This window comes from Ambystoma mexicanum, chromosome 3q (assembly GCF_040938575.1).
Source record: "Ambystoma mexicanum isolate Mex_15411 chromosome 3q, UKY_AmexF1_1, whole genome shotgun sequence".
In the NCBI taxonomy this organism is placed as follows: Eukaryota; Metazoa; Chordata; class Amphibia; order Caudata; family Ambystomatidae; genus Ambystoma; species Ambystoma mexicanum.
The window spans coordinates 42529027-42673205 of NC_090926.1; the positions used below are offsets into that span (position 1 = coordinate 42529027).

The 144179-nt window shown below is 45.7% G+C and overlaps 1 long non-coding RNA gene across 1 annotated transcript; it reads left to right on the plus strand.

The window, feature by feature from the left end:
- The first annotated feature begins 8945 nt into the window (after positions 1–8945).
- Positions 8946–92261, plus strand: LOC138582081 (uncharacterized). The gene is made up of 3 exons (XR_011304946.1): positions 8946–9151; positions 44385–44510; positions 91001–92261. It is a non-coding gene; the product is annotated as an uncharacterized lncRNA (long non-coding RNA).
- The last annotated feature ends 51918 nt before the right edge of the window (positions 92262–144179 follow it).

Sequence of the window (144179 nt, forward strand, 5' to 3'; positions counted from 1 at the left end):
ATAGGCGGGTGGAGATCGTATATTGGATAGGTTATCTGCTCCTCGACCCACAGGTTTGGGTGCAGACTTCCTTGGAGAGTTCTGCTGGGTTAAAGGGCTGAGTCAGTTGTGAAACTGAGAGACCGTTAACCCTCTGAGAGGTTGAAGAGTGGCATTCTACTAGTCCAGAGCTGTGTGTGTTGAGCAGTCCTTACTATCTGTGGTGATGTGTTGGAGCGTGGAAAAAGCCAATCGTTACAGCCTTTCATTTGGGTTCTTGGTTGAGTGTAGGAGTGCAGTGGTGATGGAGACCTGTCTGTCTGATATCTGCCCAGGACACTGTTTGAGCACTGTGTTGTCCAACGTGTGAAGGGCAGGTGTCTGCTTCCCACATGGAGTGGTTGAATGTCACTCGGGCTTTCCTCGACTCTGCCATTATTTTGAGACAGAGTTCCACATAGAACCATTACACCTTCACCCTCTGCAGGAAAAATGCAATGGGCCTCATTCCGAGTATGGCGGTAAGAGATAGCGGCCACCGCTAACGAGAGCGGTGGCGGTAATCCCTTACCGCCATACTCCGAGTTCCCTTTGCGCCATGGTGGTTTTAACACCTGCTTTTTTAGCAGGTGTTAAAAACCATGGCGCTAAGGGACCTTGATGTTAATTACGCCACCGTAATTTACGGCGGCGTAATTGACGCCTTCCCCACTCCCATTTTGCCCTATGGGGCAAGAATGGGAATGGGGAAGGGTAAATGGGGATTGGGGAATTACCGCCCCGCCAACCTTGGAATGGGGCGGTAATTCCGCCATCCACCAAGGCGCTGCCGGTCCGGGTACGGCGTCAACCAAGGCGTTAATAGCGCCATTGGTTAGCGCCGTACTCGGAATGAGGCCCAATGCCTTTGAGTTTTAGGCTGCAGTAGGGTTCCACCTTGCAGGAGCACTGTACCTGTTCACTTGTTTGTGTTGACTCGTGATTTGGGCAAATTCACAGTTCTGGTTTGATTTCTGGTAAAAGAGGAACCTAGAATTCTAATGGGGTGCATCTTAGCCATACTTAAGATTGTACCCCTTTGCTGCTGGAGTGCCACCGCTGCATTTGTATTTTCAGGAGGCTCTTCTCCCGGTTGAAGTCTTTTTCGGGACTAATCTGGGGACAAGGAGGACCCACCTTTTGTTCTAATATGTGCCTGCGCGGGTTGGTCTCTTGCTCAAATGTGGCCTTGTCAGGTGCATGTGATAAGTCAACACAACGAACTGCAAACTCTTCATTTGTGTGCAAGCTCTACAGTTGTGTGCAAGCTCTGCAGCTGAATGACAAGGTGATGGATCCTTGGGCTAGTTTTTAAATTTTTTTATTATGCAAGTTTGTCCTAAGATGGGTTCCTGAGCCAACAGGATGCTATTTGTGCATTTCTCTCTGATTGTCTGTCTTTCATTCTTGACCTGCACGCCAGCCACACCCCATCTCCCCATTGCTGCCATTTGGGCCTGGGATAATCAAAAGCCAGTTTTTGAAAAGTATATGGAGGACCACAGTTTGAGGGAAGTGCGCTCCCAGGTCCTGCTCATATGTCTACATGAATTCGATCAAACCATGTCAACTGAGCATGCACTAGTATATGCGATTAGTGTTCACTAGTATATGAGATTAGTGTGCACTAGTATATGCGATTAGTGTTCACTAGTATATGAGATTAGTGTGCACTAGTATATGAGAATGGTGTGCACTAGTATATGAGATTGGTGGGCACTAGTATATGAGATTGGTGGGCACTAGTATATGAGATTAGTGGGCACTAGTATATAAGATTCGTGTGCACTAGTATATGAGAATGGTGTGCACTAGTATATGAGATTAGTGTGCACTAGTATATAAGATTCGTGTGCACTAGTATATGAGATTAGTGTGCACTAGTATATGAGATTAGTGTGCACTAGTATATGAGATTAGTGTTCACTAGTATATGAGATTAGTGTGCACTAGTATATGAGAATGGTGTGCACTAGTATATGAGATTAGTGGGCACTAGTATATGAGAATGGTGTGCACTAGTATATGAGATTAGTGTGCACTAGTATATGAGATTAGTGTGCACTAGTATATGAGATTAGTGTGCACTAGTATATGAGAATGGTGTGCACTAGTATATGAGATTAGTGTGCACTAGTATATAAGATTCGTGTGCATTAGCATATGTGATTACAGGAAATCTTATCCACAACTTCACTGATATTTTGAGACCTTTGCTTGAAGAAACTTCTTTAGAGGTAAGTCTTTCTCATTGTGTGGCGTAACTGACAGCTATCGAAAGAACTCCCAAATTGAAACTATGACAGAAGGAGGCAATGCATGACCTCAGGAAACATGCAGCCACAGATGTTGAGTATCAGCCTGCCGGGCCTAAGCCCACCCCCAGTCTCTCTGAGTTTCCTGCATTCATACTTAGTCCATTCATTATTCATTCAGAACTTTGGCTATTCCAAGAACTGAACTTACCTTATAGACACTTTAAAATTAAGAAAGAATAATGTGTAGCCTTGGCTTAAAAAAGGCCCAGCTAGTAAGGGCTACACGTTTGTCTCCTAAGGGGACAAACCTACAAATGAAGACATAGACACCAGGGAGAATACAGTATTTTATTAAAAGTAGTGTGTGTTTCCTTTTTATGTGTGTGGGTGTGTATACGTCCATCCAGTTCACCAAAGGAGTCGTCTGTGCTGACTCAAACATGGAGCCCGAGTGTGGTGGTGTAAGTGGCAGCAGCTGCCTGAAGTAACAGAGGCTCTGCAGGTTCCGTGGTAATGTGGGCGGCCTTCACGCCAATGGTGCTGTCCAGAAGAGTTTAATGTGACCACAGGTCGTGGAAGTGAGAGCAGGAGGTCCACCTCAGTCTATGGGGCAACCAAGAAGAGTGAACGAAGGCCGTGGGTCATGGCAGTGACAATGGGAGGGCCACCTAAAGACTTAGAAAAGACTTGAGCTCTACGCAGGGAGACGAGTGGCCCCGTGTGGTGGAATGGGCAGCCCAGAATAAAGCTGGAATCGGCTCCGTCCGGCATCAATTCATCATGGACAGTCACAGGCAATCACCAGAGAAAGGCCATTACGGTACTGTTAAGGGGGTGAATGACTGAAGAAGTCACTCCCCTTGTGACATAATTCATTACATGTTTATGCATATCAGTGTGTATATTTATGTATATGTTTTATGTGTATAATGAAGGTTAATTATTGTAATTGTTATGTAGAAAGTTGTTTTTTTAAAGAGGAATTTTAAGTGTGTTCAAAGTTAAATAGAAGAGAGGTACCCTGGTGCCTGGTAGCGGGAGGAAGCAGCAGCCCACCTGAGACTGCCTAGGGAGGTGGGACCACCCACAGAGGCCATCTTCTGGCTTCACACTCCACTGGGTGGGGCCAGAATATAGGCAGGGGTCTGTTGCGTCAGTCTCACCCTATGGGTCCTCTCCAAGAAAGGCTGGGCTTCCGAAGCAGATCCCCAGTTAGATGAGACTCATGTCAGGGGAATTTTAGGAAGGGGATTAGAGTGTAAGTGCTTTTTTATAAATAAATAGGGGTCCCATTGGGATCCCTCTAAAAACCACCTTGCTGTCTGTGTCCAGTTAATAAGGTAAGAACTCAGGGTGTAGCCCATCTCCTGTTAACAGCAATTTTATTTTACAGGGACAGCGCCTCTCCGTATCAAGCTGGCACGGGGCCGAGGTGGTGGTTCCCTTTGGGATTGTCCCTGCTCCGGGAAAGACAAGCCTACACCCTTGCACGGACCAGGGCCATGAAACAGGGGCTACACATGCCTGCACATGTATCAGTAGCTATGATACTTCAAATACTGCTGAAAACAAATGTATATATGCATACATAATTAAGTCACGTGAGTTTTGAAGCAAGGAGAATTATTTGCACCAGTGGCATACGTGGACACGTCATATTTTACCTGCAGTTTAACCACTGTGCCACATTGTGTTTTACCGCAATGCCAAACACCCAGCACAGTAGCAGCCTTGGACTCTTCCACATTACTAAAGGGGAGACAACTGAGCTTGGAGAATCATTTCATGCCTGTCGAAAGGATCGGTAGACCCAGCCTGAAGTGGTGGTCCAAAGGTGACCAATCGGAAACATAAATGAAATTCCCCAATTTCTTTCTGTCCTGGTGAAGTTCTTCCGGGCCAGGAATTCTCAATTGCACTCTCAACCTTACCCAAAATATGTAGCTGCAAGATGAGCACTTGCACCTCCCCAGAAGGTTCAGCAGATCAGATGTTGTGGCGTTACTTCAGCAGTGCTCCCAGGCTTGACCAGAAGTCGTCTCTGTAAGAGCACTTATTGTCTCACCATCTTGCACAGGATGTGTTATTTCAGTAGCTCTCCTGTTGTCCAACAGGGCTGTCACTGTAACAGCTATATTTGAAATACCAGAGTACGTACCGATAATCTTCAAGTACGCTACGTCGTACTCTTCCACGATCCAACACTTACTCTAGGAAGCCGTCACGCCTTATCAACAACCATTACCATTAAACCCATCCAATGCTGACTTCTCCCCTTCCCCGCCCTTATAAGGAGCCAACACACATCCACCAATTCCTGGAACACCAAGAACTCTGGATGCAACCCTGCCCACGGCAGCAGGGATGGGGTAATTACTGGGACGAGGAAGAGTAAGATTGGGAGTAATGAAGCTCACTGGGAGGTAATCCAGGCATGATCTCCATTTCCATCTTCTCTGTCTCAGTCCTAACTCTATGAAGCACACCATACATCATCATGTTAAGGCGCCTCAGTAAAGAACTCCTGAGCCGTGGGAATACAGCAAACCTTCATGACCCGTGACATATTTAACAAGAAACAGCACACAACGGCGAAAGGCTGGTCCTCCTGTTGAGCAAGGAGCAGAGAAATAGCACAGAAAAAGGTGAAAGGCTGGTCCTCCGGGCGAGGAAGGAGCAGACAATAATGACATACAAATGTTACAGGGGTAGCCCTATAAATGTCCACGGTAGAAGCCCCCTGTCCTCTGCCACAGAGGCAGTGACCCCCCTGGTGGACCGATCTATGATACCCGGCATTCATTGGACACCCTGCGAAGAGTACGCCATGGTAACAGTTTCGTTCAAACAGTGACTGATTGTTAGGCTGCAGGTTTTCCTTCCCCTTCCTGGAGCCCCAGAAATCACAAACAGGCGTCTAGAGTAGCAAAAATCAAAGGTTCTAACTAATAAGTCAAAGGACCTATCTAACATCAAAATAAGCCAAAGCACTAGCCTCCTCTCCCGACAACGCCTCCCCAGAGGGAGGGAATGACAATGTCTTGTGACAAATGGAAGGAAGAGACGGCCTTAGACTGGATATATGTATCAAAATTAAGGAGTGATGCCCATGGTAGAAACTACCGCATTCAGGGGAAAGGTGAGGAAGAGCCCCCAGTTCCCTTAGGCAAAGAGCGGATCTAATCGCCACCAGGAAGACTTACTACCGTGAGACATGTCAAGTCGCCAGAGTCCAGTGGCGCGAATGACAGTAGCTGAAGGGCCTGGAAAACCGAACGGGAGATCCCAAGAATGGGAAAAAGACTGTGCATTAGGGCGAGCGACTTCAAAGCTCTTCATGAGTCAGGCGACAACGGGGGTCGCTGACCCCAGCCCTCTCCAGTGGTCTCACATGGCACAGATATCCACACTCTCTGAGGCAGGAATGAGACAAACCCAGCTTAAGCAACCTGAGAGAACTGGGAGAAAGCCCCATATCACAATCGGGTGGAAGAACTCCATGCCCCTTGCAACAAGATGTGAAGCGTGCCCAATGCCTGGCCTAAAAGTTAGGTTAGAGGTACTGCCTGCGGCACCCTTCAACTGAAGAGGACACTTTTTCAGGTTTGCCTACATTTTGCAAACCCTCCCTCACAATAGCCAGGCCCCCCAAGACCAATTGCTGGTCAACGGAGAGCCATGCAGACCCAGAATAGGAGAAGGGACCCATGGAAAGCAAATGGGACAATCCATTGACAGCTCGACTATCCAGACAAACCAACCCCTACTGGGCAAGGATGGAGCTATCACAATCACCCGAGCCCTGCTGCCTCTGCCTTGCAGAATAATCCTGGCAAGCAGGGGAATTGGAATAAACGTTCAGCCATTCTCTGGCCACGAAAAAGTCAAAGATGCTGGGAGCTGGAGTGGAACAAGGGCAGCCAGGGTTATTTGGACGAGGCAAACATGTCCGCTCTGGACCGTGCCCACATCTGACAAAGGTTGAAGAAGGCCTCCGCTGAGAGGCATGAGTCCTGCGAGGTCGGAAAGGAACAGCGCAGAGCATCTTAGAGAATTCTCCACCCCTCAAAAATGAACTGCCCTGAGAGACATTTACCTCTGCCCAAACCTCTAGAGAGTAGGACATCTAGGCCAGTGCCCAAGGGCCTTGTTGTCGCCAGCTCAGGGATGTAGGCCAGGGTAGGGGTGCTGACTGCCCTGGCCAACACCCGGTGGTCCTGTATCACCAAATCCAAGAAAATAAGGGCTCAATGAAATGCCTCCAGCTCATTGGGCAGGATAGGGGTTTCCTTGCTGTACCCGTGGACCCATGGAAAACTCAAATGGTGCACTTGCCCCCTTCATCGCTGATGGGCAGAAGTGTAGCCAGGATTGTCTAACAAGTGGTTCTATAGCTAATGTAGTTGGGTCCACTGCAGTGACATTAACATCTGTAAATGCCCACTCAGCACTGCTGAGTAGCAATTTACAGAATTTGGGTGGGCTTTGTCCACTCAGGCCATACCCTGTCTACGCCTCTGCTGATGGGCCCGGTATCTGCAGGGCCCCTCATGTTTCACTTTCATAGCATTGACGCACCGCACCTCATTTCCTCCGGGTGGCCCGGGAACACACAAGGAGCCTCCCCATTCATTTTATACAGCTCGAACGCGGAGCATCTTCATTTTCACCCCGTCAGGCACAGAATCTCTGTTTCTACAGCTGGGCCTTTTGGCTTACTGCACAAAAACCCAGACTCGCTTGTAGTGGAAAAGGTCGCTTCAATGTGCCAGGTTAAAGCTCACAAATAACCGCTAACCTGGCTCCCATGGCCTTACAGACTAACAAAATGTTTTAACAACCAATTTAATAATTCAACACTTTAATTTTTCCCCAACAAATAAATAATTAAATAGTTCCACTTCCTCCCTAACTATCCCTCGGTCCCCACCGTCTCCTTACCATCCTCTGAGGCGTCCCGCTTTCTCCCCGGGTCCATGCCCCTCCAGGTTCAATACCTGTCCCCCCGGGGTAGCCCGTGTGTGCAAACAGCACCATTCCCATCCTTTCCCGTGCTATTCCCCCATTGTGCTTCACTCCCCCCACATCTAAAGGGGCCATGCCCCCGGCAACCAAACAACTTCAAACATCACAGAACTCCCCTCTACACCAAACTCCACCTTCCGATGACCTGCAGCAAGTCTGACCTGCCACATCAGCAACAGAAATTGTTACATCACAACTTCCCCAACTAATGCCCCACCCTGTCATACAAAATACACCCAAAAACACAATAAGACCCTTAAACAGAAACTAAAACCCATGAAAATATGAACGGGGTAAAACCGAACAGAAACTCCAAATTAAAAGGACCCCCGACCCCCATTAGGAATTAGAACAATTTGACTGCCAGAGAAAAAAAGAGGGTGGGAGGGTGGGGTCAAACGCACGTCCCGACTGTCACCTGCTCCAGAACCTTCCCTGCCCCCTTAAGTACCCCGGTGGGCGCTCTATGCGCAGGCCAGCTCGCTGGCCTGTTCAGTGCCAAAACCATCCCGGGGTAAACGCTTTGCGTTCCCCCGGTGCCCCCCTTTTCCTTTGAGCTCTGTCACCGGAGCACATCCAATTTCACCAGGAGGCAGTCGGGATCATTTCTGGGTCTATGGCGAGGCTGCTAGCTTGCGGCCACCGGGGCTGGCCCGCAGCTTACCTCTTTCCCCTCCCCGCGGGAGGATTCTTTATTTCTTGCGGCAGCGCTGCCAGCATCCTGCTCTCTCTCCACATTGCGGCAGAGGCCACATCACTGTCAGGATCCCTACATGCCCAGTAGACTTGCTTACTGTGCTCCACAGCTGCCGTTGCCTGGGCGGCAGGTGCAGTCCTCTTCATGCCCCCGAGCCCAGCAACGACGGCACATAGTACCATAAGAATCAGAGGAACAAGCCGGGTATGCCCCTCAATGACTGTCCAGAGGGGCAGGACAAAACAAGATGGGGTGGCATATGTGTGCCTGTCCATTGTACTGGTAGGGCAGGTGTGGAGTCAAAATTGTATCGATTTGGTGGTAATGGCGGTCGGAAAAGTGGGACACCTTCATAGAGTAAGGACTGGGACGAAGAAGAGGTCAATGGAGGTAATGGGCTATGCCACTAAACAACCACCCCATCCTCCACCAGCAGACCTAACTGTATAAACAAGTGAGGAGCACTCCCAGACCCAGACAGCAGGTGTCACAGTAGCAACGTTACTTGCCTTGATTCATTTCGGTGCTTAAATCGCCAGCATTTACTGCCTTTTGCAGCTGGATCTTGGGAGGGGAGCCCCCTCTCGCAGCCTTCGCGCGCACGGCACTATCTCATTTTCCAGGGACCGCCCTCCTCGCCCCCAGGAGCTGGCAGCCTGCCTTGAATCCTTTCACGCCTTGCCTTATATTGTTGCAATATTTTAATAAGGCTTTTGAGCTTGTGGGCTGGTGCTTTTATTCCGCGAATCGGGCTCTCTGTTGCCTGGGAAACATGATGAGGGGGAGACCCGTGCGTGGGAGAAGAGAAAAGATTGGTGGGGGCGAGGAATGCTTTGGGGACCTCTGACAGATGTTAGAAAGAGCAAAGCAAATGTGGACGGTTCAGGGGGCAGAGGTAGAATCACTGGATAAGAGAGGGGACTCTGAAAGCAGAGTGTGAAGAGAAAGAGGACAGCAGGATAGAGACAGAGTGAGGATGCGAGAGAAGTGTGGCACACAGACAGAGAAGGAGGGATGAAGAAGAGAAGGAGATGGCGGGGCAGAAAAGAGAACAGCAAGTACAGAGTGAAGGACTGATAGAAGAGGTGGACGGAAGCAGGAAGGGAGAGTGGACGTAGAAAGAAAGGAATGATGGATGGAGATAGTGAGAAAGGTAGGTAGGGGACAAAGTGGTTGGAAAGAAAGCACAGAGAGCAAGAATAGATTGGAGGAAGCAGAAAGTAGGGCTTATTATATTATAATTGTTTATTTTTTATTTTTATAACACACTTAATACCGAAGAGGTTTATAAGGCAGACCGGGATTCGCACCTGTGTTGCTCTGTGTCCTGCTTCCAAGACGAGCGTGTTGCCACTGAGCGATACTCAGGGGTGGACTGGCCTATAGGGAACTCTGGAGATTTCCCTGCAGGCCCCTGCACCCTGGGCCTCTTTTATGTGGTATTTTCAAATGTTCCTATCGGAAAAGGGTTGGGTTTAGTGAACATGTATAATGTGGGGCCACTTTGGAGATTAATTCCGGGGCCTCTTTTGGTTACTAGTCCACCTCTGGCTATACTACCCGTACCAGGAAGGTGAGAAAGGAGGAATCTAGGTGTCAACATGGAGGTAAGATGAAGGAGAGATGGGGAGAGCAAAGGTAGGGGGCGGCGTTAGGAGATAGAAGGAAAAGAGAGAGAGAATGATTAGAGCGGACAGGTGAAAGAGGCACAGAATTGGAGGCTGGGAGAATATATATATAAATATATACATATAAACATACAAGCATGATAAGCGCTACTATGTCATTTTGGTGCAGCCAGTCTAGTAATTTGTTACTGTGGAATGACATATTGTACATGTTATCTATTACAAAGCAAGCATAATAAGTTTTAGTATGCTATTAGACAGTGCTGTGGTAGGGTATTGTTTGTTCAGAATCTATGATATAGCAAGCATGATAAGTGTTATTAAGTAGATAGACCAGCCTTTTGGTGGAGCCAGTTTAGATATAATATCTTACTGTGGCATTGCCCATCTATGATAAAGCAAGCTTGATAAGTGTTTTTATTGGCAAAGCCAACAGCAGTATGTTCTTACATGTGGGATATTGGCATATATTGGCAAAGCCAGCTTGGAAATGTTTTCTTATAGTATCATTACTGGAATTATGTGCAAATCAAATATGAGTATGTTCTGATATGCGAATGCTGGCATATATTGGTTCAGCCAGAATGGAAATATATGGGCACAGCTAGTGTGAACATGTTTTTTATACTGACATAGATTACAGGGGAAAGGCATCAAGAAAGGGCATTGGAAAATGCTCCTGCACACTGTTGGTAATTTGCATCTATTGTTTTTTTTTTCTGAGTTACCCTTCAAAACCGATTGCAAACTGTCTGGCTTTTTGCACAATTTTTCAAAGAAAGTGTGCAGTGTAATGCACATAGATCTCTGCAGTAGGTGCATTAATCTACTGAGATATCTGTGGGTAAAGGACCGGAGGGGGGTGTCTGTACTTCTGCTCTCTATATGGTAGAGGAGAGGCACGGAGGACCCCAGCCAAGATTCTCTATTATTGGTAATGTAGTCGAGCAATCAAGGCCTAGCTTCTCAGGAGGTGATGCAGGCTGGTTCTTAAGTACAGTGTAGTCCCCAAACCCCCACAAAGGAATATCCACACACTGTATTACTGAAAACACAGTCTTTATATAATTAATATTCAAAGGTATGTACACTATCACAATAACGCACTTTGTACTCAGAAATCAACAATGGTAAATATATACAATTCTAAAGTGGTACCACCAATATTATCAGATCTCATTAAAGTGCATCAATGATACTGTTAGAATGTCACACAGATCAATAACAAGGAAACCAGCAATAGAGATAGGAAGGAAAGCAAGTTGGTTGAAACAATTGGCAGAATACTGGCCCCGTACCACTGGACACAGTTCTGTGTGGAGATCCCCCCACCTGGGCAACCTGTAAAATAAAGATATAGCACAAGCCCAGTCCATATATTGCTCAATAGTCTTATTTCCTCCTATAATGTTTTTACCCCCCCCAATGTACCTGGTGGAGCAGAGTTCTTCGGAGAAGCGTCAATGGATCCTATTTGAACTTGGCATCTACGGCGTCGATGAGAAGTTCGAGGGTGCCGAGACCACGGCGTCGATCCAGGCGGTGCTCGTCGGCGACGTCCTGCGAGGATGAGGTCTGCGGGGCACCTCGGCAATTGATTGTTCAGGACCGCAAAGAGTTTCTGAAGAACCGTGGCCCAGCAAGGGCGTCGAGTCGTCGAAGTCTTTGTGGCCTTCAGGTGGCGGGAAAGCCACCGGCGGATTCTCCTCGGCGCGTCGGCGGTCTTGACTCTCTCCGGCAGGATAAAGCGGTCGTCGGTGCGGACAAGGGAGTCCTTCGATTCAAATGTTCTTAGGCAAAGGAACGGGCGGCTCCGGTCATCAGTGGCACGGCGTCAAGTGGTCCCCACGTCTGGACAACACAACTTCGACGGGCTTCCAGTGGTTACACAAACTTGCGACCCCTGACTGACGGCAATGGACTTCGACAGCGGTGAAGTCCGGGTGCTTCACTTCGATCTCCTCGGCGGTCCCATCTCCGGTCGGCAGCCTTTCGAGGGTCTGATTCCCAGGGAGCTTCGGCGAAGGTCAGCGGTGCTCGATGGTCCCTCGGAGCATGGGAAGAGGGCGCCTTACCAGGTCCTCCCTCGGATCAGTCTTTGACGAATTCGGCAGCTTTCAGATCAGGTCGAAGCAAATGCAACAGCAAGTCTTCTTCTTCCAGCTGGGCGTCGAGGATCAGTAGTTCCAGTTACTCTTCAAGTGTAGACGCAGCTTCTGAACAATTTCGAGTGGTGAGAGGTCCCCAGATATACTTAGCGTGGGCACTCAGCGCCTTGCCTTCCCCCCCCCCTTTATCCGCCCCTTCTTACCCCCCCCCCCTCTCCTCATCAGTCATACCATGCAAGCGGTAGTAAAATTGACACGACACCAGTTTGGGTTGGAAGGTTAACATGCCTCAGCAGCTTTATTTGCATAAAGTCTTGGAGTTATCTTACAGGCAATCCGTAATTCACCGTCACCGATACACTATTCCGAGTGCGGCTACCTAGGGCTTCCCCCCCCCCTCCCCCAATCGTCCTCGTCCGGTGGACGCCTCGGATTGAGCCCGGCCCTGGCTATCCACCTCTCTCTACCCCGGCCGTTGTTGCAGTCAATTTTTTGTGCTCCCCATTTCACCCTGCCCCTTGCTAGGTCTTGTAGCGGGTGCCCGGCCCCCCGCACACTTGCCCCGTGTCCTAATCGGGCTCTAGCTAAAACCGGCAGCCACGCGGTGCCTCGCTAATGTTCAGGTTCCTATACCGGCACCACCACAAGTGCCCTTACAATTTCCTATACCGGCACCACCACAAGTGCCCTTACAATTGCCTATACCGGCACCACCACAAGTGCCCTTACAATTTCCTATACCGGCACCACCACAAGTGCCCTTACAATTTATTACGTATCCGTATTTGGGCCGGCACCGCCCTCCGATGCCGGCCCCCACTTTCTGCCTGCCTAGTTGGCCGTCGCTTGCGACGTCCATCTAACCTTTTCTTACCAAACTCTGCTCAGCCCCCCCTACGCCTTCGCGTTGTTCCGGTTATTGGCATCCTAGTCCTACCCCCGCTATGCCAAACCCCCCCCCAGGTCTCCCTGCTGTGTCCCCGAGCCCCCAGAAACATCGCAATTCCCTCTCACTAAAGGCGCCCCCCCCCCTCCAACTGCAGCCTTAGCAGGTGTCCTCCCCCCCTTGGCTGGTGTCATATCTCTTCCAGATTCCCTGTCCCTCGTACTGTCTTCCTTTCCCAACTGTCTCCCCCATTCCCCCGGTCCCCTATGCTGCGCCCCGCCAGGCCCCCTCTTTCCTGTCCTTGCTGGCCCTCCTTGTCCGAGCTCCCCCCGCCCCCGATGCTCCTACCTTTCTTCCTCCCTCCTCCAGCTCCCCCCCTTTTGCCCCTCCCCCTTCGTGACGACTTACCCCTGCTGTAATTTTGGTCCCGGTAGCATACCCCCCCGTATTCCCTCTTGTTCCCCTCCAACCAGCTTCACTTGCTGCCCTCTTTTTAGTTTGTTGTTCGTTCCCCCCCCCCCCCGCAATTTGGGTCTTGGAATTGCCTCCCAAGTCCCCTACATCCCTCCCCTTTTTCCCCAGGGCCTCCCCCAAGCCTATTGCTCTTGGGGCGCCGTGCATCTAAACTCTTGGCTGCTCGTTCCCCTGTGGGTCTGCTGGCAGTGCTTCGTAAAGGGATCGCAATGTAACTCCGCTGGGCGACCTGTAAAACAAAAGAGAACATTATTCACATATTTTTTATCGGGAGGGTGGGTGGGAAAACGAACGCAGCTCCGGCGAGACGGGAAACCAAGGGAGGATGTGTGAATGCTCACACAAGCCCGGGCTTTTATGGCCGGCTTCTCCCCGGTTTCCCGCCCTGCCCCGAAGCTTTCGCGCCCTGCCGGGGGGGCGGGCCCCCCTCTCGTCATCATCCGCCCCCCCGGCGCATTTTTTCTTACAGGCGTGGGGGGAGGGGAAGGGCGGCCTGTACCGCCCCCACTAAGGGGCGGCGCCCGCCATGCCAGCTTTCGCTCGCCCGTTCGCCCGCCGTAGCGTGGGCACTCAGCGCCTTGCCTCCCCCCCCCCTTTATCCGCCCCTTCTTACCCCCCCCCCCTCTCCTCATCAGTCATACCATGCAAGCGGTAGTAAAATTGACACGACACCAGTTTGGGTTGGAAGGTTAACATGCCTCAGCAGCTTTATTTGCATAAAGTCTTGGAGTTATTTTACAGGCAATCCGTAATTCACCGTCACCGATACACTATTCCGAGTGCGGCTACCTAGGGCTCCCCCCCCCCCTCCCCCAATCGTCCTCGTCCGGTGGACGCCTCGGATTGAGCCCGGCCCTGGCTATCCACCTCTCTCTACCCCGGCCGTTGTTGCAGTCAATTTTTTGTGCTCCCCATTTCACCCTGCCCCTTGCTAGGTCTTGTAGCGGGTGCCCGGCCCCCCGCACACTTGCCCCGTGTCCTAATCGGGCTCTAGCTAAAACCGGCAGCCACACGGTGCCTCGCTAATGTTCAGGTTCCTATACCGGCACCACCACAAGTGCCCTTACAATTTCCTATACCGGCACCACCACAAGTGCCCTTACAATTGCCTATACCGGCACCACCACAAGTGCCCTTACAATTTCCTATACCGGCACCACCACAAGTGCCCTTACAATTTATTACGTATCCGTATTTGGGCCGGCACCGCCCTCCGATGCCGGCCCCCACTTTCTGCCTGCCTAGTTGGCCGTCGCTTGCGACGTCCATCTAACCTTTTCTTACCAAACTCTGCTCAGCCCCCCCTACGCCTTCGCGTTGTTCCGGTTATTGGCATCCTAGTCCTACCCCCGCTATGCCAAACCCCCCCCCAGGTCTCCCTGCTGTGTCCCCGAGCCCCCAGAAACATCGCAATTCCCTCTCACTAAAGGCGCCCCCCCCCTCCAACTGCAGCCTTAGCAGGTGTCCTCCCCCCCTTGGCTGGTGTCATATCTCTTCCAGATTCCCTGTCCCTCGTACTGTCTTCCTTTCCCAACTGTCTCCCCCATTCCCCCGGTCCCCTATGCTGCGCCCCGCCAGGCCCCCTCTTTCCTGTCCTTGCTGGCCCTCCTTGTCCGAGCTCCCCCCGCCCCCGATGCTCCTACCTTTCTTCCTCCCTCCTCCAGCTCCCCCCCTCTTGCCCCTCCCCCTTCGTGACGACTTACCCCTGCTGTAATTTTGGTCCCGGTAGCATACCCCCCCGTATTCCCTCTTGTTCCCCTCCAACCAGCTTCACTTGCTGCCCTCTTTTTAGTTTGTTGTTCGTTCCCTCCCCCCCCGCAATTTGGGTCTTGGAATTGCCTCCCAAGTCCCCTACATCCCTCCCCTTTTTCCCCAGGGCCTCCCCCAAGCCTATTGCTCTTGGGGCGCCGTGCATCTAAACTCTTGGCTGCTCGTTCCCCTGTGGGTCTGCTGGCAGTGCTTTGTTTCAGGGATTGGCCTGTGATTCCTCCAAGACTCTCTGCTGGCTGCCGGCGGCAGAGAGTTCCCCCCCAGCCGGCACAGGGCACTTCCCCTTTAGTATTTGTTTTGCCCTAGCATGGCCCCCCCATCTCCCCTTTTGTTCATTCGTGTGACTGTTTGGGAGAGATGGGAGGTGGGAGGGGGGGCAACAACAGATCATGCTCGGTAGTGTTATTTGTGCCCTAACCCTTGCCCCCCCCACTTCGCTGTGTCAGGATCTGTACCCCTTAATATTATGGCTCCCTTACTCCCCGTTTCCCCAGAACGAGCACCCCCATTCCCCAGCCACTTTCTGCTCGGGGTGAGTGGACTAGAATGTGTGGTGCTCCGTGTGGTCTTGCCCCCCGGCCACGATGGCCTGTAGCCCTCCGGCGCGTGCACACTATTATGTGCCCCCGGCTTGGCCCCCCCCCCGAGCACCCCACTCCCCAGCGACTCTCTGCTCAGGGTGAGGGGGCTCGTAGTGTCATCGGCTTCCACACTAAACATACTGCCACTTGTGTATACGCGTGTTATAAATTCCCTATTGCATAGACTCATGTGGCGTTTACTAGCAAACCTTGCCTCACAAAATAGATGCCTGATCGATGCCCGTCCACAGCACGCCGCGCGTTCTTACCTTGCCCAGCGTACCACTTGTAACCATCCCCCGAATTACCTCTCCCTTAGTTGACCGTTACACCCGAATTGCCACTCCCTTCATTGACCTCACATGGTTAGAAACTTACAAAAACTCTGCCTAATGTCATACCGTTCTCTTCCTGCCACGCAGGCACAATCTAGTGTAGTGCCGTCCACTGTTTAAAGCGTGCAGTACCTTCAACCTACCGTATTGTAGTTCACCACCGGCCACACAGGCGCACTCTACTGAACATATGCCTAGACGAACGTACTTCTGTCTACAGGCTCAGTCAATTATGCCATTGATGCATGAAGGCCTGATCAACTTGTGATCATGCTACATGCAGACACCCCCCCCAGTGCTCCTTTGCCATAGGCCCGATCTGCCGCATTTCTGCATGAATTGAAGGCATGTTTTCTCCCTGTTCCCGTGACCTGCCCTTCTCTGCCGCCCTTTTATTCCAGCGATAGGAAGTGGCCACTAGGAAACTACTGCTCCCATAATGCCGTTCAACCACTTTCCGCTCTAAAGAGTCGTATTATATCTTAATACACAATACACATTGACTTTATACTGTGAACGCTGGTGGGCTTGGAACCCAAAGGGGCCCTGGCACTGATGTTCAAAGTGGCCCATACTACACATTTTTAGCAAGCCACAACCTTAGCCAATGTGAATATGTGAAATTAAAATTATTGACCTCACAAAACCCCGGGGAGCAGGGGCCTCCCCAGAGGCCAGTTCACCCGACCGTGTAGGAATTGCCACTGCTTTGCAGTGACCAAAACCATTACCACTCCCAATTTTGTCCGGCAGAGTAGTGTCAAATACGGTAAGCAACTCCCTTACGAGCCCCTAACACCATCTATGTTTAATCCCAGCAGCCGACCAGTAAGGCGACTAGCCTGCCTGAACTACATTGTTCAGCCATAATACCTGGCAGCTTGGCAGCCAGCCCGCCAATGTGAAATCGTAAACCCATTGAATTTACAATGACCAAGAGGACGCTAAACCTAAAATTGGTGTCTGAGGCGACAGGCTGCTGCCTGGTCCCTTTTCTCTTGACAAAAATTCGCTTCATGAACATACATAAAACAAATCAACAGTGACTGCCGCACAAGGTTGTGGACCTAAGGAATATAAGCTAACTTGCCCCACCTATGCCCATGCGGCAAACCTTTTCAGTGTCCACCCTACGTTAATGGCAGTTAGAGCAAGTGGCGCGGCAGCCAAGAAAAGAAAATGTCAGATAAATCATAACCCCCATTTCCTTACACGTGGCCCGGCGCACAACCGCTGGGAACCCTCGAAACTCCATTTTCCTGCTTAAGAGTCCCTATCCTTATCATGCACCTTCCTTATCGCACCTCCCCATCATCCGTGACTTTGCCGCCCGCCCTGATCTGGTGCTTAAATTAGGGTATAAATATTCTAGCATACGCAGCTGGCATGCTCTTTTCTCTTTGAGTTCCCTCCTCCTCAGTCATAACCACCCCCATGCCATCCAACTTCGCCACCCCTGCACCTCCCCTGCTTCTCTCGCCAAAACTCCCCCCCGCCCCCACACACTCGTACCCTGTCTGCACCTAACACCACGCCTACTCTACCCCGGATTCCAAGCTCATAACCTGTGGCCACCATTCTGTATCTAACCAACTGCTGCATGTGCTCTACCTCCATCAATCGCCCTTGCCCCCGTTTTGCAGCCGCCCATACCAAGAATGGCCTCTTTGCTGCGCATTCATCTTCCGTTCTTCCCCTCCTACCGTAGAGAGCCCCAATAGTCTTCATACCACTAACACAGTAATACTGTGTGTGTGTTTAGCTGGTAACGTAGCGGAGGGGCATCTGTATCTCCCCCCTTCTACAGGATGCAGCCACGAGACTGCCTCCACACCCTTCCCCCTGCAATCGCGTGTCCACCGCCAACCCTTAGCACCCCCGCCGCTACGACCCAGCCGCAGGGAGAACCCCAGCAGCCTATCGCCATGTGCCGCTATTTTTGTGCTGCCTTTTAGAAATAACATATTCTTATCAATAATATTTTAAACAATTTAAAATTTTTATAACGACATTCATTTTTTAAACCGACGTCAAGAGTAGTATAAACCATGAAGCATAGATGAGAGGATGTACACCAATTACCGGCCGACCATCACCAGGCCATGCCTACTTTAACCCTGCTGCGGGTCCAAACCTGCGCTCTGCTCTTCACCCATCATTTGTTTACCACCAACTATGACTAGCAACGGGTGCCGCACCATATGCCCACAGTAATGAATATTTTTCGTTCACCGCGGCTACATCTACCAACCTGTACCTATTACCACACATGGCGTTGGGCCTAGCCCGTCCTGGTGAAACGATATGCAAGGCCATCAAAGCTCCAGATAAGCCGTAAAACCACCGTTAACGAAGGGGAACCCCAAATTGCTCCGAGTAATCACAAAATGGATATGTCTGCAGCTAGCACTCCCAGCAGCGTGGGGTGCTATTTAAAATGACACGACCCGAGGCTTTCGCTACCCATTCCTTTACCTGGCCTCTTATGGATGGAGCTGCGCACCACTGTGTGTATTAAGCACCATCCTAGCGAGCCTGCAGCTAACCACGATCACGGGCAGTCATACTGTGTAACCAAACTACCAACACCTGCCCCTATTACTAGCTTACCCAACTTGTTTACCAATCCCTGTTAACTGCCGCACACGGGCAGCTGTTAATTCTTGATAAGCTCTTGCCACCGCTGACTATTACCAAAACCCACTTACATATACCGTCACACAGGTCTTTGCTATCCTCAATAAATGTTTTTTTTTTTTTTTTTTTTTTTTTTTATACCCCTTTACTACCTATGCAAACCTTCCTTGCAACATTGGTGAACGAAAGTTGTCCGCATACTGCCCTTGATTGTCTACAACCTTTGATTCGGTACAGCGCGCCTCTGCATCCCACATAGTGCTTATACACAAATAGCTCACATGAACACCCATGCTCTACCCTTTGAGCTATTGGGATCCCCCAATGGCATCCTACCTTGGATGTGCTGCCCTGTCAATGAAATTGCAGTAAAGACCAAACGCTGACTTCGCACATAGCTCCTAACATCCCGATAGCAGCCACCGCCCAGTTCTTTGCCATCTTCAATGTATACCCCCATACCATTAGTTGCCTCAAACCAGCAAAAACTCGAGGCGCGAATGCCCCGGGGTGCAAACCATTACAGTTGCAATGCACGGCATGCAAAGTAGAACCTTAACCCATGCGTAACCTTAAATGGCAACCAGAAAACACGGTGCAGTGAATTTAAAAACCAATGCTCAGGATAAAATAAGCCATCCTTAACTTAGAAATAATATGTAACTGCGCTCCTTAAATTAGAAATTATCTGTAACCGCGCTCAATCAACATCCGTATCTGCCACGAAAGACTTCCTCGACACCCAAACAGCAATGTACATTCCCCTGTTTTCACCATGCACCTCGTCAAGCCGAGCACAAACCCAAACTCCGGCTGCATGTCCCCATGCCCTGTGAGCACTGGTGACAATGTTGACTTGTGCCTCAATCTACCATTTTTTTTTTTTTTCACTTGCCTAAACGGATCGCCCGGGATACCGAACATCGAATTGGGACTCACTCTATAGTATTCTTGGACTATGCCCTTACCACTCGGGTGGCCGCGGCAGCTGGATGCAGCATATCATGTATAACTTTTATGGACAACAACTCGGGGGCCGCCTTCCTGAAAGCCTGTATTTGCATTCGAAAACCATGCCCACCAGCTCCCAGCTTACTAGGGAAAACCAAAACCACCACCGCATATTACCTCGGGCACGAGAGCCAGCCAGCAGTGCTGCGACCACCCGGGCTTGCCGCTGGCCTCACTAACCTTCCCCTCGCACACACGGCAACCTTTAAGAAGAATTAAACCCTTTCAAACACCCGCGACCGCCCCGCGCTCTAAACCTACATACGGGTTCTGCCCCTGTATCGGAACTGCAACAACCAGGCGGATGAATCGCAATCGACTTACCCATGCGTTCACACAGCCCCGCACCACAAAGACCCGAACTCTGGTGGCATTCTGCCCTTTCTAGAGAGCACCGCATACACTAGAACATCGCCTCCGCGGAACACTTTCTACACAGAGCCTGCCCTTTTCCTTTTCAACAGGAACCTGATCAGGAGCATCCTGGAACTCTTCCATCACATGAATGAGTAGGAAACCAACAAAACTCCCTCTTAGCGTCGGCGGGCGTCCAGCTGCAGTGAACATGATCCGCTGAGTAAAGCCCCCTTGCACTGCCCCCGCAACGTGCCCCCTCCCTCTTCAAATCCACTTCACACTCCGTCTCAGTGGCATATACAAACCATCTTGGTGGCATTTAGAAACACCTTCAACCACACCTCCTATCCTTACTTTGCACAGTGGGACCCGGTGCCTTTCCCTTCAGCCGCGCCGCCATTAACCACGAGGCTGTCCCACCCACCCGCCCCCCCCCAACCCTGACCTCCCCTCACCTAGATGCGGCATTTAAGCCTACCATTTGTGGCATCTTGGTCGCGTGTCCCCGCATGAACAGGCCTTTACCTTTATTAATCTTGTATTTTTCACACACACTCTGCCTCTACTTAACATGTCACCAACCCCATACGCGCTACCCCCTTACCGCGGTCCATACCCTTGACTCGCTCTCTAACGCCTGACCTCCTAACAATAGGGCAAGCCCCATTACCTTATGCCACCTACCCCCGCGCAACATAGTACATGCTTGTTATATTTAGCTTTTACCTTGCGAACTTACGTTTAGCTTTTCACCGCACTGCAATCACCGGACTGGAACACTGCAATCACTGGACTGGAACACTGCAATCACTGGACTGGAACGCAGGATACAGAACTTCTTCCTTCTTGGACATCAACAAACGATAATCTGGCGAGGCAAACGAAAAACCCCGATCCGGCGAGGCAAAACGAACGCAGCTCCGGCGAGACGGGAAACCGAGGGAGGATGTGTGAATGCTCACACAAGCCCGGGCTTTTATGGCCGGCTTCTCCCCGGTTTCCCGCCCTGCCCCGAAGCTTTCGCGCCCTGCCGGGGGGGCGGGCCCCCCTCTCGTCATCATCCGCCCCCCCGGCGCATTTTTTCTTACAGGCGTGGGGGGAGGGGAAGGGCGGCCTGTACCGCCCCCACTAAGGGGCGGCGCCCCCCATGCCAGCTTTCGCTGGCGCGTTCGCCCGCCGATTCTGTCTCGCATCCACACTGCTGGGTCACACTCAGCAGCCAATCATACAGAAGGGCATACATGCAGTCAGTCAGCCAATCAGGCACACAGTGCATTCAGGCCATCCTCCTCCCTCTCAGACAATCACAACAAGGAATTTGGATTGGGACAAGTATCCAGCCATTCAACGCTACACACTGCATTCAGGCCAGTTTCGGGCAGGGCTCTCTCAGTCTTTGTCTTTCATACCAGAAACCAGACAGCCACAACAAGAAGTGCATATTGGTCACACACTCCATTCACCCAGGTCGCACCCACAGGGTGTACCCACAACATACAGTCACTGGGAAGGCTCCAGCCAGTCTGCACTGGACTTCACAACAACACCATATATGGAACTTCCACCCAACAGGCAGTCAGGGGGAAGGGACAGAGTCAGGGCTTCCCAGGACTTTGGGAACACAAGGTAACAGGCAATAGAAAGCAAGAGGTCACAGGGGCCATCTTGTTTCCTATCAGGAATCAACTGATTCCAATTGCAGGGCCTGGGTATCCCAAAATGGAGGATACTCAGAGCACCTGTCAAATTCAGCATGGAGCCGCCACCAGCCTAAACCCTGCTCTGTGGGCCAACCACAGGTGCCCAGAAACATGCACTAGGGGCACAGGGTTGTACCCCCACCCATGGGTGCCATAAGGATATCCCATTGATCTGTACACCAAACCAAAAACAGGACGAGATGCACTGCCAGGAGTCCCACATGGACTCTTGGGCAGAAAACAACACAGAACACAATGAAAAAGGACTACAGGACAAGGACAGGGAGGCTCTGTCCCTCCAATGCATTTACAGCATCACAGACGCCCCCCGCAGACTGAGGTTAGGGTGCCTAATCTCCCACAGGATAGGCACCCTCATCCAGACGGTCAACATACCTTCTGGAAAGGCCATCTGCATTATCATGACTCTTCCCTGGTCTGTGCTCTATGGTGAAGTCTAGCCCTTGCAGGCTAATATACCACCTGAGCAGTTTCGGGTTTTCACCCTTCATCTGCATCAGTGGTCGAAGTGTAAGAAAAGAAGTAATGGAACTATGTTCCCTGCTAGCCTGCCCCGCTCCTCACAAACCCCATCGCCCTTCCCCCTCCCACACACAATACAAACCCCCAACCTCATTTACCTGCTGTTTAAGGGAATGTTCAGTGCAGTGCACTGAAAGTGCAAGTTTCAACCTCTTCCTACACTGTTATTTTAAAACGAAACTGTTCCGGAACGGTTTCTTTTTAAAATAAAAGTATAGGAGCCGTAAAACTTAATTTTAAAAAGTAGAGGAGCACCGCTCCCGTCCGCTCCTGCTCACTTCGACCACTGATCTGCATAAGCCACTTCAGGGGCTTATGATCTATTTGGACCTTGAAGGTAGACCCCGTAAGGTAGGGCCTAAAACGCCTAAGGCACCAATCTATACTGAAACATTCCTTCTCAACAGTAGCCCACCTAAGTTCTCTACCATTGAGTTGTCTACTGATGAAGATGATAGGATGTTCCCTCCCTTTGTCATCTAACTGGGAAAGGACAGCTCCAATTCCGGTGTCGCAGGCATCCGTCTGGACGATAAAGGGTCGGCTGTAGTCAGGCGCACACAACACAGGTGCCCTACACAGACTTTCTTTCAAGCCATCAAAGGCCCTCTGACAGTCTTCAGTCCGATTAACCTTCCAAGGTTGTTTGGGTGGCGTCAGAGCTGTCAGTGGTGCAGCTATGGTTCCATACTCCGCCATGAAATTGCGATAATACCCAGTGAGGCCCAAAAAGGCTCTCACCTGGGTTTGAGTAGTGGGAGTCTCCCAGTCCTGTACATCCTGTACCTTACTGGGGAGAGGTTGGATTTGATCCCCTCCTACCTCATGACCAAGATATGTGACTTTCCCCTGAGCTATCTGGCACTTGGTGGCCTTGATAGTGAGGTTAGCCCTTTTCAAGGCCTGCAAAACCTTATCCAGATGTGTCAAATGCTCTTCCCAGGTGGAACTGTAGACAGCAATGTCGTCTAAGTAAGCCACACAAAAGGCTTCCAGCCCACTGAGCGCATGGTTGACCAATCTCTGGAAGATGGCAAGGGCATTCTTCAACCCAAAAGGCATGACCCTAAACTGGTAGAGTCCCTCTGGTGTTGAGAACGCCGTCTTTTCATTGGCATGGTCTGTCAGAGCTATTTGCCAATAGCCTGAGGTGATGCCAAAGGTGCTCACAAATTTGGCAGCACCTATGGTGTCCACAAGCTGATCAGCCCTGGGCAATGGGTGCGCGTCAGTCTTGGTGACGGCATTGACTCCTCTGTAGTCCACACAGAACCTCCAATCCTTGGTACCTGCCTGGGAACTTGCCTTGGGGACAAGGACCACGGGACTGGACCAGGGACTGGTTGAGGGTTCAATAACACCCAAATCCAACATCTTGGCAACCTCAGCCTGGATGTGGTTCTTAACAGTATCTGACATACGGTAGCTCCTGATTTTGACAGGCACACTGTCACCATGTCAATCTCGTGCTTACACCACGGTGTAAGGCCTGGCGTCAGTGAAAACAGAGAGGCATACTGCTGGAGCAAAGTTCTGCAGGCCCTCTGCTGCTCTGTTGTCAAATCTGGAGAGAGATGCACTCCCTCCACTGAGCCATCCTGAGGGTTGCTATGCAGCAAATCAAGAAGGGGCTCACTCTCATCCTCTTCTTGCTCTGAAGCTAGCAAGAGACATGAGACTTCTGCTCACCTGTGGAAAGGCTTGAGCCTGTTAACATGAAATACCTGGGGGGCCACCCCTGGCATTCCCATGTCAACCAGATAATTGACTTCTCCCATCTTGGAGATGATCCCGAAGGGTCTAGTCCACTTTTCTGCCAAAAATCTAGGCTTGGTAGGCTCCATCACAAGGATTTCCTGTCTATGAGTCCAATCCACTTGCGCAGCTTTAAGGTCATGCCAGTACTTGTTTAATTCCTGGCTGGCCTTGAGGTTTGCTGTTGCTTGGCCCATCATCAGTGTCATCCTCCGTCTGAGGCCTAACACTTGCTTGGCGGGACCTAGAGGGGTGGTTTCCAAGCCTTCTCTGATCAAGGCGAGGGGCCCCCTCACGGGATGTCCAAAGAGTAACTCAAAGGGGCTGAAACCAACACCCTCTTGAGGTACCTCTCTGTAAGCAAACAGCAGGCATGGCAGGAGGAGATCCCATTTCCTCCTTAGGGGCTCTTCCAACGCACCGATCATGCCCTTGAGAGTTTTATTAAATCTCCCAACCAGACCATTGGTCTGGGGATGGTAAGAGGTGGAGAACTTATAGGTTACTCTGCACTCTTTCTACATGATTTTCATGTAATTAGATATGAAGTTGGATCCTCTGTCAGAGACAACCTCCTTAGGGAATCCAACATGGGTGAAAATGCCTCGGAGAGCCCTGGCAACCACCTTGGCAGTTACAGTCCAAAGGGGTATAGCCTCAGGGTACCTGGTGGCATGATCTACCAAGACCAGGATGAACCGATGTCCATCTGAAGTGGGAGGGTCCAGGGGACCGACAATGTTGATGCCCACCCTATCAAATGGTGTGCCAACCACTGGCAATGGCTGCAGTGGGGCAATGACACTGCTTCCAGTCTTGCCAGACAACTGACAAGTTGGGCAGGTCCGGCAGTGGGACTCCACTTCTATTCCCATCCGAGGCCAGTAGAAATGGGCAGAGAGCCTCTGCTTAGTCTTCTTGGTACCAAGATGACCAGCTAAGGGCACCTCATGCACCAACTGCAGTAGGAAGGGCCTGTAAACCTGGGGTACCACCAACCTCCTGAGGCACCAGGTTCAGGCTTAGTGGGCTCACTAACAAGGAGCTCACCCTCCCAATATATCCCGAAGGTCCTAGGCACTTCTCCTTGTGCCTGGGACAGCGCCTGTTTCCTCAGACCCTCGAGAGAGTGGCACTCTTTCTGTCCCTTACAGAAGTCTGCCCGGGAGGGTCCCCCTTCAGCTAACAAGCACTGAAGATCGGGATGATCCTCCGGCTTGAGAACCTCTCCCACAGGAGAGTCTTCTGGCTCTTCTCCCGCAAGAGTTGAGATGGGGTTTACCACTGGATCCAGCATGTCTGGAGCATAGATCCCAATGGGTGCTGTAGGAACAGCAGGAAGAGAAGGGGCCCCTGGCACAGATGTTGCCTTCTTGTTCTTCCTTCGTCTTGCCTTAGGCCGTGCCTTTGGCTCGGGTACCTGACTCATAGCCAGACCCGGTGTCACCTGTGACCTAGTGACCGCAGCAGGAGTCATGGGAAGACCATCCGAGATGAACCCCAACTCTACTAGATCATTACCTAACAAAATGTTAGCAGGGACATTGTCCTGAACCAGGACAGGAAGCTTTGCTGTCTTGTCTCCAATTATGAGTGTGACTAAGGCTACAGGCGATAATTTGGGAGGCCCACCAGCTAACCATGGCCGTTCTCAGAGGAGCACGTACATAGTCCACCGGCTTGACCAGGGTCCTGTCCACCACCGTCATGCTTGCCCCAATGTCTCTCAAGCCAGTAGAAGGCTGGCCATTCAAGACAACACTTCTCAAAAATCTACGGGTGTTCTGTGTGATAGTCGCCAGTACTTCCGCGTACTGGTCCCAGGCCCCAAGGGACACTAAGGAAATCTCTACAGGAGCACCAAATGTGATCCCTGTAGAGGAGGGGAGGACAGTGGCCTCCACCTCAGACATGGGGTAAGGGTAGGTCAGGCTGACAGCCTGTACTCCAAATGCCTTATCTTTACACTTGGAGTCACCCCTCTTGTGATCCAGAGCCCCACAGTCCCAACAAGTGCCGGGAGTGCGGGGTACGGTACTGGAACCACTGGGAGCCTGCTTTGCAGCAGGTAGACCAATACTCTTATTCCCACCCACAGATGACTTATCCCCACTAGATTCTTGGGTTTTAGGAGAGGAGGGTTTAGGTTTACCTGACTGTGACTGCTTTTGGGACTCCTCAGCTTTCTGAGAGGCCCCCTTTCCTTTGTCCTTGTCCTTCCCACTGGAGTCCTTAGGGGACACCCGGTGAGAGACCCACTTGTCAGCCAACCTAGCCAGCTTAAAGGGATCCAAAATGTTCTGGTCAGCAACATACTGACGCAGCTCTGGTGAACAGGCTTCAGAAAAATGCTCAAAAAACAACAGGTGGGAAAATTCAACAAATGTTTTCACTTTGTAGCCATCAATCCACCCCATCATGTTCATGTGTGCAGCACTCACCCTGTCAACCCAAGACACATTCTCTCTTTTCTTAAAATCCCTGAACCTTTTAAGGTATTTGGTAGGTGTCTTGCCAAACTTGGCAATCAAAGCAGATTTAATGCACTCATACTGACCCCTGTCTTCCACACTCAGCTTCAGAATACAGTCATACCCAGTCTGAGGCACCCCTGCTTAATAAACACTTAGCCCAATCTCTTTTGTCAACATCATGAATTGCACATGCCATTTCAAATGCTTCAATCCATTGGAGGATATCAGAACCCTCCACAAACACACTAACCAAATCTTTCATAAACTTGGTGGCTGGGGACCTGACACTCTCACTGGGTTTAGCTGAAGTCTCCACTCTAGCTTTCTCTAGCTGGATTCTCTGACATTCAATGTCCTTGTCTTTGATTTCAAGATCCCTATTCTTGAGTTCCACTTGCTCTGCCAGCTCCTCTTTCTTAAGCTCAGCTTCTATCTCCAACTTGCGGTATTCAAAGGCCAATTTCATCCTTAATAATTCAAGTTCTATGGAATTGCTGGGTTCGGAACAGAGGCAGCAGGAATGGTGTCATTCCCAAAAACAGATGCAGCAGAAACCCCAGGGTCAGAGTCCTCATTGGTTGCATTCCCCCTTCAACAAGAGTTTCACCATCAGTCTGGTAGTCCAGCAGGGCAGCTATCAGCTCAGCCCTAGACTTATCCACAGCGTCTAACTCCCTGGCTTCACAAGCACTCTGCAGAGCCTCTATGCTCATCCTAGTCAATTTACCATTTGCAATAGACTCCATTGCTTGTAATGCAGTTATTTTGTACACAACTAAACCTTAATTTAATAAAGTGCAGATATTTTGTAAGTGGCACGGTTATACACTGATTCTTAAAACCATAAGCATCCCACTCCTGCCACCAGTGTAAAGGACCAGAGGGGGATGTCTGTACTTCTGCTCTCTAAATGGTAGAGGAGAGGCACGGAGGACCCTAGCCAAGATTCTCTATTATTGGTAACGTAGTCGAGCAATCAAGGCCTAGCTTCTCAGGAGGTGATGCAGGCTGGTTCTTAAGTACAGTGTAGTCCCCAAGGCCCCACAAAGGAATGTCCACACACTGTATTACTGAAAACACAGTCTTTATATAATTAATATTCAAAGGTATAAGGTATGTATACTATCACAATAACGCACTTTGTACTCAGAAAGCAACAATGGTAAATATATACAATTCTAAAGTGGTACCACCAATATTATCAGATCTCATTAAAGTGCATCAACAATACTCTTAGAATGTCACACAGATCAATAACAAGGAAACCAGCAATAGAGATAGGAAGGAAAGCAAGATGGTTGAAACAATTGGCAGACTACTAGCCCAGCTACCTAGACACAGTTCTGTGTGGAGATCCCCCCACCTGGGCAACCTGTAAAATAAAGATATAGCACAAGCCTAGTCCATATATTGCTCAATAGTCTTATTTCCTCCTATAATGTTTTTACCCCCCAATGTACCTGGTGGAGCAGAGTTCTTCGAAGAAGCGTCGATGGATCCTTCTTGAGTGACCCCCTTTCAAGCAGGTGTCACAGATCATTGAGAGGCGTTGAAGAAAGTGAACTTGGCGTTTACTGTGTTGATGAGAAGTTCGAGGGTGGGGAGACCACAGCGTCGATCCAGGCGGTGCTCGTTGACGACGTCCGACGAGGATGAGGTGTGCGGGGCACCTCGGCGATTGATTGTTCAGGACCGCAAAGAGTTTCTGAAGAACTGTGGCCCAGCAAGGGCATCGAGTCGTCGAAGTATTTGTGGCCTTCAGGTGGCGGGAAACCCACCTGCGGATTCTCCTCGGCGCGTCGGCGGCCTTGACTCTCTCCGGCAGGATAAAGCGGTCGTCGGTGTGGACAAGGGAGTCCTTCGATTCAAATGTTCTTAGGCAAAGGAGCGGGCGGCTCCGGTCATCGGCGGCACAGCGTCAAGTGGTCCCCACGCCTGGGCAACACAACTTCGACGGGCCTCCAGCGGTTACACAAACCTGCGAACCCTGGTCGACAACAATGGACTTCGACAGCGGCGAAGTCCGGGTGCTTCACTTCGATCTCCTCGGCGGTCCCGTCTCCGGTGGGCAGCCTTTCGAGAGTCTGATTCCCAGGGAGCTTCGGCGAAGGTCAGCGGTGCTCGATGGTCCCTCGGAGCATGGAAAGAGGGCGCCTTAACCAGGTCCTCTCTCGGATCAGTCTTCGACGAATTCGGCAGCTTTCAGATCAGGTCGAAGCAAATGCAACAGCAAGTCTTCTTCCAGCTGGGCGTCGAGGATCAGCAGTTCCAGTTACTCTTCAAGTGTAGACACAGCTTCTGAACAATTTCCACTGGTGAGAGGTCCCCAGATATACTATTCTGCCTCTCATCCACACTGCTGGGTCACACTCAGCAGCCAATCATACAGAAGGGCATTCATGCAGTCAGTCAGCCAATCAGGCACACAGTGCATTCAAGCCATCCTCCTCCCTCTCAGACACTCACAACAAGGAATGTGGATTGGGACAAGTACCCAGCCATTCAACACTACACACTGCATTCAGGCCAGTTTCGGGCAGGGCTGTCTCAGTCTTTGTCTTTCATACCAGAAACCAGACAGCCACAACAAGAAGTGCATATTGGTCACACACTCCATTCACCCAGGTCCCACCCACAACATACAGTCACTGGGAAGGCTCCAGCCAGTCTGGACTGGACTTCACAACAACACCATATATGGAACTTCCACCCAACAGCCAGTCAGGGGGAAGGGACAGAGTCAGTGCTTCCCAGGACTTTGGGAAAACAAGGTAACAGGCAATAGAAAGCAAGAGGCCACAGGGGCCGTCTTGTTTTCTATCAGGAATCAACTGATTTCAATGGCAGGGCCTGGGTATCCCAAAATGGAGGATACTCAGAGCACCTGTCAAATTCAGCATGGAGCTGCTACCAGCCTATACCCTGCTCTGTGGGCCACCCACAGGTGCCCAAAAACATACACTAGGGGCACAGGGTTGTACCCCCACCCATGGGTGCCATATGGGTATCCCATGCGTCTGTACACCAAACCAAAAACAGGAAGAGCTGCACTGCCAGGAGTCCCACATGGACTCCTGGGCAGAAAACAACACAGAACACAATGAAAAAGGACTACAGGGCACCCCTGTCCCTCCAATGCATTTCCAGCATCACACTGTGCTGTCTAACTTGGATAATATTCACAGAGGCACAGGACGCCATTTCCTCTCTCTAATACCCCATATAGCCACACCCAGCCCCTCCCTGTCCCCAAAGCTTTGTCTCTGTTCCTGAAAGCCTTGTAAGCTATTTTCTTCCCGAGATACAGCCTGAGCCTTCAGAAACCTCTAGCGAACTTCCCAGAATTTTGGGAGAGCTTTGAGATTTGGGCAGATTCAGGCTGGAAGAAAAATCTACAGGAACTCGCAAAGCTACCCAAATTTCACTATGAGATTTGAGGGAGCCCTCAGATCACATTTGAAAAAGTTCACACAAGGTTAGTTGAGAGAGTTCTCTGGCATGGTGAGAGATGGATAGAAAGATAGGGGAAGACAGAGGCAATGAAAAGACCAGCAGAAAGAGACAGCATGTAATAGAATAATTTTATAGAGAGAATGTTGAAGCAGAAAAGAAAAAAGGATTGGGTGAGGAAAAATGATGACAAGAGAAAGAGAGAAAAAATGGACAGATGAAAGCAGGAGGCATGGAAAAGATAGATCAAGAGAGTGAAATTGAAGCAGCAAGAGATGCTATGATGGGGGGAAGAGAGGCACACAGAGGAAGAGACCATGGGCCTCATTACGACCCTGGCGGAGTGGGTTTACGCCAGCGTTATTCGCGGCGGACCCGTCCGCCCTACTACGAGTTTCCGTAGCGCCATGGAGCGTTTTCCGCCTGGTTTTTCCGGGCGGAGAAATCCATGGCGCTACGGGACCTTGTCGTTAATTACGCCACCGTATTTTGAGGTGGCGTAATTAACGCCTTCCCCACTCCCATTATACCCTATGGGGCAAAAATGGGAATGGGGAAGGGTAAAATGGGGGATGGGGATTTACCGCCCCGCCAAGGTCGGAATGGGGCGGAAAATCCGCCAACCCCCATGGCGCTATCGGCAGCTTTCCGCCGTGCTCCATGGTGCATTTTGCACCGCGATTTCCGCCAGGGTCGTAATGAGGGCCACATGTGTCCAAGAGTGAGACTGTGTCAATGTGTGTGTATGTATGATTTTATAAAGCGTGAACCTAGCTGAGAAGCACGAGAGTGCGGTTCAAAGGGGATGTGCCCAAATTGCTACAGGGAGGGTGCCGGTGTAGTTGGGGTGAGTGGGAGAGCAGTGGAGGGCGAGAAGAAGCTATGAGTTGAGCGATCAGCATTTGGGCTACAGGGAGGGTAGTGGTGTAGTTGGGGTGAGTGGGCGAGCAGTGGAGGGATAGAAGAAGCTATGAGTTGAGCGATCAGCATTTGGGCTACAGGGAGGGTACTGGTGTAGTTGGGGTGAGTGGGAGAGCAGTGGAGGGAGAGAAGAATCTATGAGTTGAGCGATCAGCATTTGGGCTACAGCGAGGGTACTGGTGTAGTTTGGGTGAGTAGGAGAGCAGTGGAGGGAGAGAAGAAGCTATGAGTTGAGCGATCAGCATTTGGAGAGACGGTCTTTGAGGAGTAGGTCCTTCCTGAAGTACAGCGTGGAGGAGGCCATACTGATCTACATTGGTGACTTGTTCCAGAGACAATACAAGCAAAGGCTTGGTTGTTCGTTTGTTTCTGTCTTATGGTTCATGAGGTGCCAAGAAAAGGCCATCAAATGAATGAGGAGCAGGCAGCGGAGGAAGACGTCGACCCTGCACAGAAGTAAATGCTCACACATCATCCTGCCCAGAAAGGCCTCGGGCCGAGCTTTGATGGAGGAGTTCAATTATCTTGGTTCCTGGAGAGTTGCTGCCTCTTTGTAGTTCTGATTTGCTGATTTCTTGTTTTCGCTGGAAAATTGCATTGTAGTAATAAGATACGAGACACCAAGGAAGCAGAGTGAGAGCGGGCGAGAGAGAGAGGGCCTAGCTAGAGAGTGAGCCAGAGAGGTAGAGACAGCCAGAGAGAGACTAGGCGAGAAAGACCCCCAACCTGCAAACTGCAAAGCGCAATTAAACTCAATGAAACCTCTCTCGACAGCACAATGGCAATAACAGAGCTCAAAGAACAACTAAGAATCCTAAAAGCAAAAAAAGCAGTTGGACCAGAAACAAAAATCAATGACACTTTTAAAATGTGTCTGCCAAGTTGTGACTTTTCAACCTCGCTCTGAGGTCTGGACATTTCCCGCAAATATATTATGGAGGGCATCCTTATCAACCCAATACACAAAAGCAATGACGTCCCACATCCCAATAACTACAGAGGCGTCTGCGCAGGCAGCAACCTGATGAACCCATACTGTGGCACAGTACATAGCAGATTTCAGAAATAACTCCACGAAGAAATCCTGAACTGGAGCAGACAAGAGTTCTCACAAACCCATATGCACTGTACATAGGTGTAAAAGTAAATATATAAATATATATATATATATATATATATATATTTATACATATAAATGATATATATTATAATATATATTGACGGTGCAAAGAAAAGAAAACTATTTGCAGGCTTGGTCAACATTTAAAAGGTATTTGTCTTAATCTGGCATTAACCTCAGCAAACCTTTCAGGGGTATATGATGGAATAAAAAAGAATACATTCCTGGAGAGGATACAGTGGGAAAACAGACATCACACTAAGAAAGCTCCTTCAAACAGTAGGAAATGGTGAGTCACTGCCTTATAGCCAGTCTACATTCAGCACCTCTAAGCTGGCACCCTCATTAGAAATGTCAAAAGAGCTTGGATCACTACTTGAAGACACACATGTCAGTTGCGTCCAATCTCTCAATAACAGTACCAACTCTGGAGTTAGCCAACAGTAGAAATCCCAAATACTTAGTTTTGTTCACCACAGGGATATGGACATCCTCTACTGACCATTTAAACCTGCATTTGTGTCGGTGTACTTGGTGAGGTGCAGGACACTTGACTTGGTTTGATTAATGATTAGTTCATTTTCGATCGCGTATTCCCCCACAGATGCCAATAGTCTCTGCTGGCCAATGGGAGTCAGTTCAAGCAAAACTACATCGTCCACATAGGCCATCCAGAAAACATTAGTATGAACCAATATAGGAATGACAAAGGCCACCTTTTGCGCGGTGGTATCGAGATCAGCCAAATATAAATTATAAAGGCAGGGGTCAATATACATCACTGCCTTAAACCTCTAGTAATCTTAATCACATCGAACAAATGTCCCTCCTCATCAAGCCAAATTTGGATTTGTGTGTCATAGTGAATGAGTTACAAAATTGCCAACAGTGTTGGTGGAATTCCCCAAGCTCATAATTTGGCCCATAATTTTGCACGGTTGACCGTGTCAAAAGCTTTGAAGCAATCCACCAGGGCAACATAAAGAGAAGCATTCTTTTCGGCCCAGACCCTATCTCTAAGAGTCGTGAGAATTAAGCCATTTAGGTTTGTGCAATTTCCTCTTCGGAACCCAGTCTGTGCCTTTCTCAATATTTGTTTATCTTTTATCCATGTTTCAAGAGTCTCCAACATCAAAGCAGAAAAGATCTTACTATTTGCTTCAAGAAGGGTAATCGTCCGATAGTTCACCGGATCAGACCTCTTGAATATCGGAATAATAATTGAGGGTTTCCATGTTTCAGGCATAGACTTTGGGCCTCATTACACGGCATGCGGTGAGGGTTTACCGGTACCGGTAAGGGCACCGGTACCGGTAAACTCTTACTGCCTTACTACGAGGTCCCTTGCAGGAACCGAACTCAACGGCTGGTTTTACGAGCCGTTAAGGAACGGGCTCACAAAGGGACCTTGGTGCTAATTACGGTACCGCAATTTGCGGTACTGTAATTACCTCCTTCCCCATTCCCATTGGGCCCTATGGGGGCAAAAATGGGAATGGGGAAGTGCCTTGGTGAATGGGGAATTACCGGCCCCGCTCACCTTGGAGTAGGCCAGTAATTCTGCCATCCACCAAGGCGGACACGGTAAAATACCGGCGGCAACCGTGGCGCTAATAGCGCCATGGTTACCGCTTACCGTGTAATGCTATTTAAGTGCACTGACAACAACATGGACCATAATTCCCTATTTGCTTTTAGAATGTTATATGTGAGTCCATTGGGCCCAGCTGAAAAAGAGTTAGAGACTTTCGTTATCAAGTGTTCAATGTCTGCTCTATCAAATGGCAGAACCCACGTACTTGTGTTAACAAGCATTCTATCACCAACTATGTTACCATTCATAGTATTCCAATGAGCTCTTCAAGAATCTTCGGAAACTACGTTCGATTGTAGCTAAATCTCTGGGCGATTAACATTATTGATGAGGGACCAGAAATGTCTACTATTCTTTGCTACCAAAATATTCAACATGTTCTCCCCATCTGCCTGGAATAGGGCAAATCTGTGCTGGCGTGACCAGTTTTTATAAGACCGCAGGACAAGGGTTTTGCTTTTTTTTTTATATGTTTCAGCATCACGCCATTGCTGTCTATGTAGCCTTTTCCTATCATTAACCTCTCTATCAAATATATAGCCATGCAATGGGATGAATGCTCCAACTGATTTGGGGGTTTCCCTGTTCCAGAGAAAATTCCTGAAGCCACCAATGTCAGCCCGTTCCCGCACAAGATTTAAACCCCCTTTTTTTTATTTTCTTATCCTGTTTCCAGAATTAACAGCCAAGCATGTGTGATCACTGCCCAATCTGATTACAGATCTCAAGGACAATGCAGCTATCATTTTGTAATGGTTGCTGTCCATCGTATCTTTTACATTCATGGACAAACTTACATTAAACATGGATCTTGAGAAATATATATAATAAATTACAGTTGATTTGGCACTGGACATCCACGTAGCGCTGGAATTAAATCACCATCTATAATGTCGTTTGCCATTAATAGATCACAATCAGCGGCCCAGGCACTCCATTTTCTACCATTGCTCTTACTAGTTTTATTTTTAATTAAATCATATTGTAAGCAAAAGGAATTAAAATCACAGCTATAATCAAATTTGGATAATGATTACTCAACTAGTTCCCCAATATCTCTGAGTCTTTACCATTGAACTCATGTACTGGACATATTACCACATTCCAATACATATTAATTATTAGAAGGACCACCTCCATCTGGGGTGTCAATGTGAATTTCAGCCCCCAGAATTCCTGGCACAGTGTCCGAGACAATTGTCAACTTCTTAATTTTTGAGTTCTTGACTGCAATCAGAAGGCCCCCTGAAGGTCTGCCACCAGTCTGGCCATTAGCCATCTGCTGAACAAGCACAAAACCATCCACACATATCCGGCATGTGAGCCATGTCTCCTGAAGTAGAACTATATTCTTTTTTAAAAAGATGGTGTTAGAAACTTTGTTTTGCAGAAAGCTATTATAGCCTCTTGTATTTGAGCTTCACAATTTATTCTTGCAATGGATCAAAGAGGCTGAGCAATTCTAGGGACTTCGCAGCCTCCCGTTTAAAAAAAAAATAAAAACAACCAGCCATGCCCAACCATTACTATCAGCTCCATCTACTACTCCAGGGGTCGGTGGTACGTCAACTGTGCTGCAATTGGGGGGGGGACTTCCTCTACAGCTTAGCTGGTTGAATCAAGATACCGTCATTACAAATCCCCTCGTACAAAGCCAGAACTGATTTGGCAATAAATTGAGAGCAAAACACCACTTCCCCAAATGTGCGCAAGAGGCATCCTCCTGGACTATACCTACCAATGTAACTAGAGTCCCAATGCCCGAAGGCTTGGTGAGCTGCTATGAATGTGAAAATAAAAAGATAAACTTGGTGTAGGTTCGAAACTAGCACGAAGGATTTAAAACAATATCTCGCTAGGTGTTCACCTGATTGGCTGATAATCGTCTGAAAGAAAGGGGCTCTACATCCTGTAGGCAAAGATACAAAACAAAATGAAAAAAAAAAAACTATCACTGTACAACATATGTTGCTGCTAAGCCAGAGGGCTACAAAGAAAGATAACATCACCCTCCAATTTCTTTCAAGAATAGTAGCGTGCATCAAAGAACGCGTCATATTCAAAACATTGTCCCTCACCCATAAATGCACCCACCACGCAGCACCTCAATACCTGTCTCAGAGATTCACCAGACCACTCACAGAAAGACCAATTAGGACCCCCTACACCAACCTACTCTCAGCGCCTAAAGTCACAAAAGCACAAGTGGGAGGCTCAAGCTTCCCCTTCATCGCCGCAACCCAGTGGAACTCCCTTCCACCCAACCTCAGAGGGATGTCATCTCACTTAGCCTTTCGTAAAGAAATCAAAACACGACTGTTCATCTGATATCCCCCAGTATCTACCAATAGGGCTCTAAATGCATTAAGTTGTCCTGCATGTAACACTGCTGCCTATCCAAGTAACTTTGTCATGTATATACTATGCCACCCATGTAAACTGCTCCAAACTTGCTACGCCTCATGTAACCAGTAGCTATGTCGCAACCTGTAACTAAGTCATTCTCTGGTACCAGCGCCTCGATGCCCCTGGGCTGCCAGTGCGCTTTATAAATGCAAATAAATAAAATAAATAAATAAATATGGAGATGTGGCCGGTCACTCGATTGGCACAAGCTTACCTCTTTTTATGTGTGGGTAACAGTGTGCAAATGTTCACACAACAAATGCGGCAACGTCATTGGCGCAATGACTTCACAGATGTGTGACGTCATTGTTCAGACCGTGGCCCGCTATGAAGTAATCTCGTTGCCCCATCTACTCAGGCAATGTAAAAAATCCTTGTTAGTGTATTCTGGTGGCCATCTTAGAAGAAGTGAACCTTAAAATAACAGGTGCACCTGAACCATAATAAATATTAAAAAGATACTTCTCACTAATAAAAATAACAATGGGGAGAAATGTAAAGGACAATTAGGACCCTGTAGTAAACAGGACTTAAATGGTCGAAGTCACATTGCTGTAAAATGGGTCAGAATTAGACATCAGTCCGGTAACCTTGAATTCGGAACCTTGAAAAAGTGTAAAAGGAACTGGAACGTTATGTATGATGCTGGAAATCGGCCCGGAGCACAGCCGGCCTCCATAGCAGGGTGCGACATCCTAGATGCACAAATTGCTATCGGTCTGCTCCGGTTGTCAGAAGTGGAGTGCCAATCACTGTATATATTTCTTAATTGCTCAGTCCTGGTGAATATATATAATATGATTGCCCCTAATGCTCACCTTTGCGGCCTCACATATCTATCGGATCCTAACACCATGGTGGACGGAGCACCCTCCCACCTTTGGATTAAATATGTGCCCTTAGCCTATCACCACCCTCGCTACACATTTGAAGCCACAGGCACAGCCACACAAGAATCCCCTCAGCAGCTTCTTCAGAAGAACCTGGCAGAAGATAGACCAGCCAATACCAGACGAGCATTGCTGTTATCAGCCTCCACGCATCAGCCACCATCCATGCATCGCAACCAATGTGTGGGGGACTGACTGCATTGGCGGACCATCACTCTCTCCAACGCCAGCCCACACCCCTCACCCCAAACACTGAATATCCCCAGCCTACCAGCCTGCACCTCAGCACCAAAGCCAAGCATATTAGCCCCACATACCCGAGAAGATGCCTGCGATGATTCCTGAACAGTTCTACTATTCAGCATGGCCCATTGTCTCTGGCTATATCTCTTATTATAGTGCACCCTAGGGCGTGGGTGGCCTGGCTGCACCCTCAGGTGTTGCCTACATCAGCCCACCCTAAGATCTGCGTTGCAGATAGCACCATCCTGTGACAGTACCTGCCTGGCATCACACCATTGCTTCTCATTTCAGCCACACTGCACACCAACTCCAAAGCAACGAAGGTTCTGGAGTTCATAGATGGGCCTTTGTGGTCCACAGGGCACCTCATATTGCATGAAAACGTCTACCACTACCCAGGATGGTGTCCCAGTAATGCACTATACCATCCTTCAGCCTGAAGAACCTCACAAAATAAGCAAGCGTAAAGTGCAAGTGCACCTCATGCAGAACCATGAACCATGCTGTTGAAGTGCATGGGTGGCATTCTCTATCATACTAACAGCACATTTTGCAATGCAACACTTAGCACACGTTAACATTTCCATATATTCCCAAAATGCGCACTTTGGGCCTGATTCACAGATCTTTTGTCAATGGGATTGCGCCATTATAAAACGCTTCTGTGAATCAGGCCCTTTATGTTTGTAAAGTCCCTAATGCTTCAATTAAAATTAGCATGCCATGCAATTTTCCAGAACGCATGCAGCGCAAGTTTGCAAGTGCCTGTCACTGCACAGGCAAACACATGAAAATGCAGTCACCCAGAGGAATACGGAAAGCAGAGATCCTTCCACTAAGCAAGTCCCACAATAAATATAAAATAGAGCTTACATGTGGTCTACAAAGACCTCAAGGCTCGAACATCGCCAGCGCAAAAAAGAAGACAGCATAAATTGCAGCTAAAAACCAGGCATTACCGCAGGACAAGAGAAGCAGGTCGAAGGTCGCCTCCATATATGTAGGAGACCAATTTACAACCTTGTGCAAAAATATCCACGCGTCATCACAAGCAAAAAGAATATCAACTGTCTCAGGCAGTCTCCAAGAGAACACGGCCAAGTAGCCACAACCCCAAAGAGGCACATGCAAACAGGAAGAAGCAGGTCATCATGGTTCTATGTCATTTCATCAACACCTGTTTTTACAACGGTTTTTTTGCAGCAGAATTTTTGCCGAAAAAACATTTCAAAATTTTGTTACAATTATTTATGGGGGATTACCCCCAAACATCATTTACCTATTGTTTTTATTACCCAACCGCCCAACCCTTTATATGACTAGGAACTGGAGTGCCCGCCTCGCCTTTCTCTTTTTTTACATTATGCCAGGGGTGTTGCTAGGTCTGGAAAAGATCCGGGGCTAAGCTAATGTCAGAACTTTCGGGACTGGGGGCTAGCTAGCCTTTTGGCTGCAGCTCCTGAGATTCTATCCTGGGCTACCTCCAAAGGACCAGGGGCTATAGCCCCCTTAGCCCCCCCCTAGCAACGCCTCTGCATTATGCTATGGTAGTCCCGGGCTCCAGAGGCAGCAGCACCAGGGTTACTGTGCCCCACTTGAGAGAGCCAGAATGATGGTTTTCGCCCCTCCCTCAATTTTGGGAAAGATTTTTGCTCTTGGAGGGGTGTTGGTTCCTGGTCACCTGAATTGTAAAAATGTTATCAATGCAGCTACCAGAATCCTTTGAGGCTGAAAGAGCAACTAATTAGTAACACCTGAAAAGAAATACAGCCTCCTTGATGATTGTTTGTGAGAAGAAAGCGCTAGGAGGAAAAGAACAACAGAGCAACTAAACTGCAGCAGATGGGATTCAACCCTATTAATACTTGTTTATTTTTGGATTTAACCCAGTTGCTTCTTGCATCAGGTATATTTGACTGGAGTGCGTGTCTCGCCTTCCTCTTATTTAAGAAACCCTTTATATGCCTTTGTTCATCCCCCAAACAAAAATTCAAAAAAGTTTTTCGGCAAAAATGCCACAGCAAACACCAGTCGTAAAAACAAGTGTTGATGAAAGGATGCTATACCTTCGTCAGGACACCCAACAAACTTGCTCATCTTGGAAGCAAGACATATGTTCGATCCCCGGGTCCGCACTTAGAAACCTCTAGGTATTAAGTGCGTTATAAATAACCCATTACAATTACAAAAAGGCCCTCAGTGCACCTAGCAAGAGACAGTCGATCGGGACTCTCAACAAGAAGCAAGTACTCAGGACCCTCAAGAAGTAGCAGGCCCTCAGGATTCTCAACAATAAGAAGGCCCTCAGTACCTTCGTCAAGAAGCAGGCGCTCGGGATCCTCAAGAAGAAGCAGACCCTTAGGATCCTCAAAAAGAATCAGGCCCTCAGGATCCTTGACAATAACAAGGCCCTTAGTACCTTCAACAAGAAGCAGGCCCTCACTACCTTCAACAAGAAGCAGGCCCACAGGATCCTCAAGAAGAATCAGGCCTTTTCGATCCTCAACTATCAGAAGGCCCTCAGTACCTTCAAGAAGAACCAGGCCCGCAGACTCCTCAAGAAGAAGCAGGCCCTTTGAGGTCCAGAAAGTGAAGTCACTTGCACAAAAAGCTTGTGCATGGGACAAGGTAATTTCATGCATGAAGATCTGATGAGACACAGCCAATGAGGGCCGAGCTCCCTAAACAGAGATCTAGAATAAAGTGTGTTATGAAGTAACTGTTCAAGTGCTGTCAAACAGAGTTACACAAATAAGCGCTTCACCAAAATATTCGATGGGCAGACGCTGCCGCTGGGTGAGACTTAAAGTTTTGTTCAGTCAGAAGCTTCTAGTTCACATTAAAATGGGTGCACATTTTGAAAAGTCACAGCAGGATAGTTTATGTTTTATATATAACATGAGGATTCGACGAGGGGGCTGCGACCATTTCTTGACTCGAGAAAACAAAACACTCAAAATGGCCGCCGGGGATCGGGAGAAGGGACTACATGTAGTCCCTTCTCCCTCTGCATGGTGGCCAGTCACGGAAGGCACTCCGGAGCTGCGGCGGTGATGCAGAGGCTTCCGAGTCTTCTCGGCAAGGTAAGGCCAGGGCGAGGGCCAATGAGCTTGCTCGTAACAAGCACATTGACTCTCACCGGGTACTAATGCATTTTACATTCACAAGTAAGACGGTAGTAAATACTCAGGCTCAATTTACCCATTCATTCCAAACGTATCTGCAAGTTAGTGCTTGCAGGCACATAACATAAGTAATAGACATAGTATAAATGCATCTCTTCGATGTAGTGGATGGTAGCCTTTTTACTATATCTAGTACTAATGTCACTTGTCATCAAACACTGACTCGTAGACACGTAGAACATTTAAGGTAAACATATTAATTTCAGTATTGAACTAATGTGGCAGAAGAAGGGGTGAGCTAAGTTGGGAGGGAGCAGTGTTGAGCTAGGGTAGTAGGCAGTGGCAAGAGGTGGGCTTGGTAGGCAGGGGTGATCTAGGGTGGGTTGATTGGTGGGGTTAGGTGAGTCAGGGTGGCTGTGTGCAGGTAGGCAGAGGTGACGTATGGTAGGTGGGCATAGAGTGGGTGGGCAGGTGTGAGGTAAGGATGGTGAGGGTAGATTTGGGTGGGAGTAGAATGAGATTGGGGTAGAGGGGGTGGAGGAGGTTTGGAGAGTAAGGATATACAATGTGAAGTATGGTGGGAGTGTGGGGTACAGTTCAATGAGGTTGGGTGAGCTGGGGTAGAGTGTAGGGTGGTTGGGTTAGGTCGAGTGGGGAGAGTGAGATGGGTGATTGGTGATAGAGTGGGATGAGCTAGGGATGGTATTTAGGGGTAGAATGTGGTGGGGTGAAGTGGATACATATGGATAGATTGGGATATTAGGTAGAGTGAGTGGGTGGGGGTAAAGTGGGGTTTAGGATTGAGTGAGAAGTGGATAGAGTGGTATATGGTTTTTGGTGGGGTAGAGGATGACAAGGAAAGGGGTGAATGGTGTAGAGTGTGGTGATATAGGGTGGATGGAGGGTATCAGGTAATATTATCCCCACCAATAATATCGCCATATATATGGTCGTGGGGTAAGGCGATAGGCAATATTATTAATGGTGATCATTTATGCGGTTATTGGGACCGGGGGTTGTGCGGATGTCCCCTGCTCCATAAAAAAATGATGCGGTTTGCAGGGTTGTCCCCCGCATGGTCCATGGCTTAATGTCGGCGCAAAAATATGGTGATATTCTTGTATGGCGATATGTTTGCAGGGATATTAATTCATGGAACCGGATGGAGTATAGTGGAGAGAGGTAAGGTAGGAAGGTGGAAAGAGTGTGGTGAGGAAGGGTGCTGACGGCTCTGGTAGAATGAATGCTGACTTCCGGGTCTGTGTTGCCTTCTAGACCGTGAGGCATTTTCTGGTGGTGGCTAAACACAGAAAAGGAAAGTCAGCGTTAACTTCAGATAAAGGGAAAAATAGCAATCTAATGAATCCTGCAGAGCCTCAGACTAATCCTTTCTATGGGAGAAGAAGCAGCTGATCAAAAAGGCTTAAATATCTCTGAGTTGTCACGAAAGACGAGATCATCACCGGCGGAAGTGTATCCTGTTTATAGAAAGACAGAGAGGTAAGAACAGCAAGGATAGGATGAGCAAGGGAACGTAAACACGAAGAATTCTAGCTGTGAACTCATGGAGCGTATCCATGAGTGGAGTAGCAACGCAACGTTGCTCGGAGTCAGTATCTTGATAATGGTTTCCATGCAACAGGGGCAGAGACAACCCTCCTGCAGTTCCATGAAAGGCTGGAACACAGCACAGGCTTGAGAGAATCCCGAGATACCAACCGATCCTCCTCCACCGTCACCACATGGACCAGCGTAGACCGCGGGACATGACAGCAACCCCTGAAGGGTGACCCCTTTTCAGAGGGAAGAAGTATGTGATTTGAGGGAGACAGAACGTCTGTTCTCACCACAAACTTCAAGGGAGACCTGCGCTTTGATCAGGAGTCACAGAGAGCTCAATTAACCAGAGAGACACGTTGATCCACAACAGACAGGAAGATGGGTGGGACTTAGCAGTACATGTTGTCACTCCTTACCTTTCCTGTTGCAAAGCACTCTGGTTATGATCTGACGAAGAAGATTGTTGGTGTGGACCCACGATTGGTTCATTAAGGTAGGCTTAGCCTGCACCGATCACTGGGGCCCTTTCGCATTAAAAGAAGGTTGAGCCCCTCTTTCTGCAGATCATCTGATGACTTTGAAATGAGTAAGAAGAAGGACCCATTTGGACTCTGGCTGAAGGTACATTCTGCCTTACAGCTTCCGCCATTGAAGGAAGACCAGGATTTCCAATAGGGAAGCAAGACCCCTCCCCTAAACATCTCCCTGGAAACAGAGGGAGATACCAGACTCAGAGTACCCATCCAGTAGCTCCAGAACCAGTACCCAGTCAGCACACAGCGTACCCTGCTAGGTTCTGCCAGCAAGCCTACTAAGTGGGAAGTGCCATAGAGTGTCTGAACAAAGGACAAGGCCGTTGCCTGCAAACACTCTCCTCAGCTTTGGGCCATCTGCCTTAAAGGACTAAACGAGCCCCGCAAAGAAGCTAGGAGTAATGCCACAACAAACATCAACCAGCATCCATCTTTTAAGGACATTTTTGATGCAATCGAGCTCTCAACCCGCGGCTGACTGCACCACTACTGTTGTCACACTGCAGTCACAAAAGCCGTCTGAGACACCTCAAGCAGCTTTCCAGATCCGCCAACTTGCACAGAGACAGCAATTCTTGACACCAAGACCCCATGTAGGCCAGTCTGCAGATGTCCGGCCAGCCTCGCTTGCCGAACTACCTGCCACCTGATACCCGCAGCTGTCTCCCTTCTTTAGCTCTGTTGCAGGAGCTGCAAAGCATCCTGGAATTGACTCGACGTTGTCGAGCATCAAGATCATTCAAAGCACCAGGTGCATTGTGGTTCTGTCCCCCTTGTACTTCTCTGAATGTCCCTAGTGACATTTACAAGCCCTTCCCCCCTTGGTGCTGAAATCAAATAACCTTGAACAGTTAAGACTGATTGCTTTACCGACTACCCTCCTGTCAATATCCAGAGTGCACCCCTTTCCTTTGTGAAACTGTCTGTCCTCTGTGTTCCTTTACAGGGTGGGCTGTATTTTGTAGTGTGCTAGAACTATATGTTGTAATAATAATAAAGCAGATATTTGTATACAACCTTGACTGGACAGTCCCTTTTATGATTGGGTAATAATTGTTTTTTCACTGTGCTGCAACTAACCAACGATCCATGACCTTGCAGAGATAAGCCTCCAGTTCCATCCACATTACCACAATTGGACAAGGAGGTTTATAATTTACTTGTGTTTCTAATCTGTTCAGATCCCTTCTGGTGCACTAGAAATGTGGGGCTGGTTGATGGTTTTGAAACCGATATTCATCCCTGGACCACTGGTGCCCCGGAAGTTGATTTGTCACAGTGGGAGAGAGGGGTGAAGTAGGGTGTGTACGGGTAGAGTAAGATCGGGGTAGAGTGGGGTTAGGTTAGGAAAAGTGGTTTAAAGGAGTGTATGTGGGTAGAGTAGAACAGGATCTGGAGGTAAAGTAGGCTGGATTGGTGGCTGTAGAGTAGAGTGATGTAGTGTTGGTGAGGTAGATTGGGTGAGATAATGTGGGTGATAATGTAGAATGTGTTGTGGTAGGGTAGGTGTGGTAATGTGTTGAGGTAGAGTGGATTTGGAGTAGAGTAAGATGAGTAAGATTGGGTAGGGGGTGGTAGAGCGGGGATATGTAGAGTGGAATAGAGTTTGAGTGAAATAAGATGGGTGGTGGTAGAGTGGGGTGACATCAGGTGGAGGTATGGGAAAGCGCGATAAGGAGGGTGTGGTAGAGTGAGGTCAGGTAGAGTAGTGAAGTTGTGTATGGGTAGAGTGGGCTGGGGTGGGGTACAGTGTGGTAAGGTAGGGTGTTTGCAGATGGAGTGGGCAAGGTAGGGTGAATAGGCATAAGGATGGATGAGGTATGGTGGGTGGGTAATGCTAGAGTGGGTTACTAAGAGGCCTGATCACGACTTTGGCGCTAACGCCGGTGGTATTACCGCGAGCGGTATTAGCCCTACCGCCGAACTCCCCGGCGCTAATAGTGCCAGATCACGAGTTTGGCGGTAATGTAATTCCCCATTCCCCATTGAGCCCATTCGGGAATGCCCCATTGCACATTGGGCTCAATGAGGAAAATTTGCGCTCTTACCGCCGGCGGATTTCCTGCCGCAGTAATAGCGCACATTTTCGGCAGATTTCCCCCCAGACACAACAAATATGTATTTTAACGTCACAAATTAAATTGCTGTTCTCGTATGAGATTATTTGATATTTGCATGTCAATCACACGCCAATTGTTTTAAGGGCCAACAGAGGGAATTGCAAATAAACCGTTTATGAGTTGTCACTTTCATTACACCTGCCTCTTGTGTTCCTCGCTACACAGATCTCGGATTGCAAATGATTTACTTGCTTGAGTCAGACTTCACCTTGATTGCACCAATGGAATGCACAGTCGGTTGGTAAATTTGGCACTTTTACAATGGATGCACCGAAAATAATCACATACAAGGTCAGTTTACAAACATATTATAAAAACGTAACGTACATTGATGGTGAATGTCAACCATTTCACAAAAGCAGAAATCTTATTGTGATTTATACCCCACACTGCTGCCATTTTCTTGGTCTCCAGGCGCTCTGGTGGATCTGAAATAAAGGAGGGCTGGTGGGGAGGGGGGTTAGTGGGAAGGAGAGGTAACTTCAGTTTGGAGAAAAACGGTCACTGTGTGTTGGGTTTGCTTTTAGTTCATGTGGGTTGGTGTTTTTTGGTGTGTGGGTGTGTGTGGGTTGTTTGCATGTCTGAGATAGAGTTTTCTGCAGTGCGTTTGAGTTGGGTGTTGCAGAGTGTGTGCCGTTTGTGGTGATATTAAGTTTGTGCTCTGATAGTGGTATGTGTGTGTGTTCTGTTTGGTTGAGGGTGAGTTTGTAGGCGACTTGAACGTTTTTCAGTAGGGTTAGGGCCTGACTACCTTGGAAGGATCCCGTCCATTTCCCATGTTGGTGAGCCATGGAATGTGAACTTTGTTCGGTGGGTTGTCGAGTGTGATCATGATTTCTGTTTTGTCCGGGTTGAGTTTAAGACTGTTGGTGCTCATCCATTTGTTTATTTCTGTAAGGCAGTTGATAAGGGTTTAGGCTGGTTTTGCAGAAGTGTTAATTTCGTAGATGATTTGTGTGTAATCTGTATAGTTGTAGCCGTTGATGAGTGGAGTCATGTACATGTTAAACAGTAGCTGGGAGAGTGATGAGCCTTGTGGAACTCTGCAGGTTGTGCATGGTGCTGAGTTGAAAGGGGTAAGACAGGTTCTTTCCATTCTTTCTGTTAGGAAGGATTTTAACCATAGTAAAGCAGTGTTGCTGATCACTTTTTCTGGTAGTCTTTTCACGAGGGTTTCATGGTGGAGTGTGTTGAATGCTGCAGATAGCTCTAGTAGTATTAGCTTGAGGTGATGTTGGAGTCAGTGTTCTTTTATAGGTCATCCAGATGGATAGTAGTGTTATTTTTGTTGCCTTCATTGGTCTGAAATGAACTTGTACCTGCTCTAGTATCCGATTGCTTTCTACATATTCCAGGATATGTTTATTTTTGTAGCTTTCTAGGAGTTTTGCCGAGTACAGGATGTTTGCTATCGATCTATAGTTGGTTAGGCCTTCTGTATTTGCGAGGGGACTGTGAAGAGTAATTTAATTAATGCAGTTTTGAAGCTTTGTGGTACATCTCCTGTTGCCAGGGAATGGTTAAAGAGGTTCTGGAGGTATTCTGCAGGTGTTTTTTGGGTGAGGATAGTCTTGTAAATGTTTGACATGCAAGGGTCTGCTGGCGAACCTTTTCTGTTGCTTTGATTCACTAGGCTGGTGAATCTTTCTGTTGAAATTGTCTGGAAGACGTTTAGTCTTGTGGTTGCTTGCAGAGTTATCTGGTTAGAGGTGTTGTTGGTGTTCTTGGGCATACTCTTGATGACTTGCTGGAAGTTTGTGATTTTTTTTATCTTGAAATGGTTTGCAAGGTCACCACGCAATTTCTCTGTGACTGTGTTATTGCAGGCTGTCAGGTTTCTTAGTTAGTTAATGATGCTGAACATCTCTTTCTGTGTGTTGCTTGAGTTTGAGATACGTATGGTGTAGTATACTTTTTGCTTTGAGGATTCCGGCTTTGTATAGTCATATCTGTCTTTGGTACATGATTTCCTTCTGCTGATTATAGTTTTTCATCCATTCATGTTCCAGTTTCCTGTTTGTTTTCTTCAGTGCTCTGAGGTGAGGAGTGAACCATCTTGCTGTTGTTTTCTTTAGCAAATGGGTGAATGTTTTTTCTGGTGCGATATCATCCAATGTTTTTCTGATCCACTTGTGGAGCATCTCAATTCTTTCTTCTATGTCAGATGATACTAAAAAACGTAATAATCTGCTACAGAAAAACAGTATTTAAGACAATGGGGATACCTGATTGCCCAGTAACATGGAATACAACATGTCACTATAGCATCCGCCTGTGAACAAAGACATGACGAAATTGACTTGTGAAAGAGATAATGACAATCAAGCACATGTACTGTTTCCAGTGTTCGCTAGATTACTTCAAAGAAATGTGTATATGGACTGTGACATTTGCACAATGCGCACCATACTTTGTCAAAGCTTTTATTTTTTTTACCTTTCATTGATTCACATTTTGATGTTCACTCATCACTATCATGTATGTATGTATGGCCACCCTCTACGTAACGCCCCCTTCCCTGTCAAAGGGCTTGATACCCACTGAATATGCCTTCCATCAGATACATGAAAACCTCTGGTCTCCGGTGCCCACAGACTGCCTGCTCCACAGAGGATGGACCGGTCACTCATAATTTAGCCCCTCCCATCCTTGTCCCCTTTCATAATTTCTAACTGTCACAAAGGACGCATGCAATGGCATTCCATAATAGAACTTTGGGATGCTATAGCGCGTGCAGCCAATGCTATATATGCTCCCGCTTACAATGTGCAAGTGAAGACAGTAAACAAAATAAGAATGAAACATCAGCATGAACAAAATGATGCAATTGTAGGCTAAAAATAAAGAAATAAGGATATATCAGGTTACATAGTCATTGAATTTCACTGGTCTACTTCTCATCTGACATGTGCTACCTTTATTGCTCATTTCCCTATTCTGATGTTCCTCCCCCAATTTGAGGTTGCTTTGCGCCCCTTCTTGATAGTCCTTAAAAATCTCATATGGAATATTTACATGCAGCAAATAATTAATGTCATCACTGGGTCTCACAGCATTGTTCATGTCATCATTACTTCTACACCATTCATCTTCAATCTCACACCAAATGCCTTTGTAACCATCAAATGGAAGACTCTCTTCCACAATATGGCGTCTTCCAATTGCAATGTGGTCCTTACTCCATCGCTGGTCTCAACATGTCTCTTTCCAACTTTCACGACTTCAACAGGGTCAAAGAAACGGGAGCACCCTTTTGGTACACTGAAAGGTTTTTTCACTCGTACCATATAAACAACACACACACTGTTTCCACCCCTGAGCATTTCCTCATTCACACATTGTTTTTCCATCACCAACCAATGCGGGAATAGGCCTGAATGCATTTTCCTGCCCCTCATCTTTTCGGAATGGGGTTGTAAGACCGTGGCTGAAATGTTTGAGGGAGAAAAGACCGAAAGTTATTTTTCCAAAAATAATTTTCGGTCTTCTCTCCCGTGAACATTTCAGACTTTGCCCTTGCCCCCACACCCCTACTTACCTGTGGGCGGCACACCTCCTTGTGTGCCACCCTCTCCAACATCCCTCTGCAACACCGGTTCCCTTCACTTGCGTGTATGGGAACTGGCGCGGCAGGGTCCGCTTTTCTTTTTTACATTTTTTTTTAATACTTTAGTGAGTCAGGGTTGCGGGAAACCCCCGCAACCCCTGCTCACATTACAGTGAAGAGCGGTGTGGGGGAAACCACCCACAGTCCCCACTGCCCTTTTTCACTGTGATGTTTCATGTGGAATATTTGTTTGAATTTTTGAGCTATACAAGATTTTCATATAGGCAAAGTTTTGGGTGATTCCCATCTTTTAAAAGGGTGATACTCCAGTCAATACATCTGGTGTGTATCTGTACACCTTCATCAATGTCAATTGAATAGTTTCCTTGATAACACCATTAATTCGTTCAACAGCCCATTAGCCCTAGGATTGTATAAGGCAGTGCAATGATTTTGAATGCCATTATATTCTAAGAATTCTTGCATTTCCTGTGACCTCAACTGAACCCCATTGTCAGATATAACGACCTTGGGATATCCTTCTCTGGAAAACAACCTTTCCATAAAGTCCATAACACACCTGGTGGAAATGTTTTCAACAAACTCTGCCTTGAACCACCTCGAAGTATAGTCAACCATCACAATGCAAAATCTGCTTTCTTGTCCCAGCATGCTCATAGGTCCGATGAAGTAAATGGCCACCTTTTCCCATGCGAGTTCAGGAACATCCACACACCCAGTCTCCATCTTCGGAGTTTTCAAAGATGTATCACTTAATCCACAACGAATGCAAGCACCCACCTCCCGATCTACCATATCGACCAAACGAGGCCACCGGAATGTTGCCCTCAACATACGCTTCATCAAATATTTACCCAGATGATCATTGTGTGCTTGCTTAACCAATTATCTCTGGTGTGCTGTAGGGGGGACCAGTATTTCACCTCTCACAAGACCCCACATAGAGCCACTGAGTTTATCTCTGATCTTATAGAAAGGTGAACTGATTTCCACCCCCTAGCACCATCTATGTTCAATTTGTGACATAGCTTCCTTTAATTCCATGTCATTGTCAACCCGCTGCAACCAAGTCTCCTTAGAGAACACACGATCCACTGTGTTTATCACCTGTGCTTTCCATTCATCACTTACCACGTCTACTTCCTTAGAACATGCTTTGAGAGACCTTGATAAGCAGTCAGCAACAGGATTATAACAACCCAGGATGAATTTGATAACTAATGTAAACTTTGTAAGGCAGACCACCACCTAGCAATTCTAGGAGTTGCCAACCCTGATCCTCTAGTTGTAAACAAATATGTCAACGGCTTGTGATCACTTTTATTAACATATGGGATTCCCCAAACATATGTTTTAAAATAGTTTGAAGCCCCGAAACAAGCCAAACTCTCCCACTCAATGGTAGAGTACTTGGACTCTGTCTCTGTAAGGACACGGGATGGAAATGCTAATAGTTCCTTCATGCCTTTCCTTTACTGACTCAAAAACGTCCCTTGACCACGGCTGCACGCATCCATGGTAATGGTCATTTTCCGCCAAGGGATCAAATCTATATTGTGTTTGTGCATTTGCCACCTCCTCCTTTATTTTCCTGAATACCTTCTCTTCTCTTTATCCCCACACACATTCTGCCCTTGCTTTCAACAAATCTCTCAGAGCAGAACACTTTGCAGAAAGGTTCCTCACAAACTTAGCATACAATTCTATTAAGCGTAAACAGGATTTTAGCTCATCTTTGATCACTGGAGTGCTTACCTCCATAATGGCATCGACCATCTCAGGACAAGTTTCCAACCCTCTTCCAGAAAGCCTGTGACCCAAGAATGAAACTTGGTGTACTTTAATTTGGCATTTCTCTTTTATTATGGTCATTCCTGCCACCTCAAGTCTATGTAGAACCTTGCTTACCCTTGCATCATGTTCCAACTCCATTTGCCACCCACCACGATGTCATCCTGGAAACATGTCACACCGGGGTTGTTCCTCAACAAATCCTCCATGATTTTCTGAAATACGGCAGATGTCGAAGCCAAGCCAAAGCGTAATCTTTTAAACTGGTAAACAACAATTGTGATGATAAAGGCAGTAAGCGCACTTGATGTGCTATGCAGATCCACCTGGTGATAAGCCACTGACAAGTCTAGAGTGGTAAACCACCCAGCCTCATCCATAGTTGTTAAAATTTCATTTACTCTAGGTAAAGGGTATCTATTAACCAATATGTTGCGATTAAGGTCTCTTAAATCTACACAAAGTGTGATCCTTCCATCCGGGTGTTGAGTTACCACAATCAGAGACAACCACTCACTACACTCAATTGTTTCAATAACCCTGTGTTCACACAAACCATTCAATTCCAGTCTGACCTTTTCCCGAATCCCAAATGGCAAATTTCTCACCTTGTGCACACAAGACTGGGCACCCTCCACCAACTGGATTCTAAAACATATTCCCTGCAGTTTGCTGATCCCTTTGCGGAATACAGCACCAAACCTCCTACTCAAATCCTCACTGAACTTGTCTGAGTTATCCTTACCAACCAAATTCACCTGGATTTCAATTTCCGCGGGTAGTTCCAACCCCAACTTTCCCTGATGTTTCTTTGCCACATATACCTTGGCATGAATATGTTTATTGTCATATGCTATGTTGCACCAGACAAACCCACAAATGTCAATTTTCCCGCCACCATATGCCTTGGGTCGATGTCAGTCATATGCAGAGTATGATTCTTGCCACCCCAAATCCCCTAATATTTCTCCTCAGAGATTATAGTGTACGGTCACCCCGAGTCCGCCAGCATCTTTATCGGGCAACCAGCCACCACAATTTCCACCACAGGTGGGACATACTCCCCTTCCTCATCATCACCTACTTTCCTCACAAGGTGTACAATTTTGTTTGACCACTCACCTTTTTCCTCCTGCACACACTTCATACCGCTCTCACACTCAGACAAGCTATTATTCACTTTGCAAAACCTTGCAAATTGTCCGGACTGGCCACATTTTCTGCATTTCCCTCTCATCATTGGGCATTCATAAGGGTTCAGAAAATGCTTTTCAAAACCACATTGGGACAATGTGCCCCATGACTACTTTGCTGAGTATTATGACCATTGCTTGTCCTGTTAGACTGTCTTATCACACACACCTTCTCTTCTTCATTAACAGCCTCCTTCACACACACACTATCCTTCACGACATTCACATTATCCAACACTTTATTCGCGTTTACCTCTTTGAAACACCTAGAATTCCATAAATTCCATACCCTTTGCTATTGTTAAAGCCTCTTGTAATGGAGGGTTCCTGGAATGCCATAAGTGTTCTTGAATTTTGGAATTGGATGTCTGCATCATAAGTTGATCACGGATGTATTCATCCTCTACCTCCGTGAATACACACGAAGTCAACAACCTTCCCGAGTCTGCCACAAATGCATCCACTGACTCCCCAACACTTTCCTAGAGCAAAACTTGTTTCTCTCCAATACAATATTCACCGGTTTACCAAATTGGGCCTCCAACTTTCTCATAGCCTTCCCATACAAACCTTCTCCATCCCCGCTTACACCATCCTCCGCCGGCTCCACCTGAACTTTTTTATTATTCTTACCGCTTCTGCCCCCACACAACACATGAGGGTGGAAAATGTCCTCTCATCAGAGCACCTCTCAAACCCAGATGCCACAAAATAAAATCTGAATAGATCCTTCCAGTCTTCCCATGGCACTGGAGGTTCCCCAGGTGTAGCCAAACATTTCGGGTGGTGCTCCAAATTCTGCAAACTGCTGATATTACCAAGAAAAAAGGAATGCCCCCCACATAGCTCTAATACCATGTAAACAAACACAGTGATTAAAAACACTAATCTCCCGCACCCTTGCTCTTATGCGTAATATAAATATAGTGAACAGCACGCCCAATATTTTTTTATTTATTTGTTTTAATTTTTAATAACGCGTCAGATCGGCAAAGGGCCTCAAGGAGAACATATATGACAAACAGGAGACAGCAATCTGAACAGAACGGACTGAACAAAGTGTTTGCTATGCCTACAAAATAACAAATGAGGCACTATGAAACATGTATGCATATAATAAAACTGTCCCTGCTATATACACATCGATCGATAACAATCCCCGTAATGAGCTGGTACCAATCTATGCTTAGCCACTAGTAATTCATGTTCAGCTCACGTAACGCTGACTATCAAAACGTAAAACGTTAAAGAAAGCTGCTCCTGCTGCCGAAATGAACTTCCAGACTGTCTGCCCTTTGCCGTAAAGCTGGACTAACTTTCGACCTCCTTCCTACGTAATGCGCTAGTCCCACATCAGCTTCCTGGCAATGTTCTCTGAGCACAAAGTTGCCCGCAAAGAATCCCACCCGGATCCTGACTGGAGGGCCTGCCCACACTCGCGCACCAAGATCCTCTACCATCATCTGCCCACTGGACCCCAATCTGGCCCGAGTTCCTCCCCACAAGTAAGATGAACACTTCAATGTTTTGTGGTAGAACGCGTGTTTGCCCTTCAGAAATGACATTCCAGAATGCTGTGACAAAGCACCAATGAAGGAACGCAGGCTGGGCACGTATGCCCCAGGCCACGGGTCGTACAAGGTACGGCGCGATGAAGGGCCTGGGGGGTTAGGCGAATGGTGGGGGCTGAGAGTGGCGCAAAATTCAGGGGTAGGGGCAGCCAGTTGGCGCCCCCACCCAAACATTGCCTAGCACACAACCATTTAGCACAGGGTAAGGTGAGAGGGTAACCAGTGGGGGGGGGGAGTGGAGGGCCAGCCCCGCCACTGGAATAAGAAAGGGAGAGGAAGTATAAGTAGGGCACAGCAGTGAGAGAAGGCCACAACCAGGAAAGAAGCCCACCTCGCTCGGGTAGGCTTCTGGGGTCCTGGAGAAGGAAATCGTGTCCCACCCAACCCACCCTATGTTTATGGAAGAAGGAGACAAACGAAGGAGGAGCTGGAACGCCGAGTACTGACTTCGGTACACGGTAGGGGAAAGTCGTAGGCCCACTTGTCCAGGAGCAGATGCCCGAGGGAAACATAGACTTACCAAGACGAAGGAAGGCATCTGCAACCCTGGACACGGTGGGCCCAAAAGCACACCTGTGGGATGTAATTTTGGTTTGCGTAATTTGTGTAGAAAAATAAATGCCTACAGCCAATATTTTGTCCACAAGAAAAACTGTCTGTATTTCATTACATACTAAGGAGGTAGGAAACAAGAGTGGGGGGAGGCACACACTACTCAGCCTAGGGGACAGAACTACTCTGTGCTTCCAAGCGACTGGTGAAGTAAGGCAGCATGCTCATGTAATTCGCCTGACCCCGATCAGAGCCCCGATTTCCTCTGCCAATTAAGCTGGATGACTTAATGGGCCTCATTCCGAGTACGGCGCTAACCAATGGCGCTATTAACGCCTTGGTTGACGCCGTACCTGGACCGGCAGCGCCTTGGTGGATGGCGGAATTACCGCCCCATTCCAAGGTTGGCGGGGCGGTAATTCCCCAATCCCCATTTACCCTTCCCCATTCCCATTCTTGCCCCATAGGGCATAATGGGAGTGGGGAAGGCGTTAATTACGCCACCGTAAATTACGGTGGCGTAATTAACATCAAGGTCCCTTAGCTCCATGGTTTTTAACACCTGCTAAAAGCAGGTGTTAAAACCTCCATGGCGCAAAGGGAACTCGGAGTATGGCGGTAAGGGATTACCGCCACCGCTCTCGTTAGCGGTGGCCGCTATCCCTTACCGCCATACTCGGAATGAGGCCCAATGTTTTGTAGGACAATGCGTGCTAATTCTTTAAAATGTCACTCACAAGTGTTGCGACCAAATACCCAAGGCCCAGCAGGGCATCTGTATACACTGGACCCCGAATTGAGCCCCGACTACCTTGTGGATATGGAAACAGCCACAGGGTATCCCAGCAGCACAGGGCCAACCCCTATCCAGCGTGCTTACCGTTAGTCACCACACCACTGGGCCAAGGGGTTAGCCGCACTCACACGCCTGACACCGAACTAGGCACCAAGTTCCTCACAGCATGGGAGGGTCTGCAAGATATCCAGCAGTCACGCTCAAGGTCTCCTGGCAGCACAAGGGCTGATATGCCGCTTTGACCATCTGTACCGTCCCGCACCAAGCACCAACATCAACTTGACAGCACACGGGGTCTTTCCTGGCCCCCATCCTTGTCGACACTAATATATGTCGTAATGATGAGCTATAACCACATTATGAAAAGGAATACCCTTTAATTAACATAAAAGACCCCATGCAGGTCAGCGTGTCATTCAGGACGGAGTCCATTGAAAATTGCCAACTGTCACAAGGGACGCACGCGCATTGGCATTCCATAATGTAGGGATGCCGTGCGTGCAGCCGATACTACAGTTTCTTTTACTGAATAAGACCTGTTTCTAATTTAAAATTCTGGACATACTTATGCTCCCATAATGTTATTTTCTTTTATGCAAATTGCCAGGATTGGGTTCTATGAAGAAATACTCTATTGCTTGCCATGGCCTGGGACCACGCCCCTCGGCCCCACCCACTCTCCCCCATGATTTCATCCCTCCAAGGATGAGTGGATTGCCCCAATGCATGTTGCCCAATTCCAACACTGCTCATGAGAGGGAAAGAGGGAGGGAGGAGCGGAAGAGAGAAAGATAGGGGAGAGCATAAGAGAGAGAGAGAGAGAGAAGAGAGAGCGAGAGAGAGACAGAGGGCGAAGAAGAAGAAAATAGGAAGCACATTGAGAGAAAATGAGTTGTGGCCGTGGGGAGAAGCTTGAGGGCGGCTCTCCCAGTCCCCCGCAGCGCAATTTGGCTGCTTCATAATGAACAGTTTAAGGAAAGCCGGGGATCCGTCGTCTTGAGCAGCGCCGCCTCTCATAGATGCGCCTTCTGCTGTCTGCAGGCCCGCAGGGACCAGCAGGATATGCGTGTGAGGAAGCCCGATCTACGCACAGAGCCAGGCGCCATTATCAGGAATAGAGGAGGCAGAAGGGGGAGGGGCGGGAAAGGGAAACACATTTGCAAGGTAGGGAGGAAAAGACATGAGGGAGCGAAAGCCAGGAAAGATGAAAGCGAGGGGAGGCTCCAGGGCATGTAGGATCAGGAAGAGATGCAGCACCAGGGACGTAATTTAGGGGTCGACCCCTGAGGTCTCCCTTGCTACTCCTGTGGTCTCCCATGATACCCCTAAAAAAAGTATTTTTTCATTTTGTTTTAACATTTTTTTTTACAAATTGAAGCTCTTGGGTTGTGGCCAGCGCAATGTGGCTCGTTGTTTCCAGAGTGGCTGGCTTTCTTGATCAGGCTTCTTAAAAAAAAACAGGGGTTCCACAAGTCTAACACTTTCAGCAGTGACCCTCAATAAGAAAGAATAGGAATAACAAATAATTTCTCTTTCTGGAATTCTATACAATAATTGCTAGACTCATTAAAAGTTTATTTCAGGTACACTTCAGGGGGTGAGTCACTGATTTAATGGCTACTCCATGGAATTTGAGCGCCAAAAAACGGGGATTTGTGCGCCATTCTGCCCGCAAATCCCTGTTTAACAAATGGGGATTTGCGGGCAGAATGGTGCACAAATCACCATTTTTCGGCGCACAAATTCCATGAATCAGCCCTTTAGTCTGTTCTTAAGCACCTCAAATTCACAATGCAGACAAAATATTCAAAAAAACATTAAGAGTAGAATAAGCATCAATTTCGTACTATATATTTTCCTTTTCACAAGTTGCAGTTATAGCATTTTTTTTTCTGCTGATACATATGGTGAGTCATTCTTGTATGAAACGTTACAGTGATGTTGTAACCAAAATGTTCCTAGTGTACTTAGAAACAATGCTATGTGATGCCACTTCCTGTTTTGGTAAGGGATACAAGGTTGTGTCCCCATGATATCACTTTGGGGTGGGGTCAAATTATGTCACTTCCTGTGGTGTTGTCAGAGGTCAAGGGTCATGTGATGTCACTTCCGCTATCCATGGCATTTTGGTGAAATGACGTCCCTGTGCAGCATGTGATCCCTCCATCAAGCCTGTGCTTGATAAGGGTTGTGGGGCCTAAAGCATCCAGGCACCCGTAGCATTCAGGCAATGTATAGTTTCTTGCCAGAATCATCCTGCCATTTCTTTACTCCCTGGGCTCAGCTTTGAGTCCAACAAGGTGACATTCCCCCACGTGTGCCATCAGAAGCGCTAGGTTCCTGCAGATTAGGGGTTGCAAGTTGTAAGAGTGTTTTGCCTCTGGCGAGAAACTGCGGGAGCCTCAGGAGCAGGTATACCGGAAATGGGCAGGAACCAATGAAGTGGATGAATAAACCAAGAGGAAGGGGTAGAGTGGCAGCACGTAAGGCATGTCTTCTTCAGAAAATGGGCAAGAAGAGCTGGAATGGTTGAATGAACCAGGAGGGCGAGGTGGAGTAGAGTGGCGGCATGGAGGGCAGGTGTTTGAAAGTAGGGCTTGAGGGAAGGAATGAAATGATAGTAGGATGCAGAGTAGGGAGGAATCACAGAGGGACTGCATTACCAAAATATGCACATGGCGTGAAGGACTGGAGGGGAGGAATGGCCTTACAGGTGAAGGTAGAGTGGCAGCATGGGTAGCATAGGCTTGGAGAATGGACAAGTGCGGCTTGAGGGAAGGAATGAACCGACTGCAGGGCGTAAAGTAGCATGGAGGCACAGAAAGAATCTATGGTGGAAAAGAACAAGTAGGGCCAGAAGGGAAGAACAAATGTAGGCGAGGAGGTATGGTGGAGTGGCAGCATGGAGAGCATTCCGGTAGGGAATAGGCAAGTAAGGTTTAAGGAGAAGAATGAACATTGAGGAAAAGATAGAGTGGCAGCAAAGAGAGCATGCATGTGGGGAATGGGCAAGTAGGGATAGTGGGGAAGAACACACGTAGGGGAGGAGGTACAGTAGAGTGGCAGCATGGTGTGGCTGCATTTCCAGCAGACATCTCATCACCAGAAGCCAGGACCCTTGCAGATTTTAAATCCCCTGCTGCAAAAAGAAAAGTACAAGAAAACAAGCCTTCTCTGCCTATGCGCCAAGACTATGGGTCCTTCTCCCTGTCGGCATCAGACTCGCCCCAATGCTCCTACAATGCAGAACCCAACTCAAAACCCACCTCTTCAAGGAGTCTCCTCCTCAACACCTAGGCCATCAGATCTCCCCTTGCACTACCTGACTCGCTAAACTCTGTCCGCCGCTCTTCTCCCCACCACCTGTACAGCTGTAACCCTCCTCTGTGCCCCTCTGTATCCTACACCGGTGTATGTCTGTTCTGTCATTACCACTGAAAAATGCTCCGTTATGCATCTGTATTGTTGTACAGATCTGTAAAGCGCTCCGTTATGTATCTGTATTGGTGTATACCTCTGTTAAGTACTCTGTTGCTTCTTAAAGCTAGGTCCACGCTCAATGAATACCATAATAAAAAATAATTCAAAAAATGTGGAGACTTGGCAAGAAGGGATAGAGGGGAAGAATGAATGTAGGGGAGAGGATAGTCTAGAACGGCAACATTGAGAGCATGCCCCAGGTGAATGGGCAAGTATGGTGAGGGGGAGAATGAACGTACAGGAGGAGGTGGAGTAGAGTGGAAGAATGGAGAGCATGCCCGTTCGGAATGGGCAAGTATGGTTTGAGGGGAAGAATGAACGTAGTAGTGGAGGTATAGTAGAGTGGAAGCATGGAGCGCATGCCCGTTCGGAATGGGCAAGTATGGTTTGAGGGGAAGGATGAACGTAGTAGTGAAGGTACAGTAGAGTGGAAGCAGGAAGAGCATGCCTGTGGGGAATGGGCAAGTATGGTTTGAGGGGAAGAATGAAGATAGTAGTGGAGGTAGAGTGGAAGCATGAAATGCTTTTCACGCCCCCATGTCCTCCCCCTTCCGCTCCCAGGCACTCTCCTCCAATTAGAGCAGTGTGGCTGTGAGCACCCCCCTTCTCCCCCTGGCAAAAGGCCGGCGACATAGAAGTAGGACTACCGTTTTATTTGTATTTATGGCGGTCCTACTTTTATGTCCATTGCCCAGTCTGGGTTTTTTTTTTTTAATCTGGTCACCCTATCAAAGGATGTGTCAAAGGCTGGTGGAGGCCCATTTCAACATGCTGTTTGTGGCTCCCTTGCCTTACAGCTGGGAAAACAGTCAGAAGCGCCTGTGGAGTGTTTAAATTATAATGAAGTCAAAAGAAGGCAGCAGGGCCGTGAACAGTTGCAGATTATCACGGGACAGGCAGCCAGCAGGGGACTGCAAGACCAAATGTCCACTGAAAAACTAGTAATCACTCTTTGACAGCAGGGTGCTAATGTAGGGATACCTGTATTAAAAGACAGAGAGGTGCTAAGGATGCTGCCTGAGACTGCAAGAGTGAGGTGACCAGGGGCGTTGCTAGGGGGGGGGGGCTAAGGGGGCTATAGCCCCTGATCTTTTGGTTGTAGCCCCGGATAGAATCTCAGGAGCTACAGCCAAAAGGCTAGCTGGCCCCCAGTCCCAACAGCTCCGACATCAGCTTAGCCCCAGGTCTTTTCCAGACCTAGCAACTCCCCTGGAGGTGACCCTCTATAGGGGACAGAAAAGGCAGCCTGTAACATGTGTGCTGTACATGTTTAATGTCCAGAATTAAAGGCGCATGTTGCTCTGTAATAGTACCACCAACAGGGATCAGCTGCTCGGGAACTCCCTAGATCCCCTGGCCCATTTCAATTAAAAAAGTTGAAAGACCCCGGTGCCAACCCTGAAAAGACCCGAGGTTGAAGTGTTCCAGGTCTTCGCGACGCTGAGCAACCGGAATCTAAGACACAGAAAGGGAGGTCAGTGTTAAAGACAGGCATCTCCTTTGGGGGAAAGGCGGATGTTTTCACAGATCTCGCAAAATCAATCGAGTATGTTTTAATGGTGTTGAAGTGCCGTTTGAAGTGTGGCGTGCCCTTTGCTACACGTGGCAGTGTTCACAGCAAAGCATTCTCAGGAGAGGATGGGGACCATGTGTAGTAAGTAGCAGCGCTCAGAAATACCAGGCAGCCGCACTACCAAGGCATGCTTATCGTTCTGCCTTTCATCTACTTTCTTTTTCTTCTTTCCTCTTCTCTTTCAAAAGCAGAGCGGTGGATGTCTCACCTTAGAGCTATTTGCCAGAAGGCAATGTTATTTCATGGCAAACGAACAGTGAACGTAACAGTGGTGAAGGCAGGTTAGGGAATGGCTCCACTCACAACCTGGCAGGTAACATTTATTGGCACTGGCAAAAGCACCCCTCCCCCGACCCTAAACGACACCAGCAGGGCATCTTTTACCTCATCACTGGGAGGGGTTCACTCAGTCAGGCCCCCGTGTCAGCAGTGGCACGTGACAGGCGGTAGCTTGTTGGAATCAGTGTTAACCCGATGGCAGCCATTTTCATCACCCTTACGTTGGCTTTCGAGAGTAGGTCTCAAGAGTGATGCTATGTAGTGTGTTGCTAAGTAGCGTGCAGAGGTCGTGTAAGGCACTGTGATCTCCTCCCCACTGGGGCATTTTGGAACTATGGTACACATAGTTCGGCCATTCATTTGTTTTTTAAGGCAGAGAAAAGGCAGGGTTTTATCCTTTTGCTGGAGATAAGCAGGTTAGGTTCATTACAGAGTAGGGGACACTCATATAAGCCCATGTCTCATAACATAAAACACACATTGTATTATTCGAAAGATGTGACACCCATTTTTGGAGGTAAACAGGCCGCATTTTATTACAGACAAAATTCCACACAATTCTGACGAGACCTACAGGTCTTGTATATCATGCATCATCGGTTACCATGACCTTGACCCTAGCAGCCCTGCCGACCCGTCAGCTGCCTGATGGTCTACTGGCTCTCTGAGCTGTCTCAGGGTTAATTGCAGAAAATCCAATGTCCAGCCAGTCAGTCCAAACGCCCAAGCCTGGGCTAAAGATCCACCCTTTAGGCAACGCGAGGGGCCACCCCTGCATCCTCGCCTGCTTTGCCTATTGGACGCGAGTGGACCCCTCAACTCACAACCCGGGTAGCAAATTCATAGTTCCTGTAAGTTCAACATTTTGGTCATGGTCTGAACATGATATATAATCCTTTGTGTAGGCCCCGGTTAACAGAGCCATTAAAATGCAACATTAAAGTAGCACACAGTATAACTTAGCACACTGATCTGTCCACTGCCAATAAAAGCTGACAGCACAGAAAAAAGAGGGTTTGGGGGGGTGGGTTAATTTCCTCTGGAAAGACGTGGGCAAGCGGCAGGAAAGAAAGAGGATGATGCCTGGGCTTGCCTCACTTATATACCCTGATCCAGATGCAGGTAGGCTGACCCACATGTTGCCGCGCCCTGTCTCCTTCCCTTTTCACTCCTAGAAGCCCCCAGTGAACACCGAGGGCCCCGCCATGACCCATGAGGCAGCCTCTAATGGCTCTGCTCCAGCAGGGCCATGGCGGCGCCCCCAGGTGATCGGTAGCGAATTCTATTGCATGGGTGCCGTAACCATGAAAAACTTGCCTCCTACTTCCGTGTAATGCCTGTATTTTGGAATGACAACAGCATCGATGTCTTGACAACACATGCATCTTGTGGGATGAATAAAGCATATTGGTCAGGACTGTGGGTTTGATGTTAAGTAAATCCTTGACTGCCAGCAACATTATTTCAAGAACATTTGCCTAGGTACCCAATGTAGAGGTGCTACTGCAGGTGTCACATGTGCAAAGTTGCAACAGCAATCATGCACCAGCATTCTGTACCCACTGTAATCACCCAAACAACCTTGCAGGGAAGCCTAAATGTAGGACATATGCAAACTTGAACTCTGCCATGGTAGGAATGAATAAAACAGAAGACATGCCTTCTTTGTCTATGTCCCAAGACTCTGGAACCTCCTCCCCCTTAACATCAGACGTCCCCCTCACTTCTGAAGTTCAGGAAAGTGCTCAAGACCCTCCTCTTCAAGGAATGGCTCTTCAATAACACCTAGGTCCACACGCCCTCCACTCCCCGCCCTACCCGAGACTGGGCGATCTGTCCCCACTGTTTGCTCCCCTGATTGCTTGTAGATCCTTTGCTGACAAATGGCCCACCCCCCCTCACCTTTGTTAGCTCCCCATTCCCTTGTTTCGTTTCTCTGCTCCCCTCACCATGTTCTTCCCCTTACGATTGTTAAGCACTCAGAGCTAATCCGCATTCAATAAATAGCTCAAAAATAATAGTACAAATAATAATAATAATAATAATAATAATAATAATAATAATAATAATAATAATAATAATAAAAAGGCTATAACCAAAGTCAAAGTGTGAGGACCGAAAGGCGTTCACTGCCAAGACTTTGTGGGGAAGATGGAAAAACATGCTTAGCACAGCTGAGAGCTGTCCCTCTGAAGTCAGGTGTAAATATAGAAATACAAGATTCAGAAGCTTTTGTTCCACTTGGTGACATGCACCAAACCTCTAGGGCCATGAGAGGCAACTACAGGGGTGGCTAGTGGGCTAATAGACAGAACCTCTTTCTTATGCAGCTTGATCTTCAGGGAGTTGTCTGTCATCCAATTTTAGTAGAGGTAAAACAGTCTCTTAGCTTATCTAAAGCTACATAAAGGTTCCCGGGTTGTTCTACAAAGAGATGGGTGTCATCCTCATATTTTACACCCGTGATGAGGTTGTTATGTTAATTTACTTTTATATTGCACCAAATGAGCACTATTGTAGTCTCAGAGCATCTAGGCTTGTCTGCGGAGTTGCCCACTGTGACCCCACCAGAGGAATCTAGACCTTGGTCTGCTGGAATAAAGAAAATGAGCAAGGAAAAGATAAGAGGATAGGAAAGGGTTCATGTGTTAATATCCCCCCAACAATATCGCCATACAAGAATATCGCCATATTTTTGCAGGGATATTAAGCCATGGGACCTGCAGAGGACACCCCCGCAACCCCAGTCCCAATAACCCCATAAATTATCCCCACTAATAACATTGCCAATGGCCTTACCCCACGACCATATATATGGCAACATTATTGGTGGGGATAATATTACCTGGTACCTAGGAAAGTGCGTGCTACAAACTCAGCCAGGGCAAGAAGCAGCATATGAAGAATGTTTTGTGGTAGCAGGGATGCGTGTCAGTCTGGGTAAGTGGACTATTGCTCTGTAAAAGGGAAACAGATAGGTCCTAAAAATTGGGTTGTGTTTTCAACACAGATTTGAAGAATTTTATATTGATATACAGTGTAATGTTGGATGCATAATGGGCTCAAGAGTGTGCTTGGACAATTCTGAAAGTTTGGTGGCTTATTTGCACCAACTCCTCTAGATTTTGTACCCCAGTGCAAACCTGAGAGTATTCTGTGACTGCCAAGCCTGATCAAAGAGTTCCATAGTCAAGAATAGACTGTGTATAAAGGAGAATGCTGTTGGTCCCCAAAGGTAAGGGAATGGAGTGGTAAAATGTGTACAGTAACATTAAAAAGGCCTAGCACCTCAATGTCAAAAAGGTTATTATTAAGTGTTTGTTCCTTGTCACATCAGGCTACACTTTGTTTTAGTTCATAGCGAGAGAGAGTGGTGGCTTCTGGGGAAGTAGACTATCAAAAGAAGCCTGGCCATCTGCCGTGAGAACATATAACCCAAGCTCCCTGTGCAGGATGTGTTCATTAGACTGTGTGAAAGGCGACGCTGGAAATTGGGATCCAGCCCGAAGAAGGCCAAGTCACCCTGAGGGAGGGCTGAGGATTGGATGCAATGGAGCTTGTGACCGCCATATTGTCATCTGGGCTTCTAAACTGATTCAGAAAGATCACAGAACCCCTTATCCTACTCCACTCTTTGGCATCAGACTCCCTGTAGGGGAAATCCATTTGAAAAGTGTGGGATGGCCTCTGCGGTCCCTCAATGTATACCTTACCCCTGAGCGTAGGAATCCTGTGCCTGATGACATCTGACAGTTGGCTAACTGTGCGGAGGATGGACCAATGGGAGCTTCTACTAATGCACATAACTTTTAAATTACTAATGTAATTAAAGTATAGAGGAATCTGCATTTGGTCAACCAGTCCAAGTGAACTTCTTCAGAAGTATAGAGGGTTACCACACTGGCAAAGAGCTTAAAAAGAAACCACACTTTGAGGGCTAACAGCAAAGAGCTAGACACCCACCAGCCCCAAAAGAAAGGTAGAGCAATCATGCAGTACTTCACGTTTCCTGTGACCATGCGTTAAGATACGTCAAACATAAGATGAAGACATAGACCAGCAGGGGTCTGCAAGCCACAGCAGAGTCCACAATGTGGAGCCTCTGTGTGAACCTTTGGACAGAGCATGAGGCAGCAGTGTTGATGTGCAGATGTTGTTCGATGCAACCCAACCAGACCCCCTTCCACTGACCTAGTTTTCTGCATGTAGAGGATGGATGTCTTTAGTGATGCAGGATTTAGTCATGGTGGCTCCGACAACCAGTATGAAGAAGCTATTGGGCCCCATGTCTGTGGAGAACACACATAGTGTCAATTATGCTGAGGAAAGCACATCTGCATGTGTGTACGACTGGTGGTGCGATATAAAATATGGGGGCCCCATTTGAGCCAGGCTGAGAGCACTCACCTCCTCTCAAGCTCGACAACAAATCCTGTGTCGCGCCACACCCAGGCATGCCTGAACCACCATGCGTGTACAATGTGCATGATGATGTAGGCGGAAGTATGTGTTTTAATCAAACCTTACATTTTTCACCTAGCGTTGAAACCAGGGGGCTGCACCTGCCTCCTGAGTCCTGACACACAAATGTACCAGCCAACACTGTGTGTGGCCTGTAATATTATGCACAGTTAGGATACCATAAGAAATCATGTTCATTCTGGCTCTGCCAGCATCCCCATGAATGCACGCTGCCTTGTTGGGCTTGCCCTTAATGCCACAAGAAGAAAACATGTTACTGCTCCTGCACAAATTGCTTGCCCAACCCCTGCACCACCATGTAAGGAAACGCATGTTGACTTTGCCCTCAATGGCAGTAAAATATGCAATGCTACAGTAAAGAACCATTTCCTCCTTTTTTGCCTGTACATAGGCTTCTACCGAATGTGTGAGAACACTCACCATGTTGCCTTTGTCTTTAACATCGTAAAACATGCAATGCCACCGTAAGAAAACTTGTACTTGCTGACTGCACAAGTGCCCCAACCTCCCCATGTAAAAACAAACATCATGTTGCCCTTGCCCCTTATGTGAATAATAAATGCCACTCCAAAGAAATATAAGAAATATGTCTGGCCCAGTGTGCTATAAACCCCCATCCTCCTCTGTGTAATAACATTCATCAAGTTGGCTTTGCCCAAAAATACCAGTAAAACATGTAAAAAAATATCCATGCTGCAATGCCCCAGCCTTGCATGCACACATTCATACCTATTTACCCACCAGCCACTCACCCATTCGCGGTTTGTGATTTAGTTAATTGGAGGGGTGTTAATATTTCCCACAAATATTCCAGAGCATGCAAGAGCAGCGAGGGAGTACTAAGCAACCAAAAGTTGTTCGAAGTGGGGAAGGGTCCCTGGTAGGAGGGCATAACATGATGTACCACACTAAAACAGGGCTAGCTGAGTGACATCACATTTGAGTGGAGGATGGAATCTTTGGCTAGAATGTGGTGGTGAGTATTCCAAATGAGGCGCTTGAAAGGGTGTCTGCCAAGAGGTAGGTCTCATATGAACCCTTTACTTGAGGAAGAAAAATAGTGTACAGTAAATACACATACGTGATTCTTGTGAGTCATTTCAGATGATAACAGCCACTCCCTGAGAAATATTTCTGAATGCTTTGTTAAAATGGTGCACACTTTCTGTGAAAAGCTGGTTAAAAAGTCATACAATTTGCTATTGTTTTAACCCAAAAATCCAACAGATGCAATTCACCAACAGTGCACAGGGGCATTTCAATAATGCCTTAGCCCACAATATATGCCAGTATTAAAACATGTTCACACTGGTTGTGCCCATACATGTCCACTTCAGCAGCACCTATGTATGTGCCAGTATTCCCAAATAAGAACACACTTATTTTTGCTTTGCGCATAATGCCAGTAATGATACTATAAGAAAATAAATCGAGGCTGGCTCAGCAAATTTATGCCAGTATCCCCACAGAAGACATATAGTCCTGTTAGCTTCTCCATTCAAAATGCCATGCTACAATGAGAAAACATGTCCAAACTGGCTGCATAAAAATGCCATGCCACAATGAGAAAACATGTCCAAACTGGCTGCATAAAAATGCCAGTCTACTCACATAATAAGACTTATCGTTTAATAACATTTCTGGCTTGTTTAAACATGATTGGCTGACCATTAAAAAATGTCAAACCACAGTAAGGAATGGCTAGACAGACTGCACCCAAATGCCAGTCTAGCCAGGTAATAACTTATCATGTTTGAAGCTTGCTTTATCATGGATGGATGACCAAAACTACAAACACCCCCTCGCCGCAACCCACCAACCCCTCCTCTCCCTGACACCACAACCCATCACCTGCCAAAATCAGCTCCTTAATTGGCGTCCCAGCAAAAACACACTCACACATGCATAAAAATGAATTGGGCCGGCACAAGACAGAGCTGCGCTTCAGTAAAAATTGTCAGGCCGGAGCACCATTCAGTGTAGACCTGAGGCCCAAACCTAAGTTGAGGAAGTTCTATGTTATTGATTGCCGCGAGTCTCCCGAATGCTGTGCATTTGGAGTCTTAATGCATGCAGTGATATCGCCTTGAAAACATGCATTGGAAAGCCGTCCTTTGCTCACCAGGACAGCCCAAACTCAAACATTGAAACAGTACTACAGTGTACATGCTTCGTACACATTTTACTGTCATGATGACTTTCTGTGAATCAAATAGTCTCCCCACAGGACAAAGGCATGACTCGGAGTTACTACGAGTTACCACTTAGCCAAACACACATCTAGAGCCTGATTCCCAGAAAAGTTTGCTCTTACGCAGAAATGTTTGATGTGCATTCTGGCCATATTTGTGTTATCGAATTGGATTTTACCTGGATCCAATTACTTTAGGGAGTACTCGATGTAAATAATAGTCAAACTAATGTATGTGTGATGTAGTTGGCATTCACAGTGAGGTGCATGTGTTGTAGTAGAATGCTCTGTGATTTGTAAGCGCCGCAGATGAGGTGTCTGCATTGGAATTGAGGTAAACAAAGAGTCGAATGTTTTGCAGTTTAGATGTGTGGCAACGTCCATTTGTTGCAGTTGAGCTGCACTGTGAAGTGCACCTAGATTGAATGTGTTGCAGTTGGGATGCACAGTGGTGCATGTGCTGCAGTTGAGGTGAATGGTGGGGGACATGTGTTATAACTTGCCCTCTAACATGTCTACCTAAACCCTCATGAATTCTCTACCCCTAGCCAGTGCTGATGGGCTGCTTATGCTTAGGGTGAGGGGATAGGAAGAGAATCTAGCCCTTATTTATTTCTAGTCACCATTAGTTTTTTCAAAAGCACTTTATATAACTGTGTGTAATTAACTGTGTGTGAATTGCTCCGCAAATGAAATTGCTAATCTTTATTTACATTCTTTGCTCTGCATTTCCACACCTTAAAACATGTACAGAACAAAAATTCTTTCAGGTTCTGTTTTTCCCTAGGTGGTATTCACTTCCCTTACTTTCTCTGCAGTTCTTAGGTCAAAGGCTTTTGACTGTACAGGGATTTTGCTTGACCAAGTATGACCACTTTGACCTAAATTGATGGTTCTCCTACAGCCTTCTGGTCTCTGTAGTTTCATTCATACAGGGATTGACCAGAGTTTCTTGAGTTACCACCCACGTGGTGCAGATTCCCTCTGCAGCTGGTCTCCCCTCAACACTTTTACAGTTCTTTGGACATAGTTCAACTTGCCACTGTGCGTCTTTCATTCACCACAGCCCGGCTCTTATCAGCTCTCCCTTCGACTCACTGGCTGTGATGTACCGCTGGGCTTTCCTCGTAACTGGAGTCCAGGCTGGTACCATGAAAGCAGGAGCCTCCCTCGCTTGAGCTTATCAGCGTCGACACGCTCCGAGCACCGTTGGCATCTGTTGCTCCACACTTGGGCTATTGTCCTCCGTCTTATGATTCGCTCTGCAGCGGTTTCGTGGGTCTGTGTCAAAAAGGGCAAGGTCATGTCTCTCCTTGTCAGCCCCTCGATATTTGCCGCCTTTTTCCTCCTCTTGAACTGCCGGGCCTGGGTAGCTGTCTCGTCGTGCGGTCTGCCTTGCTCGTACTGTGCTCTCTTGCTGTACTATTTATCCCTGTAGGGAAGGAAAAGGGGGGGTCAGGTGTGGGTGATTCTGACCAATTGCCTGACTTTGCCTGACACTTGTATTGGGACATGTCAGGTAAATGGCTCTGGTGTTAGTCTGTTCTCTGGTGTGTCGTGCAAAAGTGTTTGTGATGGAAAAGGGGGAGGCAGCAGTGACTTTGAATGTCCTACGTGGTAGGATGGGGGTAAGGTGTTGAAAAAAAGAGATACCGTGTCTCACTCGTCGGTGTCCCACAATGACTCCCCGCGGACCGTCCATTCAGGTGATCCTCCCTCACTTGTCCACCCCCAGGAACTGGTTACAATAGCAATGGCTGTGTCCTGTCCACCTGGATGACAGATTCCAGTGGTTTAGCCAGGGAGACACCTTCAGGTTTCTCACACTATCAAGCTGCGAGGGCAAAGGAATGCATTAAAGGTATTAAGAAACCCCAAGTCACACTTTTTGCTGATGCAACCTCAAATTGGGTGTTGGTGCCAAGTCTCTATAAGGCCGGCTACAAGTCAAGCACACCCCCTGATAACTTGATCAACAAATATTTGAGAGATGTGAATCCCCCTTGTTTTTCTCACTTCCAAAGAGAGATATTTGATTCCCCTATCTCATGTAAAGAGGTTGTGAATGCCATCAAGTTCTTCAGTCCCTTCAAAGCTACTGGCCCTGATGCTTTCCTTGTCATTTATAAATCGTATGCTTCCCTTAGGGCCTCAAGCTCACATTTTATTTAGCTCACTTAGAAATACAGGCTCGCTCACGAACCCCAGGTCCAAGTCTAGGATTTCTCTAACAGCCAAGTCGGCAAAGGATCATTCTGAATGTACTTCCTACAGGCGCATTGCCCTAATTAATCATAACGCTAAATTATATATAAAGCTCAGAGCCACCAGACTGGATTAGATTATGCCAAAAATAATACTTGTTGATCAATAAGATTTTGTTAAATGCAGGCAAATGTTTGATAATATACGCAGGATGGCCATCAGATTGAGAAATGCAGACTTAATTGTTATCCAATCGTCTTGGTGTTGCTCGATGTTGAGAAGACATTTGACTGGGTGGGGTGGAAATTATTCTCAACAATGCAACTCATGGGGTTTGGTGATTACCTAATGGCAATGGCAAGGGTTTGCTACAGTAATCCACAGGTCAACCTATCAATTTATGGAGAACACCCAGAGAGCTTCACACTTACCTGAGGCGCAACGTAGGGGTGTTTTCTTCCCCCTATCTGTTGGCCTTCTGTAGAGGACCTCTAGCCACTAATATCTGGAACCATGGGGGAATTCAAGAGATTACATTCAGGGGTTTGCCACAAAAGCTTAACATCTCCCACAGATGATATGCTTGTAATGCTGACAAACCCTCTGACCTCCCTTCCGTATTCACTGGAGAAGCTGGAACATGCTTGGTCAGCAGTGGGCTTCAAGATAAACCTCCAAAATGCATACGTTTTGAATGTAACCCTGGTAGATCCCATTGTATCCACCACAATGAATCTGCCCCCCCTTCCTTTGGGTACGGAGGAGCATTAACTACCAAGGAATTTCTATTATGCTTGAGTCGTACCCGCTGTATCAAGCTAATCACCCCTCAATGCTGAAGGTGTTAAATGATGTGACTAAAGGGAGACTTTGGAAGTATCTTGGTTAAGGAGAAGGTAATGTCTCAAAAAGAACATCCTACCTTGCACGCTGTATCTCTCCCATGTTTTGCCTGTAGCCCGGCCAGCTTCTTTCTTCTCTTGCCTCGATAAAATGGCCGCCAGTTTAATTTGGGAGAGGTGCCAATGGTATCCAATATACATCTTTAATCACCCTGTGAAAAGGTTGGTCTTGGCGTCCCCACTTTTAGGAGATACCTCACAGCCACCCATCAGCATATTGCCTTAGACAAGGCTAGGGGTTCCTCTGGTTTGGCTTAGAGGGACCCCACATTCGTTTTCTGCACATATCTGAAGTTATTTGGTTAGACAGTAGAGATAGGCCTTTTAAAATGTACATTGGGGTAGCCGCTGCAACTGCAAGAGTGTGGGATCATCTTTCATTGAAGCTGGATTTAACCTCTTCACCCCTAACTCCAATCCACTTAAATCCCACTTTTAGCCCAGCATTGAGAGGACTGGGCTTTGAACACTGGGGAGAGGATTTTGCGCAATCAGTGACATGTTCTTGGGAAATCATGTTAAATCTTTTCCTTACGGTAAAGAAGAATTCAACATCCTCAAACCTGACCGCCTCCAATACCTACAAATCAGACATTGGGTTATGCAACATCTTTATGAAACAGCAGCTGAAATGTTGAAGTACTTTTCAGGTTCCTCCCATTTGATCTCTGTACTGAAGACCATTGAGGTTCAACTGAAATCTCTATTTTTTTAATGGCATTTTGACTTGTGTTGCATGGAACATGATGATATTTATTTATTTATTTATGTTTATAAATTCTTAGCTCTGGTAAGATCTCTACAGTGTTCGTCTCTCAATATCTCAGAGGGAAAAATGGCAGGAAATGATACATTATTGGCATTGAACTCGCAACATATTACATGTAATGAACCCAAATGTTATAACCATTGCCGCAAGGACTGAGGTGTTAGGGGAGAGCCTCTAGATACATGGCGATCCTGCCTAAAACGTACTGGATATTGGAAGAAAATATTTTAAGTACCATAAAGAGGATGTTGTTGCATCCTATGCATACTCGTAAAGGTAGAAAGTTACAAGGATCATGATAGATCCTTCAGAGGATGGAGGAATGTCCTTCCTTTCTGAGCATTGTGATGGTCATAATATCCATGAGTTTGCAGTCAAAGATATCACTGCAGCATGGCTACACTAGGACACCACCATGCTGCTGCTGCTCAGCAAACCAATTCTGTTACTTTCATTCATAGGGAGGCAGAATGTGTACGGTTGTCACAGTTTAAGCGAGGACAAGTTGGGACTGGTCTTGTATCATCTTAAATTACCAATAGATTAATATTTTCAATGGTGTCCTAGTATGGTGCATTTCATGTAGGATTGATGAAGTCACCTTGACGGCCCCCAAGAAATCAGCAAGAAACAAAGATTAGGTGAAAACCCAATCATACAGCCGCTCTCTGGAATCCCATACTGGGTTCTATATTAGTTGTAATTTCACTATGTATAGTTCCTTCGATCCAATTCTTGAAAAAATACAAAAGTCAAATATATAGTGATTTTTCAATGTTGAAAATTATTTTATAGAAAGAAGTGACTAGTAGCCACCAAAATGGTTCTTCGTGAGGAAGAGATTGCCATAAATCTCTCTATCTGAAGACTTATTTTTGTGCCAATGCATTTCGGAATATAACAAATTCCTTCATCAGGGCAAGTCTAAAACAATAAACACATAACATTCACATGCAATTGTGCCAACCATCCCAAGATTAATATCCAATATAGAATAATTCCCATATTAGAAACAACGTAAGTATATAAATATCAGTATGAACAGTCATCATCCAAATAGTTGAAAAAATATGAAGGTAAACACATACCCGACAATGTAATGAGCCGGATCAGAAGGCAGGTCAAAAGATATAAAATAAGAAACAAATCAGGCCCCCAAGAAATCGTCTAACTCTTTGTTATGTACGGACAGATTTTAAGTGCTAGCATCTCATTTGAAAGATATTTTCAGGCTCCAAAATGGAGTGGGCTATACAACATTCATTTCGAAGTCAATGGTGCAACAAAACATTCCATGTTCACGTTATGAAATCTCATTTGTACTTTTAGTTGAATATTACAGAGGAAACACAACCAATCAATGTGAAATTTGAGGAAGTGTTACTTTGTGTTTTCTCATCCTTTAACCCCCGGTAGGCTCTCTGCATAATTTCCAAGGTCATCTATTCCCCAAGTTGTACTAACGAAAGTGAGGCTCTAATCTAACAGTCTTTTTGTGTACGATTTACCGATTGCAATAAAAGCTGTGCATAACTGTCCGCCTTTGATAGGTTCTGCACATTGTCCGGTCTTGGCCTACGCAGATGACCTAGTAATACTTGACCATACCTTTAGTGACCTCTGCAGATCAACTGAGCAACTATGGTCATTTGCTGAGACCAATGGTCTGGTTATAAATTGTGACAAAACGCAATTTATGGTATATACTAGTAGGAAAATCGCTCGTACCAAATTGTTGATAAACGAGTTGGAGATCTCATATACCCCAATGTATAAGTACCTGGGAGTTGAATTGAACAACAAGGGAAATTATTTTGCATGTAATCAAGTGCAGTTAATCAAAGCTGCCCAGACAACTGCCATGATATATCGTTTTACCCTTAACCATGGGGGATACACAGTCTGAGCTGCGAGGCAGTTATATAATCAAGTATTAACCCCAATGATTACCTATGGCCTGGAAGCACTACAGGCTATAGATCTAAAGTGGTTGCAGATCATAGAAGGCAAATATTGGAGGAAAATATTGGGTCTCCCAGATTGTATACCGATGGCAATAATTAGACTAGAGCTAGGCTTGATATCTTTTAAAGCTATAATACTGAAAAAACGGGCAGAAATGTATATCAATATGTGCAATAACCCCAAAACAGATTGCTATTTGCCTTACATCAGAAAACACTTAAAGAAGCAACGACGTGCCAGTTAAAAAAAAAACAAAACATGGTGTCACTTTTTAAAGAGATATGTTGGATACAAAGGGAAGGACAAAACATCGTAAAAATGAGACATGCACTTGCTAGACGTATTGAATTGTGGGACTGGCTGGAAAATTATGCACATTTGAACACCTTAAAAAAGTACCAGTTGGGATCCACTTACTATATACGTTCAAGAAACCTCAACAGTATATGAACCTTTCTCCTTCCCCAAGACTCGGATGTTTTATACTGTTATTAAGATTGAACCATCTGCCAGTGCTGTCAATAACTGGGTCTTTTACCAACATACCATAGTGTGATCGATCGTGTAGGCTATGTAAGGACAAGGATGCCATAGAAACGCCTAAGCATGTATTGTCAGAATGTGCTAGCCTCACTGAGATATATATAAGATATTATGGGAGATATGTACACAATTTTTACACCATAAAAAATATATCCTTTTGGGTACAATGTATCAATACAAATAATATTAAGGTTTATATCACAATGTATAATGTCTGGCAAAAGCCAGCAAAACTCTTGGAAATAAGCATGTAACAGAGACTTGATTTATCCTTGCCCTTACTCTTCTGAAGCCCAAGCTAGGTTGGAAGCAGATGTAGTTTTGGAATCTGTATATTGAATTTGTATATTGTATATTTTTAAATTGATCAATTGAAACCCGTATGGAATTATGTATTTTTTACTTTTTTTTTATTTGTGATTTATTGTGATTGAAATTAAATGAAATATTGTATTTATGTGATAATAATGAATGATATAGAAATGATTGAGTTGAAATGTATGTACTTATTGAATGTGAAAAGTTTACTTGTAAACTATAACACATTAAATAAATAATTAAATTATCAAACTTGCTCCCTCCTGGACCTTCTAAAGGGTTTCCTAATCACTAGATGCTCTATGAGGTGGGCAATGGTCTTCAAGGGTATGCCTGTACCCTTGGCCTCCCTCTTACTCTCTCTTTCACTCTTGTCCCTGATCTTGCTTTCCATATCTCTCCTCTATTCTCCTCCCGCTGTCTTCATCTTCCTCATCTCTGGCCTATCTAGTTCTCTCTCTCTCTCTCTCTCGGCACCCTCTTCTCTCCTACTCCCCTCATGTCTTTCATGTTTATCTCTCCTCCGCTTTTCTCTATATATTCCCCCTCCTCCTGCTACTCTCTCCTATCTCCCACCTACTCTGTTCTTCCGGTCTTTTCCCACTCCTCCTCCCTCTTGCTACGCTGCCTCTCCTGCTTTCTCTACTTCCTACCACCTCTCTACTCCTTTTCCCCTCCAGTCTTCTTACACTCCTACTCTCTCCTGCTACACCTCCCCCTCCTTCAACTACTCTCTCCTGTTTCTAAACCCTCTCTTCTCCTATTCCCCTCTCTTTCAATCACATGTCATCCTTTTCTCCCAACCTCACCTTCCACTAGCAACTCTCACTGTTTCCTATCACCCATACTCTCTTTCTACTCCCACTCTCTCTCTCTCCAACAGACTCTCTCACCCGCACCAACAACCTTTCACACTGGTACTGCTCCCTCTCACAACCAGTACCTCACAGGACCTCACATCAAATAGATCCACAGATTTCTTAGCGCTTCGCTCCACCTTCCTCCTAGTTTCTTGGTTCACCACAACACCTCCTGACCCCACCAAACCCCCGTCACTCTATCTGCTAACTGCTGTCTTGTTATACCTAAGTCCTCCTGTTTCTGTGTTTGTTCCCCCTTCAAGTGCCCGTTCCGGATGTTTATCTTTGGTTCCCAGTGAATTAAGTGCCAAAAGGGTGTCTTTTTACCCTTTCCTGAAAAGGTGCCTGTGAAATCAGATACAGACATTGCATGAAAAGCAATCAATGCAGACACCTCCCAGGACACTAAGGAAAGTAAAATGTCTGCAATTTAAATATTGTGTTTCGAACTAAGAACAAAGTAAGATGTGGAGGGATCTGTGTCTGTATATTTTTAGACCAAGAATGAAGACATATGTTTCCTGTGCAAATGTATATTGTATTATAGCTCCTCATTCTGTAGCATCAAGATTTATCATGATGCCTGCCTCTTCTTGTGTACTACTAAGAAAGTCCAAAAAACAGCGTGTAGTAGGAACGTCAGCATGCCACACCACTACAAAGAATGTATTTTGCTTGCTGAATTGTTTCTTGAGCTAGGTAAGCCTATATTTGGTGTTAATGTGTGACCGTAGCTTCCTCATAGAAACATTAGCTATGCTTGTGCTGTTAACGAGTGTGTAATTGGTTGGAACAATTCTGTGGAGCCTCTTTTGCCTTGTTATGCTCTTGATTATGTTATTCATATGTCAAAACTAAATGTATCTCATTATACTTCAAATACTTCTTTTAAATGTCTGTGCTGAATGCTTCAGTCAGCTCATGCATGTCTAAATCCCTCATGTTATGTTATGCTATGGTATGCTATGGGGCATTTGTATGGCACCTTTTTCACCATTGGTATGATCTCAAAGCACTGTAGGATGAGCGCCCTCGGGAACCGTAATCCAGGTCAGTGGAGATAATAGGGTAGTAAATAATGCTTGGGTGCGTTCAGTATGTATGCAGCCAGGGTGGATTACCTGGTGTGCAGCTGCATTCTAATGCTCGGAGTGCTGCTGGGGTTGTGTGAAATCAGTAGAATGTATGCAGCAAGGTCGATTAGACTTGGGAAAGTAGCTGCATTCTGACGGTCATGGAGCTTGTGTATGAGCTTATGTGTGCAACTAGGCGGATTGTTCACGGGGGATATCTGTGTTCTAAAGACTGTTAAGGTGTTCAAGGAGGTGTACAAGTAAATATGCAGCTGGGCCAAATTAATCAAGGGACATAGCTGCATTCTATTGTTTGTTGGAGTGAATTGGCATATTACTGATTACCTTCTAGTGCCTGCCGAGGTGAACAGTATCTCTCTATTTTAGAGGTTTGGAGCTTTAGTTCTCCGAGAGACATTCTCGGTCTTGTGTGGAGTTTGTTCTGTTCACCAAGCTTGAATGTGTCGTTTCCTGCTTAACAGTGTCATCGGTGTTGAGTTGCCCGATTCTAATACTTTACTGGGCAGTGATTGCAGGTCTATGGTCATCCCGGTGTCTTGTTGATTGCTTATCGGGTAACACCTTCTTGGTGTGCAGTTACATCCAGTTCTGTTCTATCAGAATTACGAGTACTTCCTAGATATGAGGACTGGTACTCAGTGATCTGAAGGTCAGGCAAAAGACCAGGTCAGGTTGTGACTGAACAAATGCTTGTACCGGCACCATGCCATCAATTTTTGCTACAGATAAGATCATTTAAAATGGAGTTATCATATTCATTTTTGTTGGAGTTGTTTGCTTGCTGTTTGAGCTGCTGTGCTGAAGTGGTGGTGATGGGATCGGCTTCCAGATTTTGATCCCTTTGTATTTTTGCTAGCAAAGGTAGCATAATTTCTAAGATGCTTAGTTCTTTCCGTGATCGTGGTACAGAAGAGAATTCGTAGAGGCCTAATGTCTCTCATATATATCTACTTGTTACTGTCCTCTGCCTACAGCCGTTAGTCTTGAAAATAGTGATCTCTCTTCTCTTAACTTTGTAACAGTACCGGACACTTTTATTTGTTTTAGTTCTTGGTGCTGGAACACATATATATTTTTTCTTTTTGATAGAATCTTTCAAATTCCTGGTGCTAGTTTCAGAGATGAATCTCTGTGTTATTAATGCATCATACAATCTAATGCCAGTAGCCTGGAGCTGAACAACATAGTTTGAAATATTTTCACTAAAACCACCTTCATTGCAATGTTGACAAGTTTTGGTCCATCATATGAACATTAGTTTCCAATCCATTTATCCTCAATAAGCAATTTGTTTAATGCAATGTCCACCTTCTTTAGAGTTGTAATGATGTTTGTGATGCTTTCTGCTCTGGAATCCCTGCAATACATAATATCTATTTGGATAAATGGTCAAGTGCTGGGGCTGTTACAATATTGTGCACGTGACTGAGGGAGTTCTGTTTGGTCTGTTAACCCGCCAGAAACATTCAAAGCTCTGTTCTGATTTTCAAACACTTGATCAGTTCCACAAGCACACAATGGAATACTACAAGTTTCCCTTTTCAAACTCTTCCCATATTGCAGGGTTGGACTCTTTCAAAACAATAATTTCTGCAAGATAGAATGTCATCACTCTAGAGTAATTCTGGAAGTGTAGTGCAAATAAATACCTAATGATTTCTTTCACTGTTGAAATATGTGCATTCCTGTAAAGAACGTATTACTTGCAACAAATACATAACCACTAACTTGAACAGTATCAGTCTCCATCATTTCTTTCAGAAATATTACATTTCTTTGGTTGCCAGCTGGTATTGAATATCAGAGCTCTTGATACATATGGTTTGTAATTTTAAGAATTAAGAATTTCTGCACATGGATAATTCTTGAAGGACACTTCCAGGTCACATGTATATGGTGCAATATGGTGCATGTCTGTGCGTCTTTAATGCTCCAATTATGATTGCCTGTGATAACTGATTGCACAGTGCGGTCACTGTAATAGACATTGCACATTTCAGGAATACAAGATCCAGCAATATACAAGCTAATGTCGCAACGTGATGCCATGGATACCGGGCCATACGACAAATCAATCTTGAAAACACAGGTGGGCCACTATGAGATGCTGCATGGGGTGGTAGCGACACAACTCTAATGTTTGAATGAAATTATCCCACAAATATATTTTGTTAAATTTTCCAGCTATGCCAAGAAAGTCAACTGAATTGAACAATCTTTGGGGTTTGCTGGTATGATTGACAGAACACATCTGTCAAAGCTGGCCAGATAGCACAGCGAGTAGAGTGCTCACTTTAACATCCGTGCAGAGCTTGCTGACGCAGGTTTGAATCCCGGCATGGCCAAACTCAGCCTTTCATCCTTCCGAGGTTGATAAATGAGCACCACACACTGTGGGATAAGCAGCGCTCAGATGCCTGAGGGTTTGTAGCGCTATATAAATGCAAAAAAAATAAAAACATATGTGAGTTGTTTTGCCTTGGCACTAACAGTTCGGGTTGGAACACCCACAGGATAAGAACTTGTTGTCCTTTCACTTCTGCCGCTTCTTTGTCATCGTCACCCACTACTAAAGCCCCTTAACCCTGATACAAAGCATGCAACCAACATACACACATTCAAGTTGTCCCACAAATTCTCTCTTTTACAACTTGAAGGGGCCCCAACCCTATCCTGCCTCATTATACACCCTCATTGTCCCCCCGAGGCTTTCATTGTAATCCTGCTGACCTCTTCCTGTGTATAGCCCTATGGGGAATTAGGGGGATACTGATCATGATGGCCAGAGATGACGAGGAATTGTCCGGCTGTGAGTGTATCTCTGCACCTTAAACATGCAGGCCAGTTTCTCACTGTTGTAGTTAGGCATGCAGAGTATTTAATACGTGCCCACTCCTTCATTTGTGCCAGTGTTTCCTGGTACTCAGTCCAAGGACCTATTTTGGAGGATGGGCTGAGCACTGGCACTTCCAGCAGGGGGCGTTACTCAGGCATTGGTTGATTATTGCAAGTCCAATTTGGTCGTTGGAGAATTGGTCACACTTATTTGTGTGGATCTTGCTGCATATATATGTGGTAGTGGGCATAGGGATATCATTAATGCAACTAGTTTAATGGGGGAGCTCCGGGGGTCTCCCCTGCATATATATGAGGCAAAATGTAGCTGCCAAAATATAAATTGCAACCAATTCTCCAACAACCAAAATGTAATCTACCCAAACCGTTAGTCGTACATTTGAAACCTTGCAGTCTCTGTAGGATACATGTTTAAACTACAAACACTGAGCAAAGAGTACAGAAATAAATGAAGATGGGTGAGGTCAGCAAGGTAGAGCTTTCAGATGGCAAGTGTAGAAAGGGATCTTGCAAAGCAGCCAGCTGCTGAGAGGAACTTTTGGTGGATCCTGATTTGGCAGTTGTCACACAGCCTGTGAGTGTAGCTCCGGCTGTAGCGGTGCAAAGTGTGCAACCAGGCCGGCCTTAAAAGCCGCAGATCAAATTAGAAATGTTGAGCCCCTTCCCCCACGAAACCCTAGTCAATGGGCAGACGGTGGGGGCAAGTGCCACATTTTTCAGTAGTCACATCAGGCACCCTATTGTTATTAGATGCACTCCGCTCACGAGAGAGCAGCACATTTAATTTTAATAGGGCGCCTTCTCCCTACACGCAAGTTCGTGGAAGACCTTGAAAGACTCCCCCGAGCGGGTGTGGTGGGGATCTAATGGCAGGGTTCCCCGGGGCGCTCGCCCGACCCACCCTGCCCTAAGGCCAGCTCTGTGTGCAACACTGTACGTGTGTCAGTCTCTGGGCCTAGGCGAGGTCGGGCCCCTAGGGTTGGGGGTATATGTGTTGGACAGTACCCCACCTGCCCTATGGCACTTTCGACAGGAACATACACAATGTATATGGAGACGTTATGACCATGATACATTTTGAACTTACTCTAGGAACTATGCTGTGCTACCCGGGATGTGGGTGAGGGCTCCTTGCCCATCCAATAGGCCAGCAAGCAAGCGTGGATGGTTGGCTGGCCCCTCAGGTTATCCATCAGGGAGAAAGGTGAAGGCGGATCCCAGGCTTGGGTCTTCGACTGCCCCCTTGACATTTGACTTTTTAATGCACCCCTGAGTAGCTCAGACAGTTACTAGTCGAACAGCCTACTGGTGGGTCACAGGGGGCTGCTGGGGACATGGCCATGTTATCATGTTAACTTGTTTTAAAAGGTAGCAATCAGGTGGTCCCTGTTTATTGTGCAAACATTTTACAAAAAATGTTTGCACAATAAAATGCGGCCTGGAAGCTTTCTCCCATCACAAACTTCAAGGGAGACCTACACTTTAATCAAGAGTCACAGAGGGCTCAGTTAACCAGAAAGACACTTTGATGTCCAACAGACAGGAAGATGGGTGGGACTTAGATATATGTTGTCACCCCTTCCCTTTCCGGTTGCAGAGCACTCTGTTACTGACCAGTCTTGGTTCATTAAGGTAAGCATAGCCTGCACCAATCACTGGGGCCCATTTGACTTTAAAAGAGAGCTGAACGCGGCCTGTTTACCAACAAATGTTTTTTAACTGTGTTTTGTATGTAGTATGCATGGAGCCATGGGCATATGCTACTGCACCCCGTATATCTCTGCAAGTCCGCAAAAAAAAGTCCGAAAAGTTTATTTGCAGCTTACTTTAAGCTTAGGAAAGCAGTCCATCCATCTCTTCTTCTCTTGTGTGCAATTTCTCCTGTATCTCTTAGGCAGCATTTGTTTCTTCTCGTTTCTAACTCTCTTCCCTTTAGCACATTCTCTCTCTCTCTCTCTCTCTCCCTCTCTCTCTCTCTCTTTCTCTCTCTCCCTCTCTCTCTCTCCTCTCTCTCCTGTCTCTCTCTCTATTTCGTTTTCTCTTCCACTCTGCAGCTGACTGTGTGAAAGTTTGTCTGGCGGGCACTACTTCTAGTAGGAATGGTTCCTGCCTCCTGAAGGAGTGAGTCTCACTTTCTCCCTTGTTCGGTCAGTGCAATGTCATCTCTGTCTTCCCTTCCACAGTGCGTTGCAGTCACACCGGAAGTGCCTATTTTTCAGTCTCCTTCTGTCCTGCATTTTCCCGAGACAGGTCTGTGAGCCGTCATCGGGAGCCAGTCATCAGAATGTGACTTCCCGGAGGAATTGGGGGAATCCCGCGGGTCGGATTAAGGGGAGCGCTCTCTCTTCTGAAGTGCATCTGATTACGATACTGCAAAAGGGAGTGTTCAGTGACATTGCAACATTGTTAATTCACCCTTTCACTGCACCACAGGAGGCAAGGCGTCTGACACTAAGGCAAAGCTAAAACGGGCAATACAAAAACACCCCGGTTCCCGACCACAGAGTATGCTCCGGTGCCTACCGTCAACAGATTAGTCTTTACTCACTCTCGAGTCCGAAGATGATGACAATGGTGGCGGCGGTGGTGATGATGGGAGCGGTAACGATGTTGATGATGATGGTGTGGCAGTGGTGGTGATGATGATGGCGGCGGTGGCGGTGGTGGTGATGATGATGTTGATGGTGGTGGTGGCGATGATGTTGATGATGTTGTGCCGTGGTGGTGATGATGTTGAAGATGGTGGTGGCAGTGGTGGTGATGATGATGTTGATGATGTTGCGTTGATGATGATGTTGATGATGCTGGTTACGGTGGTGGTGATGATGTTGAAGATGGTGGTGGCAGTGGTGGTGATGATGTTGATGTTGATGGTGGTGACGGTGGTGGTGATGATGTTGATGCTGATGGTGGCGGTGTGTGTGGCATATCCAATGACCAGATAACGTCATGTCACTGAGGCCACACTTTTCCTGTCCTGAGATTTCAGTAAATGTTTTGCTGGGATAGTAGTGTTGGTTTATTGAAACCAAAGACAGGGTGTTTGCACCTGATACCAATGATTTGTTAAAAGGAAACTCAGTACTGGACTTGCGGTGTCCCAGTGACAAGACTCATCGGTTTAGGCTAGAGGTGAAAGATGAGGTGGATGAATTGTGTGGTGTGGGCTGATTGTGTTGGTGGCGGCTGGTGGTGTTCGATGCGTGAGAGCACTGCTCCATTGTTATGGCGGCATGGGCTTTGGAGGGATAAAGCCCCCCACTTTGACACAGCAGGCATCACTCTGCTTTTAAGCCCAGCCCAGGGTCAGACAGCAAGAACCTGTCACATTTCTCACCTCGGAGATTGGTGGTGTATTTACTTAAGCAAATACACAGCTCTCCTAGGTGAGAAAAGTAATTGAAGTGAACATAGAGGCAGAGGAAAAAAAGCCTGCCCAGGGGACACCAATAGACCCCCACACACACACACTCCCCTCTATGTTGTAGCTAAAAACCGCTAGCTCAGCTTTTACATGGCCCATGCTTTCAATAATTACCATTAACTAAAAAAAAAATATATATATTTGTGTGCATGCAGGGTTTGTATGTATGCATGCATGCATGCAAAGGAGTGTGTAAATTGTATGTTTGTATGCTAGTTGGTGTCTGCAAGTGCACCGCTATGAATGAAGTGTGAATGGTGTACATGGGTGTGACTGCGTGTGTTAATGGGAGTGCAGTGCAAATGTTCTGGGTGGTCATGTGAATGATAGATCCGCTGTGTGGGTGCCTGATTGGTGTATTAATGTGTCTATATCTCTGTGTGTATGCACGCTGGGGCCTGGAGAAGGGCAATAGAGCATGAACATTTTTTTTACAACAGCATGGTATGTTATGCTGCTGTTTTTGGGCAAAGGAAAGCCAATTTAAGTGTTTTTATCTGATGGTGGGGGTTGACAGGGGTGGGGGAATACTACAGCGGGGCTGGCCTGGCTGGGTCTTACTGTGGTATGGGATGTTGCATTAAAGTCAAAGGCAACATGATGAGTGTTCTTACATGGGGAGGGCATGTTTCCTTATGTTGACTTGGATTTTTATTTAACTGGTGTTGAGGTCAAAGGCAACATAAATATTCTTACATGGGGGATATAACATGATGAGTGCAACCTAAGTGTTCCTATATGGTGGGATGTTCGCCGAAGCGCTGTACAGAGAACATATTTACATAAAATGTATCACCCAGCCGAAGCTTTCACTCATTTAATGAGCTTTATTTATTGCATTTATTGACAGAGGCCAAACCCGTAAGTATCACAGCGCTGGTATAACTTGGTGAGCAGGGAAAACACAGCACAGTACAGAGTAAGAGAGAGGTTACCAGGTGCAAAAACAACATAATACATAGTACAAGGTCTGTAGAGGAGGGTAGAGATCAGGGAGGTCACTTTGAAGTAGAAAAGCAGAGTTGGCCTTGCCAGGATTTGAACTTGCAAATCACACTCGGATTACAAGAGCATGCGCTCAGCCTACTGAGCTAACTTACCGGCTAGCCAGCAAGAACATGTTTTCTTACTGTGGCATTGCAGTTTATTACTGGTGTTAAGGCCAAAGGCAACATAAGTATTCTTACATTGGGGGTGGGGGCATTAGTGCAGCCTTCAAGGCAATGTTTTTTTTTTACTGTGGCATGACATGTTTTACTGCCATTGCGGAGAAAATACAACATGATGAGTGTTCTTATATGGGGAGTGGGGGATTTGTGTAGCCAGCAAGGATATATTTTCTTACAGTGGCATGGCTTTTTTTCACTGGCATTAAGACAAAGCCAACAGGAGTATGTTCTTACACGGGGATACTGGCATGTATTGGCAGAGCCAGCATAAACATGCTTTGTTATAGTGTCATTACTGGCATTATGGACAAAGCAAACATGAGTATTTCCCGATGTGGGAATAGTGGCATATATAGGTGCACCAGAATGGACATGTGTGAGCACAAGCAATATGAAAATTCTTTTTACACTTGCAGAGTACTGGCATATAGTGGGCAAAGGCATTATGAAAATGTGTTTTAAAATGCTCCTGTGCATTGTTGATGACTTGGCATCTAATGTACGTTGTATGTCCTACCCTACAAAAACAATTGTAAACTGTGGCTTTTTACCTAATTTATCACAGAAAGTGTAAATGCACTATTTTAGCCCAGTATTTAAAAACCTTTCTCAAGGGGACAACCACCCTCTGCCCCACTTGATTGGTTTGCCCTCCCTCACTACTCTCTGTCACTCCTATCAATTTGACTGAGGGCAGAACACGTGCCCTTCCTTCTGTGGGCTCTTCTTAGTGTGGGCCCTACTACAGTAGCTCCAGGCACCACTTGTTACAAAATCCTGGCTACGCCTCTGGTGAGTTGGGGTGAAAGATGGATCTAATGGGCCAAAGGAAGGTGTAATATCTACTCAGCCTCCTGGGCTTGGCAGGGGGCAGAACCAGTAGCCAATTGGTTTAATGTCCTGTTTCAATAACAGTTTTCAAAACTGCCATCCAGGCCCCCCAGAATATTGAGGCTGGCTCCGCCCCTGAGGTTGTGCACTATTGAGAGCGGTATTGCTATGCATGTGTATGTGTGTGTATGTGTGTGTGTGTTTGTGGTGAATGTGGTGCTGATAGACAAGGTAAGTTAGTGTTGCATGGTGTGGTGCTGGTTGACAGGAGGTGGTGTTCATGTGCTGGTTGTAACAATGTAAGTTGTGGTGTTTCACAATGCTTAAAAAAGTGTTTTGGGTATTGGTTGTTAGTGCTGGTTGACTGTAGTGATGGGGCTGAGGCAGGCTCGGACTGGCCCATTGGGCAATAGGACAATGTCCAAAGGGCTGGCGCAACATTTTAGTTTGAGCCAATTTTTGGGGTGAAAGTGGGAACGTTTCTTTGGAAAAAGTAGGCTAGTTTGAGCTACTGGACTAGTTTTAGAAAATTCTACAAGCCAAATATACTTTCAAATGCACTATTTGCATTACATTTGGCCAAAAACTCCCCCGTGAGTACCGCCTTCAGGAAAAATAGTAAATTGCAATTTGTTTTTCGAGGGCCACTTTTTCATTCATGCCAGGGACAAATGTACATCCCAGTCTGTTTGGCTCACCACCACTGATAAAATCCTGCTCAAGGTAGCCTCCCTTACTCACAAATGCCTTAACAATGCAGCCCCCCGTTACCTAGCCGACAGAATAACTAGATACACTGCCAATAGACACACTAGAAATAGCAATGCAAACCTGCTCTCCGTTCCCAGATTCAAGCGAATGAAAATGGGCGGCAATAGCCTCCAGGTGAAAGCAGCCCAACATTGGAATTCCTTACCACCTTCAGTAAGAGCACCGCAACCTTACCACCAGTTTAGACGTAATTACATCCAGTGGCTAAAGAACAAAGACCAATAACTGACATCTCTGTTGTAAATATTGTAAAAATGCATAATTTGTAATTGTACCTCACTGTTTCCTTCGCAACTGTATTAACCTATGTACACACTGTAAACTAATGTACAGCACTGTAACTAAGCCGAGAATATACTTGTAACGCCTGCGCCCTCATACCTTTTGGTCCTGTGCGCCATATAAATGAATAAACAAACAGTCCGGCTCTAGGTTGGGGGTGTAGTGGTGGTGGTGTAGATTCGATGTCAGGTGGTTGGTAAGGGTGGCAAAGGTTAGGCTGCTGTTGGTGAGGTAAAATGGGTTAGAAAAATGTTGGTGACCGCCATTCTCCATTAAACAACCACAGGCACTTTACTAGAAACGTCTGTGTAAAATGCCCGATACCCCAGGTTCAGAATGGCAGTCGAAGAAGCCAGAACAAAACAAAGAGTGTGCCTTGCGTTTAGGGACCTCGAGCTGTACTGCTGCCACGTGTAGTGTGGTTTCCCTAGTGTCGCCCATGCTTGCCTCCGCGTCCTCCTTATGCAGTAGTAGCATTTGGGTGTCCTTTCTACACGTGTGTCTTCTTTGCCAATGCCCATTGAGGTTAGGTAATGTGGAGAAGTCCTGGGCATAGGACTAGGTAAGGCAACACGCTGGCAATGCATACACCACGGCATGAATGGACGCCGCCACTCTATCTTTATTTTATCAATCTGTTTCTAGACTATCACTCCACCTCGATGCTATATACTTTTCTCAAGGTTACCACTTTATCTTTAGTCTATCACTCGATTTCTAATCTAACACTCTTTTTCTAGGCTATCACCCTTCTTCTAGGCTATCACTCTATTTCTATACTATCACCCTACTTCAAAATTATCACTCTATTGCTAGGCTATTAATCTACCTCTATGATATAACTTTATCTCTATCACTCTATATCTAGGCTATCCCTCTATTTCTAGGCTACACTCTATCTCTATGCTATCAATCTATTTCTAGGTTATCACTCTATTTCTAGGTTATCCCTTTATCTCTAGGCTATGCTATAACTTTATCTCTATCACTCTATATCTAGGCTATCCCTCTATTTCTAGGCTACACTCTATATCTATGCTATCAATCTATTTCTAGGTTATCACTCTATTTCTAGGTTATCCCTCTATCTCTAGGCCATGCTATAACTTTATCTCTATCACTCTATATCTAGGCTATCCCTCTATTTCTAGGTTAGCACTTTACTTCTAGGTTAGTGATTATATTTCTATGCCATCACTGTATCTCTAGGCTATCAATCTACTTCTAGGCTATCAATCTGTCACTAGGTTATCCCTCTATCTCTAGGCTATCTGTTGACCTGTGCTGGATGGTGAGAGGCCCAGAATGTTTTATCTTCAACTAGCATTCATAACTCTGTCATAGGCTTGCCAATGGTCTTTACGTGAATTGTTAAACACCGCCAGGCACATTTCATTCGTTATTAATGTTAAAGTAATGAACTATCACTTTAGCAGTGCCGAGCTTATGGTTCAAAAACGTACAACTGGCGGAAGTGGCGCGTCATGCTATATGTGCTTGCTATATTTTTTCTAGCGTTATGAACAGACGTGGCCAGCAATGGCACGTCAGACCGCACTCTACTATTATACCCTTCAAAAAGAGTTGCTTCTGGAAGTATCACTCATTGCATAAACATTGTCTAGAACTGGCCTCTCTGCCCCTCTCCAACTTGAGCTGGATCTCCTTAAGTTCCAGAAGCTTCTAAAGATCTTCCTTTTCTCCTCTGCCTTATCTCTCCCCCTCCCTTGCTAGTGTCCACCTGATGCTGAGACTGGTTGTCTGTGTACCTTTATGAGTCTTACTGGAGTCAAGCCCTCCTTTGACCAGTCTTCTCCTGCAACCTTTCCTACCAGTAATTGCCTTCGGGCACCCTTCTCTGACTAGCCTCTAGGCTGGTCCACCCCCTTTCTTGCACTTGACCCTTACACCCTGGTTCCCCACTGGCACATGCCCCTCTGGGCACCGTTAAGCACTTCCCCAGCCCTGGCCCCCTCCCTCCAGCACTTTTCCATCTCCACCCTCTCCCTATTCCATCCTTTTGCCCTATTCTAACCCCTCCCCTGGCACTTCCTGATACTGCACTTGCACGATCCAAATGTCAAAAGGCCTCGTAGCATCGTTATTGCTGTTTTCTCCCCTGTTCCCCCCTCTAGTCATGTGGCGCCCGGAAACACTTTTTGCTGTATCGGCACCATACAAATGTTCAATAAATAAAATAGCATGTAATGACCCCCAAAATCTTTTGTATCAACAGCATTTTAATTTAATTTTGATGTAAAATGTATATCAATGTTATATGAATTGGATATAAAGTCTATGGGCCTCATTACCCGGTAGGCGGTGAGCCATGGCGCTATTAGCGCCATGGCTCATGCCGGTAAAATACCGGCACCGCCTTGGTGGAAAGGGGATTTACCGCCCCATTCCAAGGTTGGAGGGGCGGTAAATCCCCCTTCTGCCATTGCCCTTCCCCATTCCCATTTCTGCCCCATAGGGCTCTATGGGAATGGGGAAGGCGCTAATTACGGCACCGCAATTTTGCGGTGCCGTAATTAGCTCCGAGGTCCCTTAGCGGGTTGGATTTTAACGCCTGCAAAAAGCAGGCGTTAAATCCCCCAACCCGCAAAGGGACCTCGTAGTAAGGCGGTAAATCCCTACCGCCATCCGTGTAATGAGGCCCTATATATATATATATAGTATACATACTGGTGTGGCAACCTCAGACCTTGCACAGCGGTCAAAATAAACCTAGGTGAATTCGCTTTATACTCAAAGTTTGGTTCACAATACAAAAGACCCCAAACTATTGGCTTTTGGCAATGCGTGTTTTCTTTTTAAATTAATACAATGCAGATGTAAAAGTGCAGTTCCAAAGCCTTCAAAAAGCCTGCCACTGTTTACAGGGACACATACAGCAGAGAAATTACCCCGTTGGAGGGTAACACGCAAATATGAAGACAGAACTGCAGTGGCACAAGGTTTCTGGCTTTTGTCAAGCTCACCCACAGATGACACAATACACTGACTGAGGGGGCCTGTGGAATGCCATGAATTCTGATGACTCACACTGGTATTTCTGCATTTTGGCTGCGCCAGCAACAGGATGCACATGGGGGGGTGGGGGTGCTGAGGGGTTATATATGTATCTCAGCTGAGGCAGCATTTGTAGGACAGGAATTCGGGTGACGCACACTGACATTTCTGCATTTTTGCTGAGACAAGAACATGGTTGGTCTGCTAAGGGGTTTTATATTTAGCGCTGCTGAACTCAACAGATTACAAGGCTCCCAAAATACACAAATATATTGTTTATCTACTTAACCAGCTGTAGTCAGCGGAGTTGGGGTGGGCTATTTTTAACTTATGATGGAATGATGACTGGGGGGTCATCCCCAGAGGACACAGCTAATTTTAGATTTACTACAAGGATACAGGAATCTGAATTTGTGCAAAGTAGGCAAGAAATCATGGGGTCAGGCGAGGTAATTAACCCTTAAAAGGTAGGATTTTGACTGCAGCAGAGATAACACTTGGGAGTTCTGCTAAACCCTGTGCTGAAGACTCCCATCTGTGCGACTAATTGACAGGAGTCGATTGCAGCCCTGCTTTTACTTTATTTTATTTAATTTGTAACGTGCAACCAGGGACCCATAGGCTTAAGGGCGCACAGATAAGCAAGACAAGGATGAACAGGCCAGACAAATGATTTGGCATTAAAACAGGCACCTACAAAAATAAAAGCAACATGTCAGCAGAGGAATCTAGGAAAATAAGTATGTCATTATTTTTTTCCTGAAGACATGTGTTGACTTTAAGTCTCTCAGGTCCAGCAGAAGGGCATTCCATGACCTAGGTGGCACTTTCAAAAAAGCCCCTTTCATGGCTTTGTTGGTGTTACATCTGGGAGGCTTCAATTTATGCGAATTATTCGATCTGAGGAGTCTTATGCTATATTTCTCAATAAGCAGTTCCTGCAGGTAAATTGGCATCACTCCAATAAAGCATTTGTGAATGATCAGCAACAAGAGATACAATAATCTAGATTCACTGGGAGCCAGTGCAGGCTCTTTCAGGCCTCCAGGACATGTTCTCTGCAGCTAAGGACTGTGAGTACTCTAACCACACTATTTTGAATTACCTGTAGGCGGTTGCATTCCAATTTTGAAATGCTAATCAAAGGACTACAGCAATAATCAATTTTTCACCTTAGTATGGCCCTGGCAATAGCTTCTACGTTAATTTGAGTAATATATGGCCGAAGATGGACGAACAGTTTTATATAGTAAGCAGAAGATGAAACCAAACTGCTAACATCACTGCGAGGAAACATCACTATCTGGATCCCTGTGGAGTTGCTGGCAGGCAGGGGAAACTCCAAGCAGTTAATTAGATTTATTGTGGATCAGGTGGCACCGGGGCAGAGAACTGCAACCCCCTACAGGGCCGTTGATTGGTAGCAAGGCCCTTGTGTTTATGGATCGGGTTAAAGAGTGACAGTGAGAAAAAGGTGAGCTGCTTTTTTTTAATTTCCAATGTAAACATGTATAGTTTTTCAATGTAGGAGGGTTTATTCGGGTTTATTCTTTTGTAAAATGTATCATTTCAAAGCACCCTGTATATCTGTGTTGAACAACATTATGCTAGTAGAAAAAAGACAATTGTAGCACATGGCTATAAGGATCTACATGTTAGGCTATTTCTGTGCTTTCTATGTTAAAGTTGTATGAGTTTAGAACAGCCAGTGCCCTTTCCTTGAATGGGTTTGGGCAGGGCTGAGCATGACGATGGAGCAGCCACTGAACACTTTGTCTAGAGGTGCATTGGCTTTAAATGTTTTTTAAAAGATGGCACATTAATTGATCTACTAACAAAAGGTTATTAATGCCAAATGCTAGGCCGCGTTGGGTGGTCAAACATTGGTGTGTTTTTCATCATTTTTATTCGTGATGAGGTCAAAATTATAGAGGGAACGTTATCTTTAAAGGGTGTGATGTATTCACTGTGTTTCACCAATGCACTCTTTGATGCTGTGTGAAAGCCTGCGAGTCCATATGGAGAAAGTGATAATGACCAAGGACTTTTTGAGGTGTTAAAATACGGTTGTCACCGTTTACCTAAAGTGTGTGATCCTGCGCAATCATTTGAGCCTACTCTGCTGTAATTGTACAAAATGGGTGTTGGTGTTATTTCAAATAATGGGAACTCTTTATAAAATCAGACCATCCAAACCTATAACCTTGCACCCTGCAGAGATCACATTTTTAGAACAAAATGTAATATTTGCGAGGGCTCACACACAGGCACACAAACGCATAAGCACATGCACACACTAGCCAATGCAGCTCTTTTTCAGTGGTCAGCACTGCTCACATGACTTCAAACACTGCATGTTTGAAAATTTGCTTTATAGTCCCCTTGTCAAAAAAAACAAGCCTTTTATTTATGGGGTCTTGTTTGTGGTATAATACTGTGCAATTTATTTTTCATAATTTACAGATTCACTGTTTGTCCTTGTTACAAAAGGGCAGCTAGTAGAGCCATGTGGAAAGTCTGTTGTATTAGTACATTCCTGCATGAGTGATGCTGCTGCAGACTAGAGCCAGAGTGAGGCGACAAAGTCAGTGATGCAATATAGCAACAATTACGTTTGAGGAATGACAAATGTGGAATTTCACTGAGACATCTATGATTGCACTGAAAGAGACTCAGCAAACATTTCCATATTCTGCAAACAAATCTTTCCTAGTTAATACCCCATTCTATTTATTTATATTTTAAAGTCGCCACTTACCACTTACAACTGTCGCAAACCTCCAGGTTTTGAAAAATCCAATCAAAGTTTCCAAATAAAACTGCATTAATAGTCTTTCACAAATTAAACCCTAATTGCACATGCTGAAGTCACAGCCTTGAAAGACATGAACCAACATCGTCTGTTTGTGAGGCAGCATATCTGCAGGCCGGCACACCCACGCTGCATCGTTCTAGCCCCCGTTATTGGTAAAATATTGTAAGTGTGCAAAATATTTATCACAAACTGTTTATCACCCGATTTCACTGCCTCTGGGGTTGCTGTCTATGAAAGACGCAAGGAGTTTTATGAATGTCCAATTATGGCAGGACAGGCACTGTGGAATTTTAGTTTTTGTCAAAGATCACACATTTTGATGAAGAGGTGTAGCTCAGATTCTTTCGTACAAACTGCTGAACTGTTGAAACGTTTTAAGGGCACAAGTGCCAGGGTGCTATATTGGACTTAAGATGTTATGTAAGATCTTATTTATTGCGGTGGCTGCAATATTGTTTTTTTAATATTTCAAAGAGGCAATTGGCGACGTGTAAAAGCCACTTTCTTTCAAGTTCCAACAACTGTACCGGTTCATCTTTTAGATTGTGTCCACTGGGTCTAGTGGACTCATTGTGTATTTCCAAGTAGGTGATACAGTTTACATTTTTTTTCTTGTGTGAGCAAAGTGGTACAAATTACAAGACTTAGGGCCTCATTACACGGTAGGCGGTGGACCAAGGTGCTATTAGCACCTTGGTCCATGCTGGTAAAATACCGGCACCACCTTGGAGGAAAGGGGAATTACCGTCCTATTCCAAGGTTGGCAGGGCGGTAATTCTCCCTTCCCCCATTGCCCTTCCCCATTCCCATTTTTGCCCCATAGGGCATAATGGGAATGGGGAAGGTGCTAATTGTGGTACCGCAAATTGTGGTACCGTAATTAGCACCCTGGTCCCTTTGCGGGTTGGTCTTTAACACCAACCCGCAAAGGGACCTCGTAGTAAGGCGGTAAGGGTTAACGGTCACCGGCACCATTACCGGTGACCGTTAACCCTTACCGCCTTCCGTGTAATGAGGCCCTTAATCAGTAAAAAGCTTTTGTCTCTAGCTTCTGTGTGCAGGGCAGATTGATAGGCTGCATCTTTTCCATGTGAAAGTTTCAATGGGTTGCTAAGGTGCACTGCTCTTTATCAGTAAATTGTGAGATAGAAGTGTCATACCTTGTGATAGCCTTTTTGAAATACAGTTATAATTCCAGCTGTGTCTCGCACACTACTGACATGTCCCAAGATGCAGCAAATTTGAGTTTTTTGTCAAAGATCACACATTGTTAGGAAGAGGTGTAGCCGGGATTCATTTGCACAAACTGTTGAAAAGTTTGATTTTTAATGTGTTTACCATTGGCTATGGGGAACCGTAACACAGTATCCATTAATTTTGAAAATGAAACTTGTTTTAAAAATGTGTTTGAATATCACAATGCAGGGATTGTCATTGCGTAAATGATGTCCTGTTCTGATTCTACATTCTTTGTGTTTTTATTTAGAAACAGCATGTATTCCAACAGCAGGACAGCGCAGCAGGCAGACACTCTGGATGTGGAATGTGCCAGCCGACAACCATTAGATTTATGGAATTTTCAGTAATGGATTTGATACGCCTGACTGTTTTGGGGTGCCAAATGCTTGTGAGTGCCAGCAAGATCCAAGGATCATGGGGTGGGCCGCCGCAGTTTCAGAATGGCTTTTGGGGATCTTCAAAATGGGTGAACCAATGGGGCAATCCGATTTCTGGTTCCTCAAGGGGCTTCGGCAACCGGTACCTTGTAAATGCCTCAGCAAGCGGGCAGGAGCTTTTGGATGCCATTACTAGCCATGAGCCTAAGGAACCATGACAGATCAGATTTCTTTGTCATCTCAAATGGGTGTTCATCTGGGGCAGCGTCACTATCAAGGTTCCAATCATGGAGCGCTACAGGTAGTGATATTGAGCACCCAGCAGGCGCTACAGGATGTGGTGGTAGACACTACAGTTTTTTAATTGTGAAGCATTGTTCTGTGGCACTGGGGGATGGGGCCGCCATATGCTGGTTTATTCATTATAATGCATAAACGGCACGTAATGTGCCATACACAGTGGTTGTGGGTTTCTATGCATCCTTTAAAGCATATGCAATCGGAGCTCGAGACTAGCAAATTGTGAGCTGTGATGCTGGCACAGCACTGCAAGCTGATTTCAAAAGGAGAGTGATTGATTCGGTGTGCGCTGATCCAGAAAGATAAGGAGAATTGTTTGCGGCAATAGATGCTATTTAGCTGAAACAGTCTCCATTCATTTAATAGTGTCTATGACACCCAATACCAATGCATTGGCACAAAACACCTAAAAGTGACTTTGTCCTGAAAGGTGTCTACTAGTTTCTTTCATCTCACAATGGACAGTATGCTTCAGGACACTTAAACAGAATGCAGATAAGGCCAACTTTCTTGACTGTAGTACTTATATAGGAGTGCCATTACGATCAGTATTCATTCAAATTCATTTCCCCCTGTGCTAGAAATATGTTTTGTTTTCATATTGTTGTGTGCCGTAGAACTACAGACATTTGGAAGTGACCGTGGCAAATCTTTCTTACATTTAGCTTTTTTCCAATTCATGGAGAACAAAAGAATGTTGAGTGGTAAAGCTGCATCTTGCGAAACCTGGATAATTTACATTCTGGAACTGAAACAAGTCGAACGTTGTGATTTGTGATTTTGCAATACTGTTGTCAGAAAAAATTAAAAATAAAATGTGCAACAGGTGTATATTTTGTTAGGTGGTTGTGTGTGCGATGCACATGTGTGTGCATATTTGTGCATGTGTGTGTGTGTGCGTGTGTGCATGTGTGTGATGCACTTGTGTGTGTGTGTGTGTGTGTGATGTGCATGTGTGTGTGTGTGTTAGGCACATATCATATAAACGTTTGTAGAATTTACAACAAACCTAGGAATCTAAATTATTTTTGGGATATGGAATCTGTGTCTAGATTTGAGCCTGTTGAAAAGGTGTGAAAGTTCTTTTATCCTCAGAGATAACTTTGAAGAAACTGAAATTGAAATGTATGTACTTTGTAACATGAGTGACTTGTTAGATGCATGTTCCAATATCATGGAATCCGTCTTTTCCAAGACTCTTTCTTCTCTCAAATAATACAGAGGTCACATTGTCAATTAATCCAATGGCTCCCTGTGCTCTGCTTCTGATAATCACAGCACTTACTCAATTTCCTAATTTGACTTGTTGAATAATGTCAAATATTTTGACAGGTAGTCTCTAAACATTCTCTAAACATTCAAAGACAAGATCTACTATGTCTCTGTCAGTCTCATGGTTAGACAGGTCCCCTTCCCCAACAGGGAGATCTCCAGCAGCCCTGCAGCTACAGCAAAAAAGGAATCCGAATTTCAAACAACAACTTCCAAGATGGCCGCCACCATGCCTGAGTGCACCCCTGGCTCCCAGATTGCCCTGGGCCTGCAGCAGCCTGATTGGGCTACATCCGAATTTGTAGGAGCCAACCCCCCTGCGCCAGCAGGTGAAGCCGGCCCCCACTGAAGACCTGCACTCAAGGCCTCTTTCTGTATCAGTCTCTGCCAGTCTCAGCCACGTTACCGCGAGGATACCCATGCTTCACATCAGATACTGTTGCCCATTAGTGCAGATCCAAAATGACTATAACATTTGCCCAATGTACATACTCCAGAACTGTGATGTGTCAAATCAAGTAGGCATCCCGAAATTGTCTAGCAATTGCAAACTACAAGATCATCCACAAAATTATCTTAACTCCACTGCACTTATACAGCCAGTAATTAGTATTGACATGGGGTCACAGAGCAAATCAGACCTCCATCACTGTCAGCAATATGTATTCCAGAATATGGTTGCTCATTGTGAGCCTGAGTAAACCCAATCTGCCGATATCCCGTTAAAGCCCAACCACAGAAATGCACTTTACAATGCCAATTTGCCGCCATGCCTTTATAACAATGTCCTGATTTACAAACGGTATTTGTATATATCTGCCCCATTAGCCACACAGGCTCACATCACAAACCACGCACCTGCACACTCACCTGCTATGAACAATGCTACCAACACACATATGCATGTTACATCCGCCTCACGTTGCACGCAGCGAGGCACTCGTGATCCGTATGGAACACACATCCTTCAAAATGAAAGTACACTTTGTCAACTGCGAACTCCCACGCAAGCACCTAACACAGCTCTCATACCTGTTGCAACCATTGCACTGCCCTCATGGGAAGCATCGCTCCTCCCCAACTGCAAATGGGATCAGCATGCCTACCCAAATGTAGGGAACTGCACTCCGCCAGCGAGCACGAGTTTGAGAATACCTTCGAGCCAAACACCGGCTGTTTTGGGAGCCCGGCACTCCTCACACCCTACCCAGTACTTCAGTAACACCACACCCAACCACGTGATGATATCTCCCTCGCCAGTCAATACATGTGACAGGAAAATCAGCCTGCGTGTAACTACTATGCCCATTAGCACTATAAAACTTCAACCTCCAGAATGCCATGCTGGAGCGCATGCGCACCCTCCATTATATTCGATCAATGCTGACAACGCTGATTACTGCTTCCTCTTCAAGCATACCTACCACAGGCCCCTCCTTACCTGCAACACCACCCTATAACAACATGAAGCCTGCATATTCCTATCTTACACCTGCAGGCAGCCCACAAAGAGTACAGGGTAAATTCCCACCGACTCATCTGTTGCTCTTCCAAGCTGCTCGCGCACAATATGATAACCTTGCTAGTTTTACTGAACTTGACCATGCTAATATCACTGAAAGCAATCATGTTAGTCTTACTGAATTTAACCATGCTACTGTCACTGAACACAACCTTGCTAGTTTAACGGAACATAATCTTGCTACTGTTACTAAACTTAATCACGCTAGGATCACTGAACGCAATCATTGCACTAACCATGCTGAGAGTATCAAACACAACTGCCATGTTAACCATGCCTGCCTCTCTTATGCCACTCCCAGTCACAACATGCAAACGATTTCCCACATATACCCCTTTATCTGCAATCTCGACTCCCCCACCAACAGCACCACTGAGGCTGACCATCCCCAAAACCAAAAATGCCACCTTCGCTATCACGCTACACATGCTACACTAGCCTTCAACCTTGCCTTCCTTCACAGTCACTACCCCCTCGCACCTGTATGCTACCTCCCACATGCGCCAATCCGATCAGTTCCCCTTAAAGCACAGGATGTCCACCAACCCCCCGGCATCAGTCCACCTACAACCTTGCCACTCACCAGCATCAGCATAATCCTGAACAGCCAAAAGACATCCCCATCCGCCCCACCACCATCACTCCACTTACCACCCTTGATCTGGATTGGCATCTCAACACTCACCTGCCTTCCAACCCCCCCATCACAGTCCAACATAAAATCTAGTGTGCCGACAGACAGAGCCCAGAGCCCAGTCACTCAGCCCATGACTTTGACCTGCTCGCCATCAAAGAGACATGGCTACACAAAGCAGCTGCACCCTACCTATTGCTCGCCATCCCCCCAATTACTCTATCCTCTGCTCTGACAGACCTGTCAACCACAGCGATGGAGTGGGCATCATCTCCAAAACCACCTCTTAATCAGATCCCTTCCCCTTCACCCCTTGCTGGGTAGGTAATCTTACTCGCCAAGATCAATCCCAGCCCTCAAACCACTACTATTGTCCTATTCATCTACCGCCAGCCCAACAGCCCCTGCACCCCAGACTCCGACATACCCCTCCTCATTGCCCCACTCCTGAAACCCAATACCAAATTCCTGCTTCTAGGTGTCTTCAATCTCGGATTTGCTGTACCATCTGATCACCTGGGCTCCGCACTCACCTCAACCCTCCAAGAGATGAACTTCACACAAGACATCCAAGCCCCCACCCACATCAAAGGCTTCACACTCGACTGGATCCTATCACCTAACAGCACCACCAAAATCCTAGACATCAACCCTGTGCCCTGGAAAAGACCAATCCCTGATTCTATTCGCCCTAGACCTCAACATCACCACCGAAAAACGGACATCAACCCACCAACCGATCACATCTAGACACACAAAAAAACATACTAAGGAACTTCTAGAACCTACTATCCTGACCATCCTCGAGACGTGCCCTGACAATAACAACTCTAAGGCCATGCTCTCAGCATATAACACTTCCTTGAGCCACACTCTGGATCTGCACGCCCTTCTAAAAAAAAAAAACACTCAGAAAAAGACCACCCCCACAACTGGTTCACCGAAGACCTAACTAATCTCTGCAAAGCCAAACGCGCTAAAGAACACATCTGGCGTAAAAACCCCTCTCGCACCAACAAAGATACCTCCAGCATCTGCACGGCCTCCTACAAACTGTCCATCATCAACACCAAAGCCAGCATCTACAATACTTGCATCAAAGAAGCCAGCTCCAATACCAAAGAGTTATTCAAAATTCTCAAAGAACTGGAGACCACGGTCCCACCCATCTCAACCTTTCCCAAGGACAAAGCACCTAGCCAACAAAATCCAGAACCTCAGAGATAACACCATCCTCAAGAAAGCAAAGATCCCTCAAACCAAACCGGCCCACCTTACATCCTCCTCTTCTACAGCCACCATGTCCCCTTTCCAATTCACCCCGTCATCCCAGCAGAAACGCATGCCATCATCCAACACCTCAAAGCCACCAAACATCACTGGCAATCTTTCCCATGTACACATAATCAAACTCTGTGCTGAGTCCCTGGCCCCCACCGTTGCAAAATGTATCAATGCTTCCTTGAACACCTGCACCATACCCAGCTCCATTAAAGAAGCCTGGGTCAAACCCCTGCTGAAATAAACCCTCCATTGATCCCACTCTCCACACCAACTACCGCCCCATCACCACAGTCCTGTTCCTCCTGAAAATTCTAGACGCACCGCCTATCTACAACTCCAAACCTACCTTGAGACCCACTCCTTAATTGGCTTACGCCAATCTGGCTTCAGACCTAGACATAGCACAGATTCCGCCCTCCTTGATCTCAAGATAGAACTTGATCACATTTGTGATAAGGGAGACCTCGCCATTCTCATGCTACTCAACCTCTCAGCGGCATTTGATCTCGTAGACCACGATATCCTCTGCCACCACCTCACCAACTCTTTCAACTTCTCCCAAGAAGCGGACAAATGGGTAGAATCCTTCCTGAGTGACCAAACCTCTAGGGTCTTCGCTGGCACGGAAGCAGCAGACCCCATCCCAGTGCCCTATGGGGTCCCACAGGGCTCCTGTGCCTCCCCCATATGCTACAACACATACACCAAGGACCTGTTTGATCGCCTTGACAACCTCAATATCCCTTAAACAAATTTTGCAGATGGCACCCAGATCCTCCACAAACTCTCTGGCTCCTACGAACTTGACTGCACAAACATCAATCACATGTACAACATCATACAGGCCTGGATGGCTAACCACCACATCTGCCTAAATGATGATAAAACCGAGCTACTCATTGTGGGCTCCCGTCACCATGTCAAACACCTTGACTCTGTCTACTCCTCCATCATCATTGACAGAACCAGTATCCCCGTCTCTACCCATGTCAAAACACTAGGAGTCTACCTAGACGCCAAACAGAACCTGAACAAACATGTGAAGGCCATGGCCTCCTCCTCAGCATACTCAACTAAACTCCTCAATCTCTCTAAAAAATTCCTCACCCCAGCAACTGCCTCACTCTAGCCAGAGCAACCATTGGCAGCAACCTTGACTACTGCAATGTCATCCTAGCAGAACCTTAATAAATTACAACTCACATAGAATAACACCCTTAGAGCAGTTTGGGGCCTCAAACGCTCAGAGCACATATCCCAAATCAGACGTGAAGCCCATTCGCTTCCTGTCAAAGCACGCATTGAATTTAAAATAATGTCCACCACTCACCGCTGCCTCTACAACACAGCCTCGGCTATCTCACCCACCGCATCTCCAAAAAAAAACAATTTGAAAACCTTATGCTCAGCCTACTCCATGATTCACCAGAAAATGATCAGGGGCCTCCTGCTGCACTATCATCACTCCCACATTATGGAACACGCTCCCACCCGCAATCAGGAAAGAACCATCCTACCTTGTGTTCCGCAAACAAGTCAAAACCACACTTTTTAACAAATATGCATGAGTCTCTCTGAAACCACTGTGAACCAAAGCTTTGTACTCTAACCAACTATGCCTTACTATGCATGTAATCTAGCGCTGTGATACCTCTGGGTCATGGGCATGTATAACAAATTAAATAAATAAATACGTAATTTCCAAGTATTTTCTCTCTTGTGTTTATAAAAGCAATCATCTTTAGGGTAGTAGATGCTGTTGCATCTAATTCTGGTGTGAGCTATCGGCTTAAAGCTTATTTTCAATCTATTTTACTATATCTTTTCTTACACATCTATTTAGCAACATACAAAAAAGTGGAACATATCTATGTAAGGCTCAAAAATAACAGAAGGCAATTGGGCTGGATCAGACCCTTCAAGCCCTTCTTCAGGCTCCCCACACAAAGTACACAATGCAGGAAAACGTCCTCAGACTTGGGGAGAGCAAAGACGAGGCTCCTCTTTTGTGGTGGCTTACATTTCCTTAATGTGAGAGAGACAATCTAACCATTAGCTGATCCTGTGTAGATCCAACGGGGGAGCAACTGGACTATGGATGGCATTTTGAAGGTAAACAACACAGTGACAAGTGAAAATCTACCCAATGGGATAAAACCATAGAAATAGTGATCTTAACAAAATCGAAAATGGTATTTGTTTCTGCAGCCACCCATAAGAATTGGCGACCATTTATAAACCAAAAAGGCAATTATTGTGCATGCAATAAACACAGCAATGGCCTATAATGCATCACTGTTGCCTGGTACACACCGCGAAAAGAAAGCCAGATGCAAACATTCATTATTAAACTACCTGATCACATGTACCCCGTAGAAATGTTTTAAAACCTTTGGCTTCTCATACAATGTATCTAGAATTGTGTGGTCTATAATGTAACATATCAAGCTTTTATTTTGAAACAGGCTTTTGGATGGAAATCCCCTCCAAATTCTGCAGAGTCGTTTCTGAATGGCTCACTTCACTGCCTCGCTTTGACTTATTTGCAGAAAAAATGTTCTATCCCACTGTTTGAAAAAGTTCACTGGCCACCACTTTACATTATTATGCTTTTAATTTTCATAGATCCAGCGGGTGCTCTGCAAGAGATGGTTTTTGAATCCAACCCGTCCAACTTTTCAAATGAGTCTGAGACCCCTGCAACAGAACACTTTTTTCTTCAGCGTGAATACAATCAAGCTGGTGTTCTACATATGCATTAGAAAAACTTTGCTGTTAACAAGATAAATTGTCAGATGTGCATGTCTAGTCAGCATATTGCTAACATTATATAAATAATAGTCTAGATACATTCTGACTACTTCATCTAGGGATTCATTCTTACCCACTGTGTACGCTTTCCCTTAATGTTTTGTAGACAGCTGAATGCCTCTGCAGGAAGTCCTGCCCCCATTGTGCCTATATGTTGGAAACTGGAAATTGTGGCATGCGCAACACCAGTAATGGTGCCCATACCAGGATGAGCCTTTGAGACAAGGTATCCACTGAGAAAACCCTATATGATGTATCCCCGTAGAGATGACGGTCTCCTGAAGGAGATCCCAGAAGAAGTATGAAGATGAGAAAAGAAGAGGCTGGTGAAGTCACAAGAAATTAGTGTGACGCACTGAGAAGGGTGGCTGAAGAAGAGAATGCATAGACCTTATAGAATCTGATGGCAAAGTGAGGAATTGAGAAGACGGTCAAATAAGAAATGAAGATTGCATGTGTGAAGAAGTACTGCAGAAAATGCAAGCCGTTTTATAACTGTACAGATGCTGTAATGCAAGTAGACTAAGTAATCGTAAAGGCTAGCTAGACGTAGTAAATAGACTGCAGGCGGAGCCGCCATTATATAGAATCTGGAAATTCAATGTCACAATTTTAATAAGCGTGAACCCATAGAGAAAGGAGGATTGATAGCTTTGAGTGTGTGCAACAGCAAATAAATAAGATGAACCTCGAAGGTGGACCAAGGAAGGCTGTCTGGCCTGGTGTCAAAGGTTGAAGCAGCCAAAACTGGTTATGAGTCCTTGAAGAACAGTGAATGTGAGACACCGAGGCATCCGTTGTTAAGTTTTAAAGAGAGAACGCTATGAGTGCCACGTTTTTTATTCAAGACAATTAAATGCTATAATCTGGCCCGATTCACAGTCTCCTGTCACGTGAGTTCAGGATGGAAACAGGAAATAGAAATGGGCATGCAGACCTGGACCTTGATAAGGACATGCTCACACTACCTTATATTCCCAGAGAAGAAAAGCTACTACCAGGCCAAGTTCAAAGACAATCTGAATGGCAGAGGGCATGAGAGATGGTGGGCTAATTGGGTGGGGAGGTACAGTCAAGTCCACCCACCAGCACCTGGGGTACCAGCTTACGTGCTGCTAGTGAATTGAATATTCCAGAAGGGTACAAGTGTGCCAACCAATTGTACAGGGCCATATAACAAAGGGCCTTACAGTTTGAGAGCCAATAATATGCTGTGTACTTAATAACTGTTGAAGAAGACTTGCACTAAGGGTGGGCATAAGTTGTCCACCTGACTGTAGAGACCCAATCACAATCCAATCCCTTACAGAAAATATACTTTGATATTCCCCTTGAATCAACCACAATCTCACATAGGTGTTCTTAGTTTGCCACATAGTATGACATCACAGATGATGAGGTTTTGTTATAAAAGATGTATTTTGTATCAAATGCATTGAGACTATGCTGTGTGATGTCCGTTGATGTCCGTTGTAACTCCCTGTTTTAGATCATTTTAGATAATTGAGAATAAAACATAGACAATTTGCCAACTTCCTCAATCGGTCTTATCATTTAGTGAAAGAGTTATTCTGCATCCCTCCATCGTACAATGTGTTACCTCGATTAAAAGGACCACAGGGGTTCACTTGGTAGCATGTCGGATGGTTGGAAGTAAGACCCATAGACCAGTAGACACCAGTGTTTCAGACGATCGGGCACCCTCCACCATCTAGCCAGAAGATCGCAGGGTTTCCTGCGGAGAGCGGCCAATATAGAATTCTTGCAAAAAAATCTAGACGTGGGTCCCTCTTTGACAAAATCCCTTGGCGAAAGTGGTCAATTGGAGGAGGGAGTCTATACTGAAGGCATCGAGCTGAACAAACGAATCGTGAGTAGACTAAGGGGAATGGCAAACTGAGGCGATGGAATGGGGGTGATTTAGAAAGTCACGGGAAAGTAACTGGATATTTTCTTTGTATAATGAGAGAGAGAGAGAGAGAGAGAGAGAGAGTCTGAGATTCCTAACCCAAGGGGTTTTAGAAGAAATTTGTATACACTTCAGTTGAAGTAAACTAGGCTACGTGCAGGACCAGTCTGTATAAAATAACAATTTAAACTCTGTAATTAGGGTATTGTTAGGGACAGAAATTAAGAGTGATCACTAAGGTTTAATGTTAATGTGAAGAGTCGACTAGACTGTCTGTTTGAGTATTTGTGGTAAATCAATAAATTAAGGTGTTGGAGTGACATGTATAAGGAAAATTGAGAAAAGGTCCGGTCCGATAGCATAGCGAGTAGAGCGCTCGTTTTGACATCTGTGCAGAGACTGCTGATGCAGGTTTGAATCCCGGCAGGACCAAACTCAGCCTTTTATCCTTCCGAGGTCAATAAATGTGCACCACAAACCGTGGGTAATAATAAGCAGCGCTCAGATACCGGAGGGTTCGTAGCGCTATATAAATGCTAAATTATTATTATTAAGGAGCCATAGTGTCTATCTAGAGAAACTGTCGATACTGACTCAGAGGTAAACTGAGATATTGAAAAATAGAGGTTTTAAGTATCGATTGTTGGAGCACGCTCATATTTGTTGTTTTCATAAAAGTATTCTTTGTAAATGCTGGTAAGCATTGACAGTCAATTGAGACTTGTCACAATGGGAGACATTTCTCCTCTGACGCATTTATGCAAGACATTGCCAAAACACATGCCCAAGCTTAAACAGTACAGTGCAGAATGGGTGAAGGCACGGCAGATAAGATGTTCATGCCATGGCCTCAAGGGGGATCATTGTTGAAAGAAGTATTGCAACACATGACCACATACTTGCACGCTGCATACACGGGAAAGAAATTGGAGAAAGGGTTAGCTATTTTAGAGCTCTGGCAAATATATCAAGAAGAGAGAGAGGATTCGCCACCTGAGGAGTGGATGCTTAACCAGTGTAAGTGTTGAGCTTTCTGCTCCCCTTGCCTCGGCTGAGGTAAAAGGCGATAGTACGGAAGACGTAGGATTGTATCAGTTAAAGGAACTGAGCAGCGACGGGGCATAGTAATCCGATATACGAACCGCCTGCTTATAGTAGTGAGATAGTCCAGGGGAGACTAAGAGAAAAGAGGAGATCTTTAAGGTCTTACAAAACAAGGAAGAGAAAAGCGATTGAATGTATCAACAGAGATAGAACGAGAGATTAAGAGATGGAAAGGAGAGAAGAATAAAGCTGTCGAAGTAACGCTAGTACAGAACAAATGGATGGAAGGACAGATATTACTCAAGATAGATGGGAAAAGGATTGAGGAATTCAGGCAAAGGGAAGATCAAGACGAACAGGATAGAAAAGACAGAGAATGAGAAATTAGATTAAAAGAAGATGAGCATAAATGCAAGAGCATACAGCAGCAAGAACAGATGTATCAGGAGGAACAACAAAAGAAAGAAGAAAGGGCAGAGGAGCAAAGGAAGTATAATAACAGACATATAGCAATAGAAGAATGGGAGAGGCAAGAAAGGAAAAGAGAAGAGGAGGAAGCGCAGAAATTAAGGGACAAAAGAAAACAGATGAAAAGAAGAGGAGACAAGAAGAGCAGGGGTAAGGAGAGAAGAGATGAGACAAGAAGAGGAAAGAGTTAGATGTGAAGAGAAAAAGAAAAGAGAATTAGATGAAGAATTAGAACAAAAGAGCAGACAGCAGGAGATCAAACCCTAGTCTTCCAATCATGAAGCAAAGAGAATAATCAATTCAGTCTTGAGCATATAGCCTTGTCTTTAAGTAGACTGATCTTAGATAAGGGTGAATGGGACAAGAGTCACATTAGTTGGGGACTAAATATGTCAGACGAGGACAAAGAGTCCTTCTATGGGGAAGAGGGAGGAGGTGCATGTGCCCCCAAGGAAGGCCTGCAGGCAGACGAGGAAGTAAGATGGTCTGATCTAGAGCAACCTAAGGATAGGATGCCAGATCCCATAGCATATCCAGAGCATCCCAAAGGATGATCGTATGGCGAGAAGAGAGAATCACTGCCATATGTAAGCAGGCTAAGGTTGTTGACAGGAATAAGGCGATCAGGACCCATTGTCCCTCTATGGATAGGCAGACGATGGGAGCTGATTGCCGGTCAGGATTTACTCAGTTTCCCTTATTGGAAAAAGGAGGAGCGAGGCCACAGTATATTGTATGGCCACAGAAAGATAACGATAATTTAAGGTGCAAAATCCCCAGTTTAATGGCGGGTGCAGGAAAATTGATTTATGAGTTAGAAAAAAATGACAGAAGGAAATAGCTTGTCAATAGGGGGCATTAAAGGTTTCCTTGCACCATTCTTGAGGAAAGAGCTGATGACATTTGGACAACAGCAGGCTATTTAAGTGTCATGGCACAAAACACAGCGCACAACGAAGCGCCATTTAATAATTGTAGAGCAGATGTCTGGAGAGTTCTGAGGGTGCAGTATCCTGACACATCAGATAGGAGTGCAATTATGACACGTAAGATGAAAGAGGATGAGGATCCGTTTGCTTATTTATTTATTTATTTATTTATTTATTCAGATTTGGAAAGCGCACAACAGCCCATGGGCATTGTGGCGATTGTTACATACATAGCTTAGTTACATATACATGATGATACATTCAGGAACGCAAGACTCTTGAAATGCGCGAGCTGTGGGGAAAAACATTGGCAGTATTTTACCAAATTTTAGGTCAAGGATTGCCCGAGCAGGTACAGAGGAAACTCAAGAAGTTAGTGTCAATGGAAACAAAGCCATGGGCAGAAATACAGTTGACTATAGTGCATCATTGTCGGCTGTTACAGGAGAAAAGCAAGAAGAAAGACGATGCTAGAAGACTCGAGGAAGCCAAGCTAGTTGAGAAAAATTGTCAAAATACGCCAGAGAAGGAGCAGTATTGACGAGTGGAGAAGGACTGGGAATACAGCAAGCAGTAGGTACATTGCAGGCGAATAATCAGAGCCTGATGGACCAAGGAGGCAATGGGTTTGTATCCCAAGGTAGAGGCCTGGGCTACAGAGGAAGGGGTGGATTCCAAAATAATCACAGTGGGTTTCAGAATGCACAGAATGAGAATCAGAATGTGCAGGGAGGGTTACTAGTTAGACAGGCTCTTCCTATACGTTGGACACATGGGATGACAGGGTACATTGCGCATGTATGTGGAAGCCACGGGTCTGTACAGAATGACCAATTCTCAAGAGGGGGGCCAGCTTATCCTCCAGCATATAGCTCACAAGCTAGGGAAGGGTTCGCCCAAGATCAGATGGTATATCAGGCACAAGCGCCGCAAATGCAATGGACACAGCAACCACAGCAAGCATCATTGAATCCACTGCAAGGGCAGTCACAGCACGCCCCCATGCAGGTACCGTAGAACTCAAACAAAGGACTATTATTGACACCTATAATAGGGGGTGTCACTGTGGTGGGAGGGAATCTTTTCACAGGCACAGCGTTCTGCATGTATCTACAATAGGATAGCTCACAGGGCGACTTGATGTTTTCAGTACAATCTGTGACACCAGACCCCCAAGAGGAACCAAAAGTTGATGTGAGGATAGAAGGCAAATCTTTTTTGTTTCTCATAGACACTGGCGCAACTCGTTCATATATACGAGTAGAAAAATATCCAATGTTGGGAATTGCCGTGAACGCTCAAGAGTTCTCTGGAGCTACACGTCAAGTTCAATTTACTGATGAATTACCAATTTCTATAGGAGAGTGTGACATGCCTGTTCCATTGTTGTATTCACGGCAGACAACAGTTACTATTTTGGGAAGAGACCTAATGACAAAACTTAACATGACAATTTCTTTTACTGACAAAGGCATAGTGTGTTCCACTCCTGGAATACACTATAAGAATGTGGGCAAATTTATATTGGCATTCATGGGGCAAATGGCTCCTTTATGGGGCAAGCATTCTGTTAACATGGCTACCTGGCTTAGAGGGAAGGATTATGAGAATACCTGATGAATTCTTATTTAGACCACATATACCTATGGACAAAGAGGGGGGACAGACCATCCCCCTAGAGTTAGATGCAGCCATAGTGTGAGGGGAAATGGCAATGCTTGAAGGAACGGATGATGAGGGTAGGCCATGGAGAACAGTGATTACCATTGGGGAACGGTGGAGATTGACTGATGTCACTGATGATGACATGTTTAGAGATGAACCACCAGATGATGTAGTATTCTTTATGAGCATTACATATTGGATTAGAAAGAGAAAAGGGAGATCCCACAGCAAATGGTTATAATGCAGCAGCCCCCAGCATTCTTTGATGAAGACATGGAAAAGGTGCCACACACTTTATGGACTACAGGTCCTTATGACTTGTGCCTGTTGAAGGGAATAGCGGAAGTCAAAATAAAGGTGATGCAAGGAGTGATTTTACCATGAGCAAGACAGTACACCATGTCTTGAGAAGCGTATGAGAGCAAGACTATTTCAGCACTGATGGAGCAAGGTATTCAGGTACCATCAGAATCATTGTGTAATACTGCGGTGTATCCAATCAAGAAATCAAAAGGAGGGTTGTGGAGATTTATACAAGATGTGAGACTGATTAACCAGATTGCAATTGCATTGATTGGAAAAATGTGTTATTCTCAATCCCATTGCAGAAGGACTCACAAGACATGACTTAATTTTTGTTCCACCAAATCTGTCTGATACAGACTAGTTTGCCTCAAGGTACTGTGTGTCCCCATCAATCTTTAACAGGCCCACAGATGGACCTTGGCAATATTGATTTGAAAAGCACTGTGATACAGTACGTAGATGACATTTTGATTTGTAGCACAACAGAAGATGAGTGCAGACAAGACTCAGTTCATTTAATGACTATTCTAGCAGACAAGGGATACAAAGTAGACAAAGAGAAGTTACAGTACTGTCAAAAGAAAATGTTGTACATAGGCCATTTAATCTCACATGAGGGAAAGAGGGTAACACTTGAAAGATCTGAGACAATCATGAAAACTGCAAAGCCGCACACGGTGAAGCAGATGCAACAGTTTTTGGGATTATGTAATTGTGTGAGAGCATGGGTGTTTGACTAGAGTTCATACACAAGAGCCCTTTTGCAGGTTCTAAAGAAAGCACAGGTGAATAAGGAGAATATAGAATGGACTGAGGAAATGGAGGGATAGTTTGAAGAGTTGAAGAAAGCAATTTGTACAGCTCCTATTTTAGGAATTCCTAATTATGCAGGGGAGTTTATCTTGTTTTCAAACACAAATTGGACAGTTATGATAGCAGTGCTTACACAGAGAACTACATTAGGGTACAAACCTCTGGCATATTACAGTGGGATTTGAGACCCAGTTATGAAAGGGCATATTCTTTGTGAACAGTCATTGGCAGCCGCCACGTTCGCAATTGAAACATCTACTGGGTTGTTCTATGACACTTTTTGTGGAACATGCTTTGTTTGCCATTTTGGAGAAACCCAAGGGTACATTGACATCTCAGAGAGCTTCTGCATATGAAGAAATAATATAACATCTAGCAATTAAAATTGTCAGATGTAAAATAGAGAACCTTTCTACCTTTGTAGCGAAGCCAGTTGCAGAGGGCGAGCATGTGCATAACTGCGCAAATTATGTAGAGTTTTATGACGACATACAGCGGGTAAAAGAAAACGCATTATCAGGAGGGGAGATACTCTTTATTGATGGTTCTTTGAAAATTGATCAAACAAGTGGAGAAAGGCATTCTGGCGCAGCTATAGTGAGACAGGGAGCAAATGGAGAGCTTGAGGTTGCAGCAAGTGCAAGACTACGGTCTCACTTTTCAGAGCGAGCGGCAGAATTGTTAGCACTTATTGTCGTGCTTGAAAATCATGCAGAGCAGGAAGTGTCGGTGTACAGTAACGCCAACCATACATGCAGGGCTAGCACGTTGGAAAAGGAGGGGCTATTTCCTAGTGGACAGTACTCCAGTGCAACACGAATCTCTATTGGACAAGCTTATCAAGACACTACAACTCCGGTAGCCATAGCAATAGTTAAATGTGCAGCGCACACTAAGCAAACTGACTTTATCTCTTTTGCGGGAATGAAGCCGCAGTGGCAGAAGCCAAAAGGGTTGCATATTCCCCAGATATTTTAGATTTTGATATTCCAGAGGTCAAGCAGAAAGTAGTTACGATTATGGTAATGAATGATGGATTTAAGGGAGTGTTCCTTATCCCCAACAGAAGCATTATAGCGACAGGACAGTACTGGAAAGCCAGTGATGCCAGTAGCACTATTAAAGGTAGCGTTTGAACAGCTGCACTACCCTTCGCATGTAACTAGGGAAAGTCTTGCTGCAACAATTGCAGAAGATTGCTTTGTGCCAAATGTGTTAGAACACATTGGGCCTCATTATGATTGTGGCAGTAAGGCAACAACGGCGCTGGTAGTGCTACCATGCCATGCCACCACATTACAAGTTCTGGTCACAGGTGCAGCTCTGCATGCCTGGTCACACCAGGCGTGCAGAGCCGCACCCGTGAGCAGAACAGGATGGTAGCAACGGTACCGTTATAAATGGTACCACTGCTACCATCCTCCCCATTCCCATTGAGCCCTATCGGGACTCAATGGGAATGGGGACGTACCAGCTCCGGGTCCCGCACAAGGGGAATTACTGGGCCCTCTGAGGTCGGAATGGCCCGGTATTTCCCCTTTCGCGGGACCCGGAGCCAGACCCGAGTTTGGGGGTAGCCATGCCGGTATAAACGGCATGGCTACCTCCAACCTCGTAATGAGGCCCATTGCATTCTATGTAATAAACTGCATCGTATGTCAAAAGTTTACCGCTGGGCATACACTGCGAATGATTAGTGGTGTAATTCCTCAACCGAAAGGTCCTTTTCAGCATTTACATATTGATTATGTTGATATACTTCAAGTATGTAATGGATATAGGTATCTGATAGTGGTGGTGTGTCCCTTCTCTAGGTGGATCAAAGAAGGTCCTTGTACACACCCTGATGCCACTTGCACAGCGAAGTTTTTAGTACGTGAAGTTTTTGCAATATGGGGAGTGTGTGAGGTGCTGAGATCTGATAATGGGCAATATTTTGTTAATGGAGTATTTGAACCAATAGGATTACACAAGTTTTCTTCTGTTTATCACCCGCAAGCGAACAGAAAAATGTGAGAGACTAAATGGCCTTCTTAAAGAAAGGATCCCCAAGCTTAAGTTAACGCTGACAAAGGGATGGCTATACTGCCTGCCCTTACCTTTATATGTCCTAAGGAATCAGTCCAGGTTGGACCACCATGTCACACTCCACGAGCTAGTGACAGGAAGGCAAATGACAATGGGCCCATTACACGGATGGCGGTAAGGGTTTACTGGTACCGGTATTTTACCGGTACCGGTAAATCCTTACCGCCTTACTACGAGGTCCCTTTGCGGGTTGGGGAATTTAACACCTGCTTTTAGCAGGCGTTAAAAAACCAACCCGCAAAGGGACCTAGGAGCTAGTTACAGCACCGTAATTTACGGTGCCATAATTAGCGCCTTCCCCAGTCCCATTGAGCCCTATGTGGCAAAAATGGAAATGGGGAAGGGCAATGGTGGAAGGGGGAATTACCGCCCCGCCAACCTTGGAATAGGGCGGTAATTCCCCTTTCCACCAAGGCGGTGCCGGTATTTTACTGGCATGAACCATGGCGCTAATAGCGCCATGGTCCACCGCCATCCGTGTAATGAGGCCCAATGTCTTTAACTCCTCCATCAAGCCCAGAGTACAGCAAATATTTTAGCAAATTAATTAAATGAATATTTGACTTGTATGACTGCTAGTATCTCTGATATTTCAGATCAACTCAAGCGTCAGGGGGTTCGGTCTCAGAACACAGATGAAAACCATTCAGCAACCAGATCTTCAGAACTCTTATCAGCACTGAGACTGTTTGCTGGTGACACTGTGTTGATCAGAAACTTCACTAGGAAGTGGCATGAGCCAAGATATATTGGACCATATGTAGCTGAGGGCATTACACTCTCAGCAGTGAAAGTTCAAAGCAGACGAGCTTGGATTCACCTGAACAACATCAGGCTCTACACCGGTGAGGCTGCAGCACCCCCAGCCATCGGTACAGAAGCAAGAAAAGAAGAAAAAATTCAGTGTGTGCAGACTCAATCGATGACAAAGGAGGAGGACGATAAACCAACAGATTGACCAATAAATACAGATGTGCATTTGGACTGTGGCTCTCCCTGGACACTCCTTGTAGATATGATAGCAGATGTGCAAACTTGTTGCTTGAGTCACAGAAATCTTTGAAAATTAAATTAAGAAAGTTGTTGATGCATCACAAATATGCCTGAACTGGATTTCCTGTTCGGATTTGATAGTTGGAAGCGTGAGTAGTACCCGGATTCATTTCTTACTGAATACTTGTTTGACTGAGTTTATGGGTCTCCCTGAAAGTAATGTGCATCGTATTGTGCTTGCGATTTCTGTGTTTATTCTTCAAGCTTATCCTGCCCTTGTTAGAAGAGATGTGGACATCCACACATTTTTACAGGATCCAGAGAATGGTCCTGTAATAAGGAGGTTGCTTATAGCAATAGTAGAGGAGCTATTAAAGTTCCAAATATGCTACAGTTGCCGGGGTTGTTTTTTACTTTCCTTAAACAATTTAACAGTTAAAATGAGAAATATTGAAAATGGGACGATTTCCGAGAATGAGCAAGCACAAGAGACACCAGAATGGTACAAGTGGTGGGGATTAATATGTTGATTCACAATATACATATGCACTATTATGCTTCATGCCTTTTTGTTCCTTCTGATTTATTATTTTATTGATCGAAAGAAGGTAGATGTCCCTTTGATTCTCCCCACTCCAGGAACTCTTGTGGGTTTGCCCATTACCGAGGGTCTCAAGTGGTTTCTTCCCAGAGCCGAGCTGCATTAGAGTTGGTTCCATGGGATGCTAACATTTTAAGGGAAAGACACAGGAGAAGTGCAGAGGAAGATGATAATGGGATCAACATAGATCTAGACAGTACAGCACACTTGGGTAATAACTTTTGGTATCAACACATGAAAAAAGTGGGAGAGAGAACTTCCATGGGGAGTTGATATGCTTCCGCTCTCATACCGTATGCTATCGGACCCTCCAATATATTCATAGCTACAGAAGTACCAGTGCAAAAAGCTAATTGCCTAATACATCTCACACTCTGCCAGACACAAGGACAGTTACAGGGTCGAACAGGATCCTTGCTATGGATAACTGAAAATGCATCCCAATGAGAAGATAACTATGTGCAAGATCTGAAGACAAAGGAGAAGCCAGAAACATGGTATCTAGTTATAAAATATGAACAGTCTGGAATGAAGGGAGCAGGAATCAGAAGGGAAGAGAACAAGATGCTAAATTGTCAAGGCAAGAATCAAGAAGAGATACAGAGATGTAAGGAAACGAGGTAAATTGCAAATCAAAGGAACAGTGTTGACTCTGGAAGGATGGGCTGAAGGCCTGATTGTGTGTTTAAGGCCGCAGCATTAACGAGATATTATGAGCCAGTTATAGATACTGCAGAGAATGAATGCAAGCACCATTGGCCGAAAATTGCAAAGTTGTTGACATGGGTCGACGATAAAGGAGGACTGTTGCAGATGGTACCTCTGGCCAGTGCAGTTCTGTGTTTCAGAAGCACGAGGAAAGTTTGAGTAAGTCATCAGTGTGGCCACATTTTTTATGTACCAGGCATGAAGAATGGGACCATAGTTCTGATGGACCACTAGTGGGCCTGTGGGTCCAGAGCCTACATGAAACTGCCCAAAGATCGGGGAGGGATGTGCTCCATAGTGCTTATTCACTTTCCAGCATTAGTGATTCCGAAAAGTGACCTGAACATTGGAGAGTTTCCAAAAGAAGATGCTCATTTAAGGAAGAGAAGATCACTTGAATTCCTCAACCGGACAAGGAGGGAGAATTGTTTCTCAGCTAAGTCGATAGAAGCCTTTGATTCAATTCCATATGAGGACAGGTTGTTCAGCCAGACTCCAGCGATATTCACAACTATCTTTATGACAGAGATCCAGACAATGGCGAATGCGAAGTCATTACAGATGACTCGCTGAGTGCTCCTGCAGACAATCAACACTACCATAAAGGGATTCAATGCGATCAAGAAAGAATTGAGGACCATAAGGCAGATGACCCTCCAGAACAGATATGTCCTTGATATGATCAGAGCGCTGGATGGAGGTGTTTGTGGCAAATACGGAGAATCCTCTTGCATGAGAATGGGACCTTGACAGATGCTATAACATTGCTAACAAAGCTTCACGATCAAATGGAAGATGAGACAGAAGATATTACAGGTGATAGTTGGTTTGCGTCTATTTTCTCATGGGTTCTACAATGGATGGCGAACATTTTCAAGTTCCTGGGAGCAATACAGGTGATGTTTGGATTGTGTGTGATCAGGATAATAATCACACAGTGTAAGAAGACAGCACAGAAGGAAGTAGGAATGAAGATCATGATCAATATCAAATCAGGGTTTGGAACCAAAGATTTGGCAGATGAAGAAATCATGTGGAATATTACAGACGGGTACAAGGGTGCCAACCAATCATAGAGGGCCACGTAATAGAGAGCCCTATAGTTTGTTTAACTAATGGGACGTTGTGTATTTGATGACGTTTGTAGTGACCTGCGCTAAGGGAGGGCTTAGTTGCCACACCTGATGTTAGAAACCCAATCACTTTCCTAACAAGTATGGAACGTATACGTAGATGTTCACTGTAAGCCAATCACTTTCCCAAGTAGGTTTTTGTAATTTGCAACATAGATTTACGTGAATGACGATGAGTTTTTAATATGAAAGTTGCTTTTTTCATGAAATGCATTGGGTGTGAAGATCGAGCGAATTTGCTGATGTTCATTGTAACTCCCTGTATTAGATGATTGATATTAAAACAGTTACACTTTGCCAACTTCCTGAGTTACTTTGATTATTGTTGTTTGAGTATATTCTGCATCTCCATGTATCTCAAAGTATTGCTACCTCGTCATAAAGGGCTGGGCCGGACACCCCAGTTCACATGGTAGCAGAGCGAGGATGGTTACAAATCCATCAACCGACCTCTGCCATTTAGCTGGAAGAATGTGAAGCTCCTTTTAGATAGTGGCCATTAGTTTAAAATAAAACTTGCAAGTACCGTTTGGACAGGCCCCTCGTTTACAAGCAAAATCCCCTCCCAACTTCTACGAGAAGCTGAATGAACCGAAGGTTGAAGCGGCTGGTTGAGGAGATGATCCCGAGGGTCGGAGTTGAAAACGTGAATGGTGAGTAGACTGAGTGAGGTGGCAAACTGAATGAGCACTGAGTGGGGAAGAGCGATAATGGGGATAGAGTAACAGAGGGTTTTTTGATTGGGGTATTCTTTTTGGGTTAAGACGAAGAGCGTCATAGAGTAAGATGATGAGCATCACAGTTTAAGGTATATAGAGGAGGAGCGATCTATATAATATTCCTGGAAACCTACGTCAAGGATGTTTAGAAGGAACTTGTCCCAAAGGACAAGTGGACATATATAGGCTACAAATGAGCAAGGTATGGTTAAAGGGGCAGAGATAGTCACAAGGAGTGTTGACTAAAGTATATGTGGGCTGTCCAGTCTGTCAGTTTGTCTGTTTGTCTGTATATTGTATATGGTGTATGTGGTAAAGACATGATATATTGAAAACAAGGAAGAAATGGACTGTGGTGGAAAACATTGAGATTTGAAAGTTAATTATTTATTTATATAGTCAACTGATAATGTTCAGTGAATAAGTAGATTTAAATAAACGTGATATAGAGGCTTGGAGCTGCGACGATTGGCGCATGCTCATATTATATTATTTTTTGGAAAGCATTTATTTGTGTGAAATAAAATAAAACTGTGACAGTCAATTGTGACTGAGTTTTGATGGAGGATGTTGCTCCACTCATGCACCTGTGCAAACAGTTGCCAAAACATGCACATAAGCTTAAGCAATGCAGTGCAGAATGGGTTAAGGGAACAGCAGATAAAATGTTCATCCCATGGCCACAAGGGGATCACTGTCTAGAGCAGTTTTGCAACATTTGATGACATGTTTGCATGCAGCACATACGGGAAAGAAGTTTGAAAAGAGATTATCAAGTTTAGAGCTTTGGAAGATGTACCAGGAGGAACAGGAAGACCCGCCTCCTGAAGACTGGATGCTTAACCACTGCAAAGAGGGGGGTGAAGAGCCTTCTGCTCCCCCGACCGTGCCTGAAGTAAATGGCGATAGTACAAAAGATGAAGGATTATATTCTTTAAGAGACCTTAAGGCAGTGACAGGGTATAGTAACCCAACGTATAAGTAGCCTGCATGTAGCAGCAACGAGAGTCCCGAAAAGACTCGCGGAAGAGATGTGATTCCTAAAGTCCCATGGGACAAGGAAAGAAGTGATCAACCAGGTAGGTCCCTAGACATAAAGAGACAAATAAAAAGATGGAAAGATAAAGCTGACGAGGTAGCTCCAACGAATGATGGGTGGTCAGATATTGCTCAAACTTGATGGGAAGAGCATTGAGGAAGTAAGGCAAAAGGAAGCTCAGGACGAGCAAGATAAGAAAGACAGGGAATGAGAGAAATGACTGTAAGAAGACAAAGGCAAAAGAAAGATCAGGCAAAGAGAGTAACAACTGTATCAAGATGAATTGAAAAAACAGGAAAGAGCAGAGCAGCAAAGGAAGTATGACAACAGACAAAAAGCAATCAAAGAACGAGACAGGCTAGAAAACAGAGGAAAGGAAGAGGAAGAACAGAAATTAAGAGATAAAAGAATGCAAAGAGGCATAGATGAAGAAGTGCGTAGAGCAAATGATAGAAGAGAGATGAAAAGACAGGAAGAGGAAAGGGTAAGTGAGGAAGCAAGGAAAAGAAGAGAGTTTGATGAGCAACTGGAACTCAAGAGAAGGCAAAGGGCACGCAACATCGATCATATAGAAAAGAAAAAGAGTTAATGGAACCTAATCCAGTAGTAGCATGGAAGGACAGAGAAGAATTCTTCCTGACACATGAACCAATGCCAGTGCCGTCTAGAACAGCTCTAGAGGACAATTTTGACATAGGAAGCATTGGAGAGAAAATCGATAAGGTCTATCATAAAATGAGGACCAAAAGTGAACCAAAAGTCTGTTCTGCATCGGTGGATATGTGTGTTTTCTGACAGACTACACACATATCCACCGATGCGGAACCAGCGACCCAGTCCCCATTAGTAAGAAGGCCTAACACCTTGACGGAGACATGAGCAAAGACTAACACCCGCACACAGGTTTTTGCCCGCGAAAGACCTCCCGTGTGAATCCTGGCTAACTAATCAGCCTTAATTCCGGCATCGCCCACACTTTCATAGTGACGACCTCCAGATTGGAGTGCCACATGCACGCAAGCCGCATGCCTAACAGACTCGCCCTACTCTAGAGACTCAATTTCTACTCCTTATCAAGGATTAAGAGGAAGGAAATCACCCTCCCATAAGAAAAACGTCCAACTATGGTGGACTTTTCTCCTCGACTGCTAAGAGAGCATCTACTCTAGGAAGTCCAGCTACTGCACTTCTAATGAATGAATCTTCACACAAAGAAGATTACAGACCAATTGCTTATCTACTCTAATACTGTTTTTTGACCACTCCTGAAGAAAGTCCCATCAATCGTTAAGAGGACTGAAACATGTTGAGTTTCCAATTTAGAAATAATACTAGATTGTGTGAAAGTATTTAGTGATCCAGAAGGATCTGAAACCTAACTCAAAAGGATTCACAGCAAAGGTTTGAAATAGATTGATGTATTAGCACATATTTCTATTTTTTAGAATTTCTTGTATGATCTTTGTCATTGTTACATTTTTGTATTTTTTAGAGTGTCTGATAATGTATTTTATATGTATAGTGTCTCTCTATCTCTATGAGACTTTTAACTCTGAATAAAATTTATATTTTTGGTTAAACTGATGTAGTTTTTTGATTAGAGAGTAGCTGTTGACATTTATCCATTTGTCACTGTCCAGAATACAGCTCATGATGGAGTACCATTTAATAATTGTAAAGTGGCAGTTTGGAAAGCACTCCGAGTAGAGTATCTGGATGCATGGGATATGGGAGCTACAATGGCACGCAAGATGCTGGAAGGGGAGGTTCCGGTTATTTACATTCAGAATTTCCAAGAGCAGTGGAGCATGGAAATGCGGGAGCCATGGGGAAAATCTATGCCTGTATTCTATCATATAATATGTCAAGGGCTGCCAGGCAAGGTGCACAGCCCGCTCAATAAGCTAGTGGGTGTGGAGGAAAAACCATGGCCAGAAATACAATTGACTATAGGGCTTCATTGCCGATTATTGCAAGAGAAAAATCTAAAGAAAGAAGATGGTAGAAAGCTTGAAGAGGTTAAGTTGGTACAGAAAAAGCTATCAAAGTATGCTATAGAAGGGAAATATTAACTAGTGGAGAAGGGCCAGGATTGCAGCAACCAGCAGGTATGCCACAGGTGAATAACCAACGACAGTTCAATCAAGGAGGGAATGGATTTGTACCATGAGGTAGAGGAAGCTTCAGAGGAAGAGGAGGTTGTCAGAATAATCAAGGGAATTTCCAGAGTAACCAAGGTGGGTTTCAGTCTATGCAGAATGATCATCAAGGCATGCAGGGAGTGCACATTGAGAGACTCCCTCCTGCATGGTGGACTTGTGGAATGACAGGGCATATAGCATGAACCTGTGGGAGTCAAGGGTATGTGCAGAATGGGCAGCTCCCAAGAGGGGGGACTGGTTTTCCGCCTGCAAATAGCACACAAAATAGGCATGGGTTTGCCCAAGATCAAACATTATATCAAGCACAAGCACCGAGAATACAACAGGCTTTGCAACCATAGCAAGCTCCATTGAATCCGCCACAAGGGCAGTCACAGCATGCACCCATGCAGTTACAACAGAGTGCAAACACAGGACATTTACTGACTCCTAGGATAGGGGGTGTCACTATTGAGGGTGGAAATCCTTTCACAGGCACAGGAATAAGTATGTACCCACAATAGGCCAGCTGACTGGGTGACTTGATATGTTCAGCACTATCAGTAATACCAAATCCTCAAGAGGAACTGAGGGTTGACGTCACGATAGGAGGCAGATCTTTTTTTTTTGGAAGACACGGGTGCAACTCGCTCATGTATACAGGAGGGAACAATTTTAGTATCAGGTAATGCCATGAATGCTTAAGGCATCACAGGAGCTACAAGTAGAGTTCCTTTTACTGAAGAATTGCCACTCTCTATAGGAGAATTTGATATGTCTGTTCCATTGTTGTATTCAAAACAGATGCCAGCTAGTACACTGGGGCGAGATTTGATGAAGAAATTGAATATGGCGATTGTATTTACGATTAAGGCATAGTGTGTTCGACTCCAGGAATACATTATTTAAATGTGAACAAATTAATTATGGCATTTACAGGACAATAGCCATACGAGGAGTAACTGTCACAACCCTCGCCCAAAACCCCCTCTGGCAAAACCATTGGCCAGGTGGAGTCAGGACTCGGGCCTATAGAGCCTTGCATCCTCTTCAAAAGCCCTCATGGGGCCAGTCCTGGCGCCTATGGCGCTAGGCTCATACACCATGAAAAAACAATGTGCTTGGGAACTACTTTATTGTATTGTCAGCCAACATGGAGGCATCCACATAGCTTGGTTCCTAAGAACCAAGCTATGCGCTCTAGTGTTTTGGGTGTGGTAGCCTACGGACTACTTTTCCTGGACTATTTTGTTGGGGCTATTTAAACCACACCCGAGCAAGACAACACACTTCGCGTTACTTTTCAGCTTGCAACGTGACGCTCACCGTGTCCAGCTATTCCCTCGAACCTCGGAGAAGCAGAACCTGCAAGGAGACAAAAGGAACATCATTAGCAGCAGCATCTTACCTGAAATCTTCATCTTTAAACACTTGCAGCTACTGAGAACAGCTTCCTCGAATCTGCACGCCTCCCGGACAGAACGACCTGATAGAGGAAGATAGAGGCAACATTAAAGAAAGCAGTAGAGACATTTACAAATTAAAAACTGCTCAAAAGGCTTACCTGGCTAGTCGCCTCTCGGCTGGCACCACTCCGGACATTCCACTCGCCCTAAAGAACACCGCGACCTACAAGGAAGGAAAACACAGGTTAGCAAAGGCAAGACTTTGCAGTGCTGCACATAGCACTTACTTACCGCATCATAGCGCTCTTAATGCGCCAACATTTACCAGCAGGGCTCAACCAAGTCAGTTCGCTGTGCTGAAACACTGCATACCTAAGGGAGAAAAAAGAGACATTTTAAACAAAGAAAGGCATGCGGGATTCGCTGTGCTGAAACACTGCATACCTAAGGGAGAAAAAAGAGACATTTTAAACAAAGAAAGGCATGCAGGATAGCAACAAAACTAAAGAACAGCAATAAGACCTACATGAACAATATCAAATGGGCCGGCGTCAGTGAAGTAACTGGACCGCACTCGCCCATGAAAGACAACGCGCCCCTGCAAAGAAGGCAGGACGGAGAGCACGCCTAATTCTGCCACAAGATGAGGAGAGGGCGCCAGAGGGACTGAAATCATACGGGGGTGGAGGGAGGATACTTTTCCCAGTCGGTCAGTCTTGAACACAGTCCTCCTGTATTTTCAGGCAGAACCTTCCCCGCAGACCACATCAGGGCAAAGCTGAGAAGCATACCAGCGAGTAATCCGGCTGGGTGGCGTCCCTGTGGATACCAGGTGAGCGTAACAGTAACGTTAGAACCAGAAATATTTAATTATGGGGTATGCATTTTGTTAACATGGTTGCCTGGTTTAGTAGGTAAGACTATGAGAATACCTGATGAATTTCTCTTTAGACTTGAGATTCCCATGGACAAAGAGGGGGGACAGATTTTTCATTAGAGTTACCAGCAGCTGTACTATGATGGGTTTTGTCTATGCTCTTAGGATTTGATGATAAAAGCAGATCATGCAGCAAAGTGATTGTCATTGGAGAGGGTTACAGATTAACTGATGTCACTGATGAGGATATATTTAAAGACGACCCATCTGATGATGAAGTAGTGTTCAAGATGAGGATTACATATTAGGTTAGGGCAGAAAGACGCGAGGTCCCACAGAGAATGATGATAGTAAGACAGAGTCCTGCATTTTTTGATTAAGACATGGTGAAAGTGCCAGTTTCATTATGGATCACAGATCCTTATGATGTAGGGCTGTTAAAGGGGGTTGGAGAAGTTAAGATTAAACTGAAGCCAAGAGCTTACCTCGAGCACAACAGTATCCCATGTCTCGAGAGGCAAAAGAGGGTATTTTTAAGATGATATCTGCCATGATGGATCAAGGCATTTTAGTGATTTCAGAGTCCCAATGCAATACCGCAGTGTATCCTGTTAAGATATCGAAGGGGGGGGTTGTGGCGTTTAATTCAGGACATGCACCCGATTAACCATATTGTAGAGGCCGTATTTCCTCTAGTTCCTAATCCAGTGACGATTTTGTGTAGTATCCTTGTTGAGGCGCATTATTTCACTGTGATTGACTTGTAAAATGCGTTTTTCTCAATCCCATTGCATAAAGATTCTCAGGATCTGACATAATTTATGTTCAGGCAGACTAAGTTAAAAAGCACAATTTTACCCAAGGGGTATTGTGAGTCTCCATCGATTTTCAACAGAGTCCTGCAGATGGACCTAAGCAACATTGATTTGCCAAGTGTTGCACTGCAATACATATATGATATTTTGGTCTGCAGCATGTCAGAAGAAGAATGCAGACGAGACTCAATTCAGTTAATGATTGTTCTTGCCGAGAAAGGATATAAGGTGGACATCGAGAAATTGCAGTATTGTCAAGAAGAGGTGTTATACATAGGCCAGTTAATCTCGCATGAATGAAAGAAAGTTACACCTGAAAGGGCTGAGGCAATTTTGAAAACAGCAACACTGCACACGATAAAGCACATGCAGCAATTTTTAGGACTATGCAATTATGTGAGAAAATGGCTATTTGATTATAGTTCATATACAAGGCCATTGTTGCAGGCCCTGAAAAAGGCTCAAGCACGTCAGGATAAGATTGTATGGACTGAGGAAATGGAGGAAGGATTTGAGGAGTTAAAAAAGGAAATTTGTACAGCTCCAGTCTTAGGGATTCCTAATTACTCAGAGGAATTCTTTTTATTTTTGCACACAAATGGAGCAGTCATGACAGTAGTACTCACACAGAGAACTATGTTGGGGTACAAGCCTTTAGCATGTTAAAGTCGGATGTTAGATCCAGTAATGAGGGGTCACTTCCCCTGCAAACAATCTTTGGAGCCACTGCGTTTGCCATTGAGGTGTCTGACAGCATTGTAATTGGGTGTTCCATGATGTTGTTTGTTGAGCATGCACCATTTGCTGTTTAGGAAAAATCCAAAGGTACATTGACGTCTCAAAGAGCTTCTGCTTATGACATGGTTATATCAAATCCAGCGATTAAAATAGTCAGATGTAAGATAGTGAACCCTGCCACGTTTGTAGCTGAACCACTGGCAGAGGATGAGCAGGCACATGATTGCTCAAACTATGAGGAGTTCTATGATGAGATCCCAAGAGTGAATGAAAATGCTTTGACAGCTGGGGAGATTCTCTTTATTGATGGTTCTTCTAAAATGTATCAATCTGATGCGCAAAGATATTCCGTGCCGCTGTGGTTAAGCACACGGCTAACGTGTAATTTGAAGTAATGACAAGTGCATGTCTATGTCCCACTTTTCAGCACAGGCTGCAGAATTAGTGGCGCTGATTGTCATGCTCGAGAACAACGCAGAGCAGATAGTGAGCCTGTACAGTGACTCCGCCTATGTGACGTCGACAGTACACGCAGGGCTAGCACGTTGGAAAAGGAGGTGCTACCTCCGAGCGGATGGCACTCCAGTGCAACACTCTGCTCTATTGGACAGGCTTATTAAAGCACTACAACTCTCAGTAGCCATTGCGATAGTCAAATGCGCAGCGCACACTTAGAGAGCAGACCTTATTTCACGCGGAAACCAATCCGCAGATGAAGAAGCAAAATTAGTAGCATATTCACTAGATATTATGACGTTTGATACGCCTGATGTGAATTAAAAAGTGGTGGTGATGATGAATTTAAATGAAAGCTTCAATAATTTATCGAAGACACAATTAATGGAACTTCAACGTGGAGCATCACAGGATGAGAAAGATCTGTGGACACTGAGGGGGTGTTCTTTATCCTCTTCTGAGGCATTGTGGCGACAGGTAAGCACTGGCAAACGAGTGATGCCTATAGCGTTAAGGGTAGGGTTGGAACAGCTACACTACCCTGCAAATGTCACTGGGGAAAGCCTTGCAGCAACTATTGTGGAGGAATGGTTCGTACCAAATTTGTTAGAACAAATTGCATTTTATGTAGTAAACTGCATCATATGTCAAAAGTTTACTGCTGGGCATACATTGTGAACAGTCAGAGGAGTTATACTTCGACCGAAAGCTCCTTTTCAGAAATTACATATCAACTATGTTGTTATGCTGAAGGTCTGTAATGGATATAGATATATGATAATGGTTTTGTGGCCCTTTTCTAGGTGGATCGAGACTGGTCCATGCACACATCCAGATGCCACTTGCGTTATGAACATTTTTGTCAAGAAGTATTTCCTAGATGGGGAATATGTGAGGTATGAAAATCAGATAATGGCCCACATTTTTTGAATGAAGTATTTGAACAAATTAGCGAATTGCTTAGTATAAAGCATACATTTTCCTCAGTTTATCACCCGCAAGCTAACGGAATATGTGAGAGACTCAATGATCTATTCAAAGAGAGAATAGCCAAGCTTAAGTTAACATTGGAAAAAGGATGGCTGCATTGCCTGCCTCTTGCATTATCTCCATTGAGGAATCAACCAGGCTCTAACCATCAACCTTCGCCCCATGAACTAGTAATGGGGAGGCGAATGAAAACGCCTCTCACTCATCCATCCAGGACTAGAAGTGATGCCTAGACAACAGCAGCATTGTTAGGAGATGAGCTAAATGCCTACTTAACATGTATGACTACAAGTATCTGTGTAATTTCAGACCAAGTTCGGACAGGGTGTTGGTCTCAGAACACAGATGAAGATCATACAGCAACCCGATCAAGTGAACTTTTATTAACAAAGATATTCTCCCGAGATCAGGTTCTGATCCGAAACTCTGTTTGTAAATGGCATCAGTCAAGGTTTAACAGTCCTTTCATCGTAGAGAATGTCACGCCATTGGCAATGAAGGTGCTAGGAAGATGCACTTGGATATTCCTTGGTGACGTGAAAGTCTACACTGGTGAGACCACTCCACCCCCACCCCATTCGGAAGCAAGCCATGGAGAAAAAGTTCAGCATGTGCAGACTAGATCGATGACGAGGAAGTAGGATGCAGAGACTGTTCAATCAAGACAGATAAAGAGTACATTAGACTCTGGTTCGTTCAAGACACTCTGTGTAGCTACTAAGCAATGAGTGAGGAAAAAGCTATTGTTCTTGAGCCACCGGAGCTTGTTAAACATTTGACTGAGACATATTGAAGTCTTGAAAGGAAAAGTAATGCCAGACGTAGAGTTCCTCTTTGACGATTGAAAGAGGAAACAGTTCCCCTATTCCTTTCTCACTGAATTTCTACTTGGAGGTGCCCATTGGGGTGCCTAATGGCAACGTTCATCGGATCATTCTTGCTGTTTTCCTCTTCATTCTTTGTGCGTATCTGTCATTGGTTGGGAGAACTATTGACATTCATGCATTTTTGCAAGATGCTAAAAATGGTCCAATCGTGAGGAGACAGTTCACTGTCCTCCAGCTGCCTGATTGAAGAGCGTCCTCTTCTTGTTGGAGGACAAACCAATACTTGTGTATTCCTGAGAGATCCTAGGAATCGACCTATGATAGATTGACTGATACATGAAATTTGCATCTGTTTATTTCCTGACACTCCTTCAACGCATTAATGGGCTTGTCGAGTGACGACATTCATAACCTACTGGCACTGGTCTTTCAGTATTTACTGGAAGTACCTCCTCATTTGGTTTGGCAAAAAGACAACTCTTTTGTTTTTATCTGGAATCCTATCAACCCTCCTACAATCAGCAGTTCATTGGGCTTGTGGGGCAAATCCAGCAATTGCCAGAACATTTAATGAGATTTCTGATTAAAGTTTGTTTTTTCCTTCCTTAAAAGTAATCATAAGCAGCTATGGGCAACATTGATAGGAATAACAATGTGGCAACAACGAGAGAGCACCACAAAGTGCAAGAGGCGAATGTTGTATACGGTGGACATACTGGTACATAATTTATACATGCATCATGTTCATTGTTATTCTACTGTCACTCACATTGTGCACTGTCTATTATGTAAATCCAAACAAAGCAGTAGGTCCTGTGTATCTTCCAATGCAACAGGAGGGTACATATGTGGCAATTATAAGGCCACCAAGGCCTTATGTGATTGTTCCTACGCCAGGGGTACGTATGAAGGCACCTAATCCTTTTCATGATTCTTTGTTACCTCTGTATTATGCCAATAGGAAGAAACCTTATGTGACTGTTTCTATACCAGTTGCACATGTAAAGTTACCGATTAAACTGACAAATGTCTATATGATTCCCCCAGTGAAAAGGAATTTTGCAGACATGCTTAATGACATGATTATAAAAGCTCATGAGGCAAGAAGGAGACCTAATAGAAGTACAAGGGAAGATGATCAGGCCCTAAATGATTATCTAGACAGCACAGCACATTTGGGAAACAACATATGGCATCAGCACATGAAAGAGGTAGGAAGGAGGACCTCAGAGGAGGAATGCTATCTATGTGCACTCCTGCCTTATAGTATGGGGAAGTCTAACATATTCATAGCCATTGAAATAGATGTTCAGACACAACACTGTCTATCTCACATTGCACTCTGCCGAATGAGAGGTCAGTTCATGGGCCGAACAGATTATTTAGCATGGGCAACAGAATGAACGGATCCAGATGAAGATGATTATGTTCAAGACACGAAGATAAGAGCAAGATCTCACACTAAATATCATGTGATAGGATATGAACAGCCTGGAGTAAAAGGGGCTGGAATCAGATGGGAAGTGAACAGGAGACTTGAGAGTCAAGGAAAATCAGCAGAAGACATTTGAAGATGGAAGAACAAAGGCAAAATGCAGATTTTGGGATCAGTGCTTTCTCCAGATGGATGGGAAGAAGGAGTGGTCAACTGCAGATCGTGGATAGTAATGGGCCGCTACAAACCGACTATTGACATTGTAGAGAATGGATGCAAACCTCTATGGCCAAAACCTGCTAAACTGCTGACATTGGTCAAAGACAAAGGAGTGCCTTTGCAGATAGTGCCTCTAGATAGTGCAAAGCTATGTTTCAGAAATAATGGCACAAGAAAACTTGGAGAAAACAAGAATTGTGGCTGAATCTTTGACGTGCCAGGAATGAGAATTGGAACAGCAGTGATAATGGACCAGTACTGGCCTCGTGGATTCAGAGCTTATATGAAGCTGCCCAAGGATTGGGGAGGACTATGTTCTATAGTGAATGTTCATCTCCAGCATTGGTGATTCCAAAAGGTGACCTGGACATTGGCGAATTATCTAAAGCAAATGCTCACCTGAGGAAAAAGAGATCTGCTGAACTCCTGAATCGAATGAAGAGAGAGAACTAATTCTCAGCTAAGTCAATAGAAGCCTTTGTTTCTACCCCATATGAACATAAATTGTTTACTAAAACTTCATCGATATTCAGGATAATCTCCTTGGCCAGGATCCAGACAGATGCAAATACTAAGTGGTTGCAAATAACCAGATGGGAATTGTTGCAGACGATCAACACTACCATAAAGGGATTCAATGCTATCATGGAAGAGCTGACAGCCATACGGCTGATCACACTTCAGGATAGATGTGTCCTGGACATGATTACAGCTATGAATGGGGGTCTTTATGCCAAAATTGTAGAATCATGTTGCACGTTCATACCTTCTCATGATGACGACAATGGCACCTTGACAGAGGCCATATCGATGCGGACGAAGTTACACATCCAGATGATAAACCCAGTGGAAGACATTGCTGATGACAGTTGGTTTGGATCAATATTCTCTTGGGTCCCACAATGGATGGCAGATATGTTCAAGTTCCTTGCAGCCCTGACATTGATGATATTACTTGGATTTTGTGTGATCAGGATAATAATCTCACAATGCAAGAAGACTGCAAAGAAAGCTGTAGGAATGCAGATTATGATTGATGTTGTATCAGGGTGGAAAACTAAGGAGCTGACAGATTAAGAAATCAGAGACTATGTGAAGGCCAGCATGCACACACCTGAAGGAACGAAGTTCCTGTACCCAAAGAACCATAAAAAGTATGTGGGGAAATGGATCTATTGCAGTCCAAGTGCACAATGCATGCTTATGTCTTGGTGTACTGATGAGCATGTGAAATCAGCGGGATGCCTGAAAGGAGTCATAATGATATGGGTGCCGAAGAAGCATTTCTTCAAACATGGATGTCTAGATGTGAAGACTGTTGAGAGAGTGGTCAATGAATTGCTCAGAGGGGGGAGTGTGGAGGTGGAGCTAAGTATGCCCACCGAATGCTCCTCCCCCACATTGCTTATATGTTGGGAGGTGGAGTGTGAGACATGTGCAATGCCAGTGAGAGTGCCAATACCGAAGAGAATCCTGGAAGTAAGATTCCCATTGAGACAGCCATACATGCATACACGACAGTATGATGGCCATTTGAATGAAATCCCGGAAGAAGCGTGAAAACTGGGCAAAAGAGAAGATTGGTGACATCATAAAGAGTAGAGCTGACGCACCGAGAAGAGATGCAGAGACGAGAGAACATGAACATTCTATAGGCACCCTAAAGAGGAGATGCCAAAGATGATCAACATTTTGGGCTCAAGATGAAGATAGAAATAATGATAAAGATATCAAGTTTCTTTATAATTGTACAGAAGCAGTAATGCAAGTAGACAAAGTATTCTTAAAGGCTAGCTATGTAGTGAATAGATTGTGGTAACGCGCCAACATATATAAATAGGAAACTAATGAACTATGGATGATTCCACAAAGCACTTTAGCAGAGCTAGATCCAGTGAAAAGGAAGGTTTTCAGTGTGTCACAGTTAGAAATCGAAAACTTAATCATGGAGGAGAAACAAGGAAGGGCTTGGCTGGCTCAACACCAAGAAGTCAAGGACTAAGGGAGGGCTTAGTTGCCCCTAGGTTGTGTGCACCTTCCCAAAACTAAGCAAGAACTTTTTATATTCCAGGTCACCACATAATGCTTTTTAAGGTTCCCCTCTTATGAATAAGAGAAGTGTGCACCTGGCGTCTAGGGATACAATATCCAAATCCAGCCACATAGTTGTGGGACCCCTTACCAAAAACACTTTCTCGCATCGTCTCCTCTCAGAACAAAGTTCTTCAGCACAAAATGTTATATAATACTACATTCCAACAGCTCATTAAACCTCCTCTGACATGCTCCCAGGCTACTTGACGTCATATGGTGACATATTGGCTGTTGGGGGGACTAGGCCAGACTGCAGTCTCCTCAGCTGACCTCCGAAAGGAACTCGTGGGAGTGATGCCATTATCAAAACAGGGTAAAGGAAGAGAGTAACCCTCTGCATGCCAAGATGCTGCCCCAAGGGAAATGCACATGCATGACAGACACACACTAATGCAGCGCATAGTCTTTAACGAAAAAAACAGGGAGCTAGACAAACTATGTACTTTTTTTGGCACCACACAACTTATCCACATTACAACAAACTGCATGCCTGTTTCAAACAATAATAAAAACAGGTGGGTTTTTTTTCGTTTTTTTTTTTCTGAGGACTAGACTGCTGAGCAGTGCATAAAGACATCTGAAGTTTTCCCCTTTCACTTGTGAAGAGCACATCACTTTATGCCTCTCTTATGTTTCTTCCTGCTACTGGCAGCTACTGGCAGCCTCGCATTCATAATGGGAAGTGATACTGCAAGTAGCACAATACAAAGAAACAAACCATGCAGGATATGCCACTTGCTCCTGGCAACTTTTGGATGAACAAATTGCAGCAGACACCTCATTTTAGCTGAGCGCAGCACTACGCCCTGCAGCTCCAGTTATCCAATGTCATGCGTGAGCAGCCCATCCACTTCAGAGTTTATTATTTCTTTTCAATCTCGTATGCATGGTTATTCATTAATAATGGGATATGCATAATTTATGGATACAATAATGCCAAGAAGCAGACAAGGTAGAATGTACCATTTCTGCCTCAAATGGTATGCAAGAATATTTCTCTCGCTTCACAGCCCCCTACACAGAAAGTCCACAACAGAAAGAAAGGGGCTGACAAGTGGCCATGCTTTGCTTTCTCACCACTTGCAATTTTCATTTAAGGTTTTGTAGACACACAACCATTTGAAAAACAAATATACAAGTCCCATAATCACAGACTGAAAATCGATGTAGGCTGAACAAAAAACAATATCGAGGAGCCACTTCACAATACTTAAAGCCTGGTTGGAATTTAGTACCCTCGCTACAGCTATTTCAGACAGCTTTCCCAGCAAGTCCATGCTCCCTGAGAATATTCAAACACTCCACCAGCCCCAGCTTCCAGGACCACATGCCCCGGCAAGTCCATGCTCCATGTCAATATTCAGATACTCCACCAGTCCCAGCTTCCAGGATCACATGCCCCGGCAAGTCCATGCTCCATGTCAATATTCAGATACTCCACCAGTCCCAGCTTCCAGGATCACATGCCCCGGCAAGTCCATGCTCCCTGTGAATATTCAAACACTCCACCAGTCCCAGCTTCCAGGATCACATGCCCCGGCAAGTCCATGCTCCATGTCAATATTCAGATACTCCACCAGTCCCAGCTTCCAGGACCACATGCCCCGGCAAGTCCATGCTCCCTGTGAATATTCAAACACTCCACCAGTCCCAGCTTCCAGGACCACATGCCTCGGCAAGTCCATGCTCCATGTCAATATTCAGATACTCCACCAGTCCCGCTTCGAGGGCCACATGCCCCAGCAAGTCCATGCAGCATGTCAATATTCGATACTCCACCAGTCCCAGCTTTGGGGGCTACATGCCCAAGACAAATTTTGCTCCAGGTCAATATCGAGATACTCCACCAGTCCCAGCTTCCAGGCCCACATGCCACGGCAAGTCCATGCTCCATGTCAATATTCAATACTCCACCAGTCCCAGCTTTTGGGGGCCACATGCCCAGGAAAGACCATGCTCCATGTCAATAATCAGATACTCCACCAGTCCCAGCTTACAAAGTCACATGCCCCAGCAAGTCCATGCAGCATGTCAATATTCAGATACTCAACCAGTCCCTGCTTCCAGGGCCACAAGGCCCAGCAAGTCCATGATCAATGCCAATATTCAGATAATCCACAAGTCCCAGCTTCCAGGGTCACATGCCCCAGCAAGTCCATAAAGCATGTCAATATTCAGATACTCAACTGGTCCGAGCTTCCAGGGCCACATACGCCAGTAAGTATGTGCTGAATGCCAATATTAAGATACTCCACCAGTATCAGCATCCAGGACCACATGCCGCAGCCAGTCCACTACTTTTAGTCCAGCATTTATAATGGGAACATTACAATATTGTATAAGAAACCTAAATGGCATCAGCCAAACTGCCAGGACTGGCAGAACATTAAGCTAGCACAATAACTGTCCACACTATCTACCGTCCTCCAGGCCCTACCCTCTCCTTTGAAGGAGACCTTGTCCACATGCTAAGTGACAACATAAAGGTGATGTCTAGAGTCATCCTTCTCAGCGACCTAAACTTGGGCCTGAATGACCCTTATGACCGGCAAGCTTCTTCCTTGGCCAAGTCCCTGACTTCCCTTGGCTTTAGCTACCGCATCAACGCCCCCACACATAACAAAGGGCGCACCTTGGATTGGATTATTGACCGTAACTGCCCCGTCTCCATCAGATCCAACACTCCCTGCCCATGGTTGGATCATCATATTATAGCCTTTGAAATCCCCCTCAGCTACCACACTAAACCTGCCTCTCACCTCTACCTACAACCTGGGCTCACAGATCACGCAAACTCACCAAGGACCATATCATACCACACTTGGATGCCCTTGAACAAAAGTACCTCTGCTTACTGGATCCTATCACCCTAGCTGACCTCTACACCAGGACCCTAACAACAGCGGTGGACACCATCACCCTCCTAGCACCCAAAAAATCCAAACCAGCAGGGCACATTTACTACTGGTTCACCCCGGACCTTCTGGAACTCTTGAGTCGAAAAATGAACTGCTGAAACATCTTGCAAAAAACCTCACTCTGACGCCCTAAAATTTGCTTCAAAGGAATTAGTCAGACAGTACAAAAAAGCCATAAATCTTGCTAAAGCCACTACCTTCAACGGCAGAATTGGCAGCGCCAAATCTGACACTAGGGAATTATTCACCATTATGAATGAGCTAGAAACCCCTAAAACTTAACCGTCCTCTCTTCTGAGAGACAAGGCATGGTGTACCAACATCCAGAATGCCATGCCACTAAAAATTCACACCCTACACCAAAACATGCATGCCAAATGTATCACCTTGAAGCCTTCACAATAAGCTCTTCCAACACCAGCCCTCAATTAACTAACGACCCCAGTATATGTTTCTTCCGCTTCCATAAAAACACAGAAGTAGAAACATCACACATCTTAATGAGTCTTAAACCAACAACATGCAAAGGTAAAGGCTGCCCAGCCACACTGATCAAAGACTGTTCCGAAACTCTTATTCCATCATCACAACATTCATGAATGCCTCCTTTGAAGCAGGATCAGTCCCTCACAGCCTCAAGGAGGCTTGGGTGCTTCCTCTATTTAAAAAAAAACATTCTCGACCCCGCCGTCCCCAATAACTAACGACCAATCAATTCACCCTTCTTATTAAAAAATCTTGGACAGAGCAGCATATTTCCAAATCCAGCATCAGCTAGAAACTAACCACATCGTAGGAGTTTGTATCTGTTTTTCGGCCAGGCCATGGCACTGAATTCACACTCCTTGACCTAAAAAATCAGATTGATGAGATCAGGGATGAAGGGAAACCTGCACTGCTGCTCCTCCTAGACCTCTCTGCAGCCTTTGACATAGTTGACCACAAAATCCTCTGCCACCACCTGACTACCTCAGCTTCATTCTCACCAGTGGCCTGCAGCTTAAAGTTAAACTAGCCAAAGCAGGAGGATCCAACTTTCAATCCATTGCAGTTAAACAATGGAACTCCCTCGCTCATGCTCTGAGAGCTGAAACATCCTACTGGTTTTTCCATAAGGCATTAAAAACCTGGCTTTTCATTTAGTCACTAGACCAGATGTAATGAGATCTGCCTTTTGCTCCTTCCTACAATCCTATATGCTGTCTAACTATCTATCTTAACTGTGTGCATGTATGCATTCATGTTTCTGCCTGTAAACTTACTATTGCCAAATAACCAAATGTAACCTGCACCTGTAACAGCGCCTCAATGCCCTTGGGTGTTTGTGCTCTATACAAATGAAGAAAAAAATATAACAATCCAAATTTGACCAGGAGCAAGAGAAACACTTTTTTTCTGCATATTTTCAAAAATTAATGTACATGAAGGAGCGATGTTAGATGGCAAATGTGTGCAGTGGTCTGTCAACATCAGCAGCTTTATTGACTTCAAAGTGTATTCACTGAGCGGTTACCTTGCACACAGAACACTAGTGTGTGCTGAAACAAGGCAAGCTGCTGTCCCACATTGTGATTGTAGTTGAGAAAGATTACCACAATTGCATGACTAACATTTCTGGCTGAGACCTGTCCCTGGCAGCAGTTTATCACCCAGTACTCTAGTATTTCCTTGTTTTCCCATGAGCATCAAGGATTGTCTGTAGTTGATGATGGCACTTTGTGGAAAATAAGACTTTTGAGGGTGTATGCCATCAGAATTGGTACCCGTTCTAAACAAGACAAACGTATTTTGTTGTCTTTGCATTTCATAAAAGTGAAATGATTCCCTCCCACTACTGTCACATCCCCAGCTCTAAGTGTTGGTGGAGCCTGCGGGAATATGTTTGTGTCGCATTGTACTACTGTATTTTGTGGTATTTGTGGTATGATGTGTTCATGCTGTATCTGAGGTTGTACCGCTTGCTGTGTTTGTTGCAGTTGCAGTTGTACTTCATGTTGCGCTTGCTGTGTTTGCTGATCCTGTGTCTGGACTGGTAAATACTGTGCGCCCGATTCATGGAATTTGTTGCACAGTTCATTTTGTGCTGCAACAATCACTTTTCAGAAGGGCAAAGTCACTTTGAACTATGCAAAGAATTCCATGAATCGGGCCCTGTGTGTAGTCCTGGGCATTGCAATCTTGCGCAACAGTGCTATATGGCGGTGGATATGCTGATCCCCTTTAGGGCCAAATTGCTGTCAGTTTTGTTGAATGCCTCCCCTGCTTCTGAAAGCCCATGAAATGTGTCCTAGCTTCCTGCCTGCAGTGCTTGAAATTCAAACCCTCTGCCTCTGGCCACAAACCCTCCCTCTTCCTGCAAAGTTTCTATTTAACCCAGGCTGCGCCGGCTTTGCTTTTTGCACACTATTATTTTTTCCACACTTGTTAACACAGCTCTTTTCTTTGCCAATTTCGACAATTGCGTCTGCACTAGCTTTACTTCCTCTTTCTTTCCTCAACCTGTTTTCTATCTTTGTCTTGTTTCAATCTATAATTATATACAAAATTTCAATTGTATTCATTAATTGCCTCTACACCTCTTGCGGAAGTCCCAGACTCAAAATATGATTTTAAAAAGTGATTATTTTGTCCCATGATTCTCTTGTCTGTAGATGCCGCTTTTCTGGTATATCTTATATATAAGCAGTGGGGTCTTCATCTGGCCCCTCTTCCGTGCCATGATTGCACCCATGTCTCATGTGTCTGGGAATTGTATTCGTAGCGGCCGCCAAACATTTGCCCTACAAGAGCTAAATGTGCCCCATCATGTCTTGTGTTTTGGGCAGTCACCTCAGGATACCCTGCCAGTTTCAAAATGTCACTGCATTGGTCGCCCAATATAGTAGTGAACTCCCACAGCCAACGTCATACACACTGTTTGTCATTCTAACTCATAAATTCACTTCCCTGCTCCTGATGTGAGCAATGGTAATTTATAAATCAGTTTACTATTATCTGTCTGTGGCCATGGTATATATTGTGCTAGTCCTTTATCTTTCTGTAATAGCGGAAATTGTGTCAGTCCCAGTCTGAGCACGGGTGTAGCCGCGCCCCTCATCCTTTTCGCCACTTCCATCATGCTAACTTTCTTTCGTTTCGATAAATCTCTTAGCCTGTTTTCATATAGAAACCTCTTTTCCACCCCCTTTAGCTTGATCTCTGGTAGCCAAAGGTATTTAACAGGCTCTGGCCTTATCACCGGTTACTCTAAGTCTGAATATGCAATCTCTCTCCCTACACATGTGCCCGCAGACAATGCTCATGTAGCTTTCTCTTCTCCATTTTCTTCACCATTGTCCTTGTTTATCGATATTTCTTCTTCTTCATCCTCTCTGTCCTCAAACTCTAGTCTCGTAAGAGGATCTACTATATATGTCAAACTCATTACCTCTTCCAATGCCATCCTTTCTGTTCCTCTCTACACTGTCACTTCTCATACTCACTTCACCGCCTTCCCCTTTATCTGACACTGTATGTCTACTCACAATGTCAACTACTTACTTACAACGCTTCTCTAAACTTCTCTCTCTTTCCCTTTCTTAATTTTACCATTTTTCTTTCCTTTTCTTCCCCTCATTTCCTTATCCTTGCTTTCTCTTCCTTTTTCTTTTCTCTTTCCCTATCTTCCTCTCATCTGTTCTACCTTTCCTTTGCCTCTCTTTGTCTCTACCTTTCTCTTTTTTCGAAAGCCTTCTTTCATCCACCACCTCCTGTCCATCTCTATCTTGCCTCACCGTTTTGATACATTCATTACTGCCCTGTCCATCAAGTTTCAGTATTATCTGTCCTCCTATCCATTTATCTGGTACAATTTCTGCCTCATTGTTTCCACCCTCCGTGCCTTTAGCTCTCTAATGCTCTACATCCTTGAGCATATGGCCGTTTAGGAACGTGCACATGTAATTGTTGGGATCATACCAGAATAATTCTGAGTCCAAATAACGGAACCAACTCCGGAAGATGGCAAAGTACTGTTTTATACACAATTATCTAAAACAGGGAGGTTACAACGAGCATCAATAGACGGACGCTTGGTCCCTCAATGATCTTCACAAAAAAATAAATGTATACTCAAAATGTGTCAGAGTGATGTCATACTATGTGGCAATAGTGAACAAAACTATTAAAAGTCGGGATTGGTTAAGGGACACATCCAAGTATACTCTTTTCTATAGGAGCTAGGGTTGTTATTGGCTGTCTGTTATCAGGTGGACAATTTATGACTACCTCTAAAAAACATGTCATTTCAAAAACATTAGATAGACAGATTCTCATTGGTCTTCAAACTATAAGGTCCTTTGTTATATGGACTAATACAATTGGTTGGCACACTTGTGCCATATCTGGAACATTCAGTTCATTTAGCTGCACGTAAGCAAAGACCCACGTGCAAGGAGATAGGGCATGAAACTACCCCACCACTCAATTAGCCCATCATCTCTCATCACCCATGCCTTCTGCCACGAAATCGTCTTTGTACTTGGCCTTGTAGAGTATTCTCATCTTTGGGAATACGCAGGAGTGAGGGCACTCGCTATAGTGTCTGGGACTTCAAGTTCAAACACTATGTCCACCCTTGGCTCACGTGACAGGAGACCACGATCTGGTCCATTTTGTAGCTTTTAAATGCTCTAAATAAATTAAAACTTGGTATCCTTGTTCTTTCTTGCACCGTAACAAGAGAGGATTCATCCTCTGCATGCTCGCTCCTTTTCAGAATAGATAGCGGACCTTGGTTGCTTCAGCCTTGACTTTGGGGCAGACAGCCTTGCCATACAGCTCAATGAGTCTATTATTGTTGCTGCAACACAACTTTTAAATTCCTTCTTCATGGGTTCTGACTTACATCATTCTTGATACCAATGTCCAGTTTTCAGAGCAATGGTGGCTTCACCTGCGTTCTATTGACTACTTATAGCTAGCTTCTATGATGACTTAATCTACCTTGAGTTTCAGCATCTGTACATTTATTGAACGGTTATTTTATGTTACACTTTGTACGTGTGTAATCATCTTCTTTGTACTTGAAGGTTAACTTGATCCTTCACCATTTGGTCTTTCACGATCCATACATTGGGCCTAATTTTAAGTTTGCCGGTCCGGAAACAAGGGTGCCGGTAAGTTCACTGGCACTCTTGTTTCCAGACTGGCAAACTACAAATCTGCCTACTGGGGCTGCTGTGCCTGACAGGTCTGACCCTGCTGGGTTCAGCGGTCACGGTAGGCAGACTTTTCACGGGAGCACCGGCACGTTAGCAATGGTGCCGGTGCTCTCATGTCCCAACTCCCATGGAAATGGGGATTTACAAATATACCAGCTCCCGACTTCCCAGCTGCCGGACTCGGAATGAGCCAGTGGCACCGGGAGGACAGTTGCCGGTAAATTATTTCCGAGTCTGGCGGCAACCTGTCAGTAGCACCGGCAGGGTTACCGCCGGACTCGGAATGAGGCCCATTGTCTTTTAGCCAGTGTCTCGAGACATTTTGCACACTTTCTTATGACATCACTTCCTCTTCTTCTTTACTAAGTTTCATATTCCTTCGGGGAGTTCCTCGCTCAGGTTATTGTCACTTCGGGGGAACGTTCGATAAGGTTCTCTTAATGGATACCTTCTTCCAAACACTTGCTGAGGTATTGGCACAACGGCTGGTGTCAAACACGGCACGGTCTCATGTCTCCAATATAGGGGAGGAAGTGGGGCAGGGTCTCCTGCAGAGGTGTACAGTTGCTCCTGTACATCCTCCTCTGTTAGCCTTGCTTGCACACTGCTTTGCACATCAGATTCTTTCTGTAATTGGACTGGATTTTGCCTATTTGCCATTTTCCCTCTCATACTGTCTTCATCACTATATGCTGGGGGTGCATATGTGGGATTGGAATAGCTTGCAGTGGCTTATAAAGGATATAATCCTTGTACAGTCGAGGTCGGGACATTAACTTGCGGAGAAGGAGGAGGAGCTGTGGGTTGTTTGCCCACTCCATTGGGCTGGTTCAGTATCCAATCTTTTTTACTTTGCTCCACCTCCTCTTCTTCAAACATTGTCCACACTTTGAGTATATTCAATCTGTTCTGTAATTGTTGTCTCTTATTTGTGGCATGTAAATATGTGCAGATGTGTTGCAGCACCAGTTTCGAGTGAGTGCAGTCTTGAGGCCATTGCATAAACATCTTGCCAGCCATGTTTTTAACCCACTCAAAATGGTACTTCATAATTTCAGTTTTATATCGGGGAAGTGATTTACAGATATGGACAATGAAAGTACCTGCCATATTAACAATATGAAACACAACTAACCAGGGGAGTTGCTAGGTCTGGAAAAGACCCGGGGCTAAGCTGATGTCGGAACTGTTGGGACTGGGGGCTAGCTAGTCTTTTGGCTGTAGCTCCTGAGATTCTATCCAGGGCTACAAACACAATATCAGGGGCTACAGCCCCCTTAGCCCCCCCTAGCAATGCCCCTGCAACTAACCAAGAATCAATGAACTCAGCTCCACTGCTCGTTCACCTTTTTTCACTCCTTTTCAAATCCCTTCCCACAATAGTTCCCCCATTATTAGAACACCCCCATTTCTCTCTGAGACCAAGTCCTTAATAACAAAAAATTCTCATGAGCAGCACCAAAAAACTGCTGCTCACACTCCGGACCTCCTTCTCCAGGTCCACAACACCAATACACTTTTCTACCAATACAAAAAACACATCTATTATTCTACATTACCCCACAACACAAGACTGGCACCAGCAAACATTAATGCACTCAAAACATAGCTGTCTTCCCGTATACTCAGGGATCCGTCTGTTTATGTATGCCCCTTAAAAAGGCTTATCATGTGGTCTTCCTTAACCCTTTTCAAAGTTTTCAAATCCTTTATCAACTCTTATTTCTCATAAATAAATAACACAAAAACACCAACTCCCCGGTTTGGTATGCACTGTTCACACTCACATCTACGGATCCTTCGGCATGGAGCCTGCTCTATCTGTCAAACTCCACTCCACACCTAGCAAGGCGGCCTGCGGGCTTTACGTCAACGTGTGTACCTGCGGCCTCTATTATTAGTTGTGCATTATCTTTGCTCTTCATGGGCCACCATCACTATCCAAAGGGACACAGCAAGGAACCCTTGATAGTCCAAAAGTCGCTAGAGAACCATCCTCTGCTACCAAGTGTAAAGGTGCGCCCAAGATCACACAATTAGTTAGAATAAGATTCTAAGATGGAGGACTCAGGTGCACGTAAAAACCCAGCTTATTTAAACAACAAATGCAAGCAGGGACAGCATAGCACCTTAGCATGAATGGGAATCACACAGTATTGTGTGACCCTGCCTTCACCCTGTCCTGTGTGCGCTGCGGTGCATCCATTGATAGCAGAACTGCATACATCTTAGATTTAACTGGTTTTATGGGAGGGGTTGGTGCGATTGAGGATAGAAGACAGAGACACCTTTATTGGGCAGTTCAGGAGCGCTGTGAGGGGCATGGAGCCAACTGGGGCAATGTCAGCGTGATGATGAATCCAGGCCGGGACAGCATACAAACATCTTTGTTCTCATAGCTCTCAACTCTCCAATTATTACCTGCAAGTTTTGTATGAATTCATTTTGTCATTTGTTATAGCTCCTTTCACCATAATATAATTTCTGAACGCCCTCGGACAGGCTGGGGTCCAGAAATTTGGGAAAGGTTTGAGAGGTGCTATTATGAGTGTGTTTATTTCAGCCATTATAGTTATGCGAGGGTGGCTAAGACCCTGGTAGTCACTCATGTCTAAATGTATTTATTTATTTATTTATTGTGTTAGGCGCTTATACAGTAAGTTAATTCTGTTTCAAAGCGCCATCAAGGCAACAGGGAGGGATCATGGGATTGAAGTGGAGGATGAGGCCAAACCTACCATGCCTTTGTGAGTGTTCTGAACGTGCAAGTGCAGTGAGAAGAGGGGAAGTGGGAGTGGGGATAGGTGTTGGAATGTCCGTGATCGTGGATGAGCAGCGGATGAAGTGGATGGTATGGTAAGTGCTATGCGACATGGAGAAACATTGGGTCGATAGTGCAAGCCTACAGGAAGGAGGTTGGTGGGTGCTGAGGCAAGTGCTGCGAGATAGGCAGAGGCTGAGGTGATTGGGTGTGGGAGGCCAGGGCCCCGAAGGATACATAGGGGCCCTGGTCACCAATACATCAATTGTTAGAATTACCAGAGGGGGCAGGAAGGGAAGAAGGAGGTGAAGAGGAAAGTCTTAAGGAGCTTCAGGAATTTGAGGAAGTCCTGCTCAAGACGTAGAGGATTGGGAGGCTGTTACATAGGAGGGAGCCAGCTGAAGAAAGTGATCGGCCTCTGGCCCTCTGTTTAGCAAAACGTTTTACACACAGAGAGTTGGTACTAGCGGACCACAGAGGTCTAGAGGGAAAGTATTTAGTAAGAGAAAGTTGCAGGTAGCGTGATCTCAGGCACCAGACAGCCTTGTGGATGATGCAGAGGGATTTGATTTGAATCCGTGCAGCAACCGGGAGCCAGTGAAGAGTGTTTAGGGCAGGAGAGATGCGGTGCCTGGCCTTAAGGCCAAGGATAAGTCTTGCTGCCCTATTCTGAATTAGCTGGAGGGGTTGTAAAGAAAAAGGTTTATTCATGGGGAAGGCTATTGCAGTAGTTAAGTCTATAGAGAACCAGAGCTCTGTTAACATTAAGCTTATGGGGGAAAGTGAGAATTCCTTTGAGAAGGAAGAGTTGACTTCTTGGCAATGACCTGAGTATGAGGGAGGAAGGAGAGAGAGGAGTCGAAGATGACTCCAAGGTTTCTGGCTTCAGACAAAGGAGCAGTGGGAGAGCACATAGATGAGGTCAAATTGAGGGAAAAAAGGGAGGAGGGGTCCCAATGGGAATGATCTCAGTCTTGCTGGCATTAAGGCACAGATCGTTGGAAGTGCACCAGGACCGGATGCCAAAAAGGCAGTCGGGATGATGGAAGATGAAAGAGGGTCATAAGGAAGTTTGAAAAAGAGTTGTGTTTCATCTGCGTGGCACTGGAAGTTGGTGGAGAAGGAGGAAATTAGGATTGCCAGCTGAGCAAGGCAGGTGTTGAAGAGCCAGGTGAGAGGTTTGAGCGTTGGGGGACATGACAGGTAGAGAAGGAAGTAGGTGAGTAGAAGGTGCCCAAAATGACTTGAGATGATCAGTCAGTTAGGGAGGAGGCCAGCCAGTCCAATGAATGCTCTGAGATGCAAAGGGTATCATTGAGCCTTTTTATGAGGATAGAATGGTTGAGCGTGTCGAAGGCCGAGGAGAGATCGAGTAGGATGAGGACAGCTGGAGAGTTGGATTCCAGTGATGCAAGCAGGCCTTCACAGGTGTTTAGAAGAGCAGTTCATGTGCCTCTGGATGCTCGGAATTCAGATTGATGGTTGTGGAGGCCACCAACAAGCTCAGTGTGTGATGTGAGTTGTGGAAAGGTCAGCTTCTCCAGCAGTCTCCCACGAAAGGGGGAGATAGAAATAGGGTGGTAGTTGGCTGGACAGGTAGTTTCTGCTGAAGATTTTTTCAGGAGGGGGCTCACAAAGGAATGCTTGAGGAAAGAGGGGAAAGATCCAGTGGTAAAAGAGTGGTTGCAGCGGTCAGCGAATGTGGGTGCAAGAGAGCCAATGTTACCCTTGATGGTTCTGGAGGAGCAAGGGCAAACCTGTTCGGAAGAGGCCTTCATGGAGCTGACAACTCTGGTGACTTCTTCAGGTGTGACAGGGGAGAAGGAGAAGAGAGAGGAGGAAGGAGGGTGTGAAGAAGCTAAAGGAGGCAAGGGATTGAGGGGCAGTTTGGGCGAGAGGGTAGCAAGGTGGTTCAGGATGTCCAGATTTTTTGTGGTGATGTGTGTGGCCAGTGCGTTGCATAGGACCTGGGGCGGAGAGGGGAGAAGGCGACTAAAGATGGTCTGGCTAGTTCCCTGCATATTTTAAAGAGTCATATTGTTGGAAGCACCAAATACGCGTGTCTGGGTGTGGGCCCTTTTCTTGGCACAGTTGGAGAGTCTGTACTGCCTCTGGAGCAGGTGGCAGGCCAGTTTGTCAGAGGGTGAGCCAGAGGTTTGCCACTTCCGTTCTGCAGCTCTGCACTTGCGTTTCAGGGCTGAAAGCTTGTAGTTGTACCAGATGTATTTGGAGGAGGGTTTCTGGCAGATCCTCATGACTGGGGCAGGAATGTCAAGGGTGTTTGTAGTGGACAAATGGAGGTTGTTTAGAGCGGATGGTGGATGTGTCTATGGGGGGATGAAGGTGGATGTGAAAGCAGCAGCTGACACTCGTTTCATCAGATGGATGTTCGTGACGAGGTTGGCAGGGCTGGAGAAGGTGCAGTCAGACCGCCAAGGGGACCCAGGTGGGAGGAGAGCAGGGAATGGTCTGACCAAGGGAGTGGAGTGACCAGGGGGGGGAGAGAGAGCAGTCAGAATGGATGAGGGTGTCCAAAGTGTCTCCAGCCAAGTGAGTGCGACCAGAAGGGAGAATGGAGAGGGATAAAGAAGTGCAGAGGTCAAGAAAGAGAGTGTATGCTGTGACAGAAGGAGAAGGGAGTCAAAAGCAGTGACTGAGCTGGCATTGAACCATGTCTCGGTAAGAGCGAGAATGTCGAGGTCAGTGACTGCAAAATGGAGGCAGATGTCGGCGGAGTGTTTATTGGCTGAGCGGGTGTTAAGAGTAGCAAGGTGAAGGAGGTCTCTGACTTTGAAGGTTTCCTCAGGTGGAGTACATGGGCGTGGTACACCAGTCCGAGGGGGGTACAGAGAGAGTGGTAGGGGAAGAGGCAGGTGAAGGAAGGAAGTTAATGAGGGACGGCAGGCGCCAGTCAAAGAGGAGGATGTTGGGTTGAAGACCCTGAACCTATATAGTGCCTCTGTGGTAGGCATTAATTATGCAGCGTAATGATGAGAAGCCGGACAATAGGGCTTCCCATTTGGTGCCACCATTAATTGGAGAGGATGTGAAAGGGAGGAGAGTGGAGATGAGTCCATAGATATGGAGAAGGGACCGACAAAAGGATGTCAGTGAAGACCTCTCTGGAAGTTGCACTGACATCAGTGTCTGTGACAGGAAGGCTAGGGATGGCTCTCAGTATGTCTATTTTTTACTTTTTCCTTCCAGACTTTGTAAGAGAAGGAGGGTAGGTGATATTGTAGCAGTCAGAGAAGATAGGCGAGATGGTGAGTGCCATCAGGGTGGCAGAGGATAGTTGACAAAAAGAGGAGAGAGGCTGCACTGCTAGTTCTGCCCCAGATCACAAGCCGACCAAGTAGTTATGGGAAGAGCACACTATGCAAAGCAATCTGGGTGCAACATCTTAAAAAGCACACTACCTACATTTAAAAGTCCAAACAGGGTACAACATGCAATGCAATCTGGGGTGCAAGATGTTAAAAAGCACAAAACCTACATGTGAAAGTCCAATCAGGACACAATGCAGTCGGGAGAGGAAGATACAGTGAGACTGGCTTCAGAATGAGACAGTTGAAGTTTAAAATTGTTAGTGGAGAAGGCAACAGAAAAGTTCAACCATCACTGGCTTGATTACTTTCAGGCAGAATGGGAGTCCAGGGGGACCAGACCGAGGAGGCAACATCTGCTCATGATGTGTTGATGGGGGTCAAAGGGAGGGTGCCCTCAGCCCTTCCTGGCCCAGACAAGCCCAGACTGTGCCTTAGGAGTGGGCCGTGGGAGGCGGGTGCATTCGCCTGCCGGCTTGCCTGATTGGGCCTTATGCAGAGAGAGGGCCCAGTCAGAGTGATCCTTCCCGCAGTTGGCCAGGAGGCACTCCAGTGCCTACAGATTAAGGGCGGCCTTGATGGAAGGGAGGCCAAACACTGCCTTACAATGGGACGTGGGGGCACAATGCACCAAACGAATGCTGCACCAGCATTTTCACCAGGATATTTCTTTATAATAATTGAAATGAATGATTTTCAGTTTGTCTTTAAACTGGAAAGAGGCATTCTACAACGCTTGAGCTGGGGGGCTGTTGAAGACCCCATTAAGGCCAAGAGTGTGTATGGACGCAGTGGAGGAATACTATGGACTAAGGGCGGCTTGTGTTTAAGGTGATAGAGAGTTATTTGGGAAGTACAGTTCACATTTTTCTTGTTACTAGTAGCTTCCATCTTATGGCAGAGGTGATGTGCAAGAGTGTTTGTGTTATATGTGTGTGCATGCTGTATGGAGTGAAGATGTGCCTTCCACAAAGCTGTGAAGGTACAGTGTGTGTGGGGAGAAATAGGTTAATTGTCAAACAATAATGAGTAAATCCTGGCTTCCATCTATGTGCATGGACCATTACTTCAGCTCACTGGTGATTTAAGTGCTTGATGAGTGATGAGTGCCTAATACTCGCTGTCCGACAGGTTCTTAGAGAGAGAGATTGCCATCCCTAGTTCCTTCTATTGCATGAGCAAGGACCCTATTTCATGACTGTGTCCTGCGGGCTGGCCTACCATCCTGTGCTTTTCAGTTATCTGCTGTGCCAACCCTGAGATGCAGGTCAGAGGAGCCTGGTTGTCCTCCGTCGGCATGAACAGCTTGCGTCTTACAATTGCATCAACAATGACGTCACATTACACTATCAGTTTTCAAAACCAACAGGGAAGTTGGGTTGGTTAGTAGTCCAGGCTACATATAGAATGTATATAGGCTAGTCCCTTCATTGGTCAGTATCTATCTGATGACTAAGCATTGAACCATCCTACTACTGAAAATATTTATAATACATCATTACAGGGACAGCTAATTGGTTGGCATTGCCCATCAAAGTTAGTGTGGTAAAGGGACTTTTCATTGGCTCTCATCTAGCTTACTAACCTTGGCCATTTTGATGAGGTGTCAAGATATGTATGAGACACAAGTGACTGGATCAAACCCCGTTGCCTGCTATAATTGCAATTAACTAACACTTCCTGATCATTCTCCATGGCAATGAGGCATTGCCTCTCCTTTGAACCTGGCCTTGTTTGCTGTCTGGAGGGAGTTCTGAAGGTGTCTTGTCAGTGTTTGGCTTGCAATGAATACACAGTGTTTTCATTTCTGGATCACATGTTAGGGTACCGTGTTTGAGAGTGGATTTTCTTCTATTTATTAAGATTTTTGCTAATTCGAACATGCATGTTGTGTTCTTCATGACCACTTGGGACACCCTTTTCCTATTCTGCATAGAGTGTCTTGGCATAGGATTCACATGGAGCTGGACATTAAGGGCTGGTTGTTTCTATTAAGTCAATTAAACTGGAAGCTAACTGCTTTGTCTCCTGGGAACTGTTATCTCACCTTTGTGTCCGTTCTGCATGTCTACTACTCCATTCTGTGTTTAACCTTAGCACATGTTGCAAATGGTGTTTTAAGCAACTTAAAAGCTTCTCAAATAAATGTGTTTTGAATGGTCAACATATTTCTTAGCCCCTGTTATTTCTAAGCTCACTGCGGCTTCTGTGCTAGGGAAAATAGCTGCACTGTGGTTCATCCGCTAACCTGTTATTTTGCATCTTCTTACATGTTAGTGTTCTTTGTATATGTCTTCCATGTTTACGTGCATGTGTTTTTCATGTCTCTTAGCATGTGTTTTTCATGTCTGTGTGCAAATATTCTTCATCTGTGGGAGCATTTTAGTCCTACTTGTACTTGTGTTCACTGCATGTATTTTGTTTCTATGTGTGTAGCCGTCTGGTTATTCTCTAGTTATGCATATAGTAATAACTTCCTGTCACTCTACTTTTCACACCATCTATTCTATCCCATACTACAGCATTATGGTCTTAGTCTATTTTGTTTTATCTCTCCAGATTCTCTGGACTCTAGGGTTGTCTCAGCTTGTACCATTTCTCACCTGGACGATACTGGCGAAGGGTAGGGAAAGGAAATGGTACTTGCATATTCATCTGAGTCGGATCAGTAGGTGTTCCCAGAATGTTTGCCTGCCCCATTACAGGTGGGGCAATTCAAATTAAGCCTTGGTTCTTATCACAGCTTCCTGATGGGTCTCACATTATTTGATTCTGGCCAAACAACCTTGCACTAGCTTTGTGCGTGTGTATCACATTATTTGAGGACTTGGTGTAGCATTTGGAAATTACTTAAAGTTCTCTCTGCCTCGGCCCACCTATCATGACATTTGTGCAGTACAGTGGTTTTAAGGGTTGTTATTGAGTTTTCTGTTTCTCCCTGCCAATTTGTTGTTCTGTCAAATTGCTGTTGGAGGTCAGGCAGAATTTGTGACTAGTGGACCTGGTTTCAATTCCTGAAAACCACACATTGTGTAATTCTTAGAAAATCACTATATCTCTCTGTGCCTCAGTCAACCTATCTGGCATATTTGGGAGTGCAGTGATGGGAGGCCTGGTCTTGACTTTGCATACTCAATGTACATTGTTGTAGGTGAAATTGCTTAAGTTGAAACAAGGAGACCTAGGTTTCAATCATGGCTCTCTCCTGCATCACCCAAACTCTGTGATCTATGGCCAATCAGCCTGTCCCTCTGTGCCTCAGTCCACATAACTGGCAGCATAGGGAATACATAAAACAGGGGCCACTATAAGAAGTAACTGCATTATGAAAACTTAAAAGAGAAAAATGTCCTTTCTGTCTGGACATTGACGTTCAGTCTGTAGTGTTGAGCAATTCTTGTGATGCTTCACTTGTAGGCTCACATCTACATGCATGCTAGCTATACATTTGAGCTATCCAGGTATGTATGATACATTTATGCATCAAATTCTGGATGCATTTTATGCTCTGGACATTCTGATTGTATTGTATATTAATTACCAAGATTAGTACCCGGAATGTGCTTTACATCACCTGGCAATTGTATGTAAAATTAGTGTCTGTTTTGATAAATTGCATCAGCAACTGCAATGATGTAGCGCACAACTGCATCCAGTGTTTCTTAAAGGAGCACATTTATTTGAATTAGATACATGATTTGCTGCTGTGATAATACCCCTGTGTACTATTGCTGATCTGGTTACTGAAGCATTGCAATATTGCATATGTTCCATAACTGATTGTTGGCTTATTATCCAATTTTTCTCAAGAATTGCTGCAAACTATGTACCATTTCAAACCAATATTTAAAACAGAAATCTACAGAAAAACACTCAAACGTCTTATGATAGGGGTCAATATCACACCAACAGGGGGACAGTATTTTTTGACGAACCACTTTCAAACTTCACCAGCCACCCTTTACAAAATCCTAGATAAACCAATGGAGGGAGTGGGTTAATAGCTGTAGGTTATCATTGGATACATTCATTGGCCTCTGCACCACATAACAAAGAAAGGCAGACAGCTGGGAAATTATAACTAGCGAGTTAGATACTTGCCTCAGACATGGTGGCCAACCAACAAGTTCAACTCCGTGCATCAGCCCTTCATACTTTCAGGTTTCATAAATTAAATAAGTGCTACATAAAAATGCAGTGAAAGCTGGTGAATTAAACGGAGGTACTACATTTTTTTCCACAAATGTGCAGGAGCAACTGAGCATAGCAAGGACCAACCAAGCCAGGCTCGGGTGATTCACCCCAAAGAACAGTTTTTTATACCATGGGTTAAAATGATGCATTTTACAACATGCTTTCTGTCAAAAATTGAGTAGAAAAAATCTCACAGCTTGCATTGGTTTTTGAAGAGTTACTCATGAAAAAATCCAATAGATGCAAGTCACCAGCAGTGCACAGGAGCATTTTCCAACACATGTTCATGTTGCCCTTGCCCACAATATATGCCACTATATGTTTGCTTTGTCTTTAATGCCAACTATAAGACATATGTCCATATATGCCAGTAAAACCACATGAGGACAAACTATGGTTGGCTTTGCCAGTAA